We start from the raw sequence: 144,179 nt of genomic DNA, 5'->3' as shown, positions 1-144,179 counted from the left end.
GGACTCAATGCTTTATTCATCAGCTTTCTAGCACTCTTTGTCCCAATGTTCTTGGGGTCCACAACCACCTACAACTGTTGTTGCTTTCACTGTTTTCTCCTCTTTTTCTTGGTCAGTGTAGGTGCATCTAACGGCTCAAGGCCCTCGACCAGGTCAACCGTTGATGTGCTTGGGGCCTCAGCATTCTCTTTCTCTAGCCTATCCTTATGGGACATAGTCGTGGCCTGGGGAATAGCCTTGCTAGGTTGTGAGGATACAACTGCCTCCCTTTTTGGAGAGTCTAGCTCTTCAGCCAACTCCCTTGTGTTTAACTCCTCCAGCCTAGGCTTTAGGCACTCTGAAAGTGCTGGAGTTGTCGAGGGATTTGGTTGAAATACCTCCTTCACTGGTACGCTACTAAGGACACATTCCGCAAGGGGCATGTCACGGCCAAAGGCTGTGGCTATTGGGGTCCCTGATTGGAAGTAGTGGTGGCTAGCATAGTGGACGGGCTACCATTGGTAGACTACAATGTTAAGTCCTTCGGGCGATCGGAAGTGGTGGTGTCTTTTGTTGCCCTTTGCGCATTCACTTGTGTAGATTGAGCAGCAGCACGAGGCTGCTGCTGTCGTGCTTCCCTTGTCCATTTAGGTGAAGAGGATGTGGGAGATTTGGGACTCCCACGTGGGCTTGGCACTGACTGGAGAATTTTCTCGTGATTGTTAGGTGATTCTATCATTAGCTTTGTTGAGCAATCAGCCTTATCATGTGCAATGTTGTGCATGTGGTGCTTATTATCCTCTTGGAAAGTCAAAGGCTCCTTGGGCACTAGTGGACCTAGTGTACGCTTGACAGTTACCTCTGATATTTGCTTGCTAAGCACGCTAGGCTGAGGATCTACTTTTTGATAGGTCATGTTTGGCTTCTTGATTTCAATCGTGAGGGGCTCAATCACTCCAATATTTTTGGTTCGAGACCTGGACTTTTGTTTAGGTTTCCTCCTATGCCTCTTTGCTTTTGACATAATTTGGGCTTCTGTCAAAGGTGGCTTAGCAAGGGGTTTTGGTACCCAAATCCATCGGTTGCCTGCATAATGCCCTTGAGCCCGAAGCAATGCCTTGGATATCCATCGTGGCGTTGTGTTGGCTCTCCACTGATGCCTCCGTCTATAAGGATTGGACTTCTTTCGTGGTCTTCTACGATATCTGTAAGTCCCAACTCCATCCTTAGCCTTGTCTCCTGACCTTTTTGTTTCAAGCATGGCCTCATTCACTGGTTCTCGTTGTTCGACCTGTGCTTGTATCAACTCTTCCAACAAGTCCTTACCCTCATTTGTAGGCTTGACTGTTATGTCATCACCTTCCTTGCCTTTCCCTTGAGGTTCGATGAGGTCACCCTTGCTAAAGGTGGTGACTATCCTCACACCCGGTAGTGTCAGATGTATCCTTTGTGCTACATAGTCGGCTTCACACTTGGTCGCCCTTTTGAAGGGTCTTCCTAGGAGGGTTTCTTTTCCGTAGCTAGCACTATTTGGAGGAACATGAAATAGGATAGGCAAGCTTTCTGTTTCAATTGTCGCAAGGATTTTGCACTTCCCTATGAGTGCTTGTGGGTGTCCCCCATAAGGGCTAAGAATTGCACTAGTCGGTGTGAGCTCTAATTGGCCTAGTAGGGTCCATGATTCATAGGTCAAGATATTAAAATTTTCTCCTTCATCAATCAGAGCATCGAAAGTATGCTCTCTTTTCGCAGTGAGTTTGACCCTAAGATAAGCAGGTGGTACTATGTCTTCATCTTCCAGGCTTCAGCTTGTAAATTTAAGCCTTTTGATAGATGCCCTCGAGTCCCCACATGCATGACTAGACTTGGATTCTCCACCAATGTCTTGGGTCGTCTGTGTAGTGTTGCTCAAGTACATCTCTCGTTAAGAGGGTCATGTCTAGACATCTTGGCATTTGCAGCTTGCTGATGTTGCATTTCGCTCTGACTAGACATGGTCTGAACACAATGTCTTTGTGTTCTCGTGGTGTGGCCTTTTTGCCCTTGATGTCTAGATTGGCCCATTGATGTTCTAGGGTCTCTGTTTCTATCTGATCGGGTATGGGCTTTTGGTTGCTCTTTTACAAGTGAGGATCCATGCTCGTGTAGAGCCATTACTACACTAGGGTCCAATTTGGAGGACCTATCACGGCACGCGTTTTTCCTCCAACCCTCTTTCTCCTACTCTCTTTCTCTATTTTGACAACAAAAACCCTAATGCCGATTTTCTTTGTTTTTCTTTGTTTTCTCCTACTCTAATGCATCCAAATCACAAAGTAAATACCTACACTACTCCATCTCACAACATAAACCTCAAACAAAACAAGAAACCTACTTGCCAAGGAGATCAAATACCATCTTCAACCCCCTCACTTCCTACCTATCTACCTCAAGCACCGGTTCGGGGAAAACCCTACTCCAATGCTCGATTCAAAGCGTGCAAGTGCTCAAGGCTTGAATCCATTGGTCCCAACGGAACCAAAATGAAGGGTGCCTTCACTCAACCGCCAAGACCCACAGACCGCTTATTGTTTCAAGCGTTCCAAGCCGAGCACTAATGGCTACCTCTCACATAGCCGACACGCCATCCATATCTACGGGTATAGTGAGCTTACCTCCATGCCGTTTGAGTTACCTCCTCTCTCGCGCACCCCGGTAGCTCCACGATCCAAGTGCAAGCTTCAAGCAAGCTCCATCTTCAAGCTCCACCCTCCAAGATCCATTGCCGCGAGAAAGACAAGAGAAGAGAAGAGAAGAGAAGAAGAGAGGAGAAGATGGAGAGCTTCTCCTCCTCGGTCCCTCACCCTCACACACTCACTCCCTCACACTCTCACACTCCCTCTCTCAAGCACAAGCTCAAGCAAGCAAGAAGAAGAAGAAGAAGAAGAAGTGGAGAGCTACTTTTGGCTACACACAAGAATGAGCTTCTCATTCACTTTTCAACTTTATATACAAAACCCTAAATCCCTTTTGGGCGGTCATCCCCTTTTCCCCTTTTTTACATGGCCGGCCATAGCCTAGGCCCTTTTTCCCATTGTCCTTCTATCTTCCTAGCTTCCTTTCCACCACCCATCTACATTTACAAATTGCACGGGTGAGACCCCGGCGCTCCTTGAATTAAACCATGATGTGCTTGTGCTCTTTTACAAAAGTTTTGACTTGCGCTTTTCCTTGTGCACCTTTCTCCCTTATTTAGGACTCTTCTCCTTGTGCGTCTTTGTCTTCCTTTTCTCTTTGCCTTAGCCTTTGTCTTTGTCTTCTGCTTTAGCTTTTCTAGATTTTCCACCTTCGTTCGTTTAAGGGTTAACACTTTGGATCAAGCTTCTTCCGTAGCTCATCTGGCACATGAACATACGCAACACGTCCAAATACATTCAAGTGCGATACATCGGGCTTCTTGCCTATAAAGCATTCTTCAAGAGTCATTCCATGAACTATAGCTGTGTGAGACTTGCTCATAATGTAGACAGTAGTATGGATAGTCTCAGATCAAAAATATTTGGGCATATTGTTTTCATCCATTAATGCCCATGCAACTTCTGTCATATGCCTATTTTTTCTTTATGCAACCCCATTTTGCTGTGGGGTATACTTGCAAGTAAATTTCCTCTTTATCCCATGGGTCCTCAAGAAGCTACTAAACTCATTAGAGAGGTTCTCTCCCCCTCCATCTGATCTTGAGCACTTCATTTTCAAGCATGTTTTTGTTGCAACAACTGCCTTGAAAGATTTGAAGTGCTCAAATACATCACTCTTTTCCTTCATAAATATACCCATAGCTTCCTTGAACAATCATCAATAAATGTGACAAAGTATTTGCTACCACCAAGAGATACATTTTTTGTAGGCCCCCAAACATCTGTATGCACTACATCAAGTATATTTCCGCTCACTTCTCTATCATGCGAGAAGGGTTGTCTCACCTGCTTACCAAACTGGCATGCTTCACAGACTTTATGAAATTCTGGAACTCTAAAAGAATGCAAACATGTAACCAATCCTCTCGACTGCATTAATTTCAGCCTTTGCATATTTGCATGTCCAATACGTTTATGCCATATTTCAATGTCTACAATCACTCCTTTTCATTTAGCATATATAGTAGCATCCATTGCAGGAATTCCGGCATCTAAAGTGAATATGCAGCCAACTCTTCTTCCTTTTGCAACCAACCTACACTTATCATTAAAGTCTTCTACAAATTAACATATTGCATTGAATCGAACCTGCAACCCTTGCTCTACCATTTGGCCAACAGACAACACTAGATTCTTTGTGATTGATGGCACATGTAATATATCTGTCAGACTCTTTGTCTGGTCATCATACAAGGACAAGGAAACCCTTCCAATGTGTGAAATTGGGTGGCATGATTCATCACCCATCTACACATAACCTAGATTTTGTAAGTCTTGCATCTCTCCAAACCATTCAACATGATTGGTCATATGGTTAGATGCACCTGAATTGACATACCATAAAGGGCTTATATGCAGAATATACACTTCTCTGCTCACATACCAAATCTCACAGCAATCTGAGATTTTCACTCTACCCTGCTTCCGGTGCCTCCACAGGCACTATTCAAGAGAGAGAGTGGAAGAATGGGAGAGCTTCTTACCCGTTGAACCTTGCTTCTTCTCCTTCACTTCAGCCTTCAAAATCAGCCTCTCTTAGTGGCGCGGCTCTGATACCATGTCAAGAATCGTATGGTGGGGGGACTTGCTTGAGCTGCTGCGCTAAATACACATTGTATACACAAGAGGAAGCTCACTCAAGAACACAAGAAGAGAGATGGAGGCCAAAACGTTTTTTTGTTGATTTCTTCTTCTTATTCCACTCACTATACAATATACACAAAGTATAGATAAGATATAATGTAAAGGAAAGTGGCCTATTAATGTTGAGATATCGAGCTCCACTCGTGATACGCCAGGGTGACCGTTGTGTATTTATGTCACCGACGTGTCGGTTGCAGATGCGGTTGGTACACCGCCCATGAATAATAGCTACATGATAGCTATCCTTATCTATTCTAGTTCGTGGCTCAGTTAGTATGCCACCTTAGTTAGTTGAGTTTGGTTTGAGACCCATATAGAGGGTTCTTCTATTTTCTTTGTACTAGAGTTCTTTTGGCTTACACAACTAAGAAGAGGAAAACTGTTTTCAGCCTCCACCCTTGTGTGTCTTCCCCCATTGTGCAAGCAAGAAAGCTTCAAGCGAGACTCCTTCCTTCTCTCCCACAATCTTGACATGGTATCAGAGCCTTGTTCGTGGTAAGGAGCTCAAGAAAGCAAGCCAAGCTCGCGGTGGTCTGGTAAGAGGAGCAGTGTTGCTTTCATTTTCTGTTTTGGGAGCAGATCTCTGCAGGTAGCACAGCCGGAAATTGCAGGAGTGCATTGTCTCAGGTTGAGACGCCCTTCGCGGTGAAGCAAGAGGGCAGTATATGCTGCGGGGGAGGGCTTTAGCCCTTGGCGACCTTGTTTTTTTGATTTGAGGCCATTTCGGGGCCTGTTTTGGAGGCGGAAGTTTTCTGCACGCACTCAGGAAACGTCCCAGTTTTATGCTATGCAGCCACTGTTCTACAGGTCGGTGAAAAGTTACTGTAGAAATTGCATCGTATGCTTGTGCGCAGAGACATTGGGAGTTTCAGAATCATCCTTGGTTCCTGTTTATGCAAAATCGTCACTAGGAAGTGACTGTGTGGTCAAATACCACTTTCGCCAGTTTTGCAGATTTGCCCTTGTGAGGCTGAAGCTGTGGTTTTTGCAGTGACAGAATTTTTTGCAGTCTTCTGTAATGGCATCTGATTCTCTTTCACAGATTGTCACTGAAAAGCTTGACAAGAACAACTTCCAGGCATGGAAGTTTAGAATGACGAATTTCCTTATGGGAAAAGGATATTGGGAATTTGTTGCAGGAAATGAAGAAGAACCAGTTCTTCCTGATGTTCCCAATCAACAACAAATGCAGGCATTTAAAGCATGGCATGAGAGAGCCAGGAAAGTTATGTACTGGTTGTCTATCAGTATTTCAGACTCTATGATTGTGCATATTCAGGATGCAAGTACGCCAAAGGAGGCATGGGATACTCTGTCAAAGATGTATAGCACAAATACACAAGCCAGGAAAATGCAGCTCAAGCAAGAGTTGCACAATGTGCAAAGAGAAAATATGAGCATCAATGACTACCACATGAAGGTGAAGAAGATTGCAGATGCACTTGCTTCCATTGGGTCGCCAGTGGAAGATGATGATTTAGTTTCTGTGACCTTGAATGGTCTAGGAAAGGATTATGCACAGTTTCGGACATCCATTTCAGTTCGTGAAAGATTTCCTGATTTTGAGGAGTTGATTGCTCTTCTAATTTCTGAGGAGCAGAGAAATGGTGGTGCATCTTCTTCAGGAGGAACTTCAAAAGAAGCTGTCTTCTACTCAAATGCTGGAAGAGGTAGAGGCAGAGGTAGAGGAGGCCGATTTGGAGGCCGTGGCAGAAATCAGAATATGCAGCAAACTCAAGAAAACCAGTCCTATGGAGGAGGACGTGGTAACTCTAGAGGCAGGGGGAGCCAAAGAGGTCGTGGTGGATGGCAAAGAGGCCAAAATGCAAACAGTAATGTTGAATGCTACTACTGTGGTAAAATGGGTCATATGGCTAAAGACTGCTATAAAAAGCAGAATGACATCATGAATGGAAAACTGCAACAAGGGAATTATGCATCTTCTAGTAGACAGGGTGATGACAGAAATGAGCATTTGTTCATGGTGCAGCACATGAACAATTCTATGACAAGTGCAGAAGAAAGCAATGATGTATGGTATGTTGACTCAGGTGCATCAAACCACATGACAGGTCATGCAGAATGGATGGAGGATGCAAAGAAAATGGAAAAACCAGGATTTGTGGAGACTGGTGATGATACTGCACATCCTATTGTGCAGATTGGAAAAATTCCCTTGTCTATGCAGGGTGGGAAAAAGAAATACATGTCCGATGTATTTCATGTCCCGAATATCACCAAGAATCTGGTTTCAGTTGGTCAAATGGTTGAACAGGGCTTGCAGGTCAGATTTAATCCTCATGGATGCTTTGTTGAGGATATGAAAAATAAAGGTCGCTTGATAGCAAAAGGAAAGAAGAATGGCAGAATGTTTACATTGGATGCAGATATGCCTGAATTGAGTGCAGCAATGTTTGCACATGGGACCGGTGTAGTTGCAGATATTGATATCTGGCATAAACGCATTGGTCATGTTAATGTACAGCGACTTAAATCAATGCAGGCCCAAAACATTGTTGCAGGATTGCCTAAGTTCAAGGTTGCAGAAATGCATAAGGTATGTGAAGCCTGTCAGTTTGGAAAACAGGCAAGGAAACCATTTCCTAGACATGTTCAAGAGAGTAAGAAGCCATTGGAATTAATCCACTCTGATGTGTGGACTACTAAAGCTGCATCTCTTGGAGGCTGTCATTATTTTGTCAGTTTTATTGATGACTATAGCAGAAAAGTTTGGGTGTATTTTATGAAAAAGAAAAGTGAAGTTTTTGGGCATTTCAAAACTCTTAAAGCTATGGTTGAAAAAGAAACAGGTTTGCATATAAAATGCCTAAGGTCAGATGGAGGGGGAGAGTACCTCTCAAATGAGTTTGCAAGGTTCCTGCAGGAGCATGGCATAAAGCAGCAATATTCATGCAGTCATACCCCACAACAAAATGGAATTGCAGAAAGGAAAAACAGGCATATTGGAGAGGTATCTCGTGCCATGCTCAATGAAAAAGACTTGCCAGTTTTTTATTGGGCTGAAGCAGTTGCTACAGCAGTCTACATAATGAACAGGACTCCCACTGCAGCAATACATGGAATGACTCCAGAGGAGAGGTATACTGGTAGGAAACCAGATATTTCTCATTTGAAAATTTTTGGTTGCATTGCCTATGTACATGTGCCAGATGAGTTGAGATCCAAGTTGGATCCAAAAGCTGAGAAGTGCATCTTTATTGGTTACTCTCTGCAGCAAAAAGGGTATAGATGCTATAACCCTTCTACTCGTAAGTTTACAGTGAGCAGAGATGTTGTTTTTGATGAGATGAGTAGCTGGTATAAACCAGTAAATGTGATTGATGATGTAGATGCACAAAATGGTAATGCTGCACAGAATTCACAGCAGCAGTCACAAAATATTAGTGGACCTGGAGCGTCCTCTAGCAGTGGTTCACATTCTTCGCCATGGACAGGCAGATTGAGATCAGGAGAATCTTCTCAAAGTAATGCAGATAGTGGTATGCAGGTATCACGAAAAGGAAAAGAGAAGGTTGATCAGCCCATGTTTGATGTGAATGCAGGTCACTCTTATGTGGATGGTGAATCCAGTGGCTCAGAACAGAGCATTGATGATGAGTTGGGTATTCCTTCTATTGTTACACCTGGAGTAAGGAAGACCAGGGATGTTTTGAGAGCACCTGGGAGTGAACCCACTTTGCGCAGGTCTACCAGAGTTAGGTATCCTGTGGATAGGCTGAAATATGATGGATTTACAGCCATTCACTATGCATATATGGTCAAGGTGATACAGGAACCAGAACCCACTTCTTTTGAGCAAGCCATGGGAAAAGAAAAATGGGAGAAAGCCATGGATGAAGAAATGGATGCCTTGGAAGCAAATGCTACATGGGAATTGATACCTTTGCCTAAAGGTAAAAATGCAATTGGCTGTAAGTGGGTTTATAAGGTGAAGCACAATGCAGATGGTTCTGTGAACAGATACAAGGCAAGATTAGTAGTCAAGGGGTATGCACAAACATATGGTATTGACTATGAAGAAACATTCAGTCCGGTTGCAAGGATGGCAACCGTAAGAGCAGTCATTGCTATGGCTGCATCAAAGGGATGGTCTTTACATCAGATGGATGTAAAGAATGCCTTCTTGCATGGTGATTTGCAAGAAGAGGTCTATATGGAGCAGCCACCAGGTTATGTGAATGCTGTTCATCCTGAGTTTGTTTGCAGGTTGAAGAAAGCCTTGTATGGCTTGAAGCAAGCACCTAGAGCATGGTCTGACAAGATAGGACAGTATCTTGTCACTATTGGCTTTCAGATTTCCAAGGCAGATTTCTCACTTTATGTGAGAAAAACAGAGAAAGGTATTATGCTACTTGTCATTTATGTTGATGATTTGATTATGACAGGTGATAGTGATGAAGATATCCTTCATGTGAAAATGCTATTGAAGCAGAAGTTTGAGATGAAGGATTTGGGAGAGCTGCGTTATTTCTTGGGCATTGAGGTGATTAGATCACCAAGTGGGATACATCTCTTGCAGAGGCAGTATGGATTGGACATGCTGTCCAAATATGGGATGACAGGCTGTAAGCCTATTTCAGTTCCTTTGGAGCAGAATGTGAAGCTGAGCACAGATGCAGGTGAGCTTCTAGAAGACCCTACTATGTACAGACGCATAGTAGGAAGTTTGATTTATATGACTATTACCAGGCCAGATTTGAGCTATGCTGTTGGATTGGTAAGTCAGTTTATGCAGGCTCCAAGGAAACCACATTTGGATGCAGCTAGACGCATACTCAGGTATGTGAAGTCCACATTGCAGTATGGACTATTTTATGAGACTGGGGTTCAGATACAGTTGCATGGATACACTGATGCTGATTGGGCTGGTAGTATTTCTGATAGACGATCTACCAGTGGATATGTGTTCTCTTTTGGGAGTGCTGCAGTTACTTGGAGCAGTAAGAAACAGCCTACAGTTGCCTTGTCGAGCACAGAGGCTGAGTACAGGGGTGCAGCAATGGCTGCATGTGAGGTAGCTTGGTTGCATAAGCTACTTTATGATATGCATCAGCCTTCAGATGGGCCAGTTGTCATTTATTATGACAACATGAGTAGTATACACTTGGCAAATAACCCAGTCTATCATGCTAGAACAAAGCACGTTGAGGTGCATTATCACTATGTGCGAGAGAGGGTTTTACTAGGTCTTATTGATCTAGTTTATGTCAATACAGAGGATCAGGTAGCTGACATATTTACGAAGGCATTGGGCGCAGAGAAGCTGCGCAAGTTCAGAGACCTGCTTGGTGTGGAGGAATTGGGATTGAGCTCGAGGGGGAGTGTTGAGATATCGAGCTCCACTCGTGATACGCCAGGGTGACCGTTGTGTATTTATGTCACCGACGTGTCGGTTGCAGATGCGGTTGGTACACCGCCCATGAATAATAGCTACATGATAGCTATCCTTATCTATTCTAGTTCGTGGCTCAGTTAGTATGCCACCTTAGTTAGTTGAGTTTGGTTTGAGACCCATATAGAGGATTCTTCTATTTTCTTTGTACTAGAGTTCTTTTGGCTTACACAACTAAGAAGAGGAAAACTGTTTTCAGCCTCCACCCTTGTGTGTCTTCCCCCATTGTGCAAGCAAGAAAGCTTCAAGCGAGACTCCTTCCTTCTCTCCCACAATCTTGACAATTAAGTCAAACAGTGCATAACAGACTACACCAATCGATTGGCGCTATATCTTTGCCAGCTATAGGTAGGTGTAACAAACTAAAATAATATGTGATAAGTCAGTAGAGCCATGTGAGTATCATAATCGCTAAGTGTAGAAGTGTGGACTTGTCTAGCTAGGCAGTCCATCATCAATGTCCGCACGTGTTGAGCTTGCTATCTCAACTTGAAGAACTACAAGCCATGTTCCTCCTCTTCTCTTTGCCTCTATCCTGGAGAGATTTTATTACTACTCAAACCTCTACTGATAAACTCAAGCTTCAACCACTAATCAATAGAAGCAAGCAAGAGCAAGTCATGAAAGATACTATTTCTACTTCTTCTACTCCAAATCCCAAGAGCTATAACTACCTACAGCCCAAAATATCTTCACAAAAGAACTCAACCCCTTCATCAAAAGTCCAAGTTTTCTCCTCGGTCTAACTTCAAAGGAATTCTTGGTATTCCTCAATATAAGCCCAACTCTTACCATTCATTTCAATCCCTATCCTTAACTAGAAAACCTCACTATCATCTCATATGTAATGTCTGCAAATGATAAGATCATATCGAAAAGGATTGTCTGCAAAAAAAAATATTTAACAAACATCACTCAAAAGTTCAAGCTCATTTTGTTAGCATTGTCAATTATGGCACAGAAGAGCAACAAAAAACTATCATTAGCCTAGCCGCAAGTATTTGGCTACTTTCCTCAAAATCCAAAGAAGAAGATACATGGTTCTTAGACTCTGGAGCTACTGACCATATGAATTTTCATAAAGAATGGTTGGTCAACTTCAAAGAGATATCCACTCCACTCAATGTTGCCATTGGGGACAACAACATTCAACAAGCTCAGGGTTATGGCACCATTCAAGTGGCACTACAAGGGACTGGGGCAATAGCGACGCCGATTAGCGACGGCGTTTATCGGCGTCGCTATTGGCGTCGCTATTTGCGTCGCTATATGCGTCGCTATTTGCGTCGCAAATGCGACGCAAATAGCGACGCATATAGCGACGCAAATAGCGACGCCGCAGGGAAAAAAAGCGCGGCCGAAACCAGAGCGCCGTTTTCATTTTGTTTTCTTCGCCTTTTGAGAGCGAGAGCGAGGGAGAGAGCCAAGGCTTTGTGAAAGAAGAGGAGGAAGAGACTTGTTGCCGCCGCCGCCGCCGCCGCCACCGCCACCGCCACCGCCACCGTCGTTGTTCGCGAAGGAGAGGAGGAGCCCTCGTTGCAAAGAGAAGCCGCCCACGCTCGCCATATCTCATTGGTGAGTCTCCCTCTCTCTTTCTTTTACTTGTTGAAGGTTTAAATTGTTCTCTTTTGTTTATTTAGGAGAGGAAAAGAAAGAGAAGGAGAGGGAGAGGGAGAGAGAGGGAGAGAAAGAGAGGGAGAGAAAGAGAAAGAGAGTGAGAGTGCATTCTCTCTCTCTCTCTCTCCCTTTTGCTTGTTTAATGTTTAAATTACTTTCTTCTTTGCTTGTTTAGGAGAGGAAACGAGAGAGTAAGAGAGAAAGAGAGGGAGAGGGAGAGAGAAAGGGAAAGAAAGAGAAAGAGAAATAGAGGGAGAGGGAGAGGGAGGGGGAGGAAATAGGAGAGGGAGAGAAAGAAAAAGAGAGGGAGAAGGAGGGAGAGTGCATTCTCTCTCTCCCTCCCTCTCCCTTTTGCTTGTTTAATGTTTGAATCACTTTATTTTTTGCTTGTTTAGGAGAGGAAATGAGAGAGAAAGAGAGTGAGAGGGATAGGAAGGGGAAGGAAATGAGAGAGGGATATAAAGAGAAAGAGAGGGAGAGTGCATTGTATCTCTCCCTCTCCCTTTTGCTTGGAGGATGTTTAAATCACTTTATTTTTTGCTTGTTTAGGAAATGAGAGAGAAAGAGAGATAGAGAGGGAGAGGGAGAAAAAGAGAGGGAGAGGGAGAGGGAGAGGGAGAGGGAGGGGGAGGGGAAGGAAATGAGAGAGGGAGAGAAAGAGGGAGGGGGAGGGAGAGGGAGCGAGGGAGCGAGGGAGAGGGAGAGGGAGAAAGAGGGAGAAAGAGGGAGGGAGAGGGAGAGGGAGGAGGAGGGAGGAAATGAGAGAGGGAGAGAAAGAGAACGAGAGGGTGAGGGAGAGGGTGAGAGAAAGAGAGGGAGAGGGAGAGGGAGAGGGAAGGGAATGAAATTTAAGATAATATACGTATCGATAATGGTATGCAATGTGCTTTGCATATGGCCACGTACTTCATCAAAATTAACCCAAAATTATTGTTATAGAAGTGGAGATCCCTTAAATTGAGTATAGGATAATTTCTCTCAGGTCTTATGACTATGAGTAGAATTGATTGAAATAAATTTTATTTCTATAGTTGTAAAATTTCATAGATGGCGCGCATTAATTTTAAAATGGATTACTTATACTCAAAGTCGAGATATAACAAAAAATTATCTACCGGGACAAACAAATCGTTGAGCATGATACAAGGCCGAGATATAACATCGGAAAATCTCTCGACTACTATATACAATGCAAGGTTTATGGTCAACTTGCAAGTTGACGTACATCTCCAAAAAGCTATCCATTTAAGCCTCGTTTGCTGTAATGTAGATAAGATGGCAAACGAAGAAGGTCCTATTGTTCAAGACCGCGAGTCGTATCTTAGTCAGCGTGTCCCATGTCCTTGCTCTCAATGCAAGTTGGCAATTAGACGAAAACGCCGATTGTCTATAGAACACGTACGACGATTTGGCGAGTTTCAACCTGAGATTATTGATCAGGCGATTGCAGATTTTCAGCAAACGGTATTTTCAAGTTAGCATTTTTCATGCATTGTACTCTCAAGCTAATTGAAAACCATACACAATAAGATTGGGTCTTGTTGGCAAATTTTGTGTCCAGGGGGGTGATGTCTCGACCCAAGGGGGAGTGAACCCTTTGCGGCCAATTAGAAGAGTTCGTGGACGTGAGATGGATGGATGGCAGGAGCCAATAGACCACTCGCAAGGCCCATCTATATCGTCAATGCCAGAGGAGACAGACAACCTTCCCGACTTGCCTACAATCTTGGAGCCTGAGATGGAGGCAATGATCGATGCATTGATTCCCATGGATGTTGAGACATCTGACCCGCTTAGAGAGGAAGCATCCATACCATTATATGATGGGTGCCGAGTATCTCGGTTGAAGACATTGCTTGCACTCTTAAGTGTGCAAGCGAAATACGGTTGGAGCGATACGAGTGTGACTGAGTTATTCAGGTACCTTGCATATAGACTTCATTGTTTTTTTTTTAAACAGTATTATTGTAAATATGGATGGATTTTTCAAGGTGTTTTATGATGTTTTCAGGTTATTGAAATATCATATATTGCCACCTGCAAACACCATGCCTGAGTCTCGTGATGATGCACGACATGTTTTACGGAAGCTTGGCATGGACTACAATAACATCCATGCATGTATCAACGACTGCATATTGTTTCGAGATGAATACGAGACTATGGAGACATGTCCAAAGTGTGGTGCTCACAGGTATCGACAGGACTTGCAAGGGAAGACCATCCCTCAAAAAGTCCTCAGACACTTTTCGCTCATCCCCCGCATAAACCACATGTTTCGCACGTCTGCCATGGCAAGCTTGACAACGTGGCATGTGCAGAATAGGTCTACGGATGGAGTGCAACGAATATCAGCAGATTCGCGCGCATGGAGCCACATTGACTCTACCTTCCCAGGCTTTGCGCGAGAGCCAAGGAATCTTCGGCTCGGTCTCGCCATGGATGGTGTGAACCCATTCGGTCTGCGCTCGACTTCTTACAGTGTGTGGCCTATAGTGCTTGTCAACTACAACATTCCTCCATGGCTTTCTACGAAGAAAGGACATCTCATCCTTAGCTTGCTCGTCCCGGGCCGCTACAAAGTAAAAAATATGGACGTGTATCTTCGTCCATTAGTCGATGAGCTTAAGATTTTGTGGGAGGAGGGGGTCACGGTGCAAGATATGAGCAGGCGCGATGGTCGGCGGTCAGCCAACATTCGAGCCATTCTCATGTGGACGATGCATGACTTTCCGGGATTGGGAGAGTGCTCAGGTGAGCAGACCTTTGTTCACGCCGGTAATATCTATATTTTATTTCATTCAATCAAGTATTCACTAGGTCGTGGATCGCCTTGCAGGTCTCGTTACCTCAGGTTATCATGCATGTCCATTGTGTGGGCCAGAGTTAGACTCCCGAAGGTCACGAACCATGAAGAAGATGGTATATCAAGGACACGCCACTTTCTTGCCGGAGGATCATGAACTCAGGGAAGGTTTTCTTGGACGACCTCCAGCACGTATGAACGCTGCAAGCTGGTACGAGCTGAAAATGGTAAACCCGGAATCACATCCAAATGGAATGCGACGGTTCTCAGTTTTCTACGAGTTGCCATATTGGACCCACTTACAGGTCAACCACTTGTTGGATCCCATGCATATTTTCAAAAATGTGGGCAGCTTGCTATGGGACCACATCACAGGAAAGAGAGACACTATAGGGTCACGAATGGATTTAAAGGAGGTAGGTAAGATGGAGGCGCTTTGGCCGCAGTCGAGTGCTGAAGGGGGAGTGCAGCTTCCTCGCGCTCCCTGGGTTTTGTCTACCAAAGAAGAGCGCATTGTGAAGCAAGTAATCAAGTCTATCCGCACTCCGACGGGTATGATGCATTCTCTCAGGTCCGCATTTTCTAAAGATGACCAAATGTCTGGGCTAAAATCCCATGATTGGCATAAGATATGTCAGGTTTGTGAACAGAATGGATTTTAATTAGCGTGGACATTTTGAAATTTGAAAAGTGACCATTATTCTTAATGCTTTCTCATTTGTGGCAGTTTGTCCTACCGATCGCGATCGCGGGATGCCTAACTCCAGAAATTCGCGGGGCCATTTACAAGCTGTCGACTTTGGTGCAATGGATCTCACAGAAAGAGATTAAGACGTCCTCTATTGAATCCGCAAGGCGGGGAGCAGTTGAGACGGTCTGTCTCTTTGAGAAATACCTGCCCACTAGCATGCTCACGATACAAGTTCACCTTCTTGTGCATCTTGTGGACGAAGTGGAGATTGCCGGACCTGTCCATACGCGATGGATGTTCTTCCTGGAGCGCTTCATGAAAACCCTGAAAGGCTTTGTGCGACAACGAGCTCGTCCGGAAGGTAGCATGGCGGAGGGTTGGTTGGTGTCAGAGGCATTAGTGCATATCTCACAATGGCTACCAACGGTGGAACCAGACAATGAAATGCTATGGACGCTCAAGGGCGATGACAGGCTGTCTGGAGATGTGGTGGTTGGAAATGGGGTAGAAAAAAGAATGGATGCCTCAATGGAAGAGAAAGTGAATCGCTTTTGTATGTTGCACCATGCCTCCATGGAGACGTGGCTCGCCAAGTACCAGATTGCAAGGCAAGATCGAGAGGAAGCGCGAGCTGAATTCCGACGCAGTACGCGTCACCGACCGATTCGATATCCCGAAGGCATGGAGGAGATGCCGCGGTTTATGTCAACACGATGGTTGCATGGAGCCTTGATCGCAGCATCCAGCGAAGGGGCAGAGGTCTCAATGGAGGAGTGGGAGTTCTCGAGGGGATGTAGTCCAAAGGTAATGAGGGGTTTAGAATGTGTCGTATCTGAATTTGTTTGCTACATCTAATTTGAGTGTTTCAATGTGCAGTACAAAATATATAGTGCAGCGTGGTCGCGCGGACGGCATTTTCGGGTGGAGCGTATTGACAAAATGCGCTCCACAATGGACTGTGGTGTCATGGCAAGGTTTGAGCAAGAGAGCCGGCGACGAGCAACGGATCCGAACACGGTTGTGGATGAGATGGAGTATTTTGGGAATTTGCAAAGTATTATTACGGTGGATTACCGTAGCTTCTCCATGATAATATTCGATGTGCAGTGGTTCAAAGTGGTACTTGGAGGAGTTGGCGCAACGGTTCGACGAGGTCCATCTGGATTTCTCGAAATAGATTCCGAAAAAAAATGGACGGATTTGCGCGACACCTTTGTGTTGCCGGCACATTGTGAACAGGTAATCTTCTAGTCATTTGCTTGCTAATTGTAATACGACATGCTTTATGTCACAATGGTTTGAAGACGGTTTGTAAGTGTTTGTGAACAGGTAATCTTCTATCCAAATCCCCGACAACCTCGATGGTGGTATGTTATACCTTCAACTCCTAGAGGTGCGAGAGTATACGATCAAAGCGATGTTCCAGGCATAGATGAAGAATATATGCAAATAGAGGGATCGAAATTACAAGGGGTGGAGGCCACCGCAAGCTTGGAGACCGCATCGGCTAACAATGATGGAAATACAGAAGTCGTAGAATTTTTTGAGAACGAGGCAGACTCGTTCTTTTGTGGTGACATGTCTATCGACCTTCCAGTGTATGCAGAGTTATGTCAGGAGATTAACATGGGACCATAGAATACTTCATTCTTGGAGAATTGTATTACTCAATTCGTTGTTTAGATCTTCCATAAAGGTAGATAAGATATGCATTTTAAGATGGATTTTTCAAAAATGATTTATATTAATGCGCTTTGTATAGTTTCAATTGATTATTCTAACATTATTTTTTATCTCTGCAGGTATCTTTATTTTCAGGATGAGTCGAGGGATGAGCGATGAGGAGTTTCAGGAGATGATGGCACGTATGTCTCCAGATCAGCTCGCGAGATTCAGAGAGATAGCAGATCAGGAGCTGTCTCGTTCTTCGTCAGGGCGCTCTGCTAGATCAGCTTCAGTGCGATCAGATGCTTCAGCTTCGAGCAGACGATCTCGACGCTCGCGACTTGGGCCAGAGGGAGGGACTGCGACTGCAGGAGGATCAGGGGGGTGCTGCTGTGGAGACACGGACGCGGTGTCTCCGTCTCGTCGTTCAGCTAGAGCTCGGTCACCTCCAGGATTTGTCACACCTGTGGGGACGTCCACTCCAGTTACTCCGGCTTTTGCGCAGCCGTCGGCAGATGTCACGCCTTTTGGTGGCACTCCTTTTGGTGGCACCCCCTCTGGTGGCACTCCTTTTGGTGGCACCCCCTCTGGTGGCACTCCTTTTGGTGGCACCCCCTCTGGTGGCACCCCTTTCAGTGGCACTCCGGGAGAGGGTACCCCCGTCGGTACACCGGATGTTCAGGGGTCTCCTGGATATGCCCAGGAGCGTGGACGGAGATGGGAGAGGGCCCATACAAGGCACACTCCTAGGGATTATGGATACCTAGTGGATGGCAGGTCAGGAGCTATCATCATGAATGATGAGGGGAGGAGGGTGATAGCTCGCATGAGGGAGTTGTGCCAACAAGTTTTTCGGCACAACGTCCTGGATCATTGGAGGAACATACCGGAGGGGAGCAAGGAGTACATAGTAGCATCCTTGCATGAGGAGTTCCCGGTGCCAGCCGCAGTGGATAGATTCTCTACGGGCTGGATGATGGATTGCATGCGTGCATACATGTCACATAGACGATCCGACGCACGCAAGGCAATCAAGAGTGGGGCTCCAAAGCCCGAGTGGTTAGATGCAGAGGACTGGCGCCGACTGAGGGAGGAGGCTACAAATTCGCCAGGACGTTGGAGTCAGCAGCGGGAGGCGGCGAGGGCACGAATCGAGGCCGGATCGGTACATCATCTTGGGAGTGGCGGCCACAGGACATATTTGGAGGACTTTGTAAGTTTCTCTTTTGTTTTGCTTATTTGTTTTTTTGAGATATTATTTGTACTGACAATCATATTTCTAACAGTTAGCATTTTGTTTTCTTTGCAGCACTCCATTACAAATCGCGATCCGCAAGGCCTTGAGACTCAATATGCAGAGAGGCACAGTCTCAGATCATTGATCGACCGATTGTACAGACGCGGCGGCGCAGTAAGTCTCTCATCTTTCATGTCCGTAGTTACCATGAGATATTTGAATGCATTATTGTATGGTGGATTGATATGTTGTTTCTTTTTCTGCAGAATCCGTTTGATGCTCCTTTGCAGAGGGACGAGCTTTCAGGGGACGACGATTTGTAGCTCGCCCTCGGATCCTTAGCGCTCACATACCTTTAGTTTTTAGTCGCCCGATCTATGTAGACATTTTCTATGTATTAGTGATATTGTTTTATGATTGTACCAATCGCATTTTATGCGATATCATGTATTTATTTCATCTATCAGTTTTATGATTTCAGTATAGATTCTTTTTGTTTGCAAACGCTTTGTATGCAGCAGTGCAGAAACTATTTTGTATGGCTCTCATACAGCACACAGTGCTATATGTGGCAGGGCAGCTTGCTGCCCTGCCACAAATTTTTTTTTTCCTCTGTTACCGTCGCTATTTGCGTCGCAAATTTACTGCAGGCGTCGCTATTGTCGTCGCTATCAGCGTCGCAAATTCTATATAACCGTCGCTATATGCGTCGCTATTGCGACGCATATAGCGACGCTAATAGCAACGATTCCATGGCGTCGTCAATAACGACGCTTTTTGCGACGACGGGGGCAAATTTTGTTGTTTGTATTTTCGTCGCTTTAAACGTCGCTATAAGGTCTATATCTTGTAGTGTGGACCTTCCCTCCAATCACATAATCAAGGTACATAAAGTCTATTATGTTCCCAAGCTTAAGAAAAATCTGTTAAGTATTAGTGAGCTCACTTCTCAATCATCTCTCATTGCTTACTTCTACAAAGGCCACTGCATTATGCAATTACTCTCACCTTCTCTCAAACTCACATGCCCAAAACTAGGTTGGATTTACACACTTGGCTAATTCACTTCTAAAACCTTCTATAAATGCTTCTGCTAACTCCACCTCACTCACAAGTATGCCATAACACACTCTTCTATGGCACTCTTAACTTGGTCATGCCTCTCAAAATGTTATCCAACAACTTATTCATAAGAAACTTGTCCTTGGCATTCCACCTTCCCTCTCTCAACTTCCATTTTGTCAATCTTGTGCTCTCAATAAAGCCACAAATCTTCCTAACTCCTAATCATACTCCATTACAACTCAACCACTTCAATTAGTACATATCAATCCTATATCTCTCACTGGAGCAAAATACTTCATGGTGCTCATTGATGATTGCTATAGATATACTGTGGTATATTTTCTCACAAAAAATCGCGTCTACTCCAAGTTCCGAGAATACAAGGAAGCAGTTGAAAATAAGCATGAGTTATGATCAAAGCTCTTCGTACATACAATGGAGGAGAATACACATCAAATGAGTTCAAAGATTATTGCAAAGCTTTTGGCATTTCAACATGAGCTTATCATACCACGTCACCCATAGTAAAACGGAGTTGCTGAATGTAAAAGTTGTACTCTACTAAATGCCGCAAGAGCTATGCTATCAATAGCTTATCTTGGAAAAGAATATTGGGAGGAAGCAATTGCCACAACAACATATCTTCAAAATAGGTTGTACCCAAACTCTCTACACAACAATAACACTCCTTACAAATTATGGTTTGGTCACCCTCCTGAACTATCACATTTAAAGGCTTTTGGATGCACTGCTTTTCTTGTAAATATGGATCGCAAATCCAAAATCTCTCCCCGAGTCACATAATTAATCTTTACAAGATATGGTGAGCCCTATGATCACAAAGCTTATTAGTTTTATGATCCACAAAACAAGGTCTTCATTTATGGCAGGAGTGCCATATTTCATGAAGTTAATCTCCTTCCTGTAGGTTCCACCATCACACAACCTCAATCTTTAGCCCTTTATCCAGTTGCCCCCCCATTTGCCACCACCACATCTTCCCAATAAACATCCAACATTTCTCCTAACGGGCCCACTATATCTTCTAGGACACAATCCTTTCTTCATGTCCCCTTTCATACATGTGCTCAAGTATGCTCCTCTCCCTTATCCCATGTAATGTGTCCCCCTCTCCACTTGTAGGACACGTCTTAGCAGCTCATCGGGAAGAGAGTCTAGAAAGCGCCGCCGGGCACTCACAAGGAATATCACGGGATTTGCGATCAAGGTCTTCCCGAGTTTGCCACGAAGTGGAAGCATCTAGCCATTCCCACTTAGGACCGACCTGAATCAGGGTTTTCCTAATAGTCAAGTTCCTAGGAGGTAGCTAGCGTCGAGCCCCAGACACCACTTTGCGTAGAACATCATGGTCGAAGCGGATTTATACTGCACTTGGTTCAAGGAGAATGGGAAATGAGAGGGATGCAAAGCTCGATCTCTCTACCTGTAAGGCCTAGTCCCATTCCATTCCCCTAAAACAACATAAATCGGGACTCTAACTCTATTGATTATAGGTCATTGCTACCTCACTGTCAATTCCTTCGAGAAAAGTTCCCGGCCAACCGGTACCACCCTTCTGTAGGACGGACCCAGAGTCATGTCCACCACACTTTTCTCGAGTTGCTTTAGTTATCTAATTACCTACAACATTTAGTTTGACAAGCAAAAATAGCTTCCTTAATTAACCAATTAAACAGTGGTTCCTTCACATAACTTAAGCACTCACACAAAAAAATAATGTCAAGCAAGTTCCTTTTTCAACATTTGATCTTTATTTATCATAGTCTTTGGAATACATCAAATAACCTGCCCAAAGGCTATCCCAGCAATCCTCAGGGATCGCTATTCCAAGTTCTGCCCAGTGACTAGTATGTAGGCCTCGAGATCCCATCTCAAGTCACGTCGGCCTCTTGTGCAGGATCCGGAGGCAAGGAATTTATGGCCAAAGCCTCCCCTGGCACCCAAGCGTCCTCCTGCTCTAAGTAGCGCCCACGAAGAGACCTCTCGCAGTAGGTTCGATCCACGTACACGGCGCAGCTGACAACCCCCTTAGATAGGGTCAGGCAGACAGTCGGAGGTAACTGATACTGTCTCTCCCTCCAGGATTTTAACTTGAAGCATTAGTTGTTTTTTCTGAATTAGTTCCTTGAGCAAGAAGTACAAATAGTGCACCTAAGTGTACAATCATGAGCATTCCAGTGGTTGTTTGTATGGCCAACTGCTAAGGTGTAATTACTTCTCCCTGAATACTTCCAGCATTTGATCCTGGATCAACCACGACTTGGCAAGATCCCAAGGGTTTCATAAGCTGAGTTGCTTGTTTACCCTTTTTCCTTGGGTTAGAATTTATACCCTATTGACCCAAGTTGTCACTACCTTAGGTTTCCTTAAATTATAGTCAATAAATCCTGGGCAACCTCGTCGCCCTAACTTGGTTGGTCAATTTCTTTCTTGGCAATTCATTACTACCCTGGCTTGACAAATCAGTCTCTTCAAGGAAGAGTGTTGAAGTAGGACGACTACTCAATTCCTAGGAGATTTAACTTGCAATTAGAACTCACCAAACTTGGTCTAAGGTGTAGGGGTTCTATTTTGTGATTTAGACGCAAGAATATATGACGTTACAGCTTGTTGCACTAGATAGCTGTTGTTGAGATGACAAGCTCAACACATGCAGATATTAATGATGGATCGCCTAGTTAGATGGGTCCACACATCTACACTTAGCACGTTGGTGGTCATTATGACTCTCACATGGCCATTGACTCATTACTTATTATATTTAGATTGTTATATCTATTTATAGCTGGCATAGTGATAGCGCCAGTCGACTAGTGTAGTCGGTTATGCATTGTTTGACTTAATAGGCCACTTTTCTTTATGTTGTATCTTATCTATACTTTGTGTACATAGTAAAGTGTGTGGAAGAAAAAGAAGAAACCAGTAAGAAAACTTTTTGGCCTCTATCTCTCTTCTTGTCTCTTAAGTGAGCTTCTCCTTGTGCATTCTGTGTGTGTTTGACGCAACATCTTGAGCAAGTCCCCCACCACGTGATTCTTGACATGGTATCACAGTCGTGCCACTGAGAGTGGCTAATTTCAAAGGCTAAATTGAAGGAGAAGAAGCAAGCCACAAGTAAGAAGCTCTCCCATCCTTCCACTCTCTCTCTTGGATAGTGCCTGTGGAGACACCGGAAGCAGGGTCGAGCAAAAAAATCTCAAATTGCTGTGAGATTTGTTGTGTGAGCAAAGTACTGTATATTTTGCAGATAAGCCCTTTAGGGCTTGCCCGCAGTTATTTTGGGTATCTGAGGCCGTTTTCAGGCTCCGTTTTAGAGCCGTAAGGTTGCGTATACCAGTTTCAGGGTATACTGTGATTTCGGCTGTATTGATCGAAAGTGGATGCACAGGTTACAGATTGCGAATCTGTAATTTTTGAGGTGTTTGTAGGAAGCAAACATAAGGTTTATCTATAAACAGGTTGCAAATTACATGTATTGTTGAGCAATCAGTGAAAAAGGTTGGTTGGTGTATTACTGTGCACGTGTTGTGGAAGATTGCAGAAGACTAGCTTGCTGTGCTATATCCTTGTTTGTGATAATGGCAGAGAACAGTGAAAATCCCATTATTGAGAAGCTCGACAAGAACAACTACCCTTCATGGAAGTTTCGTGTGACAAACTTCCTCATTGGAAAGGGCCTTTATGAGTTTGTCTCAGGTGAAGAAAAGGAGCCAGAGTTGGGTATCCCTCCGACTGCAGATGAGTTAAAAGCATGGAAAGAGTGGAATGCGAAAGACAAAAAGGTGATGTACTGGCTATCTGCAGTAATTGATAATACTATGCTGGGACATATCAGGAATGCAGAAAATTCACATGCAGCTTGGACAATTTTTGAGAGTATTTTTTCTAGTAAACACAAAGGCACGAAAGATTCAACTCAAGCAAGAGTTGAATGCCTTGAAGAAAGGGAAAATGACTGTCAATGAGTATGTGTTGAAGGTGAGGAGCATTGCAGATGCTTTAGCAGTGCTTGATGCAATGCTGGATGATGATGATTTGGTTTCATCCACTCTGAGTGGCCTTAACAGTGAGAAAGCATGGAAATCATTTGTTACTTCAGTATATGTACGGAAGCCATTTCTAGATTTTGATGAGATGATCTCTCTCATGATTACTGAAGAGATCAATATGCAGGGTGATTTGTCTGAAAGAAATTGTGAACATGTCCAAGCATTTTACTCGAGTTCAGGAAGGGGACGTGGTAGATCCTCTTCAAGAGGCCGTGTTACAGGACGTGGTAGTGACAACTAGCAAAACAGATTGAATCAGCAATTTGGTGATATGTAGGTTTCATGAGGTCGTGGTAACTTTAGAGGTAGGGGGAGCTTTAGAGAAAGAGGTGGATGGCAGAACAAAGGTTCTAACAAATCTGGTAATGTGTGTCACTACTGTGGAAAAACAGGTCATATTGCAGCCCAATGTTATGCTAAGGAAGATGATATTCACAATGGTAAGTTGCAGCAAGGAAACTATGCATCTTCTTCATGACAGAATGAAGACAAAAATGAATGTCTGTTTGTTATGCAACATATGCTGAATGCTGTTACAGAAAAGGGAACACATGATGTTTGGTATGTTGATTCAGGTGCATCCAATCATATGACTAGCCATGCAAAATGGTTTGGAGAGATGCAAGATTTGCAAAATACAGGTTATGTGCAGATGGGTGATGATTCATGCCACCCAATTTCACACATTGGAAAAGTTCCCCTGTCCTTGCATGATGGTAAGACAAAGAGTCTTTCAGATGTATTACATGTGCCATCTATTACAAAGAACTTAGTGTCAGTCGGTCAAATGGTAGAGCAAGGGCTACAAGTCAAATTTAATGCAAAGAGCTGCTTTATAGAAGACTTCAATGACAAGTGCAGGTTGGTTGCAAAGGGAAGTAGAGTTGGACGTATGTTTACTCTGGATGCTGGAATTCCTACTATGAATGCTGCTATGTATGCTAAAGGAAAAGGTGTTATTACAGATATTGAAATTTAGCACAAACGCATTGTACATGCAAATGTACAAAGGCTGAAATTAATGCAGTCCAAAGGGTTGGTTACAGGTTTGCCTACATTTAGAATTGTAGAATTTCATAAGGTATGCGAAGCATGTCAGTTTGGTAAGTAGGCAAGACAACCCTTTTGACATGACAAAGATGTAATTAGAAATATCATTGATGTTGTGCATACAAATATTTGGGGGCCTACACAATGTATCTCTTGGAGGCAGTTCATCCTTTGTCACATTCATTGATGATTGTTCTAGAAAGTTGTGGGTATATTTTATGAAGGAAAAGAGTAAAGCATTTGAGCACTTTAGAACTTTCAAGGCTGTAGTTGAAAGAGAAACAAGCTTGAAAGTAAAGTGCTTGAGGTCAGATGGAGGGGGAGAGTACCTCTCAAATGAGTTCAGTGATTTTCTGAGGTCTCATGGGATAAAGAGACAGTTCACATGCAGGTATACCCACAGCAAAATGGGGTTGCAAAAAGGAAAAACACGCATATTGCAGAAGTTGCACACGCCTTGATGGCTGAAAAGAATATGCCTAAGCATTTTTGGTATGAGGCTGTTCATACTGTTGTTTATATTATGAATAGAGCTCCCACAGCTGTAGTTCATGGTATGACTCCTGAAGAATGCTTTACTGGCAAGAAGCTTGATGTATCGCACTTGAAGGTATTTGGCTGTGTTGCATACATTCATGTGCCAGATGAGCTATGAAAGAAGCTTGATCCAAAGGCAGAAAAATGTGTTTTTATTGGATACTCTTTAGAGCAGAAAGGGTACCGTTGTTATAACCCTATCACATGTAAGTTCAGAGTGAGCAGGGATGTCATCTTTGATCAAATGAGCAGTTGGTATGCATCTAGTGGTGATGCATTGGATGATGATGATCATCATGACACTCATGTGTAGGCTGAAAAGCAAGAATCACAGACTCTTAGTGGACCAGAGACATCATCTGGTAGTCCTTGGTCTAGGATACTAAGGAGTGGCTCTACATCTTCAGGTGCATCTAGTAGCACTACAGGTAAAGACAAAGGAAAGAATAAAGTGTTAGATGGCATTGATGTAGTTCTTGATGGAGACTCCAGTGGCTCAGAGAGCTTGGATGATGAGCTTGTTGAGATATCGAGCTCCACTCGTGATACGCCAGGGTGACCGTTGTGTATTTATGTCACCGACTTGTCAGTTGCAGATGCGGTTGGTACACCGCCCCTGAATAATAGCTACATGATAGCTATCCTTATCTACTCTAGTTCGTGGCTCAGTTAGTATGCCACCTTAGTTAGTTGAGTTTGGTTTGAGACCCATATCTAGGGTTCTTCTATTTCTTTGTACTTGAGTTCTTTTGGCTTACACAACTAAGAAGAGGAAAACTGTTTTCAGCCTCCACCCTTGTGTGTCTTCCCCCATTGTGCAAGCAAGAAAGCTTCAAGCGAGACTCCTTCCTTCTCTCCCACAATCTTGACATGGTATCAGAGCCTTGTTCGTGGTAAGGAGCTCAAGAAAGCAAGCCAAGCTCGCGGTGGTCTGGTAAGAGGAGCAGTGTTGCTTTCATTTCCTGTTTTGGGAGCAGATCTCTGCAGGTAGCACAGCCGGAAATTGCAGGAGTGCATTGTCTCAGGTTGAGACGCCCTTTGCGGTGAAGCAAGAGGGCAGTATATGCTGCGGGGGAGGGCTTTAGCCCTTGGCGACCTTGTTTTTTTTATTTGAGGCCATTTCGGGGCTTGTTTTGCAGACGGAAGTTTTCTGCACGCACTCAGGAAAAGGCTCGGTTTTATGCTGTGCAGCCACTGTTCTACAGGTCGGCGAATAGTTACAGTAAAAATTGCATTGTATGCTTGTGCGCAGAGACATTGGGAGTTACAGAATCATCCCTGTTGCCTGTTGATGCAAAATCGTCACTAGGAAGTGACTGTGTGGTCAAATACCACTTTCGCCAGTTTTGCAGATTCTCCCTTGTGAGGGTGAAGCTGTGGGTTTTGCAGTGACAGAATTTTTTGCAGTCTTTTGTAATGGCATCTGATTCTCTTTCACAGATTGTCACTGAAAAGCTTGACAAGAACAACTTCCAGGCATGGAAGTTTAGAATGACGAATTTCCTTATGGGAAAAGGATATTGGGAATTTGTTGCAGGAAATGAAGAAGAACCAGTTCTTCCTGATGTTCCCAATCAACAGCAAATGCAGGCATTCAAAGCATGGCATGAGAGAGCCAGGAAAGTTATGTATTGGTTGTCTATCAGCATTTCAGACTCCATGATTGTGCATATTCAGGATGCAAGTACGCCAAAGGAGGCATGGGATACTCTGTCAAAGATGTATAGCACAAATACGCAAGCCAGGAAAATGCAGCTCAAGCAAGAGTTGCACAATGTGCAAAGAGAAAATATGAGCATCAACGACTACCACATGAAGGTAAAGAAGATTGCAGATGCACTTGCTTCCATTGGGTCACCAGTGGAAGATGATGATTTAGTTTCTGTGACCTTGAATGGTCTAGGAAAGGATTATGCACAGTTTCGGACATCCATTTCAGTTCGTGAAAGATTTCCTGATTTTGAGGAGTTGATTGCTCTTCTAATTTCTGAGGAGCAGAGAAATGGTGGTGCATCTTCTTCAGGAGGAACTTCAAAAGAAGCTGTCTTCTACTCAAATGCTGGAAGAGGTAGAGGCAGAGGTAGAGGAGGCCGATTTGGAGGCCGTGGTAGAAATCAGAATATGCAGCAAACTCAAGAAAACCAGTCCTATGGAGGAGGACGTGGTAACTCTAGAGGCAGGGGGAGCCAAAGAGGTCGTGGTGGATGGCAAAGAGGCCAAAATGCAAACAGTAATGTTGAATGCTACTATTGTGGTAAAATGGGTCATATGGCTAAAGACTGCTATAAAAAGCAGAATGACATCATGAATGGAAAACTGCAACAAGGGAATTATGCATCTTCTAACAGACAGGGTGATGACAGAAATGAACATTTGTTCATGGTGCAGCACATGAACAATTCTGTGACAAGTGCAGAAGAAAGCAATGATGTATGGTATGTTGACTCAGGTGCATCAAACCACATGACAGGTCATGCAGAATGGATGGAGGATGCAAGGAAAATGGAAAAACCAGGATTTGTGGAGACTGGTGATGATACTGCACATCCTATTGTGCAGATTGGAAAAATTCCCTTGTCTATGCAGGATGGGAAAAAGAAATACCTGTCCGATGTATTTCATGTCCCGAATATCACTAAGAATCTAGTTTCTGTCGGTCAAATGGTTGAACAGGGCTTGCAGGTCAGATTTAATCCTCATGGATGCTTTGTTGAGGATATGAAAAATAAAGGTTGCTTGGTAGCAAAAGGAAAGAAGAAGGGCAGAATGTTTACATTGGATGCAGACATGTCTGAATTGAGTGCAGCAATGTTTGCACATGGGACCGGTGTAGTTGCAGATATTGATATCTGGCATAAACGCATTGGTCATGTTAATGTACAGCGACTTAAATCAATGCAGGCCCAAAATATTGTTGCAGGATTGCCCAAATTCAAGGTTGCAGAAATGCATAAGGTATGTGAAGCCTGTCAGTTTGGAAAACAGGCAAGGAAACCATTTCCTAGACATGTTCAAGAGAGTAAGAAGCCATTGGAATTAATCCACTCTGATGTGTGGACTACTAAAGCTACATCTCTTGGAGGCTGTCATTATTTTGTCAGTTTTATTGATGACTATAGCAGAAAAATTTGGGTGTATTTTATGAAAAAGAAAAGTGAAGTTTTTGGGCATTTCAAAACTTTTAAAGCTATGGTTGAAAAAGAAACAGGTCTGCAAGTAAAATGCCTAAGGTCAGATGGAGGGGGAGAGTACCTCTCAAATGAGTTTGCAAGGTTCCTGCAGGAGCATGGCATAAAGCAGCAATATTCATGCAGTCATACCCCACAACAAAATGGAATTGCAGAAAGGAAAAACAGGCATATTGGAGAGGTATCTCGTGCCATGCTCAATGAAAAAGACTTGCCAGATTTTTATTGGGCTGAAGCAGTTGCTACAGCAGTCTACATAATGAACAGGACTCCCACTGCAGCAATACATGGAATGACTCCAGAGGAGAGGTATACTGGTAGGAAACCAGATATTTCTCATTTGAAAATTTTTGGTTGCATTGCCTATGTACATGTGTCAGATGAGCTGAGATCCAAGTTGGATCCAAAAGCTGAGAAGTGCATCTTTATTGGTTACTCTCTGCAGCAAAAAGGGTATAGATGCTATAACCCTTCTACTCGTAAGTTTACAGTGAGCAGAGATGTTGTTTTTTATGAGATGAGTAGCTGGTATAAACCAGTAAATGTGATTGATGATATAGATGCACAAAATGGTAATGCTGCACAGAATTCACAGCAGCAGTCACAAAATATTAGTGGACCTGGAGCATCCTCTAGCAGTGGTTCACATTCTTCGCCATGGACAGGCAGATTGAGATCAGGAGAATCTTCTCAAAGCAATGCAGATAGTGGTATGCAGGTATCACGAAAAGGAAAAGAGAAGGTTGATCAGCCCATGTTTGATGTGAATGCAGGTCACTCTTATGTGGATGGTGAATCCAGTGGCTCAGAACAGAGCATTGATGATGAGTTGGGTATTCCTTCTATTGTTACACCTGGAGTAAGGAAGACCAAGGATGTTTTGAGAGCACCTGGGAGTGAACCTACTTTGCGCAGGTCTACCAGAGCTAGGTATCCTGTGGATAGGCTGAAATATGATGGATTTACAGCCATTCATTATGCATATATGGTTAAAGTGATACAGGAATCAGAACCCACTTCTTTTGAGGAAGCCATGGGAAAAGAAAAATGGGAGAAAGCCATGGATGAAGAAATGGATGCCTTGGAAGCAAATGCTACATGGGAGTTAGTACCTTTGCCTAAAGGTAAAAATGCAATTGGCTGTAAATGGGTTTATAAGGTGAAGCACAATGCAGATGGTTCTGTGAATAGATACAAGGCAAGATTAGTAGTCAAGGGTTATGCACAAACATATGGCATTGACTATGAAGAAACATTCAGTCCGGTTGCAAGGATGGCAACCGTAAGAGCAGTCATTGCTATGGCTGCATCAAAGGGATGGTCTTTACATCAGATGGATGTAAAGAATGCCTTCTTGCATGGTGATTTGCAAGAAGAGGTCTATATGGAGCAGCCACCAGGTTATGTGCATGCTGTTCATCCTGAGTTTGTTTGCAGGTTGAAGAAAGCCTTGTATGGCTTGAAGCAAGCACCTAGAGCATGGTCTGACAAGATAGGACAGTATCTTGTCACTATTGGCTTTCAGATTTCCAAGGCAGATTTCTCACTTTATGTGAGAAAAACAGAGAAAGGTATTATGCTACTTGTCATTTATGTTGATGATTTGATTATGACAGGTGACAGTGATGAAGATATCCTTCATGTGAAAATGCTATTGAAGCAGAAGTTTGAGATGAAGGATTTGGGAGAGCTGCGTTATTTCTTGGGCATTGAGGTGATTAGATCACCAAGTGGGATACAGCTCTTGCAGAGGCACTATGGATTGGACATGCTGTCCAAATATGGGATGACAGGCTGTAAGCCTATTTCAGTTCCTTTGGAGCAGAATGTGAAGCTGAGCACAGATGCAGGTGAGCTTCTGGAAGACCCTACTATGTACAGACGCATAGTAGGAAGTTTGATTTATATGACTATTACCAGGCCAGATTTGAGCTATGCTGTTGGATTGGTAAGTCAGTTTATGCAGGCTCCAAGGAAACCACATTTGGATGCGGCTAGACGCATACTCAGGTATGTGAAGTCCACATTGCAGTATGGACTATTTTATGAGACTGGGGTTCAGATACAGTTGCATGGATACACTGATGCTGATTGGGCTGGTAGTATTTCTGATAGACGATCTACCAGTGGATATGTGTTCTCTTTTGGGAGTGCTGCAGTCACTTGGAGCAGCAAGAAACAGCCTACAGTTGCCTTGTCGAGCACAGAGGCTGAGTACAGGGGTGCAGCAATGGCTGCATGTGAGGTAGCTTGGTTGCATAAGCTACTTTATGATATGCATCAGTCTACAGATGGGCCAGTTGTCATTTATTGTGACAACGTGAGTAGTATACACTTGGCAAATAACCCAGTCTATCATGCTAGAACAAAGCACATTGAGGTGCATTATCACTATGTGCGAGAGAGGGTTTTACTAGGTCTTATTGATCTAGTTTATGTCAGCACAGAGGATCAGGTAGCTGACATATTCACGAAGGCATTGGGCGCAGAGAAGCTGCGCAAGTTCAGAGACCTGCTTGGTGTGCAGGAATTGGGATTGAGCTCGAGGGGGAGTGTTGAGATATCGAGCTCCACTCGTGATACGCCAGGGTGACCGTTGTGTATTTATGTCACCGACTTGTCAGTTGCAGATGCGGTTGGTACACCGCCCCTGAATAATAGCTACATGATAGCTATCCTTATCTACTCTAGTTCGTGGCTCAGTTAGTATGCCACCTTAGTTAGTTGAGTTTGGTTTGAGACCCATATCTAGGGTTCTTCTATTTCTTTGTACTTGAGTTCTTTTGGCTTACACAACTAAGAAGAGGAAAACTGTTTTCAGCCTCCACCCTTGTGTGTCTTCCCCCATTGTGCAAGCAAGAAAGCTTCAAGCGAGACTCCTTCCTTCTCTCCCACAATCTTGACAGAGCTTGGCATTCCTTCAGTGAGGACTCCAGGTGTGCAGAGAGCATGCATCAATGGAAAGACTTCATTGAGTCATCCAGTGGTACGCAGGTCTAGCAGGGTGAAATACCCTGTTAACAGATTTGGTTTTGAAGGTTATGCAGGTCACCATTATGCTTATATGGTGAATGTGATTGAGGATGTTGAGCCCACATGTTTTGAGGAGGCTATTGGTCATACTCATTGGGATGCAGCAATGGATGAGAAGATGGCTGCATTAGAGGCCAATAAGACTTGGGATCTAGTACCATTGCCGAAGGGCAAGAAAGCTATTGGATGTAAGTGGGTTTATAAGATTAAGCACAATGCAAATGGTCCTATTAGTAGGTACAAAGCTAGGCTGGTTGCAAAAGGCTATGCTTAGACATATGGCATAGATTATGAAGAAACCTTCAGTCCAGTTGCTAGGATGGCAACTGTCAAATGTGTGATTGCTTTGGAAGTAGCCAAAGGTTGGAGGTTGCATGAAATGGATGTGAAGAATTCCTTCTTGCATGGTGATTTGCAGGAAGAAGTGTATATGGATCAGCCAGTAGGTTATGAAGATTTAGAGCATCCCACGTATATATGCAGGTTGAAGAAGGCACTCTATGGGCTCAAGCAAGCACCTAGAGCATGGTCTGACAAGATCAAAGAGTATCTTGTCAATATTGGCTTTTATGTTTCTGATGCTGATCACCCACTTTATGTGAGAAAGGGAGATGCAAGTTTGTTCATCATAGTCATCTATGTGGATGACTTGATTATTACAGGTGATAGTGATAGTGGGATTATTGAAGTCAAGGACTTTTTAGGTGATCAGATGCGATGATGGTATATGGTTGTCCCAAAGATAGTATGGCTTGGATATGTTGTCCAAGTATGGTATGACAGCATACAAACCACTTTTAGTCCCATTGGAGCAGAATGTAAAGTTGAGTGCTGACGTTGGGGATGAGATAGAAGACCCTACTATGTTCAAGAGGATAGTGGGGAGTTTGATCTACATGACCATTACAAGGCCAGACTTGAGCTATGCTGTTGGACTTGTGAGTCAGTTTATGCAAGTACCTAGAAAGCCACATTTGGATGCACTCAGATGCATATTGAAATATGTGAAGTCCACATTACATTATGGACTTTTGTATTAGGCAGGTATAGATGTACGGGTGTTTGGATATACAGATGCAGATTGGGCTGGTAGTGTGTCCGATAGAAGATCTACCAACGATACATGTTCTCTCTTGGTAGTACAGCAGTTACTTGGAGCAGCAAAAAGCAATCTACAATTGCTTTATCGAGTACAGAGGCTAAGTATAGAGGTACTGTTGTTGCAACATGTGAGGTAGTATGGCTGCAAAAGTTATTGGCTGATTTAGATGTGTAGGTGGAAGGTCCAGTTGTCATTTATTATGAGAACATGAGCAGAATACAGTTGGCTAGGAACCCTGTGTTCCATGCCAAGTCAAAACATATTGAGGTACACTACCACTTTGTGGGAGAGAAGGTACTAGCAAGTGAGATTGACTTGGTGTATGTCAGCACATAGGATCAGATAGCTGACATCTTCATGAAGGCATTAGGTATAGAGAAGCTTCAAAAGTTTCGAAGCTTACTTGGAGTTGCAGAGATGCAACTGAGCTTGAGGGGGAGTGTTGAGATGACAAGCTCAACACATGCAGACATTAATGATGGATCGCCTGGTTAGATGGGTCCACACATCTACACTTAGCACGTTAGTGGTCATTATGACTCTCACATGGCCACTGACTCATTACTTATTATATTCAGGTTGTTACACCTATTTATAGCTAGCATAATGATAGTGCTAGTCAACTAGTGTAGTCGGTTATGCATTGTCTGACTTAGTAGGCTACTTTCCTTTATGTTGTAACTTATCTATACTTTATGTACATAGTAAAGTGTGTGGAAGAAGAAGAAGAAACCAGCAAGAAAACGTTTTGGCCTCCATCTCTCTTCTTGTCTCTTGAGTGAGCTTCTCCTTGTGTATTCTGTGTGTGTTCAACGCAACATCTTGAGTAAGTCCCCCCACCACGTGATTCTTGACAGGTGTCAGCACCTAACTTGTGGGATTATTTTTCTCATCACACAGTATTCCTTGATCAAGAATACCTTGGATCAAGATATAGGGCTTGGGAGTCCTATTGAACCAATCCAAAACCCTAACCCTACTAGGCCAATAAACGTTTTGGCCCTAGGGTCCCTAAATTCCTTGCAGAAGTTTGGCATTTGGTCAACTGATCCTTAGGGTGACAACCCTAGATCATTCTTGCATGTATGATTAATCCTAACATTTTGAGAATGTGGGTAGGACCTTTTAGGTTTGGAAATATTAAATCGGCATCCTAAGTGTGATACTAGGCAGAATTTTAACATAACTTAATCTAACCCAGCACATTGAGGTGTTCGTCGTACACTAACTATTCACGCCTTTATGAATCTCATGTGAGTTACACCATTGAGACGCGGTGCGACCTTGGAGATGATCCACTCGTGCAAAATATCATTTCCTTAATTAATCTAGTTAAGGATCAAGCACAAACAAGGCATTCAACCTAATATCATTTTCCAAGAAAACATTCATTTACCCTCATGACAATTTGTCATCACAGACCCTTGCCATGAATTTCCAACAATCACAAGCACTTAGAATAATCATCCAAATCACATCCCAACAATCATTTTAATGCAAAAAGAATTTAGGACATTGTTTGATAAATCAACAAAACAATGATATCCTTTTCCAAACATTGCAGGAATAGTTGCAATAACCTTTCCATCGCGTATTTGCTCTCCCCCTTGGGATCTAAGTGATTCCATGCAAAATTTACTTAACACTCCCTTCCTTCGGCTAAGGCATATGTTAAAGGTTCAAACAGTGTACACGACCTAAGTTCTATAGGTCACTTACATTGTGTAACATTTCCCCCCCTTTAGGTTTTTCAAATTTTTTTGAAATTTTATTAAAACTCTCCCTCTCTCTCCCCCTGCCATGTGCATGGTGGGGAGAGAGAGAGAGTAGGAGTGATGAAGGAAGGGGGGCATGTAGCCCCCCAGGTGGCGGGAGACACCATCCTCCCCCCACCTTATAAAGACCACCCCCTCCCTCCGTTGGCACAGGCGGCCCCTCCTCCCTGGCGGACAGACGGAGACTGCACCCCCCTTCCCTACATTGCCACCTTCTCCCTGTGGCAGCTGCTGCGCGGGCCCCTCCGTTAGCAGTAACATCTCCCCCTCCGTTAGCAGTAACAGTGCTCCCTCCCTTGGGGACTCTCGACCGTAGCTGTTTACTGTGTTTACCGCATCACAGAGGAGCGGGAAAATGGAACAGAGGAGCGGGAAAATGGAACAAAGGAGTGGGAAAATGGAAAAAAAGGAAATAGCAAAAAAGGCGTAGGATAAAAGAAGGGAAAGGCGCCTTGACCGGTAACCAGACCCTGAAAAATTTAAATGTTCGAGGACGACCCCCAGAAAGTCTCAATGTCGCCCCGAGAAAGCAAAAGAGTAAAAAGTGCACCATTAAATGTGGAAGCGCTCCTGAATTCTTGTAAAAGAGTGCCAGACTCGCTCTTGCGCAAATTGTATGCATTAGTTGGGAATCGGATAAATTAGAATGGTGGGAAATGAGAAATGGGCTTAGGCCAATGGCCGGCCATGTAAAAAAAAGGGGATGACCTCCCAAAGAAAAGAGGACATGTATAAAAAGTTCAAAAGTGAATGAGAAGCTCATTCTTGTGTGTGGCAAAAAGTGTCTCTCTTCTTCTTCTCTTCTTCTCTTCTTTTTGCTTGTGTGTTCTCTTGAGAGAGGGAGTGTGAGAGTGTGAGCGTGTGGGAGTGAGGGATCAAGAGGGTGAAGCTCTTCACCGTCTCCTCCCATCTTCTTCTCTTCTCTTCTCTTCTCTTTTCTCGTGCATGCGGCTATGGAGGATGGAGCTCATGGAAGAGGGATTGAGGTTGCTTGAGCTTGCCACAAGGATCATGGAGCTACCAGTGTGCAAGAGAGAGGAGGGTACTCGATCGAGCATCAAGGTAAGCTCACTACACTCGTATGGTAGGCATGGCGTGTCGGCTATGCGAGAGGTAGCGATGGCCTGATGGGACCTAAAATGGGCAGGCACTGGCTATAGCACTAGCCGGACCTCATGCTCATGACACACAAACACCCTTACGGCCTCGCGGACCAGAAGCGTCAATCTAATGCTAAAGGACAAACTGTCCTAAAGCTTAATTCATGCTTTTATAGTTTATAGTCCAACATTTTCCTAAAACTCCTGAAGGGAGAACCCAAAGTACATAGGCATAACGCCTCGTCACACACACATAGGAGGCACTCCACCGACTAATGGTCGGTGGCCCACTGCAGCTCTCCTACATCGCAGGGATTGGCCCTTTGATGTGCTGCTAAATATATAACACAAACGAGCACAAACTCCTCTCAAGGTACCAATATTTTACGTTCCAGGATGTACCATTCCTCACTACACTTACCCCTTAGGACCCAACGACTAACCTACAGCTTAGGACATCCTCTCACGCTCATCGTTGGTCACAGCCTAAGGAAGATAGGTGCCATGCATCCAGGAGGTTTTTCTGATACCTTTTAATTATTATACTTAATGCAAATCGTGCATGGCTATGTGCTCATACAAAAGAAAAATCAGCATCGTGCATAGTGCATAAAGCATTCTTTCCATGAATTTTACTAACGTGTGCTACATTGAAAGGAGACACTGAGCCATATACCCATGCTACCATCCTCTTTATTCAAACCGTTTCCTATATGCCAAGTGCAATGCATAAATCAAATCTTTTCTTTATCTTTCAGTGTTTCAGCCCTTCCTCATCTAACTCTTAGCATTTTGTATCATTGATCGGTTAGATAGGGTTTCTATGCATTTCTCCCTTTTAAAAACCCGATAAATACGCACAAAACATAGAAACGGGGACAAACCGAGGCCAACCTCATGCTTTGCCATCATTATACATTGCACAAACATAGATATAATTTTTCCTAAATTTCCTCAGTCCGTTTTCTATTTTTTCCTAATTTTAAACCCATTTTTTCTATTTTTGGGTATTTTTCCCTATTTTTCTTTAATAAATAATGATTGAAAATGAAAGTTGATTGTGGGCTGTGGCCCTTAGGTTCATTGACAACAAAAACTCAGATTTAGTTGGTGTGACATATCATATTCCTCATTTATATAGCAAAACCCCTAATTTTACCCTTAAAAAGCGTGTTTTACGGGTTTTATAACACTAATTTCAGCCATATCACTTATGATTTTCCGGTTTTCAGAGCATAGACTGATCAAACTCATAGCAAACAACAACATAATGCATAATCAGCCCATGGGAACAATATTTCATCAACCAAATAGCATAAAAACTCATTTTTTCTTCATAAAAAATTGAATTACCGCTTAGGCTTCGTGTCTCGGGATCTCGGTTTTAGTGTGGGACTATGGGTCAGCCCTCATTCAATGTCCAGCATCTTCAAAATCAGCAATCTTTATGTCTTCATTGATCCGGAAGCAATCCGGTTCCAACCGGACAAGCTTTCCTTCACCATTCTTCATTTTCCTCTTACACATAAGAACATCCTCTTAAGGGAGAGCGAGGGAGGAGAGAGAAAGACTAAAATCAGAAATCTTCATCCATGCCATCATTGCGTGAGCGAGAGGCAGCGAAATGGACAACATGCAAAGGGTAGTCAAGCCCCATAGTCACTTGGGGGGGTTGCTCACAGGCAGGAGGATGCATTGCCCAAGATCATGGCGCATTTTTCGGCACCTTCCTGCCACGCTTCCCTCAAGTTTTTTCTCCTCGTTTTCTTACCCACGATTTCATGTTTGATGTCATGTGGCATAAAATGCATTGGGCTCCCAAAGGTCACCACTCATTTGGCCAAAAAGAAGTCACCCTTTCGCATCTTGCCCATTTCCTTGGCCATTTTCTCGTCCGGTGTCCAAATCGAGTGCTGTAAATTTTTGCGCATCCAGCTTGACATCCCGCATTGGTCGGCCACTCCTGACAACCCACACGGCAGTCTGAAAAATTATCAAACATCAACAAATGTCGCTCGGGCGCCTTTTAAGAGTCGAATTTCATTTGGTGCTTAAAATCGTCCCAGCTGGAGCCGTCGCCTTCGATGTCGAATATTTTTCCTTTTTAAAAAAAATATTTGGCTATTTTTAAGCACTCCTCGGCATCAAAACTCTGCTCTCATTGGTGACCACGGGATAGGGTGACTCAGCCCGTCGAATCCCACAATAGATCTGCACAAAACAACCAAAGGAAGCATCAAGCTGATACAAACTGCTCCAACACGGCCAAACTAAAAAGAACTATCAAAGAGGTTGCCCTAAGTGGTGGTTTGAACTACCTATCTAACTAAGGACAACATAATTAGGAGCTCCTACTAGGCGAGGACTCCTATAGCCTGATCAAAAAGTACTTTCTTTTAGCACATCTCTTCTTTTAGGGTTTTATTTTCATACTCGGGTATGTAAAAAGGAGGGAGCTGAGCGTAGTGACCCAAGGAGAACAGGGCATCAGCCTCAGGTCCTGTCTCGCTACCCAAGAACCAACCAAGTCCTCGCAAGGCGACACTTAATCCTTTTCTGACGCTCACTTTTATTTTCGCTCCAACCTTCATTATTTTCTTCTTTTCCAGCAAGACGCCACCCCTAGGAAGACAAGGCATTGGCCCCGCGTCTGACTCGTCCCCAAAAACTTACCAAGCCTTCGCTAGGTGATGATCAACTGCTCATAAAATTTCCTTTGTTTGCTTTTCTATTTCGATAGGGGGTTAGAACCCCTTTTTACACACCTTTGTATATATTAATCGCCTTTAAGATATTCAAGGTTTTTATCATCATCATTATTTTTTTCTTCTGGCAGGCTTCTCTAACTGCCTCACAACTAATAAGAACTCCTAGAACGGCTACCTAGCAAGCTAGCAGAATAGGGTCACTAGGACTCCCTTCTAAAACAGGTATTTCAATGCTTGACAATGTCTTTACAGGAGGCAACGACTACTCAGACCTCCTTCAAATATACTGAACCTAAACCTGGGACTTCATACCTTGGTCTCCGGTCCCCAACAAGTTAGAGAATCCCCTACAAGTAAACAGATACATATAACATAAAACATGGTACTCATAAAGGAGAGATATCACCTGGATAGGGCCACGAGAAGCTTCCGCGCAACAAAAGGCTCCTTCCAAGCTCTTCTTCCGAACCTATCTAGCATAGAACTAAAACAAGCAACCATTAACCGCACTTGCACTAAACAGACAACTGGCCCTCTTGGCCTAATGAAATAAAACACTTCACTACAAAACTTAATCGACCCTCTTGGCCTAATGAAATAAAGCAGAAACACCCTGCAAAACGGGCCCTCTTAGCCTAACGAGATAAAACAGAATAGCACCTACACATCCCTCCCTGAAATAGCATAGATATACAATAATATGCTCCTTTCCAAGGAGGAAAACCACAGGGCTCCCAGCCCTAAGCTAAATGCATAAGGTTATGATTCATCCCTCCTACATATATAGCAAGAGGCGTACACATAACATGTTGTCTAATCAGCCTATGAGTCTAGGATAATAATAGTAGATTGGTCTCGGCTACTCTTTGCATCACCCATATCAACCATCGTTTGCCATATATTGCATGATCTGATAACATACCCCACAAGTGACCGGGTCCTATTTCACCATTGATCAAAATATCCAAACTAGGACCACAATTAAAGAAAAGGTCTTCTTCATAAGCAAGATTTGCCAGTGAATCCGCAAATTGATTCTAGTAATGTGGAATTAGCTGAAAAGACACTCTCTCAAACTCCTCAAGTAGGGTCATAGCAGTTTGATGATACATACAGAGAATGGGATTCCTCACTGTGTATGTCCCATCTAGTTGATTCAGGATCAACTGGGAATCCCCTTTTACTAACAACCGACGAATAGCACCTTGTTTGACAATATGCAGTCCCATAATCAAGGCTTTATACTCCGCCATATTGTTAGTGAATCCTACCTTGAGATAAGCAGCTAACTTCATCGTAACTCTGCGTCGAGGATCTCAGATTACTACTCCAATGCTCCCTTTTTTATTAGGGCCTCTGGATGCTCTGTCAAAATATAATGTGTACGTCCACAATGGGTTTACACAGGTTGCCATCACGAACTCCTCTATTCGTAATTATGGTAGTCAAAATTCAACATGTTTAGAGGGTGAACTGACGGCTCCATCCCACATTCTTCATTGAACTCAACAGGGATACTTGTCAATAGTCATAAGCAGTGATGGCAGAAGACTTTGATCTCCCACACAAAGGTTTCGTCTTCTTGCTCAATTACTTTGTATCCTTTGCTCCACCAGATAAGTTTCCCCTGATAATATCTCTGTTCCAGATATGGGTGCTCCAAGTAAGGAATTAACCGCCCCATCAATCGGCTTTAAGCTCTTTTGCATGTCTCAAATCATCCCCAACATGGACCTGCAATACATTGTCCATATTAGCATACTTAGAAATAATAAGGTTTAATCTTATTAAGATTAACCTTATTTTTAAACTCCAGTCCCTGTAGATTAGCTAATAGAGCCATAGACCTATTTTTCCCTAACCTGACAATCTTGTAGGGACCATCCCATTTAGGTTCCAGCTTCCCTGGAAACAGCTCCCTACGCCATCGTAATAGAGGAATAATTGTCCCTTTTTAAATGTATACTTCTTCGCTCTAAGGTCATGCAACTGCTTCATCCGACATTTAGCCATCTCCTGGTGTAATAAGCTCTGCAACTTCAGCTCATCCAGGTGGGCTATGGTCGTGAAACATTCAAAAAGGGAATCCTCATCTCCCAAAGAGTGGTTAATTGCAAACCGTATGGCTGGCAACTCAATCTTGAGGGGTAATACACACTCTTCCCCATAAACTAATTTAAATGGTGTATGGCTGGTAGCTCGCTTGAACATGGTATTGTACGCCCATACTGCCATATACAACTTCCTGTCCCAGTCTCGTTTCTTCTTAGAGACTATTTTAGACAAGATACCCACAAGCTGCTTATTAGTACTTTTGACTTGTCCGTTTTGCGAATCATAAGGAGTCATTTTATTGTGCTTGATTTGCCAAGCTTCAGTCAAGCTTTTAATCACTTTGTTCAAAAAATTGGGTTCCACGGTTCGACACCAATTCCTTCGCTGGAGCGAAACGGTAGATAATCTGCTCTAAAAGGAAACTTGCAGTGTCTTTTGCATTGTCCTGCCTCGTCGCCCGCACTTTTGACCATTTTGTAAAATAATCAGTGGCTACTATAATGTATCTCTTCTGAGTAGTAGACAACGGGGTGATAGGACCCACAAAATCAATGCCCCACTTCTCAAATGGAAGGATAGCCATGCTTTCCTATTCTCTCTGCTGTCATGGTCTTTGACAGGTATCACATCTCTTCACATACTCAAAGGAATCTTGGAAGATGAACGGCCACCAATATCCAGCTCGTAAGGCTTTCTGCACCATCAACTATCCTGCAAAGTGCCCTCCACATGCAGAGTCATGACACTCCTCCAAGATGAAAGGAACCTCGTTAGGCATCACACATCGGCTGTAGATATCATCAACACCCTGCCGATATAGTGTCCCTGCGAGATCAAGGAAAACTTCAAAGCTTGCTGTTTAATTTTCCTCTTTTCAGACTTTGACAAACCAGCTCTAGTCTCTCCTGTTGATAAATAATGCGTAATAACAGATACCAAGATGGGATAGAAGCTGTATCAATTTTAAACATTTCTTCAATGTCACTTTCTTCCGCAAAAGTCTCTTTCGGCTCCTCGAAATCTACAAGGCATTCCACAATCCCCTGCAACCTCGGTGTCTTACTCTTAATCTCATAATCGAACTCCTGCAAAGTGATTAACCACTTTGCCAAACGATCAAGCGGTTGTAGCTTGTTCATAAGCAGTCTAAGCCCTTCCGCCTTCGTATAGAACACTATATTTTCATAGAGGATGTAGTGCTTGAATTTCTTAGTCCCAAAAACCATCGCAAGACACAACTTCTCCATGTAGGTATAGTTAATCTCCGAAATGCCCAATTTTCGACTAGCAAAAGCTATCGGATGATACCACTTTTCCTCCCAGATTTGGGCTAAAAAACAGCTTATACTATGCATGGTGGTTACTGAAAATATATAGAACACCTCGCCTCTTTTAGCTGCTTTTAAAATGGGTGCTTTTACTAACTCCTGTTTCACATCCTCAAAAGCTACCTTACAAGGGTCACTCCATTCAAATAGACAGCTAAAGGATAATAAGTTCGTTAATGGCAACATCCTTTTTGCCAAGGCATTTATAAACCTCTGATAGTACCCTATCAACGGCAAAAAGCTATGAACCTCTTTTGGAGTGCGTGGTGGACTCATAGCAACTATGACCTTGATCTTTTCAGGGTCAGTGGGCTATCCCTTGTGAACTAACCACATGGCCCAGCAATAGCCCATAAGGCACTCCAAAGACACACTTCCATGGGTTAAGAGCAATACAAAATTGTCTGCAATGCTCAAAACACTTTCTTAAAATAATCAACATCCTTTCCCTTACAGTGGCTGCCCCCAGGTCATCAATAAATACTTTCAGCTCGTCTGGGGAGATGTCACCAAAGGTCTTGTCTGTTGTCGTTGCCACGATCCAAGTGCATTGCACAAACCAAAGGCCATCACATGGTATGCAAAAGTACCAAAGACAGTAATAAAAGTTGTTTTTAACTTGTCCTCTTCTGCAATTGCCATCTGGTTATATCCTGCAAAGCAATCCATGAACGTATATTTCCCTATCCGCTAATTGATCCAAAATCTGGTCAATAAATGGCAACGGGTAGTAATCCTTAACCGTCTGCTTATTCAGCTTCCTAAAATCCACACATAGTCGAATCTGGTTGTTTTTCTTCTTCCTGATAACAATGGGTGAATACCATTCTGTGTGTTGAACAGGGAAGATCAAACCATCTTTCCTTAGCTTTTGTAACTCCTCAAACAACCCGTCCCTCAATTCAAAAGGCATACGCCTTACCTTCTGACGCACAGGACGACTACCTTCTTTTACAAGAATAGTATGAACAGCCAAGCTGGGAGGAATGCCTCTCAGCTCATCATAACTCCAAGCAAAGATATTGCAAAATTCTTGAATCAAGGACACATAGTCCTCCCTTTCTCCTGAACTGAGCATGGAACCTAATTTAATTGGCCGCGAATCATTCGCGTGCCAAGGTCTACCTCAATCACATCTGCATCTCTTATCCTATCATGTGGCTATATTGGCTCATTTAGAGTTATCTGATAGATATCCTCTATAGTGGACCCCTCTTTAGATTCATCACTGGATGATGTCTCACTACCAGATGGATCATTTGTTGTCTCTAATTCAGTAGAAGCTACAGGAGCTCTCTCACTTTGAGGAGACTCAGGGTAAGCATCAACTAATACTCGATTAGCACCTCTACCTAGAACCACTCGACCGGTGGGTATATCAACTTGACAGTCTATTCGTAAGATCTAAGGCCTCCCTAGCAAGGCTCGATAGCTAGGATGTCCTGCAAATCTTATCACCCTAAAGTCCAAGAAGCATTCTACACTTGCCACTGTAACATGGACCTTAGTAACGCAACCTTCTGGTTGTCTTAGACTATCATCAGCCATTCTAAGGAGCGCGGTTTTGTCCTTTTGGATGCCTAGACCCAACCTCTCCATCAACTCTGAACTCATGATATTGATGGAGGATCCAGTGTCTACAATGACAAGTTCCACTAATATTCCATCCACATAAGCTGGAACCCTAGGGCAGTTTTTTTCAGCATGGTCAAACCAATCTTCCCCTACTCGTGCTATGGTCAAACCAATCTTCCCCTAGGGCAGTTCTTTTCAGCATGGTCAAACCAATCTTCCCCTACTCGTGCTATGCCCAAAGGTTCTACAATATACCAAATACGCAGGATCTTCTTAAATTCCTTGCGTACTCCTAGAGATAATTTGATCAATTGCAAGCGGTTCACAATTTGACTTCACAAAGAGAACTTGCTAAATCAAAGTCATGATAGGTAGCTAAAGCTCGCCTTTCTCACCAAACCATCCTCTCTTTTGGTCTTTGGACTGGTTTGGGTGCTTCTTTCTTAGCTCTTGCCTTCTTTCTTGGCACTTCCTCATCCTTCTTAGGGTTGCCTTTTCTGTCCAATCGGCCTTAGCGGTCCCCCTTCTATGCTAGGATTTTGAACTTGCATCCCCTTATTCCCTTGTTTAAGGTTTCCCTCAACCGGTTTTGCATTATCTTTTTCAACCTCTTTAACCTTTTGGCCTTTTGTCACGGCTCTTAATTTAGAGGTTTCAGCATCATTGACTCGTACATCCTTAATAAGGCTGACTCCATTGCCTTGTGGCAACTCTTCTACAATTGTTTTTTTCCTCTACAATATTTGTCTTGGTGCATCATTCTGTAGCGGCTAAATGGCCCGACTTCCCACAAATATCACATTTAACATTTGGACAGTTTCTAGGGAAATGTTGTCCACCACACCACTTACAGTTGAATCTTGAGGGTCCACCCTCTTCAGGGCGTCGACTCCCTATCAGATTCTGCTGCTTCTTCAAGAAATTAATGTCGATAGCTATTTGTCGATATTGTTTGGAAATCATGTCAGTATAATGCCTCATCATATCCTTAACTTTGCCAAGGACATTAGATGCACTCGACTCATAGCCTCGATCGTCGACCTATCGTTCCATTGGCCTAACAATCTGATTTGGCATTGGCTGTTGACCCACAGGAACAACGTTAGAATTCGAAACTTGGCCTTCAACATTTGGTGGAGCCAACTGACTTGCCATAGGCATAGTCACACTGGGAGGAGCTGGCATCAAATGTACATTCTGAACCACACTCTCTCTCCTATTAGGGTTAGTCATAGGTATCCCTTGACTTCCATTCGTCAATGATGGATTGCCACCAAGTACTAAACCCCCATTAACATTCATTCGAGAGGAGTAGGCCGTTTGTAATCGTGCTTCTACTCCCTGTGCCTGCATAATAGCAGTGTCTATATCTGCCAAGGCCACACTGCTCAATTATAATTAGATATTAAAATCCAACCCATGCAAAAAGTATTGCAATTGGGCAGTCGACGGAATAGGAATGTAAGTTTGTAACTTACGGAATACTTCCTTCAGCTTCTTGGCATATGCTTTCACATTCTCATGAGGGTCCTGGCACGTTACATTCAAGACCCACAACCAATATTGACCACCTCTTTCAGGGGCATACTCTCCTCGGAAAGTTGCATAGAATTGATCAATTGTGGTTATGGTCCCAGACTCTATGCTGTGGTACCATACCGCAGCCCTTCCTTTTAACGTCATATTAAAGAACATCATGAGATGTCCCTCATCTTGGATGCGATAATTGAACACCAATCTTTGGAACTCACAAATGTAAAATTCCGCGTCCTCTTCTGCTAACCCATTAAAAATGGGCAAGGGAACTCCTAAAGTTGGTAAATCTAGCGTCCCTGTAGAAATTGCAATAGGTTGTGCCATGGTGACAGTCAGATTAACAATAGGAGCTTGAACGGGTGAATTCACCCCCCACTTGAAGTGGGTAGACTTGATGGAGGAGAGGAAGAACTTATGCTTCCTCCTGCACCTAACGGACTATGTGGAGAAGTTGGGCTACTAAGACCACTGCTTCGTATATGTATTGGGCTACTCCTTTGAGGAGAATAACGACTTAAGATCTCTAACCACCGTCTAGCCCTCTCAGCACATTCTACTTTTTGGATTTTGGCTTGATGGTCCTTGTCAGAGGACATAAACCAACTTCCTTTTGGTCCCTAGAAACCCTAGATCCAAAAACCACCACTTATAAGCAGCTCCCGGCAGATGCACCACTAATGGGACCTAAAATGGGCCGGCATTGGCTATAGCACTAGCCGGACCTCATGCTCATGACACACAAACACCCTCACGGCCTCGCGGACCAGGAGCGTCAATCTAATGCTAAAGGACAAACTATCCTAAAGCTTAATTCATGCGTTTATAGTTTATAATCCAACATTTCCCTAAAAATCCTCAAAGGGAGAACCCAAAGTACATAGGCATAACGCCTCGTCACACACACATAGGAGGCACTCCACCGACTAATGGTCGGTGCCCCACAATAGCTCTCCTACATCGCAAGGGTTGGCCCTTTGATGCGCTGCTAAACATATAACACAAACGAGCACAAACTCCTCTCAAGGTACCAATATTTTACATTCCAAGATGTACCATTCCTCACTACACTTTCCCCTTAGGACCCAACAACTAACCTACAGCTTAGGACATCCTCTCACTCTCATCGTTGGTCATAGCCTAAGGAAGACAAGTGCCATGCATCCAGGAGGTTTTTTCGATACCTTTTGATTATTATACTTAATGCAAATCGTGTATGGCTATGTGCTCAGACAAAAGAAAAATCATCATCGTGCATAGAGCATAAAGCATTCTTTCCATGAATTTTACTAACGCGTGCTGCGTTGAAAGGAGGCACCGAGCCATATACCCATGCTACCATCCTCTTTATTCAAACCGTTTCCTATATGCCAAGTGCAATGCATAAATCAAATATTTTCTTTATCTTTATGTGTTTAGCCCCTCCTCATCTAACTCTTAGCATTTTGTATCATTGATCAATTAGATAGGGTTTTTATGCATTTCTCCCTTTTAAAAACCCGATAAATACGCACAAAACATAGAAACATGGACAAACCGAGGCCAACCTCATGCTTTGCCATCGTTATACATTGCACAAACATAGATATAATTTTTTCTAAATTTCCTCAATCTGTTTTCTATTTTTCCCTAATTTTAAACCCAATTTTTTCATTTTTGGATATTTTTTCCTATTTTTCTTTAATAAATAATGATTGAAAATGAAAGTTGATTGTGGGCTATGGCCCTTAGATTCATTGATAGCAAAAACTCAGATTTAGTTGGTGTGACATATCATATTCCTCATTTATATAGCAAAATCCCCAAATTTACCCTTAAAATGCGTGTTTTACGAGACTTGCCAGTCCACCTAAGGCACAAGAGACTAAAGGAGGAGGCCAGGACGCGAGCGAAGGACTCAGAAGCAGAGAGGCAAAAGAAATCGCAGGATCTACCCAAACGGTTTACAAAATTTAAAAAGGATGACAGAGTAGTGATTCTGCTAGGTGCGAAGAGGCAAGGCCAAACTAGTGAACCGATCGAAGGACCCGCCAAAGTCAAGGAAGTCAACTTGGCTAGGGAGGGCGAAAAGCCAAGACCTATATTCATTGCAGACGATTTGACGGAGGATGAGGAGGCCAAATCTGGTGCAGTCTTGCAAGAGTATATTGATGTATTTGCCTGGACATTGGAGGAACTTAAAGGGGTCGACCCTAGGGTTGTGACTCATAATATCCCAATGGTCCCTGATGCAGAGGAGATTGATAACTCATGAAGGCGGGATTCATATATGAGATTCAGCACATGGACTGGGTATCACCGATTGTGATCGTGATGAAGAAGAACGAAAAAATCCGAGTGTGCATTAATTACAAGAAAGTTAATGCCACTACGAAGAGGGATAACTACCCTTTACCATACACCGAGCACATGCTTGAGAGGGTAGCAGGTAAAGAGGCCTACAGTTTTTTTGGACGGCTTCTTGGGCTACAATCAAGTGCAAGTGCACCCCAATGACAGGCACAAGACTGTCTTTGCCACGGAATGGGGTGTATTCGCCTATATTGTGATGCCCTTTGGGCTGATGAATGCGCCTGCGACTTTCCAACGCTTAATGTGCACTATCTTCAAAGATATGCTTAGGCGCGAACTAGAGGTGTTTGTAGACGACTTATGCGTGTGAACCCCTTGAAGTGCCAGTTCTGGGTGAAACACGGATGTATCCTAGGGCACGTGGTGTCAAAGAATGGCATCGCCACGGACTTTTCAAAAGTCAGAGTCATTGTTGACCTTCCGCCACCCAATAACTACAAGGGAGTTCAGTGTTTCTTAGGACATACTGGATACTATCGCCACTTTGTACTAAATTACGCACTGATTGCTAGACCATTGTACAAGCTGTTGATTGTGTTCGAGTGGACTGAGGAATGCCAGCGCACATATGAAGAGTTGAAGAAGGCTCTTACCATTGCACCAATCTTACAAGCCCTAGACTGGAACATAACGTTTCATGTGCACATAGACGCCTCTAAGTTTGCTATTGGGGTCGTGTTATGCCAGGCTGGTGAACATAACTTAGACTATCCGGTGAGTTTTTCCAGCAGGTAGCTCACAGAGACCGAGATTAATTATTCCACCACAGAAAGGGAGGGGTTGGCCATGGTATTTGCTGTAAAGAAATTTAGACATTATCTATTGGCCACTCCCTTTGTCTTCTTTGTTGACCATCAAGCCTTGCTCTATCTTGTGAACAAGCCTTGCACTACAGGATGCATAGCTAGATGGTTACTTCTCCTATTGGAATTTGACTTCTCTATGGTTGTACGCAAAGGAAAGCAGCATTACATGGCTGACCATATGTCCTGCATACCCACATGAGAAACCGCTTGATAAGGCATACCTTACGATTTATCGGATGTTCATCTCTTTAACTTGTCTAGTGAGAGAGAATTGTTTAAAGCTGATCTGAAGCCATATTGGGCCGATGATGTAGTTCAGGTGCTGGAGAACGGATTACCTGAGAGACCAATTGAGAAGGCTAGGCTGAGGAGACTTATTTTGAAAATCCGACCATACCAATTGATAGCCAGCCAACTCTATAGGTTAGGACAAGACGGTTTGTTGCGCAGATATGTGTGTGAGCACGAGATGCACGATGCATTGAAAGAAGCACATGGCGGAATCGCTGGAGGACACTTTAGCGGGGATACAACAGCTCGAAAGGTGCTACAATCCCAACTATGGTGGCCCACCCTATTCCGTGATGCTGCTAAATTTGTGAAGCACTATGACGAATGCCAAAGAACCAACATGCCCGTGTGCAAAGATAAAATGGAGTTGACCCCTGTCATAGCTCGACAACCCTTTGAAAAATGGGGCATCGACTTCATTGGACCTATCAGTCCTGCGGCACAGTACTCTCAGGCTCGCTACGTCACAGTGGCAACTGATTACCTAACGAAGTGGGCAGAGGCAAGAGCTACAAGGAAGAACAACGCTAGAACCACTGCAAAGTTCTTGTGGGAGCAGGTCATTTCATGGTTTGGGTGTCCAATAGAATTAGTCAGTGATCAGGGCACAATTTCATTAATCAGGTGATATCGCATCTGCTCTCTACTTTCCGAATCATTCACAGAAAATCCTCGCCCTATTACCCTCAGGCTAAAGGACAAGCAGAATCCACCAATAAAATCCTAGTCAATGTACTCACAAAACTGGTATCTACATCTCAGAGTGACTGGGACAATAAATTAATGGCGGACTTGTGGGCCTATCATACGGCTTATAAAATGGCTATAGGCTAGATGCCCTTTAGGACTTATGGAATGGAGGCCATTCTGCCCTTAGAGTTTTTTGTCCCTAGCTTAAGGATAGTAATGCAGGAGCGCTAGGAGGGAAGAGACGCTTGGACAAATCGCTTGGTAGAGCTAGAACGTCTCACGGAAACCAGGCTCTTGGCCACCCATGCGCTGATTTGTGAGAAAGCACAGAGGAAAATGTGGTTTAACAAGCATGTCAAACAACGCGACTTTGATCAGGGAGATCTCATTCTACTATACTCTGTGAAGGGTCACAAACAGAAAATGAAATTCCGTGGACTGGGACCTTTCCGAGTACATGCAATTAGTCAAACAGGCAACATTGAATTAGAGACGCTTGAAGGAAAATGAATCATCTTTTTCAATGGCAGCCGCATAAAAAAATACTATCCTCCTTCCCATCCGTTGCATGAGACACCTATGTTGGGAGCCCCTATCAATGTCTATGTGGCTATTATTATGGAAATAACAAATCAAGATGAAGAAATAGTGGCACCCGCCTACTTACGAATCACTGTCACTGCAGAAAAGACCTATTCTTTTAATGCTTTGATTGACAAAGGTGCCGATTACAATATCTTGACGCATGACCATTGGACACGCATTGGTCAACCTAAACTGCAGCCCACCAATGCCAGACTCACCCCATTTGGGGGCAATTCTTACACGCTCTTAGGGAAGTGCAAAGTGGTCATTTCTATCGAGTCTGAGGGTATACCAGCTTTCTTTCACGTGTTGCCTAACACAAAAGGGGCTGGTAATATGTCACTATTAGGTCGTACTTTTAAGAAGCAGACGAATTGTAATGTGGATTATAATCTACATCGCATCCATCTTGCTATAGGCAATGTGCGCATAGTGACGACTTTCAGCAAGGGCTGTTCTGACCCTTTCAACATTATGAAGCCACCGGTAGAAATCGCTACGACTACACTTATGCTCAAGTCTACACAGAAGGACACTAAGGTCTCACGCCAAGCTCTAGACCCTAGACCCAAACCCACCAAGAGTGCTCACAAGGCCAAGGAGTCTAAGCTTATATGGGTGCCAAAGCGACAAAGACCACCTCCGGGTAGACCACCCAAACGTGCTTCTAAACGCCAAAACAATCAGTCATCATGGCCTAAGAGGCAATTTGGACGCTATCAACATAGACACACAACCACGCTGTGATGGATCCCCAAGGATCTCTTGCGAGCGTAAGGCTACTATGAAGGCAACCCCTGGATTTGGGTGCCTAATAATGGCAAGTCTAAAGGCTCATCTCCAAGCAACCTCACTCCAGTCAGAGAGGCTTTCAAACATAGCTCCCAGGCCGTAGTTAGCAAACCACTGCCGACTGTGACTAATAAGTCCCAGCTAATTTATTGACCAAAGCAATCGCTAAAAGCCTCAAGCTTACCTCACTCAAAAGAGTTGAATACTTCCGTGACTATGCACTCAGTACCCAGCACAACTTCCATGCCACTAGAGCCTCCTACAGCACTTCAAAGTGCTTCAGAGTGCAAAGCCACACCCGTAACACTAGCAATGGAGTCACTGCTGTCCAACTCAATTGCATCATCACCAGCAGCAGGTCTTAGGCCTTCCGATGCGGTACAATCTTTCCTTTCCTTAGCTAAAGACCTTGCTGAACCTTTGGGAGATGACCTTGTGACCTGCATTAAGGTGTTAGACCACACTTTCACCACATCTGCTAGGAGTTATGAGCGGTTGGACCTAGGTCTTCTTGATGAACCACTTGCTTTCAATGTTCGTGCATTACCATGCACTTGGGAGGAATACGAGTTTATGACCATCAAATTCCCCAAGATCGCTCTGCTGAACTAATAGCAAATGAAGAAATCTCAAAGGAGCAAGTGTTGAGATATCGAGCTCCACTCGTGATACGCCAGGGTGACCGTTGTGCATTTATGTCACCGACGTGTCAGTTGCAGATGCGGTAGGTACACCGCCCATGAATAATAGCTACATGATAGCTATCCTTATCTATTCTAGTTCGTGGCTCAGTTAGTATGCCACCTTAGTTAGTTGAGTTTGGTTTGAGACCCATATATAGGGTTCTTCTATTTCTTTGTACTTGAGTTCTTTTGGCTTACACAACTAAGAAGAGGAAAACTATTTTCAGCCTCCACCCTTGTGTGTCTTCCCCCATTGTGCAAGCAAGAAAGCTTCAAGCGAGACTCCTTCCTTCTCTCCCACAATCTTGACATGGTATCAGAGCCTTGTTTGTGGTAAGGAGCTCAAGAAAGCAAGCCAAGCTCGCGGTGGTCTGGTAAGAGGAGCAGTGTTGCTTTCATTTTCTGTTTTGGGAGCAGATCTCTGCAGGTAGCACAGCCGAAAATTGCAGGAGTGCATTGTCTCAGGTTGAGACGCCCTTCGCGGTGAAGCAAGAGGGCACTATATGCTGCGGGTAAGAGCTTTAGCTCTTGGCGACCCTATTTTTTTGATTTGAGGTCATTTCGGGGCCTGTTTTGGAGGCGAAAGTTTTCTGCACGCACTCAGGAAAAGGCTCAGTTTTATGCTGTTCAGCCACTGTTCTACAGGTCGGTGAAAAGTTACTGTAGAAATTGCATCGTATGCTTGTGCGCAGAGACATTGGGAGTTTCAGAATCATCCTTGGTTCCTGTTTATGCAAAATCGTCACTAGGAAGTGGCTATGTGGTCAAATACCACTTTCACTAGTTTTGTAGGTTTGCCCTTGTGAGGGTGAAGCTGAGTTTTTGTAGTGACAGAATTTTTCGCAGTGTTCTGTAATGGCGTCTGATTCTCTTTCACAGATTGTAACTGAAAAGCTTGACAAGAACAACTTCCAGGCATGGAAGTTTAGAATGACGAATTTCCTTATGGGAAAAGGATATTGGGAATTTGTTGCAGGAAATGAAGAAGAACCAATTCTTCCTGATGTTCCCAATCAACAGCAAATGCAGGCATTCAAAGCATGGCATGAGAGAGCCAGGAAAGTTATGTATTGGCTATCTATCAGTATTTCAGACTCTATGATTGTGCATATTCAGGATGCAAGTACGCCAAAGGAGGCATGGGATACTTTGTCAAAAATGTATAGCACAAATACGCAAGCCAGGAAAATGCAGCTCAAGCAAGAGTTGCATAATGTGCAAAGAGAAAGTATGAGCATCAACGACTACCACATGAAGGTGAAGAAGATTGTAGATGCACTTGCTTCCATTGGGTCGCCAGTGGAAGATGATGATTTAGTTTCCGTGACCTTGAATGGTCTAGGAAAGGATTATGCACAGTTCCGAACATCCATTTCCGTCCGTGAAAGATTTTCGATTTTGAGGAGTTGATTGCTCTTCTAATTTCTGAGGAGCAGAGAAATGGTGGTGCATCTTCTTTAGGAGGAACTTCAAAAGAAGCTGTCTTCTACTCAAATGCTGGAAGAGGTAGAGGCAGAGGTAAAGGAGGCCGATTTGGAGGCCATGGTAGAAATCAGAATATGCAGCAAACTCAAGAAAACCAGTCCTATGGAGGAGGACGTGGTAACTCTAGAGGCAGGGGGAGCCAAAGAGGTCGTGGTGGATGGCAAAGAGGTCAAAATGCAAACAGTAATGTTGAATGCTACTACTGTGGTAAAATGGGTCATATGGCTAAAGACTGCTATAAAAAGCAGAATGACATCATGAATGGAAAACTACAACAAGGGAATTATGCATCTTCTAGCAGACATGGTGATGACAGAAATGAGCATTTGTTCATGGTGCAGCACATGAACAATTCTGTGACAAGTGCAGAAGAAAGCAATGATGTATGGTATGTTGACTCAGGTGCATCAAACCACATGACAGGTCATGCAGAATGGATGGAGGATGCAAGGAAAATGGAAAAACCAGGATTTGTGGAGACTGGTGATGATACTGCACATCCTATTGTGCAGATTGGAAAAATTCCCTTGTCTATGCAGGATGGGAAAAAGAAATACCTGTCCGATGTATTTCATGTCCCGAATATCACCAAGAATCTGGTTTCTGTCGGTCAAATGGTTGAGCAGGGCTTGCAGGTCAGATTTAATCCTCATGGATGCTTTGTTGAGGATATGAAAAATAAAGGTCGCTTGATAGCAAAAGGAAAGAAGAAGGGCAGAATGTTTACGTTGGATGCAGACATGTCTGAATTGAGTGCAGCAATGTTTGCACATGGGACCGGTGTAGTTGCAGATATTGATATCTGGCATAAACGCATTGGTGATGTTAATTTACAGCGACTTAAATCAATGCAGGCCCAAAATATTGTTGCAAGATTGCCCAAATTCAAGGTTGCAGAAATGCATAAGGTATGTGAAGCCTGTCAGTTTGGAAAACAGGCAAGGAAACCATTTCCCAGACATGTTCAAGAGAGTGAGAAGCCATTGGAATTAATCCACTCTGATGTGTGGACAACTAAAGCTGCATCTCTTGGAGGCTGTCATTATTTTGTCAGTTTTATTGATGACTATAGCAGAAAAGTTTGGGTGTATTTTATGAAAAACAAAAGTGAAGTTTTTGGGCATTTCAAAACTCTTAAAGCTATGGTTGAAAAAGAAACAGGCTTGTAGATAAAATGCCTAAGGTCAGATGGAGGGGGAGAGTACCTCTCAAATGAGTTTGCAAGGTTCCTGCAGGAGCATGGCATAAAGCAGCAATATTCATGCAGTCATACCCCACAACAAAATGGAATTGCAGAAAGAAAAAATAGGCATATTGGAGAGGTATCTCATGCCATGCTCAATGAAAAAGACTTGTCAGATTTTTATTGGGCTGAAGCAGTTGCTACAGCAGTCTACATAATGAACAGGACTCCCACTACAGCAATACATGGAATGACTCCAGAGGAGAGGTATACTGGTAGGAAACCAGATATTTCTCATTTGAAAATTTTTTGTTGCATTGCCTATGTACATGTGCCAGATGAGTTGAGATCCAAGTTGGATCCAAAAGCTGAGAAGTGCATCTTTATTGGTTACTCTCTGCAGCAAAAAGGGTATAGATGCTATAACCCTTCTACTCGTAAGTTTACAGTGAGCAGAGATGTTATTTTTGATGAGATGAGTAGTTGGTATAAACCAGTAAATGTGATTGATGATGTAGATGCACAAAATGGTAATGTTGCACAGAATTCACAACAGCAGTCACAAAATATTAGTGGACTTGGAGCGTCCTCTAGCAGTGGTTCACATTCTTCACCATGGAGAGGCAGATTGAGATCAGGAGAATCTTCTCAAAGCAATGCAGTTAGTGGTATGCAGGTATCACAAAAAGGAAAAGAGAAGGTTGATCAGCCCATGTTTGATGTGAATGCAGGTCACTCTTATGTGGATGGTGAATCCAGTGGCTCAGAACAGAGCATTGATGATGAGTTGGGTATTCCTTCTATTGTTACACCTGGAGTAAGGAAGACCAGGGATGTTTTGAGAGCACTTGGGAGTGAACCTACTTTGCGCAGGTCTACGAGAGCTAGGTATCCTGTGGATAGGCTGAAATATGATGGATTTATAGCCATTCACTATGCATATATGGTTAAAGTGATACAGGAACCAGAACCCACTTCTTTTGAGGAAGCCATGGGAAAAGAAAAATGGGAGAAAGCCATGGATGAAGAAATGGATGCCTTGGAAGCAAATGCTACATGGGAATTGGTACCTTTGCCTAAAGGTAAAAATGCAATTGGCTGTAAGTGGGTTTATAAGGTGAAGCACAATGCAGATGGTTCTGTGAATAGATACAAGGCAAGATTAGTAGTCAAGGGGTATGCACAAACATATGGCATTGACTATGAAGAAACATTCAGTCCGGTTGCAAGGATGGCAACCGTAAGAGCAGTCATTGCTATGGCTGCATCAAAGGGATGGTCTTTACATCAGATGGATGTAAAGAATGCCTTCTTGCATGGTGATTTGCAAGAAGAGGTCTATATGGAGCAGCCACCAGGTTATGTGCATGCTGTTCATCCTGAGTTTGTTTGCAGGTTGAAGAAAGCCTTGTATGGCTTGAAGCAAGCACCTAGAGCATGGTCTGACAAGATAGGACAGTATCTTGTCACTATTGGCTTTCAGATTTCCAAGGCAGATTTCTCACTTTATGTGAGAAAAACAGAGAAAGGTATTATGCTACTTGTCATTTATGTTGATGATTTGATTATGACAGGTGACAGTGATGAAGATATCCTTCATGTGAAAATGCTATTGAAGCAGAAGTTTGAGATAAAGGATTTGGGAGAGCTGCGTTATTTCTTGGGCATTGAGGTGATTAGATCACCAAGTGGGATACAGCTCTTGCAGAGGCACTATGGATTGGACATGCTGTCCAAATGTGGAATGACAAGCTGTAAGCCTATTTCAGTTCCTTTGGAGCAGAATGTGAAGCTGAGCGCAGATGCACGTGAGCTTCTGGAAGACCCTACTATGTACAGACGCATAGTAGGAAGCTTGATTTATATGACTATTACCAGGCCAGATTTGAGCTATGCTGTTGGATTGGTAAGTCAGTTTATGCAGGCTCCAAGGAAACCACATTTGGATGTGGCTAGACGCATACTCAGGTATGTGAAGTCCACATTGCAGTATGGACTATTTTATGAGACTGGGTTTCAGATACAGTTGCATGGATACACTGATGCTGATTGGGCTGGTAGCATTTCTGATAGACGATCTAGCAGTGGATATGTGTTCTCTTTTGGGAGTGCTGTAGTCACTTGGAGCAGCAAGAAACAGCCTACAGTTGCCTTGTCGAGCACAGAGGCTGAGTACAGGGGTGCAGCAATGGCTGCATGTGAGGTAGCTTGGTTGCATAAGCTACTTTATGATATGCATCAGTCTACAGATGGGCCAGTTGTCATTTATTGTGACAACATGAGTAGTATACACTTGGCAAATAACCCAGTCTATCATGCTAGAACAAAGCACATTGAGGTGCATTATCACTATGTGCGAGAGAGGGTTTTACTAGGTCTTATTGATCTAGTTTATGTCAGCACAGAGGATCAGGTAGCTGACATATTCACGAAGGCATTGGGCGCAGAGAAGCTGCGCAAGTTCAGAGACCTGCTTGGTGTGCAGGAATTGGGATTAAGCTCGAGGGGGAGTGTTGAGATATCGAGCTCCACTCGTGATACGCCAGGGTGACCGTTGTGCATTTATGTCACCGACGTGTCAGTTGCAGATGCGGTTGGTACACCGCCCATGAATAATAGCTACATGATAGCTATCCTTATCTATTCTAGTTCGTGGCTCAGTTAGTATGCCACCCTAGTTAGTTGAGTTTGGTTTGAGACCCATATATAGGGTTCTTCTATTTCTTTGTACTTGAGTTCTTTTGGCTTACACAACTAAGAAGAGGAAAACTGTTTTCAGCCTCCACCCTTGTGTGTCTTCCCCCATTGTGCAAGCAAGAAAGCTTCAAGCGAGACTCCTTCCTTCTCTCCCACAATCTTGACAGCAAGCTGTTCTCAGGTGACTAATCACCTCATACCGTAAGCCTCCTCGTTCTGCTCCTCTCGAACAAGAATTACACGAGCTCACACAACTTGCAAGCTCAACTTCCTCATTCTTATAGCAGTGGTTCACTTTGCGGACCAATGGGAAAAGAAAGGCTATCGTGTCATGACAAATGCTGAACAAAGGAGGGCAATCAAGACCATTGAGTACGATCCTACTTATGTGGCACCTCTTTCATTTAGAGTTTTGGCCATTACCCGGAACCAACACTTAGATAACCAGGTCCTAGCCCATCCTTACATTGACCAATTCCTTACGGAAGAAGAAGTGCATGTTGCAAGCCGCCTTAATACCGGAGATATTTTTCATGATGTCTTGACCTATATCTCCCAAGTTTCTGTACAACCGTGTGAACTCGATCGTCACACGCAACTTGAGTACAACCCTGCATTTTATGAGTGGCTGTTGGCCGGAACACCCCATCACAATCACCTTTGATATCCTCACCACTTTGTTCAATCCTAGGAAGGATTTTCATCTTTTCGAGGGGGAGGAATAAGGCTAAGATGGCATAAATAATTGTTGAAAGGTTGAACTCAGTGATTAAAAAAATAAAAATAAAAATAGCAAAAATTTTCAAGTCCTTTGCATTCCTGTTTTGCATATTTTTCATGCTTAGCTTCATTTAGCCATGTTTTTCTTTTCCACTTGTGATTAATGAAAAGTATTTTTGCTGGGCAGGAACCCAAGATGGCTCATCACGATCACGCTCATAAGCTTCCCTTCACGGAAGAAGAAAAGCAAAAATATATGCTGAATTTGGAAATTCAAGCTTACGGACGAGTGAATTTCCGAACTGTCCACAACCTATCCACGGTCGTGGAAACGGAGGAAGCAGCTAAGCAGGTCATAGAAAAGTGCAACATGACCAAGTATGTGGAGAAGGCGGAGCAAAATGTGGATCATGCAAGGTCTGTTGAGTTCTTACAAACTTTTGACTCTGCCTCCAAGAGTGCCACGGTGATTGTGGGAAGGGGGGATGCTGCCAGGCAAGTCAGAGTATCCTTAAGCAAGGAACTAGTAGAAAAGGCACTGGGCCTGGAATCAAGGGCCGTAAAGAGACCAAAAAGGGATGCCTTTACCATGCTAAAAATGGATAGGAACCAGGTGTGGTCCAATGAAGGAATCAATATCTAGGACATCCCTGATGACAAAATCCACATGCGTGCTAAAGTCATGCACACCCTCTTCTCCAACTATCGATACACTGCCTATATGGGCAGAATAAATGTGCCTGTGCTTGAAAGCCTTGCGGCCAATGCACCAGAAGGGATCGACTGGAATGATTATGTAAGACACATAATCGAGAAGGATGCCATGGCTCTTGATCTAGGAAGCCAACCTGCTCGAGGTGAATCCCCAGCAGCAAAAGACAGAAAGAAGGCCACAGCAAAGGAGGCAGGAGCAGCATAGGAGGAGCAGGAGAGACTGCCACCCTCACCACACCACGAAGAATCCTCTAGTTCTGACGAGGAAACAGAAACTGATGAGAGTAGTGATGAAGAAGAAAAGCAAGAAGAACAGCGCCAGTAGCAGCAAAGAGAGCAGCGCACTAAGCGTTTCCAACAGCAAAGGGAAGAAGCAAGGAGGAAGAAAGAGAAAGAAGAGCTGCAAAAAGCGCAAAGAGGGTCAAGAGCCCAGGAAACAGAGAGGAAAAGGAAAGAAAAAGAGGATGCACAGAGAGTGGAAGAGGAGTCTAGAAAGGCAGAAGAGGAGAGGAAAAGAAGGGTTTAGGAGGAGGAAGAAGGAACCAGAAGGTGTAGAACTTGCAATTCGCCTATCTGTGGAACAACATCAACGATAAAGAAAGCAAACCCCACCCTAGGAGGATGAGAACCCAAACACAAGCTTGAACGTGCCAGATCCCATCCCGTTGCTGGTCCCACATAGGGCAAGGGCAAGGAGGCCATCACGCCTATTCCTACCAATTTTGTGCCAACTAGCCCTGCTGCTTCCGTAATAACCATCCCCGCCCCAGGAACTTTGCCAAAGGTTGATGAGAGCAATATGGTCACATGGCTGCAATTCCTGGTGGAAAGGGAGTTGGTAAGAGAAGCTAAGTAGATAGCAGAGTACCAAAAGGAGATTGCTATGCTAAAGGAGGAAGCCAGCAATAGAGATGCAGAAGAAGCAAAAGCCCTAAAGGAACGTGATGCTACCTGGGAGGGAAGAAGAAAAATCCTAATGGATCGCCTCAATGGAGAGAGGGAGACCACTGCTCACTTGCGGCGCAAGAATGACTAGCTCACTGTAGTCAACCTGGAGGCACAAAACTAGCTTGAGAAGATCAAACAAGAGACTGTAGAGCTAGACCAGCTAAGAGAAGAGCAGGTGCAAAGAATGCAGGTGAAGATGGATCAGCTCAGTGCACAAATCACCAATGAACACCAGGAGCAGTCCCGCCTACACCGCGAGCTCGAAGACCAAGAGCAACGACTCATGGCTATGACCCTCCATTAGGGGGAGAGCCTAGAAGATATGGAGAAGAGAGCGAAGGAGTGGGCTAACCACAATGAAAGGGGGGTACGAGACCTGGCACGCTGATTGGCCAAAACAGAAGGAGATAGAGTGTTGGCAGAAAATCAGGCAGAGGCTGCCTAGCTCTCTATGATGGCCCAACAGCACACTTTCCTCAACACGCTGCTTCACTCCACCAAAACAGAAGAAAATGAGGCCAATGATCAGCTTGCAAAAGAAGCTAGCCATTGCACGCAGAGCCCTAACAACTAGGAGGCCCGCCACAGAGCCTTGAGGAGAAAAGAAAATACCTTACACAGATAGGCCTGACGGTGCAAGAAATCGACGAACTTGGCTTCACAGAAGAGAAGGTGCAAGAAGAAGTGCAAGCAGAAGGGGGTGGACCAGAGTTTGATCTGCGACCTCAGGAGGAGGACTACGTCCCACCACCCTCTCCTCCACGACAAGATGAAGTGCAACCCACTGACACATCCGGCTGAGAGGAAAGTAGCCCTAGCTAAAGGTAGAAGAGAAATGGTGGAGAAGGCAAGGAAGAAGCTGAACGTTAGACCTGTCCCAAGGCAACCTGCTCCTCTCCCACCATGCCCTGAGGACCTCCTCACTGGATTCCATGCAGAGCTAATCATGTGGGAACAACAAGAATGTGCCCGCAACCCCTTCGACTTGAGCTTCGAGCTTCCCATTAAATTAAATAGAGTAATGCCCATTGAAGTTGTAAATGATGTAATCACTATGGATGCAAGGCTCAAGGACAAGTGGCTAGCGGAGCGAGAGGCCAACCCAACTGCTTGGGGAACCGAGGACCACAAATTTTCACATGATAAAGTCTTCTAGGTGCCTAGATCGGTGGAGGGCTACAATTACCAGCCCACCTGGAGAAGACACATTTTTTATGTCAACCTTGACGCTTGGATGGCGTTTTGTAACACCCTTCCTTCTGAGAGAAATTACCCCATCTTCATGCCGTATCCTCGAAGGGTAGGCGTGGATTTTAATCCGTCCATCCATGGCACGTTCGACTTCCCTATCATCTATAACACCAATAGCACCTCCTATAAAGATGCCATTGTATTTACCCTCCCTAATTTGTATAGTTCCATAGATAGATTCCTTAGTGAGTTCATATCCTGTCCTGACCCCGCCTTCATAACAACCTGCAATTATCTTAGACTAATTAGGGTCCTAATCCACCAAGAGCCTACACTTCAAGAATGCCACCTTCCACCCCTTTACTTAGACCCCAATGCTATAGATAGCAGCACCATGACTCGCCTCATGATGCGCACTACTCTTTTGCCATCCTTCTGTATTGCACTGCTTGAGGATATGAGCGACAGTAAATTCACACAGTGCAATCACCCTTTCCTTTCCACCACTACTCTCAAGACCCGACTCAATCTCAAGGGCTACTTGCTGAGCCGCAGATTCCTTAATAAAGCCCCTCGCCCTCCACCATCCCCTACCCGCCATTCGGATGATGAGGATTAAACTCCCATCATGCCCTTGTATCACATGCATCTATGTATAACCTCTTCAAAAAAAAAAAGAAGAAGAAAGAAGCCAGAAGGCGACAAAAGAAAAGGTGAACTGGAAAGAAGAGACAACAATAAAGAATAGCAAAGCCAAGGGATGAATCTACTACTAAGCAAAGATAAGAGAGAAAAGTCTTCACATGATGAGCTTGCAACTTCCCTTCACCTTATTGTGCACCACAGTCACTGCATCTAGGGTTCTCCCTAGCCCCTTCCCCACTTCACACTTAGGGCACATCAAGGGCAGGACTTTCAGACCTGTCACCCTAAGATTTGCACCGCACCTCCAACGACACACGAACTGGGTCCTCAAGTGTGGGACATTACCAAGGGCTTGCCCAAGGTTAGAACCCATCTCCCAATTCCACTGCCACACGGGCACCATGCACTACACAGTGAGGCAGGCACACCCCTTAGGGAGTGCACAACTTTTCTTGCAGGTTATGTTCATGTTTCAAGAACTGGTTATTCAGCTAAAAAATCATCCACGGCATCCTTCAATGACCAAAACTTTTTCCATGTGTCAGACATGACACCATTGTTGCTGTTTCAGGAGCTTTTCTGCATTGGATTGGACGGACCAACATGCTTCATGTCGCCAACCATCTGCCTGCTGATGGCTACCATGACTGAACCAAATCAAGCAAAAGGAGTACTCAGTAATAGATCTGCCATTGGTATAGATCTTGGAACCTCATCTTCCAAAGATGCATGCCTAACGCCTCAAGATCTAAGGATAGCTTATTGATTCCACAAGCCTGAAGATTTTCAATGCAAGTTTGAAGACCTTCAACGCAGCACTGAAGATCTTGAAATCAAAGACAAAGATCTTCAAATCAAAGACATAGATCTTCAATGCGAGGACAAAGCATATCCTTGTCAAGGCAGAGTTTGGGAGGGCTTCTCCAGGATAAATCCCTCCAACACCATCCTCCTAAGGGATTGCTTATTGATCAAGCATTTCTGATGCTCAAGGGATGACTGGCTACATATTTTTCACCAGCCAACTAGAACCCCTATCAGCCGTCGCAGAATGGAAGCCATAACTGTGTGAGAAATACCGAGCCTCTTCATGAAGCCTAAAGCACGCCGGAATCTTTCCTGGTCATCATCATTAAACTCCATCACCTCTCATTCACACCCTCACCTTTGAATTAGTGTCATCTACCCACTAGTTCTGCTTAGTAGCAGACCCAACTATCCCACTACTTCCCACCGCAGTGCCATGGGACTGGCACTTGGCTAGGAGGGGGGTAATGTTTACTGTGTTTACCGCAGCACAGAGGAGCGGGAAAATGGAACAGAGGAGCGAGAAAATGGAAAAAAAGGAAATAGCAAAAAAGGTGCAGGATAAAAGAAGGGAAAGGTGCCTTGATCGGTAACCAGACCCTGAAAAATTTAAATGTTTGGGCACGACTCCCAGAAAGTCTCACTGTCACCCCAAGAAAGCAAAATAGTAAAAAGCACACCATTAAATGTGGAAGCACTCCCGAATCCTTGTAAAAGAGTGCTATGCTCGCTCTTGTGCAAATTGTATGCATTAGTTGGGAATAGGATAAATTAGAATGGTGGGAAACGAGAAATGGGCTTAGACCAATGGCCGGCAATGTAAAAAAAAGGGGATGACCGCCCAAAGAAAAGAGGGCATGTATATAAAGTTCAAAAGTGAATGAGAAGCTCATTCTTGTGTGTGGCAAAAAGTGGCTCTCTTCTTCTTCTCTTCTTCTTGCTTGTGTGTGCTCTTGAGAGAGGGAGTGTGAGAGTGTGAGGGAGTGAGCGTGTGGGAGTGAGGGATCAAGAGGGTGAAGCTCTTTACCATCTCCTCCTCTCTTCTTCTCTTCTCTTCTCTTCTCTTTTCTTGCACGCGCGGCTATGGAGGATGGAGCTCATGGAAGAGGGATTGAGGTTTCTTGAGCTTGCCACAAGGATCGTGGAGCTACCGATGTGCAAGAGAGAGGAGGGTACCCGATCGAGCATCAAGGTAAGCTCACTACACTCCTAAGGTAGGCATGGCGCATCGGCTATGTGAGAGGTAGCCATGGCCACTCGGCTTGAAATGCTTGATCAATAAGAGGTCCGTAGGTATCGGGGTAGAGCTTGTAGCTCCCCTTGAGTAGCCACCCCCCTGATTGCCAATCACTGCGGGTCCCCCCTAAGGGCTCTTGACCATAGCCATCCCCCCTGATCATTAGTCGCCACCCCCATGAGAAGAGAAGGAGAAGGGGAGAAAAGAAGCAGAAGAGAGGGAGAGAGAAAGAAGAAGAGGGAGAGAAGGATAAGGAGAGAAGAAGAAGGAGAGGGAGAGGAAGAGACAAAGAGAGGAAGAGGGAGAGAAGGAGAAGAGGAAGAGGAGAGGGAGAGAAGAAGAGAAGAGGGAGAGAAGAAGAGGAGAGAGAGAAGGGAGAAGAAGAAGAAGAAGAGAAGAAGGAGGAAGAGGAGAGGAAGCGGGAGAGAAGAGGGAGAGAATAAGAGAAGGAGAGAGAGAAGGGAGAAGAAGAAGAAGAAGAGAAGAAGGAGAAGAGGAGAGAGAGAAGAGAAGAAGGAGAAGAGGAGAGAGAGAAGAGGAGAAGGAGAGAGAGAAGAGAAGTGGAGGGAGAGAAGGAGAAGGAGAGAAGTAGAGGGAGAGAGGGAGAAGGAGAGAAGGGAAAGGAGGGAGAGAGAAGAGAAGAAGAGAAGTGGAGGGAGAGAAGGAGAAGGAGAGAAGGGGAAGGAGAGAGAGAAGAGAGAGAGAGAAGAAGAGAAGAAGAAGAGGAAGAAGAGGAAGAAGGAGGGAGAGAGAGAGAAGAGGAAGGGAGAAAATGAGAGGGAAGAAGAGAAGGAGAGAGAGAAGGGAGAGAAGGAGAAGGAGAGAAGAGGAAGAGAAGAAGAAGAAGAATAGGAAGAGAGAAGGTAGGAGAAGGAAAGAAGAAAAGAAGAAAAAGAGGGAGAGAGAGAGAAGGAGAAGAGAAGAAGAAGAAGAAGAGAGAGAGAGAGAGAGAGAGTTGGTGAGAGGTGAAGGTTCGAAGAGCCACACTCAAACCACCCCCTCGGCAAAAGACCCCCATCTAACGACCTTTCCTATCTGAGCCTATCATCCTGAAAGCCGTTAAGGTCTGGACTATCTAATCTCTGTGTGGCAAATGGCTCTCAAGAAGAAAGTCGCGGGAAGCATAGGTGCCAAAGCTAACATTGGTACTAGTAATGCGCGAGAGGCAAGCAGAGTGACCAACGCAACGAATGCCCCTATGATCATGAATCAAACTTAGGTTCTTTAAGCTTTATAATTAATTATGTATTATTTCTCATGGAAGAAATTAAGGGGTTAGCTACATGCATGAAACAAGGACGAGTCTTAGGGTTTTTGTTTACTCTAAGCACTCGGTTGCATGCGTGAAATGGTAGAGCAGGTGTTTGCACAAGTGTATATGCATGAAATGATAGATTTTACACTCATAAAATGATAAGGTTTTTGCATTATTTCACATAAAATAATAGCTTTTAAACCAGTTCAGTGCATGAATAGTCATTTAGAATTCATGCTTCGCGATCATGACTAAAAGAAACACATGAAATGATAGTTTCCGATGGATAGAAACCTAGACCTTCATGAGATCCGGTGCATTAGGAATAAGTATAATTTCCTATGAATTGTTTTATCGATCATGCTGTGGACTATCACAAATGGTTATGCTTCTAGCTTAATTGAAGCTGGTGACCTAACCCTAAATGGATTGTTGACCCAAGTTATGCTTGGTTGTTTGAAAAGGTTGTAAATCCCTTGAGCAAGTGTTTTGATACATCCAAGTTAAATTCTAATTGTGCATGCAATGGGATTGTGATGCCTTAAAGCAAGAGGTTGTGCATTCAACTGTTTGTTAATGTGGTTTTGGATGTTAACCCAAGTGGGGTGTGTTTGATGATTGCATGGCTGGGTCTGAGATGACTGATTGCCATGGAAATAAAAGGGATGTTTTCCCTAATGATTGTTTTTTAAGCTAGGTGCTTCAGCTATGGTTGATTTCCTAAAGGGATAATTAAGGAAGGATGGCGCTAGCTACCCCCCACGAACTGCCAAACCCTCACCAAGGGGGTTCGCACCGGGAATGTGGACCAAACCCATCGCGAGAGGTCTCTCTGTGGAAATTACTTGGCGTAGGAGGACGCTTGGGTGCTAGTGGGGATCTGACCGTAAATCCCAATGCCTCCGGGTCCTACACAAGCGTTCTACGTGACTCAAGATGGGATCTCGAGGCCTTGATACTAGTTATAAGGCAGAATCTTGGTAGGATAAACCTTCCAGTTTTATTGCTGGAGACGGAAGGATTTTTCTACGGAGGCGGAAAGGAACACTTAATTCTCTTGTATGGGCAGGAGACAAGCATTAATCTTAAGATAAGTTAAGGAAGTGTTTGATCTTGTTTTATCTTGTCTTTGTGTTAGTGCCCTAAATTACGTAAAGGAACCTGTGATTAACGGGTTAATTAAGGAAGCTAATTTTATGTGTCAAACATAATGTGGTAGGTAATTAGATAACTAAAACAACCCGTGAGGAAAGCATGGTGGATGTGACCAATGGATCTATCCTACGGAAGGGCGGTCTCGGTTAACCAAGAGCTTTCCTCAAAGGAAATGTTAACAAGGAATGTTAGGAAGACCCAGTTACAAGGAACTTGGACTTCAGGTCGATCCTAGTGGGAATGGTTGAATAAGTTTTGTTGTGGGGCAGAATCGAGAGACCCTAGTTGGCAAACCCCGTGCCATTCCTTGGGAGTGCTGGGCGGTGTCTTCTAGATATATCTCTCGATGGACTGCTAAGACATGTCCTGCAATTTGAGGAGCGGGCACGTTACACATTGATTGATAACCCATCCTTCTTCAACAAGTACAAAAGCATCAGTTTGTCCTTTGACTTAGGGTTTCCTAATTCCTTGAGCTCTTCATTTTCCATGGAGTTGTTGCATCTAGCCCAACCCTGAATAGGATTGATAAACATAGTCACTATTGGCGGATCTCAAGGCATCTTAATTTTTAATCCTTATGATCGTTGTTTGTGTTAATTACGCACTAGAGTTTCAAGATTGAATTTCCTATAGGATAGATTACTTATCATGTGATATGTCAAGCATGCAAGCTACAACATACTTTTAGTGTGGTGAAATACATATCTATTATGTTCTAGAAAAGGAGATTCGACAATACCTTGGAATCTTATATTCTATTTATGCTATGTACCAATTTGTCACATAGCAACTAGATGCAATTTACTTCTCTTGGTACAAGCACTTCGCAAACTCCACCTTTCAAATGTTTACGATGAATTCATCCTTTTCAATAAACCATTCTCCTATGGCATAGTACGGGTCTAATGCATCTTATGCATGAATCAAAGCAAGCATTCATCAATATGGAAATACGTTACTTACTACCGGTACTGTAGTTGGATGGGCAGCGATGTCCTTGCTCGAGGCTTTTGTTGCGGGATTGCCATCTGCGTGTGACATTTTCCACTTGGGGGCCATTCTTGGTCTTGGTCTCCCTTAGATGCGAAATGCACAATACTTCCGTGCCTTGTACTCGATTAAGGGGGGGGGGACAATTGGGTAGAGAAATTAGGCTATGGATAATCCAAGTGGAACAAGGATGGAAGAAGAACATGTGTGATCACCCTCTAAGGAGGGGAAGAGAAGGAGAACCTTCTTGGAAGGTTCTCTCTCTTGCTCTGTGTCACTCCCTCTCTCTCTTTCTCTTTCTCACCCTCTCTCTTCCTCTTTCTCTTTCTCTCTCTCCCGCCCTCTCTCTCTCTTCTTCTTCTTCTTCTTTGTCTTTCTCTCTTCTCACCTCTCTCTCTCTCTCTCTCTCTCTCTCTCTCTCTCTCTCTCTCTCTCTCTCTCTCTCTCTCTCTCAGGTTGACAGCAAGGGGGGGAAGAGGTGGTAATTCCCTCTCTTCCTTTACGATGGAGGGGGTTTATAGGTGTTGGGGGGGTGTATTAGTGGGGGGGGGGATGGGGTGGAGTGGTGGTGGTCTCCCCCACCCACCACTTGTCGGACTACATGGTGTTGTGGAGGGATAGTAGGCTTGTGGCCTCTCCTCATCGATGTCGTTGTTCTTTTCCTCTCCCACTTCATCATTGATGCCGCCTTCATCTCCTCCCTTGTAGTCATCTCGTCAGCGGCTTTCTCCCTTCTCACGTCATCTTCAAACTGTCCTTTCTTCCTCTTCCCCCCGCCACATGTCTGGTGACGACAGGGGGGAAGGATTTTTTTTTGCATTAATGTTATTTATTAAGGGGGGTGGTTCCCACGTGGGAGCGGGGCGTTACATCCTCTCCCCCTTAGAGAACTCGAGATGTCCTCATCTTAGAAGAAACTGGGGAAGACAAGCATTAATGGGGCTTAAGGCCTGTCGCTTAGGACACCCACCATGCATCCGTTGCTCTACTCTTAATGATTCAAGTAGTGCAACTCATATTATTGCAATTAACCATAGGTACAAGAGTAGGATTTATTCCCAATGTAAGTTGTATTACATATTGATAAAATTTCTAAGATTTTTGATCATCTTGAAGAGGTGTAGTGGGTTCTAAGTCTTCGTTTTCATCTGATTTCTCTATATATATAAAGATTGCACTTGTGTAGCTTCGTTTTCTTAGACACTCAATGTCTTCTAGACTTAGGTCAGGGTAATCTGCTTGGACATGTCCTAGCTCACTGCAGTGGAAACATCAGCAGTTGGGACATCTCCTACGGATGTGCCCTATCACACATGTGGCATCTCTTGTCATCATCTTGAGAATCATCTTTGCTACAATTTCCCGATTTAAGTTCTTGGATGATTGGATTTTCTCAAAGTAATGCATCTTGCAAGTCTGTTGGACACATTAATTCAAGATGGTGGTTTAGAGGTGTGGGAGCTTTCGCTCAACCACCAAGACCCACGGACCGCTTATTGTTTCAAGCGTTACAAGCGAGCTCTAATGGCTATCTCTCACCTAGCCGATGCACCGTCGATCCTACGAGTGTAGTGAGCTTACCTTGATGCTTGATCGAGTACCCTCCTCTCTCTTGCACTTCGGTAGCTCCACGATTCTTGATGCTAGCTCAAGCATCCTCAAGCCTCCTCCATCTCCAATCTCCATCCTCCATAGCCGCGCGTGCGGGAGAAGAGAAGAGAAGAGAAGAGAAGAAGAGAAGAGGAGATGGTGAAGAGCTTCACCCACTTGATCCCTCACTCCCACACACTCACTCCCTCACACTCTCACACTCCCTCTCTCAAGAGCATACACAAGCAAGAAGGAGAGAAGAAGAGAGGAAGAAGAAGACTCCTTTTTCCACACACACCCAAAGAATGGGCTTCTCATTCACTTTTCAACTTTGTATACAAAACCCTAAATCCCTTTTGGGCGGTCATCCCCTTTTTCCCTTTTTTACATGGCCGGCTGTAGCCTAGGCCCTTTTTCCCATTTTCCACCATTCTAATTTATCCTATCCCCAACTAATGCATATAATTTTCACAGGAGCGAGCCTGGCACTCTTTTACAAGGATTCGGGAGTGCTTCCATATTTAATGGTGCGCCTTTTACTCTTTTGTTGTCATGGGGCGACACTGAGACTTTCTGAGGGTCGTGCCCGAATATTTAAATTTTTCAGGATCTAGTTACTGGTCAAGGCGCCTTTTTCTACTTTTTCCTTTTTTCCATTTTCTGCTCCTCTGTGCTATGGCAAACATGGTAACATTACCCCCTCCTAGCCAAGTGCCAGTCCCATGGCACTAGGGTGGGAAGTAGTGGCTAGTTAGGTCTGCTGCTAGGCGGAATTGGTAGGTGGATGACACTGCTTCCAAGGTGGTTGTGTGAATGAGAGGTGATGACAGGAGAGATTCCGGCGTGCTTTAGGCTTCATGAAGATGCTCGGCATCTCTCACATAGTTGTGGCGTCCATTTTGCAACGGCTGATTGGGGTTCCAGTTGGCTGGTGGAAATTATGTAGCCGGTCGTCCCTTGAGCATCAGAAATGCTTGAAGCAATAAGCAATCCCTTAGGAGAATGGTATTGGAGGGATTTATCCTGGGGAAGCCCCCCCTGAACTCTGCCTTGACAAAGATATGCTTTGTCTTCGCATTGAAAATCTGTGTCTTTGATTTGAAGATCTTAGTCCTTGAGTTGAAGGTCTTCAATACTGCATTGAAGATCTTCACCCTTGCATTGAAAATCTTCTGGCTTGTGGAATCAATAAGCGATCCGTAGATCTTGAGGTGTTAGGCATGCATCTTTGGAAGATGAGGTTCCAAGATCTATGCCAATGGCGGCAGATCTATGGTAGCCATCAGTAGGCAGATGGTTGGCAACATGAAGCACGTTGGTCCGTCCACTCCAATGCGGAAAAGCTCGTGAAACAACAGTAATGGTGTCATGTCCAGTATATGGGAAAAATTTTGGTCGTTAAAGGGTGCCGTGGGTGATCTTCCGCTGAGTAGCCAGTTCTTGAAACTCAAACATAACCTGCAAGAAAAATTGTTCACTCCTTAAGGGGTGTGTCTGCCTCTCCGTGTAGTGCGTGGTGCCCGTGGTAGTGGAACTGGGAGATGGGTCCTTGGGCAAGCCCTTGGTAATGTCTCACACTTGTGGACCCAGTTCGTGTGTGTCGTTGGAGGTGAGGTGCAAGTCTTAGGGTGACAGGTTTGAAAGTCCTACCCTTGATGTGCCCTAAGTGTGAAGTAGGGGAGCAAAAAGGGCTAGGGGGTTAGGAGCGGAGCCGACTGACCAAAGCCACCGAGCACGCCTAACTTGAGGACCCCTAGGTGTAGTGGTAGTGCTCTATGTGGTGTTCAAGTGCTGCTGTGAGCGAGTGCTTGTGTGCCCCTTTCTTTTTTTAAAAAATGATAGCCAGGCCTAATTGTCTTCATCGGAATGAGGAGGGGAAGGGGGTCGGATAGATTTTCTCAAAAATTGGCGACTTTGCATGTAATCTTTTAGATTCATGCGGACATGAAGAGAAGTGGTGGAGAGGAAAGGGTGATTGCACCTAGTGAATTGGCTGTCATTCATATCTTCTAGGAGGGCTAGGCAAAAAGAAGGAAGGAGACTAGCCCTCATCATAAGACGAGCCATGGCGCAGTTGTCAATAGCGTTAGGGTCAAAGAATAGGGGAGGTAGGCCGCGCTCTTATGGAGTCGGGTCCTGCTTAAGGAGTAGCCTAAGTAACCTAAGATAATTACAAGTTATTACAAAAGCGGGGTCAGGACATGAGGAGAAATCCACAAGAAAGTGTGTCATAGAATCATGTAGTCTTTCGGCGGTAAAGAGAAGGGCACGCTCGAAGGATACTACATTAGAGTTATAAATAATAGGGAAGTCGTACCGCCCGTGGAGGGTGGCATCAAAATCCACCCCTACCCTTCGAGGGTATGCCATGTAGGTAGGGTTGTTCCGCTCGAATGGCAAGGTGTTACAAAACGCCATCCAGGCAAGCATATTGATGTCGCATACTTGCCTCCTCCACATGGACTAGATTTTGTAGCCCTGTACAGTGTATGGGACTTCAAAAACTTTGTTTTGCCAGTAATCAGCCGCTTCTGTGCCCCAAGAGGTCGGGGTTTTTTCTCGCTCTTCTAGCCACAACCGGCCACCGACAGCAATCACCTCATCCATCACCTTGAGCGGCAAGACCCTCCGCAGACTGTTGGGTAGGAGGAAACTAAAGGTGAATGGATCCTTTCCTTGTTCATGTATCTCCCACAACACTAGTTCGGCGTGGAATCCTACGGGGAGATCATTAGGGCACGGTGGGAGAGGTGCGAATGGTAGCATGGCTGGTTTGGCTCTCAGCTGTTTCCTAGCTTCCTCTACTAGCTTTCTACGTCTTTCCCTAGAGGCGGCTTTTCTTTCCGCAAATGGGTCCTCTTGTGGTGGATCTTGAGACTGCGGCGAGGGGGGTTGTGGAACTACATCCTCCCTGAATCGGTTCATGTCGATTTCAAGTTCTACTTCCTCCCCTTGTCGTTCTCCCTATGGTGCTTCTTCTTCGAATTCGAGGGCGTTGATTTCCTGGGGGGTTAGGCCGGCCATCAATAGGTATTTTCGTTGCTCATCCAAGCTCAGCCTAACCTCCACAGGTAGGGGTGTCATCTGCAATCCAGTGTGTAAGGCTCTCCGTGCCATGCCAAGCTTTCTCTACGTCACCTCCAACGACTCTCCTTGCTCTGCATGGGTGGTGTCCTGGATGGTGTTGAGGAAGGCCTTCTGTTGAGTGCTGAAGGCCACTTGGGCAACTTCTGCCTTGCTCTCTACGATGATTTTCTCCTTCTCTGCCAGAGCAAGGCACTGTGCCAGTGTCTTCACCCTCTTTTCATTGTGCGCAACCCACTCCTCTGCTCTTTTGTTCATCTCTTCCAAGCTCTCTCCTTGCTTTAGGGTTAGCATCATGAGTTTCTGCTCATGGTCTTCCAACTCCCTGACCAGCCTCTCTTGCTCTTCTTTTTCAAAGTTTAGTTGATTTGTCAGGCGCTCAATCTCCTCTTGCTGCTCCTTTATGCCTTGTTTTCTCTCCTCGTCCCTGGCATTCAGCTCAGCCACAAGCGCATCAACTTGAGCAGATTTTGTAGCGAGCTCTTGGTATTGCACTATTAGGAGCTTGTGCTCTCTTTGCATTTTCACTAGCTCCTGTGTCTCGTTTTCAAGCTGTTGTCGCCAGTGCTCCTCCCTATCATCCTTAGCCTTCATTTCTTGTTTGAGATCTACGATCTCCCTCTGCTGCATGGCTATCATCCTCATTTTATCCAGTTGGAAAGCGGCCCACTGATTCCTTCTCGGCTGCCAACTCAGCCACGGCTATCTTGCTTTCCTCCTTAGCTTTCTCCAATTGAGAGAGCAGCTCGGTGACGTACTCGTTGTAATTAGCCAATGGCATCATCGTTGTGTGGATGGGTGAGATTGAGGCTTCTACCTTCTGTCTTTTGGGCTCTTGCCTAGATTCCGCATCCGTAGCTGGCCCCTTTTGTCCTGTGGCCATGGTTTTTGTGCTCTGTCCCTGGCCCATCTCTTTGTTGATGAAGTATTTCATCCACGCCACGAAGTTTGACACGTCAACACTGGTCGGGATGCCAGGGATGATGGTAGTGGGTTCAGTGGAAGGGACCAGGAGGGTAGGAATTGGATGAATTGGGGCCTTGCCCTTGCCCTCAGGGACTGGAGGTGGCACAAACTTTGGCACATGTGTGCTAGTCCCTGGCCCTTCTTCTCTATGGGCTCAGGTTCCCCAATTCATCTGCTCGGCTTTGTTGCTCGATGGACCGGCATGTGGCTTCCACTAGGTCCTCTTCCTCCTTCCTTCGTAGCTCTTCCTCTTCCTCATCCGCCTTTCTTTTCCTTTCCTCCTCCGCTTTTCTGTGCTCTTCCTTCTTTTTCCCTTTTTCTTCTTTTTCCTTCCTTTTTTTCTCATTTGCTTCTTGTTTTGATGCCTTCTTTGCTTTCTGTATTTCTTATTTTTCCTTCTCCTCCTCCTGTCTCTTCGTCCTCTCTCTCTCCTTGGCCTTTTTTAGGGACTCTTTCTTTGCCCTTTCCAAGTCTTCTCTCTCCTTCTTTCTGCCTTCGTCATCCTTCTTCTTTTTCTGTGTTGTCTTCTTCTTGGGTTTCCTGGTTGGCTTTTGGCTTGTCTATCCCTCCCCTTCTTCTTTTGTCTCTGTTCTATCGGTGGACCTATCCTTGTCCTGGTGAGGAGGCGACCTTTCTGGCATTTCTTCTTCTCCTTCTTCCTCATCTTGTGCTTCCTTCACTGCCTCCTGGATGAGCGCAGTCAAGACACCTCCATACCCGATGAAAGAGGCTTTGGAGGAGGCTTTCTTTCTTTCTGTAGCTTTAGAGGCCGAAGATTCTCCTCCTACGGATACACTTCCTAGGGCCAATGCTTTGGCTGCCTGATCAATCATTTGTCGCACGTACCCGTTCCAATCTACTTCGTCTAGGGTATGGGCTGCTACATTCTCCAGCACCGGTACGCTAATTTGATGCATCAATGAATTGTAACGCTAGCTGGAGAAGAGCACATGTATCAGCTTGGCTTGCATCCTGGCTTCTACATCAGGGATATCCTGGATGCTTATGTCGTCATTGGTGAGCACATCTTCCTTCTTCATTTTACGCATGGCATAAACATCCCTTTTTTGGTTTCCTCTCCATCTTTGGTACCAATCCCAAAGCCTTCTCCACCAAGGCTGGGTCTAAACGGACCTGTATGTGCTTTGTATCTTCTCCTCTGCCCACTGTTACAATACCATATTCTTGATCTGGGTTGTATGTTCTAAGGAACTCCATGCACTTCAGGTGGTCCAGCTCCTGCGAGAACTTTTCAAGGTACTTCGTGAGGTTGCATTGTTCAACCACCCTCCTGGCTACTTGCTCCTTGGCCACCATGACTTCTATGTTGTGGATGGTTTGAAATTTGAGTTGGCTGAAGGTGCGGTTCTCTAGATGGATGCGGTATTGCTCCCTTTCCTCGTCTGTGAACGGGAGTCGATGGGCATGGTCTTGATGTGACATTTTATGCTCCTGCCATAAATCGTAACTTTCATTAGTATTTCCACATATCAATTCGCTGATTGTGCTGGAAAAGAAAAACTCTATGCTTTTTGAATGAATTCATTAGGAAGCCATGTAGATTTTCCTTTTTAGACTTGGACTTTTTGCCCTTTACTTCGAAGTTTTCCTGCCCATTTTCCTACCCCGTCCGTTTTTTCATACTACATGTTTATGCTTTTCACTAATTTTACTTTGATTTATCCCTCTTGATGCATTTCTCATTTGATTCCTTTCACCTTACCCCCTCCCCTTCCATCTTGAGAAGAATCCTTCCTAGGATTGAGGGTCAACAGGTTAAGGGCCTTCGGCATGTTGGGGTAGGAGTTACTTGTGAAGGAGCCAAGTATAGAAATTTGGATTGTATTCCAGTTGAGTCGTGCAGTCCAAATCAAAGGGTCGAATTCCCACGTGCGTGATATATGTGAGAACATCTATGAGGAGGTCACCAGAGTTGACATGGCTAGCAATGTGTAGCTCTTCCTCGGTCAACAAGCGATCGAGGTAGGGGTGTCCTTTGAGGTGTTCTTTCATGGGTCGGCCCCGAAGAGTGGTTAACACTCTATACGAGGTGGACGCGACGTAAGTGGAATCATACTCTGTTGTTTTGATGGTGTGGCGTTGCTCGGCATTGGTCATTATGTGACATCCTTCAACTTCCCATTGCAACCTAAGAGCGTACCACTGCCTCAAGAAAGGGGATCCAGTATCAACAAGGTGTGATAACTCTGCGATTTCTTGTTCAGTGATAGCAGAAGTGATTTGTGGATCGTATGACGTGATAAGGCACTGTTTGATGGCTTGCTCCTTGGAGATTTTGCTGTTAATCAACTCAGCAGCGGAGGGAGAAGCTTTTATGAACGCGAATTCAAAGGTTTCCCAAGAGCAATGCATATTTTGTACTTTCGTTGCAAAGGGTTCTTCTAATAGACCTAGGTCCAAGCAGTCATAGCTTAGCGTGAGTGACACAAAAGTGTCATCTAGTCATTTAATACAATCATCCACGTCATCCTCGGTGTCCTCAACGAGGTCAGTGGCCAACGCTAGAAAGGATTTTCGTTCATAGGAGGGCATAAGGCCAACAGGTGATCGAGGATTGACAAAACGAGAGCTTTTGTCAACAAAGATGGGCGGTGGGAGGGGTTTGGGAGTTTGTGGTTGGGCCGCTTGGATGTTAAGTGGATTAGGAGCAGCCGCGACGAATGGGCTGCTGCATCCAAGTTGAAGTTGGGGAGGCAGATGGACTTCAACGGGTGGTGACTCTTGTGACGGAGCCTGTGGTTTAGGCTGGTAGGCTTGTGGTACTCTCTTGGGTCTAGGTGTGGATGAGGCGGATGGTTGAGGTTCAGGAGAGCACTGTAGCTTGTGGTTTTGAGGGTTGATGGAAAGCGGTTTGATCAAGCTTGAGGGTGGTGTATGAGTGGTGCCTCTAGCCATGGGGGCCTTAGGGATCCACAGCCAGGTATTTCCCTCATAGTAGCCTTGCCCATGTAAGAGGGCTTTAGGGACCCATCTTTGCTTGATCACGTGGCGCTTCCTGTGATTGCAACTTGGCCTCCTAGGATTAGAGTTCTAGTTCTTGTGAGAATAGGAACGTCGACTCCTAGACAGCGGTTGCGGCTATTTAGGCACCCATTGAAGGTGAGGCTATTGGGACTTAGCTTTGGCCGTTGTGGATTGCGGTTTATGGAAGTCGGGGAGTGGCGGCCGCGCATTAACCCCCTCCTTAGTCTTGCCTACGGATGTTTTTATCGGTGGCTTTGCGGACGGTGATGGTGTCGTGCAGCCCTTGTTGAAAACTGTGACAATGTGCACGTTGTCTATTGCTAGGTGGATGCGCTATGACTCATAATCAACATTGTAGTGAGTTTGCTTTTTGAAGGTTCACCCCAGCAGTGACTCCATGCCTGCGTCTATAGCACGTGGTGATACGTAAAAAAGCATTGGAATAGTCTCAAACTTCATAGAAACGGTGACTCTGCACTTGTCGAGAAGTGCGTATGAGTGGGCCCCGTATGGGTTTAATTTAGCAGTTGTGGGTTGAAGTAGTGGTTTTCCAAGTTTGATCCAATGACTATGGGTTAAAACGTTGAAGTCTGCTCCCTCGTCGATCAAGGCATTGAAAGCGCATGTTTTCTTGGCAGTGATCGTGATACGGAGGTAAGCGGGTTCTACGGCTTCCTCATCCTCTTTGTTGATTTCAATGATTGTGGCTACTCGTACTTTGACCAGTGGTTCTAACAATGGTGGCTCATGCAAAGGATGCATGGGAGGGAAGTACTTCTTGACATGACTACCATTGAAGAAGCCTATTCCCTCACCGTCCACTGTCTCAAGGTCAACATTGCCAATTCGGCTGATTGCATGAACCTTGAAGGGCCCGAGACCTCTGAATTTCATTTTTTGTTTATGCCCCTTAACTGAGTAAAGGAGCACTAAATCACCCTGTTCGAATTTGTGCTACTTGACATGCTTGTCAAACCAACTTTTGCGTTGGGCTTTCTCACAGATAAGCGCATGGGTGGCCAGAAGACGAGTCTCTGATAGGTGTTCAAGCTCAACTAGGCATTGCGTCCATGCCTCCTTTCCTTCCCATCATTCTTGAAGTGCTATTCTCAGGCTAGGAACAAAGAATTCTAATGGTAGAATTGCCTCAGTTCCATAGGTCAGTCTAAAGGGGGTTTGGCCGACAGCCGTTTTATAAGCTGTGCAGTAAGCCCACAGAGCTGCCATCAGCTTGTTGTCACAGTTGCTGCATGAGGCTGAGACTACCTTAGTCAGGACATTGACAAGGATCTTATTAGTTGATTCTGCCTGGCCATTCGCGTGAGGGTAGTATGGGGAGGATTTGCGATGGATAATGAGAAAGGTGGATAGGAGATGCACTATCACTTTGTTGATGAAGTGCATCCCTTGGTCACTAACCAGTTCGATTGGGCAGCCAAAGCATGAGATCACTTGCTCCCATAAGAACTTGGCAGTCATCCTATCGTCATTTTTATGTGTGGCTCTTGCCTCTGCCCATTTTGTGAGGTAATTTGTGGCTACAATGATGTACTTGGCTTGTGAGTATTGAGCCGCAGGACTGATGGGTCCTATGAAGTCGATTCCCCATTTTTCGAATGGTTATCGAGCAATAATTGGGGTCAACTCCATTTGATCTTTGCGAATCGGGACTTTTGTTCGTTGGCACTCGTCACAATGCTTGATGAAGAGTACTGCATCGCGCAAAAGCGTGGGCCACCATAGTTGAGACTGTAGCACCTTCCATGCTGTCGTGTCTCCGTTAAAGTGTCCTCCCGCAATGCCACTGTGTGCCTCCGAGAGCACATCATGCATCTCATGCTCACATACACATCTATGCAGCAGTCCATCTTGCCCCAGCCTATAGAGTTGGCCTGCAATCAGTTGATAGGGCTGGACCTTAAGGATTAAGCACCTAAGTCGGGATTTTTCTATTGGTCGCTGAGGCAGTCCATGCTCAAGCACTTGGACTACGTCATCTACCCAATATGGCATTAGATCAGCCTTGAATAACTCTCTCTCACTAGACAAGTTAAACAGATGGGCATTGGGTAATTCATCAACGATAACTTGTCCAGCTACTTCTCCTATGGGGATGCATGACATGTGATCAGCCATGTAATGTTGTTTTCCCTTTCATACTACCATAGAGAAATCGAACTCTAGAAGCGGAAGGAGCCATCGAATTATGCGTCTTGTAGCGCAAGGTTTGTTTACGAGATGGAGCAGGGCTTGATGGTCCACAAAGAAGGTAAAGGGTGTGGCCAAAAGATAATGCCAGAATTTCTTCACAGCGAACACCATGGCTAATCCCTCTGTTTCTGTTGTCGAATAGTTCATTTCCATCTCAGTGAGTTGTCTGCTAGCAAAGCTCACTGGATAATCTAGGTTGTGTTCGCCAGGTTGGCACAACACTGCCCCCATGGCAAACTTAGAAGCGTCGATGTGCACGTGAAAGGTAATGGTCCAATCTGGGGCTCGTAGAATTGGTGCTATTGTTAGAGCCTTTTTCAATTCTTCATATGCTTGTTGGCACACCTCGGTCCATTCGAAGATGATCATTAGCTTGTATAATGGTTTGGCGATCAACACATAGTTCAGTATAAATCGCCAATAGTACTCGGTATGGCCTAAGAAGCATTGAACTCCCTTGTAGTTAATTGGGGGTGGAAGGTCAACAATAACCCTGACCTTTGAGAAGTCAGTGGCAATGCCGTTCTTCGACACCACGTGCCCTAGGATGCATCCGTGCTTAACCCAAAACTGGCACTTTAAGGGGTTCAAGGAGAGATGATACAAGTGACACCACTCAAAGACTGTGTGGAGTTTGTCCAAATGTTCGATCCAGGTTGAGTGGACAGAGAGATCGTCAACAAAGACTTCTAACTCCTTGTGAAGCATGTCCTTAAAGATAGTGCACATGAGACATTGAAAAGTGGCGAGGGCATTGGTCAACCCGAAGGGCATGACAATGTATGCAAAGATGCCCCACTCATCAGTGGAAAAGGCGGTCTTGTGCCTATCCACAGGATGCACTTGCACCTGGTTGTACCCTGAGAAGCCGTCCAAAAAATTGTAGGCTTCCTTGCCTGCCACCCTCTCAAGCATGTGCTCGGTGTACGGCAATGGATAGTTGTCCCTCTTCGTAGCAGCGTTCACCTTCTTGTAATTGACGCACACCCAGATTTTTCTGTTCTTCTTCATCACGATGACTATGGCAATACCCAGTCTGTGTGCTCAATTTCGTAAATGAATCCAGCTCTCATCAACTTGTCAATTTCTTCTTTGATAGCATGAGTGTGTTTTGGATTCATAGGGTATGGTGCTGCTTAACCGGCATTGCATCCGGTGTCATGGGTATGTTGTGAGTCACAACACTTGGATATACCCCCTTAAGCTCCTCTAAGGACTAGGCAAACATGTCTATATACTCTCGCAAGAGAGCAACAAGACTCGTTTCTTCTTCACCAGTCAAGTCATCGGCAATGAATACTGGTCGGGGTGTTTCCCCTTCCTGGGCTAAGTCTACCTCCTTGACTTTGGTTGGTCCCTCGATTGGTTCACTCGTCCGCCCTTAATGTTTGGCACCTAACAGAACTACTAGCTTATCCCCTTTTTTGAATTTCGTGAAGCGTTTAGGGAGGTCCTACAGCTTTCACTGTTCCTCTATTCATGTATCTCTGGGTAGCTTTGCCTTTTCCTGTCTTAACCGTCTGCACCTCAGGTGGACGGGTAGGTCCCCCTTGGTACGTCTGGTCGTGGGCCGCCTAGGAATCTCTAGTTCACTATCCAAACTAACTTCTGATTCAGAGTCAAACCCTCCATCTTCGCTAGAAGAGGTGGTCTCCCCTGGTGGCCGTAGTTCAGATGGTGATTCAATCCTAAGTATTGATGTCGTTCCTGGTTGGGCTAGGCCTGCTTGCTCAAGATCTATGGCTCCTATGCGTTCCAACCAAGCGCTATCACATTCCTTGTGCATGACTCCTTGCTCTACCCTAAAGGTCTACCTTTTCTGCGGCTTGGCATCTACTCATATCTGCTCGATTTCCTATCCTTCAGTGTCGTATTCTACGATATCTACTTCACCCTCGCTCTCATCATTGAAGGATTGACAGTCTTCGTATTCGTCGCTAGAATCTTTGTCGTCTGACTGCTCGTCGTCTCCTAGGGTTTGGTATGTCTCGTGCCGTTGGTCAAGGACTAGGGCCCAGTTATACATGAGATTTAAATCATGCACCCTGGTCCATTGCCACTTGGATTCCTCTAAGAGATCTTGGAGTGGTTTGAGGTTTGCAGTTGGATTGCCAGCTAGCTTGTCCGTTAGGTATTCCAGTATCCCCTGGAGTTCCCTTTTGTTGGATGGTACCTAGAAGGTGACAGGCTCAGGCTTTCCACGGAGCCTTCCTGCCATCATGCAGATTGGTGTAGAGAGTGCTTCATTGGACTTGCCGATTGTTTTGATGGCTTGCTCGTACGCCTCATGATCTGAGAATGGTAGATCGATTGTAGCGAGAACCTGCATCCAATCCCGCTCATCCTCTAGGCATGGGATATACTTGGTTAAGGGCCCATAGGACTTCTTGACCTGAGTGTTCCCCTTGAGCATAGCAGAGATGGCGTCTAGGTCGACTGGTGAAGTCGTCCAAGTGTCCATCTCTAGTCTTACGGCATCCGTTCTATTGCCAAGGAAGATCAAGCTGTTCCCCCAATCTTCGATGACTCTAGCATTGCGCATCTAGGGTCGGCCTAATAGGATATTGTAGTCCACTCCCTTCATGACTATAAAGTCAACCGAGAACTGGACACCTGCAATCTTCACTGGCCAGTTCTTAAGTACCCCAAATGGCTTCACCCTCATACCGTTTGCTAACGTGACATTAAACCTAGCAGTTTCGATAGGCGGATTTCCCCAAGTCTAAAGCACTGCGTGGCTAAGCACAGTAACCTCAGCTCCCGTGTCTACGATTCCCTTTCTTGTTGTATCACCTAGGGCTAAAATCGGCAAGACTGCATGCATCTCAGAACCTTTCCAGAAGGCATTGACGTGCAAGGATTTAGGCAGGGAGTGCAGCATCAGACTCGGTATTTGTGCTTCTGCATCATGGTCTTGAAGGTCTATCGTGCCCTGCTTGCATGACCCTTCGACCCACTGGTTAAGATCTTGCCATAGGGTAGGATGCTTCCTAAGCAGATATCCCAGGCTAAGGGTTACAGGTGTAATCACTAGCGTGGTCAGGAGATCGTTGGATACTCGTCCTTCCCCTAGCTTAGATCGTCCGGGCCAATGGCCGCGACTGATCTGCGGCTTTGTCGCATCAAGGCTTGGTCTTAGCAACACTGCTTGTGGCACGGTTGCTTCTGCCGACTTAGCTTGAAGCGGTGATATTGGCGCGCTTACGCTCGAGAGATCATCGATCTCGTCCTCTATGATGGGCTCAGCGTCCTTGAGATGCTCTTGAGCCTCCTTCATCCATTCCTTCACCTTTTCTATGGCCTCTAACTGTCGCTTCGGATGCGAGTAATCCCCTACCTTCCCTTTTCGGCTATCTTCTTTCTAGTAGGCAGAGTCATAGCACTCTCAGTTTTTAGTGCAACCTTATCTTCCGATCTCTTCTTTTTCCGCCTGCGGCTTTTCTTCCCTATCGAGGTTGTGTCAAGATTGCTAGGACTTGGCAGAGAGATGCCGGCCTGTTTCGTTTGGGCCCGGGTCATGACTCACAATGGGATAGGCGTGGCCTCCCCATCGAGGTTTTTAACACCAAACAACCCCAATGGGATAGATGGTATGTTGGCTGAGCTAGAAGACTCGCTTTGGGCAGTCTATGAAGAGATGGATGATCCCGCACTCTGCGCACCTTTGGTCAGCCTTATCTCTGTTTTGCTGCTCTCTTTCAGGGCAGCGTGATGAGACATGACCAGGGTGACCACAAGTCCAACAAAAGTGACTGGATCCTTTGGCTACCCTCCTAGGCCTCTATCTCGTCCTCGTCTTAACGCCATCACCAGCATGGGTCGATAATCCATGAGGACCGCATTGCCATCGTCACCGTGCGAGACGTAAGGGTATATGTAGGTCTCTTCATCATTCGACTCCTCCATGTAGTGGACTGGAGCGTCATTCGGTGGGTGGGTCACGTAAGGACCAGGCGGTCTAGGAATGCCGGTAGGGCTTATGTCCATTCTAGGGACGACTGGTTTCATATCATTAGGCGCAGGAAGAGCCAATGTGGCTCCCCTTCCGAAGAATGGCTGCGGACTATTTGCTAGGTAAGGCTGGTCGTAGGGTTGCGAATATGGAAGTCTTCTGGGTAATCTACATTGCGTGATGTCATGGCTAAACCTACCACAATTAGCACAAGGTCTTGACACTCGGTCGATAAGTGGTTTTCGCCACAGTACACGCATTGGACGTGCGGGCGCGTTGGTCATCTCAACATGTCTTGCAACTTGGCTAACTCCATCTTGACATTAGCCAAGCCTTGGTTTGTTTCGATGGCCTTCCCCTTATCTTGGGATGATGGGATTGATCACTCACTAGAGGCTGATGCTCTCTCAGAACCTCGTGGGTTGGTCTCTTCTACATTCGAGCCCTTGGAGCTCCGCATCAACTCTGATGGCTTCCTCAAACACTCTAGCCATTGCATCTCGCTGCAAGCTTGAATTGCCTGCCAAATCCTTATATAACTCCTCGTTTCGAATTCTGCTGATGAATACAGTCCAAACTGTCCTTTCAGTCGGTCGCTCGCCCAGAGGGATTCTCTTGAAGAGACTCCTCACATGGATCACATAGTCGCGGATGTCCTCCTCTTTTTGCTTGACGTTCATCAATCGTCTAGCAGGTTATTGGAGTATCCGAGCTCGGTGAACCTCTTGATGAAGAGATCCTTGAGGTCATTGAAGTTGGCTCTCTCTACAGCATCTAGGCTTGTGTACCACGTCCTACCCTTGCCACCTAGGCAAAGCCCGAACGCTTGCGAGCATTGAGTTAGGTCATTGAGTCCATTGGCTTTGCAGACTTACTCAAAGTGCTCAACAAAGCTGTATGGGTCGTCATGGGGTTGGTACTTGTCGAGTTGCTTGGCAACGATCAGTATTTTGGACTGGCTCTTTGAGCCTTGGTTCACCTCTAGTCCTGCGAGCAGCGACGTCACTAGTGCGGCGGCACTCCGCTCTGTTGCTGTATTATCGAGCAATCGTTTCATGAGAAGCTCACTCAACGTCAAGTCTCTCTTTAGTGCTCTCTCATGGTTCATTCGGTTTCGGCCAGCTAAGTTCAGCACTCGCTGCACTTCATGCAGCTCCATGCTTTGCCTTTGGCTCCTAGCCTACTGCTCCCTCTTGTACTTGGCTATGCTCTGCAATGCTCTATGGACTAGCCTTCTCCCCTCTTCTAGATCGGCAATGATTGCATCTACTGTCTTGCCACGGTGCTCGTACCAGGTGTGCGTGTCGTAACTGCTCACCAACTGCTAAATAGTATCTGGGAAGACGTTCAAATCGAGTTCCTCATTAGACTCGCGGTCTGAGCTTTCCTCTGCCATTGTCGAGTTGTCTTGCTCCACTAAGCTGTCAATCAGGTTCCGTAGACTTGTTAAATCCACATCGTTGGCGCCCCTTGCTTGGTCCTACTCTGCACTTTGATGCTTTGTCTATGTCTTGGGTCCTCTCCTATTGGTGGGTTCCTTGAGTGGTTTATCTGAGTGAGTTCCTTTGGTTATTGAATACAAACCTCAATTTATGGTCACTCAGTGCATGTGTCGTTTCTCGTGCACTTGTACCCAATCAGGCTTTCAGCTTTCTTAAGTGTACTTCAAGTGCAAAAATTCAATGTGAGTGCAGCAAGCAATTCCTCAGCGTCTTACACACTCTTGCTTGTTTCGAGCCTAATAGGCTTGTAGATCCATTTTCTGGCCGTTTTGTCAAGGTTTAGGGTTTTCTCATGTGTCGCCTTGTTCGTTTTTTGTCAATCCGGTTTTATAGCTCAGCGATTTGCATCTAAGTCCTTGGGTCGCACAACTGCCCACTTCTAGCTGCCAAGTGGTTGTGCCCTACGACTTCTCCTATTACGTGTGCCAAAATCAAGTTCTAAGTGCCCGAAGGGTTTCAACAGTTTGCACTGCTGCGTATTTGTTGGGTTAGGTCAAATTTTTGAAAATTTTGATAAAAGGTTGCACTCGAACCAATTGATCCGAATTGCAGGGTTCGAGTAGGTCACTCGGACAAGCCGAATGGCATAAGGCCGAGGGCCGAGTTTCAAGGTTAGACTCAGATAGTTTTGATTCGGACGGGCCAAATGGCGAATTCGAACAAGGTGATTCGGATGGGCCAAATGGCGCTTGGGCTGAGGGCCGAATTTGAGACGTGGTCAAGGGCCGAATTTGAGGCTTGGACGAGTCAGTCGGACTTAGATGTGCCACGTGGCAAAAAGTTTTGACTCGGACGGCCGAATGGGTTGACTCGGATAGTTTGCCTCGGACGGGTCCAAGGGCCGACTTGGCCGAGTGGGCTGAGTGACAAGGACCGAGGGTCGATTTTGGGACTCAGCCCAGGAAAGGCCACTCAGACAGGCCGAATGCTGCGCGCGTAACCCGTGCGAACACGATTTCAATTAATTCACCAGATGTAGGCTAGCACCATGGCCATGCACTTCCAGATCCTATCTAGGGGAGTAGAGGGAGAGATTTGTATACCTGAACGGGCTGGTAAATGCATCGGTGATGCGATTGAATCGATATGGGCTGGAGCTCTCTATTTCTCTCTCTTTCTCTCTCTCACTAAAATGGCAAAAATGAGCTCTCCCTTGGCCACATGGCTCTTATACCCCTTTCCAAGTGTGGCGTGGATGCCCTCAATCACTCACTTGCCGATCTTAGGCATCACTAGCGAGCATTTCACCCATTTTTGGACGATTTTTGCCTTGTTTTGCCCTGTTTTGAAACATTAAACCCTGCCCTTCTCCGGTTTGATTTCCTAATTCTAACCTATGCTAAATGTAACAAAAGTCAAAGGCAAAAAACTGAAATAGATTCTCCATGCTTTCCAATCATCAAACAACCAAAATGTCTCGAAATACTTACTTGTTTTGAAGATAAAAAACACCCAAACTTCCTATCTAGCTCAAGCTCCGTTTCGGCGATGAATCCCCTACTTCGATGCTCGATATGAGGTGCGCAAGTGCTCAAGCTTGAATCCGTTGGTCCCAGCAATGGAACCAAAATGTGGGAGCTTTCACTCAACCGTCAAGACCCATGGACCGCTTATTGTTTCAAGCGTTCCAAGCGAGCTCTAATGGCTATCTCTCACCTAGCCGACGTGCCGTGATCCTACGAGTGTAGTGAGCCTACCTTGATGCTTGATCAAGTACCCTCCTCTCTCTTGCACTTCGGTAGCTCCACGATTCTTGATGCTAGCTCAAGCATCCTCCAACCTCTTCCAACTCCAAGCTCCATCCTCCATAGCCACGTGCACGGGAGAAGAGAAGAGAAGAGAAGAGAAGAGAAGAGAAGATAAGATAAGAGAAGAGAAGAGAAGAGAAGAGAAGAAGAGAAGAGGAGATGGTGAAGAGCTTCACCCACTTGATCCCTCACTCTCACACACTCACTCCCTCACACTCTCACACTCCCTCTCTCAAGAGCACACACAAGCAAGAAGGAGAGAAGAAGAGAGGAAGAAGAAGACTCCTTTTGCCACACACACCCAAAGAATGGGCTTCTCATTCACTTTTCAACTTTATATACAAAACCCTAAATCCCTTTTGGGCGGTCATCCCCTTTTCCCCTTTTTACATGGCCGGCTGTAGTCTAGGCCATTTTTTTCATTTCCCACCATTCTAATTTATCATATCCCCAACTAATGCACACAATTTGCATAGGAGCAAGCCTGGCGCTCTTTTACAAGGATTCGGGAGCGCTTCCATATTTAATGGTGCGTATTTTACTCTTTTGTTGTCGCAGGGTGACACTGAGACTTTCTGAGGGTCGTGCCCCAACATTTAAAATTTTCAGGGTCTGGTTACCGGTCAAGGCGCCTTTTTCTGCTTTTTTCTTTTTTCCATTTTTCGCTCCTCTATGCTGTGATAAACACAGTAACAAGAGGGGTGTTCAATGTTGAGATATCGAGCTCCACTCGTGATATGCCAGGGTGACCGTTGTGTATTTATGTCACCGACTTGTCAGTTGCAGATGCGGTTGGTACACCGCCTATGAATAATAGCTAGATGATAGCTATCCTTATCTACTCTAGTTCGTGGCTCAATTAGTATGCCACCTTAGTTAGTTGAGTTTGGTTTGAGACCCATATATAGGGTTCTTCTATTTCTATGTACTAGAGTTCTTTTGGCTTACACAACTAAGAAGAGGAAAACTATTTTTAGCCTCCACCCTTGTGTATATTCCCCCATTGTGCAAGCAAGAAAGCTACAAGTGAGACTCCTTCCTTCTCTCCCACAATCTTGACATGGTATCAGAGCCTTGTTCGTGGTAAGGAGCTCAAGAAAGCAAGCCAAGTTCGCGGTGTTCTGGTAAGAGGACCAGTGTTGCTTTCATTCTTCTGTTTTGGGAGCAAGTCTTTGCAGCAGGTAGCACAGTCGGAAAGTGCAAGAGTGCATTGTCTCAGGTTGAGACGCCCTTCATGGTGAAGCAAGAGGGCAATATATGCTGCGGGCAAGGGCTTTAGCCCTTGGTGACCCTGTTTTTTTGATTTGAGGCCATTTCGGGGCCTGTTTTGGAGGCGGAAGTTTTCTGCACGCACTCGGGAAAAGGCCCAGTTTTATGCTGTGCGACCAATGTTCTACAGGTCAGTGAAAAGTTACTGTAGAAGTTGCATCGTATGCTTGTGCGCAAAGACATTGGGAGTTACAGAATCATCCTTATTGCCTGTTGATGCAAAATCATCACTAGGAAGTGACTGTGTGGTCAAGTACCACTTTTGTCAGTTTTGCAAATTTGCCCTTATGAGGCTGAAGCTGTGTTTTTTGCAGTGACAGAATTTTTTGCAGTGTTCTACAATGGCATCTGATTCTCTTTCACAGATTGTGACTGAAAAGCTTGACAAGAACAACATCCAAGCATGGAAGTTCAGAATGACGAATTTCCTTATGGGAAAAGGATCTTGGGAATTCGTTGTAGGAAATGAAGAAGAATCAGTTCTTCATGATGTTCCCAATCAACAGCAAATGCAGGCATTTAAAGCATGGCATGAGAGAGCCAGGAAAGTTACGTACTGGGTGTCTATTAGCATTTCAGACTCTATGATTGTGCATATTCAGGATGCAAGTACGCCAAAGGAGGCATGGGATACTCTGTCAAAAATGTATGGCACAAATACACAATCCAGGAAAATGCAGCTCAAGCAAGAGTTACACAATGTGCAAAGAGAAAATATGAGCATCAATGACTACCACATGCAGGTGAAGAAGATTGCAGATACACTTGCTTCCATTGGGTCGCCAGTGGATGATGATGATTTAGTTTCTGTGACCTTGAATGGTCTAGGAAAGGATTATGCACAGTTCCGAACATCCATTTCCATCCGTGAAAGATTTCCTGATTTTGAGGAGTTGATTGATCTTCTAATTTCTGAGGAGCAGAGAAATGATGGTGCATCTTCTTCAGGAGGAACTTCAAAAGAAGTTGTCTTCTACTCAAATGCTGGAAGAGGTAGAGGCAGAGGTAGAGGAGGCCGATCTGGAGGCCGTGGTAGAAATCAGAATATGCAGCAAACTCAAGAAAACGAGTCCTATGGAGGAGAACGTGGTAACTCTAGAGGCAGGGGGAGCCAAAGAGGTCGTGGTGGATAGCAAAGAGGCCAAAATGCAAACAGTAATGTTGAATGCTACTACTGTGGTAAAATGGATCATATGGCTAAAGACTGCTATAAAAAGCAAAATGACATAATGAATGGAAAACTGCAACAAGGGAATTATGCATCTTCTAGTAGACAGGGTGATGCCAGAAATGAGCATTTGTTTATGGTGCAGCACATGAACAATTTTGTGACAAGTGCAAAAGAAAGCAATGATGTATGGTATGTTGACTCAGGTGCATCAAACCACATGACAGGTCATGCAGAATGGATGGAGGATGCAAGGAAAATGGAAAAACCAGGATTTGTGGAGACTGGTGTGATACTACACATCCTATTTTGTAGATTGGAAAAATTCCTTTGTCTATGCAAGATGGGAAAAAGAAATACCTGTCCAATGTATTTCATGTCCCGAATATCACCAAGAATTTGGTTTCTGTTGGTCAAATGGTTGAGCAGGGCTTGCAAGTCAGATTTAATCCTCATGGATGCTTTGTTGAGGATATGAAAAATAAAGGTCGCTTGATAGAAAAAGGAAAGAAGAAGGGCAGGATGTTTACATTGGATGTAGACATGTTTGAATTGAGTGTAGCAATGTTTGCACATGGGACCGGTGTAGTTGCCGATATTGATATATGGCATAAGCGCATTGGTCATGTTAATGTACAGTGACTTAAATCAATGCAGGCCCAAAATATTGTTGCAGGATTGCCTAAATTCAAGGTTGCAGAAATGCATAAGGTATGTGAAGCCTGTCAGTTTGGAAAACAGGCAAGGAAACCATTTCCTAGACATGTTCAAGAGAATAAGAAGCCATTGGAATTAATCCACTCTGATGTGTGGACTACAAAAGCTGCATCTCTTGGAGGCTGTCATTATTTTGTTACTTTTATTGATGACTATAGCAAAAAAATTTGGGTGTATTTTATGAAAAAGAAAAGTGAAGTTTTTGAGCATTTCAAAACTCTTAAAGCTGTGGTTGAAAAAGAAACATGCCTGCAAATAAAATGCCTAAGGTCAGATGGAGGGGGAGAGTACCTCTCAAATGAGTTTGGAAGGTTCTTGCAAGAGCATGGTATAAAGCAGCAATATTCATGTAGTCATACCCCACAACAAAATGGAATTGTAGAAAGGAAAAACAGGCATATTGGAGAGGTATCTCGTGCCATGCTCAATGAAAAAGACCTGCCACAGACTTTTACTGGGCTGAGGCAGTTGCTACAGCAGTCTACATAATGAACAAGACTCCCACTGCAGCAATACATGGCATGAATCCAGAGGAGAGGTATACTGGTAGGAAACTAGATATTTCTCATTTGAAAATTTTTGGTTGCATTGCCTATGTTCATGTGCCAGATGAGTTGAGATCCAAGTTGGATCCAAAAGCTGAAAAGTGCATCTTTATTGGTTATTCTCTGCAGCAAAAAGGGTATAGATGCTATAACCCTTGTACTCGTAAGTTTATAGTGAGTAGAGATGTTGTTTTTTATGAGATGAGTAGCTGGTATAAACCAGTAAATATGATTGATAATGTAGATGCACAAAATGGTAATGCTGCATAGAATTCACAGCAGTAGTCACAAGATATTAGTGGACCTGGAGCGTCCTCTAGCAGTGGTTCACATTCTTTGCCATGGATAGGCAGATTGAGATCATGAGAATCTTCTCAAAGCAATGCAGATAGTGGTATGCAGGTATCACGAAAAGGAAAAGAGAAGGTAGATCAGCCCATGTTTGATGTGAATGCATGTCACTCTTATGTGGATGGTGAATCCAGTGGCTCAGAACAGAGCATTGATGATGAGTTGGGTATTCCTTCTATTGTTACACCTGGAGTAAGGAAGACCAGGGATGTTTTGAGAGCACCTGGGAGTTGTTGAGAATCAGTAATCACACTCACTAAATAGCCTCTTTATATGGAGCTTCAGGGTCAATGATATGTAGGCTAACTTATCGCATATGCACAATGGTGCTACTGCAGTTTCCTACTTTCCTATAAAGCATTGTACTTGCTTCCTTTCTTAATGCAATGATAGTGTTGAGATATCGAGCTCCACTCGTGATACGCCAGGGTGACTGTTGTGTATTTATGTCACCGAGTTGCAGACGTGGTTGGTACACCGCCCATGAATAATAGCTACATGACAGCTATCCTTATCTACTCTAGTTCGTGGCTTAGTTAGTATGCTACCTTAGTTAGTTGAGTTTGGTTTAAGACCCATATATAGGGTTCTTCTATTTCTTTGTGTGAGATGTTCTTTTGGCTTACACAACTAAGAAGAGGAAAACTGCTTTCAGCCTCCACCTCTGTGCGTATTCCCCCATTATGCAAGCAAGAAAGCTACAAGTGAGACTCCTTCCTTCTCTCCCACAATCTTGACATGGTATCAGAGCCTTCTTCATGGTAAGGAGCTCAAGAAAGCAAGCCAAGCTCGCGGTGTTCTGGTAAGAGGAACAATGTTGCTTTCATTTTCTGTTTTGGGAGCAGATCTCTGCAGGTAGCACAGCCGGAAAGTGCAGGAGTGCATTGTCTCAGGTTGAGACGCCCTTCGCGATGAAGCAAGAGGGCAGTATATGCTGCGGGAGGGGGCTTTAGACTTTGGCGACCTTGGTTTTTTTATTTGAGGCCATTTCGGGGCCTGTTTTGGAGGCGGAAGTTTTCCGCACGCACTCAAGAAAATGCCTAGTTTTATGTTGTGCAGCCACTGTTCTACAGGTCGGTGAAAAGTTACTGTAGAAATTGTATCGTATGTTTGTGTGCAGAGACATTGGGAGTTACAGAATCATCCCTGTTGCCTGTTGATGCAAAATCGTCACTAGGAAGTGACTGTGTGGTCAAATACCACTTTCACCAGTTTTGCAGATTTTCCCTTGTGAGGGTGAAGCTGTGTTTTTTGCAGTTGACAGAATTTTTTGCAGTGTTCTGTAATGGCATCTGATTCTCTTTCACAGATTGTCATCATTGAAAAGCTTGACAAGAACAACTTCCAAGCATGGAAGTTTAGAATGACGAATTTCCTTATGGGAAAAGGATATTGGAAATTTGTTGCAGGAAATGAAGAAGAATCAGTTCTTCCTGATGTTCCCAATCAACAGCAAATGCAGGCATTTAAATCATGGCATGAGAGAGCCAGGAAAGTTATGTACTGGCTGTCTATCAACATTTCAGACTCTATGATTGTGCATATTCAAGATGCAAGTACGCCAAAGGAGGCATGGGATACTCTGTCAAAAATGTATAGCACAAATATGCAAGCCAGGAAAATGCAGCTCAAGCAAGAGTTGCACAATGTGCAAAGAGAAAGTATGAGCATCAATGACTACCACATGAAGGTGAAGAAGATTGCAGATGCACTTGCTTCCTTTGGGTCGCCAGTGGAAGATGATGATTTACTCTCAGTGACCTTGAATGGTCTAGGAAAGAATTATGCACAGTTCCGAACATCCATTTCCATCCGTGAAAGATTTCCTCATTTTGAGGAGTTGATTGCTCTTCTAATTTCTGAGGAGTAGAGAAATGGTGGTGCATCTTCTTCAGGAGGAACTTCAAAAGAAGCTGTCTTCTACTCAAATGCTGGAAGAGGTAGAGGCAGAGGTAGAGGAGGCCGATTTGGAGGCCGTGGAAAAAATCAGAATATGCAGCAAACTCAAGAAAACCAGTCCTATGGAGGAGGACGTGGTAACTCTAGAGGCAGGAGGAGCCAAAGAGGTCATGGTGGATGGCAAAGAGGGCAAAATGCAAACAGTAATGTTGAATGCTACTACTGTGGTAAAATGGGTCATATGGCTAAAGACTGCTATAAAAACCAGAATGACATCATGAATGGAAAAATGCAACAAGGGAATTATGCATCTTCTAGTAGACATGGTAATGACAGAAATGAGCATTTGTTTATGGTGCAGCACATGAACAATTCTGTGACAAGTGCAGAAGAAAGCAATGATGTATGGTATGTTGACTCAGGTGCATCAAACCACATGACAAGTCATGCAGAATGGATGGAGGATGTAAGGAAAATGGAAAAACTAGGATTTGTGGAGACTGGTGATGATACTGCACATCCTATTGTGCAGATTGGAAAAATTCCTTTGTCTATGCAGGATGGGAAAAAGAAATACCTGTCCGATGTATTTCATGTCCCAAATATCACCAAGAATCTGGTTCTGTTGGTCAAATGGTTGAGCAGGGCTTGCAGGTCAGATTTAATCCTCATGGATGCTTTGTTGAGGATATGAAAAATAAAGGTCGCTTGATAGCAAAAGGAAAGAAGAAGGGCAGAATGTTTACATTGGATGCAGACATGTCTGAATTGAGTGCAGCAATGTTTGCACATGGGACCGGTGTAGTTGTAGATATTGATATCTGGCATAATTGCATTGGTCATGTTAATGTACAACGACTTAAATCAATGCAGGCCCAAAATATTGTTGCAGGATTGCCCAAATTCAAGGTTGCAGAAATGCATAAGGTATGTGAAGCCTGTCACTTTGGAAAACAGGCAAGGAAACCATTTCCTAGACATGTTCAAGAGAGTGAGAAGCCATTGGAATGAATCCAGTCTGATGTGTGGACTACTAAAGTTGCATCTCTTAGAGGCTGTCATTATTTTGTCACTTTTATTGATGATTATAGCAGAAAAGTTTGGGTGTATTTTATGAAAAAGAAAAGTGAAGTTTTTGGGCATTTCAAAACTCTTAAAGCTATGGTTGAAAAAGAAACAGGCCTGCAGATAAAATGCCTAAGGTCAGATGGAGGGGGAGAGTACCTCTCAAATGAGTTTGCAAAGTTCTTGCAGGAGCATGGCATAAAGCAACAATATTCATGCAGTCATACCTTACAATAAAATGGAATTGCAGAAAGGAAAAACAGGCATATTGGAGAGGTATCTCGTGCCATGCTCAATGAAAAAGACTTGCCAGATTTTTATTGGGCTGAAGCAGTTGCAACAACAGTCTACATAATGAACAGGACTCCCACTGCAGCAATACATGGAATGACTCCAGAGGAGAGGTATACTGGTAGGAAACTAGATATTTCTCATTTGAAAATTTTTGGTTGCATCGCCTATGTACATGTGCCAGATGAGTTGAGATCCAAGTTGGATCCAAAAGCTGAGAAGTGAATCTTTATTGGTTACTCTCTGCAGCAAAAAGGGTATAGATGCTATAACCCTTCTACTCATAAGTTTACAGTGAGCAGAGATGTTGTTTTTGATGAGATGAGTAGCTGGTATAAACCAGTAAATGTGATTGATGATGTAGATGCACAAAATGGTAATGTTGCACAGAATTCACAGCAGCAGTCACAAAATATTAGTGGACCTGGAGCGTCCTCTAGTAGTGGTTCACATTCTTCGCCATGGACAGGCAGATTGAGATCAGGAGAATCTTCTCAAAGCAATGCAGATAGTGGTATGCAAGTATCACGAAAAGGAAAAGAGAAGGATGATCAGCCCATGTTTGATGTGAATGTAGGTCACTCTTATGTGGATGGTGAATCCAGTGGCTCAGAACAGAGCATTGATGATGAGTTGGGTATTCCTTCTATTGTTACACCTGGAGTAAGGAAAACCAGGGATGTTTTGAGAGCACCTGGGAGTGAACCTACTTTGTGCAGGTCTACGAGAGCTAGGTATCCTGTGGATAGGCTGAAATATGATGGATTTACAGCCATTCACTATGCATATATGGTCAAAGTGATACAGGAAACGGAACCCACTTCTTTTGAGCAAGCCATGGGAAAAGAAAAATGGGAGAAAGCCATGGATGAAGAAATGGATGCCTTGGAAGCAAATGCTACATGGGAATTGGTACCTTTGCCTAAAGGTAAAAATGCAATTGGCTGTAAGTGGGTTTATAAGGTGAAGCACAATGCAAAAGGTTCTGTGAACAGATACAAGGCAAGATTAGTAGTCAAGGGGTATGTACAAACATATGGCATTGACTATGAAGAAACATTCAGTCCGGTTGCAAGGATGGCAACTGTAAGAGCAGTCATTGCTATGGCCGCATCAAAGGGATGGTCTTTACATCAGATGGATGTAAAGAATGCCTTCTTGCATGGTGATTTGCAAGAAGAGGTCTATATGGAGTAGCCACCAGGTTATGTGCATGCTGTTCATCCTGAGTTTGTTTGCAGGTTGAAGAAAGCCTTGTATGGCTTGAAGCAAGCACCTAGAGCATGGTCTGACAAGATAGGACAGTATCTTGTCACTATTGTCTTTCAGATTTCCAAGGCAGATTTCTCACTTTATGTGAGAAAAACAGAGAAAGGTATTATGCTACTTGTCATTTATATTGATGATTTGATTATGACAGGTGACAGTGATGAAGATATCCTTCATGTGAAAATGCTATTGAAGCAGAAGTTTGAGATGAAGGATTTGGGAGAGCTGCGTTATTTCTTGGGCATTGAGGTGATTAGATCACCAAGTGGGATACAGCTCTTGCAGAGGTAGTATGGGTTGGACATGCTGTCCAAATATGGGGTGACAGGCTGTATGCCTATTTCAATTCCTTTGGAGCAGAATGTGAAGTTGAGCACAGATGCAGGTGGGCTTCTAGAAGACCCTACTATGTACAGACGCATAGTAGGAAGTTTGATTTATATGACTATTACCAGGCCAGATTTGAGCTATGTTGTTGGATTGGTAAGTCAGTTTATGCAGGCTCCAAGGAAACCACATTTGGATGCGGCTAGACGCATACTTAGGTATGTGAAGTCCACATTGCAGTATGGACTATTTTATGAGACTGGGGTTCAGATACAGCTGCATGGATACAATGATGCTGATTGGGCTGGTAGTATTTCTGATAGAAGATCTACCAGTGGATATGTGTTCTCTTTTGGGAGTGCTGCAGTCACTTGGAGCAGCAAGAAACAGCCTACAGTTGCCTTGTCGAGCACAAAGGCTGAGTACAGGGGTGCAGCAATGGCTGCATGTGAGGTAGCTTGGTTGCATAAGCTACTTTATGATATGCATCAGTCTACAGATGGGCCAGTTGTCATTTATTGTGACAACATGAGTAGTATACACTTGGCCAATAACTCAGTCTATCATGCTAGAACAAAGCACATTGAGGTGCATTATTAATATGTGCGAGAGAGGGTTTTACTAGGTCTTATTGATCTAGTTTATGTCAGCACAGAGGATCAGGTAGCTGACATATTCACGAAGGCATTGGGCGCAGAGAAGCTGCTCAAGTTCAGAGACCTGCTTGGTGTGCAGGAATTGGGATTGAGCTCGAGGGGGAGTGTTGAGATATCGAGCTCCACTCGTGATACGCCAGGGTGACCGTTGTGTATTTATGTCACCGACTTGTCAGTTGCAGACGCGGTTGGTACACCGCCCATGAATAATAGCTACATGACAGCTATCCTTATCTACTCTAGTTCGTGACTCAGTTAGTATGCCACCTTATTTAGTTGAGTTTGGTTTAAGACCCATATGTAGGGTTCTTCTATTTCTTTGTATGAGTGTTCTTTTGGCTTACACAACTAAGAAGAGGAAAACTATTTTCAGCCTCCACCTCTGTGTGTATTCCCCCATTGTGCAAGCAAGAAAGCTACAAGTGAGACTCCTTCCTTCTCTCCCACAATCTTGACAGATAGTACTCTTTTCTTTTCAGTGAAGTGTCAATGTCATTGTCCACATACAAAAGATTGTGTTTATGAGTCCAAGTCTCAATCTTGGAACCTAATTCACTTGTGTAACAAACAATGTCTTTGTCTTCTCCATCATGAGTCCACACTTCTCATTCATCCTCCATAGCTTCCGGTTTTGCCATGCTCTAGATCCCGCATTTGTCACATGGTATCAGAGCCCAGTTGGGCATGGCATTGCTTCTCTAGCCTCTCTTGATTCCTCTCAACCTCAGCTCATGACTTCATCTCCCAACTCTACTCTTACTGAAGCTTCCATGGCAGCCATAGCTAGCAGCACCCTATCAGATTGAGCTGCTTATATCTCACTCCACAGGCCAAATCTCTTGGAGCTTCCTTCTGGAAAAGTATTCTCCAACTCACAAAGCTTCCCTGTATCACATCAATCCAGGACATTTGACCATCTGTAGCTCAGCATTGCTTAAACTGTCAATCTCTGCTCTGTGTCTGCCATAGCCAGACAGGACATACAACACTTGGAGCTTCTATATCTTACTCTACAGGCCATCTTAGCCCACAATTTCTTCTAGGGAGTTGTTCCTCTACTCAAGCACTTCATCCTGGCACGAAAATTGACTACATTACTGCGCCCTGACCCCAGCATTGAGGAAATCGTGGAAATCTGTCAGAATTGCGCCTACTAGCATTCGAGCTGCTGTCGCCATCGCTAGAGGTCGCGATGTTGACGACCATGATAGGACATTGATAGCCCATCATTCAAGCTTCATTTTGATTTAAAAATTTTTAAAAATGATCCACTGTAGCTCCTGCAATCAGCAAAAAACCAGGCTGCCCCCAGAAACCCTAATGTAAAAGCCATAGCCAAAGCTTCAAAATTCTGACATTTTTCACTGTTTCTCTCACTAAAGTTATCAACAATGATTTTAATCACTGAGCAATACTCTCTGAAGTTCATTAAAGTACTGTCACTCAGATTTGAAGGTATCAACATCAAATCAAGAAGGGGAAGATTACACTTGGATTTAAAAAGAGTAAAGGACTTTGCAGATTTGGTATTCATTGACACTCAATTAGTGTTTTTTAGCACTTGTGTCTCTCAACCAACTCTTCTGCTGCTCAAATCTAATAAGTCTGAAGTTGATTTGCTACTGTTCCCGTAAGTCTAACATGGAAAAATACTCTCCAAATGCTCGATTCAAAGGAGTCGGTTTTCACACCTGGCAAACCCGCATCAAGCTCATCTTGATGAAAAAGGGTCTCTGGGCCATCACAAATGGCAAAGAGAAGAAACCTCGGGACATGGACCTTGCAACTACTTGGCAAAATAATGATGACAGAGCCCAGGCCATTATCAAACTGGAGCTAGACGACAGTTATATCCACCATGTGGATAACTGTGAGACCTCACAGGATACGTGGAAAAAACTTGACACCCTGTTCGGTGCACAATCTAAATCATCAAAGTATGGTCTCCTGATTGAGTTCTTCAGGCTTGAAATGAAGTCCAACACATCACTTGCCACACATCTCAATTACATGGAAGGACTCCTAACCCAACTTGCAGGAATCAACATTAAAATTGATGAAGATGTTTGTGTCGGTGTTCTACTTAAGAGTTTGCCTCCTGAATATAATAATGTATCAACAACTTTAATCAACATGCCAAATCCTGAACTTGTTGATATCCAGGCATCACTGTTAGAAGAAGAAAAGAATCTAAAAACTAAGGAAGAACCAAGTACCTCTAGAGATGAGCATGCATTATATGTTGGCAACAGGTACAAAGGCAAGAAGGATTAGCTCTTCTGTGACTTCTGCAAAAGGACCGGACACACCGAGAAGTTATGCCATGCAAGAAAGAGATCCCAAAAGGCCTATCTAGTCGCAGTCAAAGAAGAAGAAGAAAATGGAGCAAAGGAAGAAGAAGATGAAGATGAAGACCACCAGGATCGGAAGGACAAGACTCATCAGTCCTTGTACTCTCATAATTTTGATAAACTGTTTTAAAAGCCTTGTACTTCCTTGCCCTAATGCTTCCTGCCATAAGCATTGTAAACTCCTTATGTAACTTGGCATTACAGTCCCTGTACACTTTGTGAGGCCCCTGTTACAGCCTCTGGATGTCCACCATGTCTATAATACCCACACTTAGCCTTTTTTGTGACAGCCTCTGGTGTTTTGCCATGTTTGTGGTATGCCCACACTTTGCAGGTGGTTCTCATTACAGCCTCTACACACTTTGTGCCTTTCTAGTTGTGATTGAGGAGGAGTGTTGAGAATCAGAAATCACACTCACTAAACAGCCTCTTTGTATGGAGCTTCAGGGTCAAGGATATGTAGGCTAACTTATCCCATATGCACAATGGTGCCTACTGCAGTTTCCTACTTTCCTATAAAGCATTATACTTGCTTCCTTTCTTAATGCAATGATAGTACTCTTTTCTTTTCAGTGAAGTGTCAATGTCATTGTCCACATACACAAGATTGTGTTTATGAGTCCAAGTCTCAATCTTGGAACCTAATTCACTTGTGTAACAAACAGTGTCTTTGTCTTCTCCATCATGAGTCCACACTTCTCATTTCATCCTCCATAGCTTCCGGTTTTGCCATGCTCTAGATCCCGCATTTGTCACAGTAGTGAACCTACTTTGCGTAGGTCTACCAGAGTTAGGTGTCTTGTGGATAGGTTGAAATATGATGGATTTATAGCCATTCACTATGCATATATGGTCAAAGTGATACAAGAACCAGAACCCACTTCTTTTGAGCAAACCATGGGAAAAGAAAAATGGGAGAAAGCCATGGATGAAGAAATGGATGCCTTGGAAGAAAATGCTACATGGGAATTGGAACCTTTACCTAAAGGTAAGAATGCAATTGGCTGTAAGTGGATTTATAAGGTGAAGCACAATGCAGATGGTTCTGTGAACAGATACAAGGCAAGATTAGTAGTCAAGGGGTATTCACAAACATATGGCATTGATTATGAGGAAACATTCAGTCTAGTTGCAAGGATGGCAACCGTAAGAGCACTCATTGCTATGGCTGCATCAAAGGAATGGTCTTTACATCAGATGGATGTAAAGAATGCCTTCTTGCATGGTGATTTGCAAGAAGAGTTCTATATGGAGCAGCCACCAGGTTATGTGCATGCTATTCATCCTGAGTTTGTTTGCAGGTTGAAGAAAGCCTTGTATGGCTTAAAGCAAGCACCTAGCGCATGCTATGACAAGATAGGATAGTATCTTGTCACTATTGGCTTTCAGATTTCCAAGGCAGATTTCTCACTTTATGTGAGAAAAACAGAGAAAGATATTATGCTGCTTGTCATTTATGTTGATGATTTGATTATGACAGGTGACAGTGATGAAGATATCCTTCATGTGAAAATGCTATTGAAGCAGAAGTTTGAGATGAAGGATTTGGGAGAGCTGTGTTATTTCTTGGGCATTGAGGTGATTAGATCACCAAATGGAATATGGCTCTTGCAGAGGCAGTATGGATTGGACATGCTGTCCAAATATGGGATGACAGGCTGTAAGCCTATTTCAGCTCCTTTGGAGCAGAATGTAAAACTAAGCACAGATGCAGGTGAGCTTCTGGAAGACCCTACTATGTACAGACGCATAGTAGGAAGTTTGATTTATAGACTATTACCAGGCCAGATTTGAGCTATGCTATTGGATTGGTAAGTCAGTTTATGCAGGCTCCAAGAAAATCACATTTGGATGTGGCTAGATGCCTACTCAGGTATGTGAAGTCCACATTGCAGTATGGACTATTTTATGAGACTGGGGTTCAGATACAGTTGCATGGATATACTGATGCTGATTGGGCTGGTAGTATTTCTAATAGACGATCTACTAGTGGATATGTGTTCTCTTTTGGGAGTGTTGCAGCCACTTGGAGTAGCAAGAAACAACCTATAGTTGCCTTGTCGAGCACAGAGGCTTAGTACAGGGGTGTAGCAATGGCTTCATGTGAGGTAGCTTGGTTGCATAAGCTACTTTATGATATGCACCAGCTTATAGATGGGCCAGTTGTCATTTATTGTGATAACATGAGCAGTATACACTTGCCAAATAACCCAGTCTATCATGCTAGAACAAAGCACATTGAGGTGCATTATCACTATGTGCAGGAAAGGGTTTTACTAGGTCTTATTGATCTAGTTTATGTCAGCACAGAGGATCAGGCAGCTGACATATTCACGAAGGCATTGGGCGCAGAGAAGCTGCGCAAGTTCAGAGACCTGCTTGGTGTGCAAGAATTGGGATTGAGCTCGAGGGGGAGTGTTGAGATATCGAGCTCCACTCGTGATATGCCAGGGTGACCGTTGTGTATTTATGTCACCGACTTGTCAGTTGCATATGCGATTGGTACACCACCCATGAATAATAGCTACATGACAGCTATCCTTATCTACTCTAGTTCGTGGCTCAGTTAGTATGCCACCTTAGTTAGTTGAGTTTGGTTTGAGACCCATATATAGGGTTCTTCTATTTCTATGTACTAGAGTTCTTTTGGCTTACACAACTAAGAAGAGGAAAACTGTTTTCAGCCTCCACCCTTGTGTGTATTCCCCCATTGTGCAAGCAAGAAAGCTACAAGTGAGACTCCTTCCTTCTCTCCCACAATCTTGACATTCAAGCCATGGCAAAACTTGGATACTTGCTGTGCAATATCCATAGGTGGTGCGTATTTTAGTAGGGTTACAAACTTTGAGTAGTAAGCTTCCAAGGTCAATTCCATCTGCTTTAGCTTGAAGAATTCATTCATCCTCAAAGTTTGGTAGGTTGGCAGAAGGTATCGTTCATGTACAACATCTTTCAGCTGAGCCCAAGTGACACTGGCTTTAAAAACACCTCGATCTTTGCACCATTTCTTCTACCATATTCGAGCTTGGCCAACTAACTTAAGTTTGGCTATCATTGCTTAATTGGCAAAAGCAGTTGCCATGGCAAAGAAATAATCATCCATTGACTCAATCCATATTTCCGCCTCTGCTGCAATGTCTATCCCTTTTCCACCAAACTCGGGTGCTTTAATTTTCTTGAGAAGGAATTCATTATCTTGCATGTTAGCATTTGTGGGTGCAGAAGGTGCTTGGAAATCAAGCCATACCACTTAGGTTACTCTATTTAGGATATGTCTACGAACCATACATTAATCAATCATGCACCATTATGAAGTTTCGCTTTGATACCAACTATAACGTGCCCGCCTTGTCCAGGCATGCTTTTAACGGTCCATCTATTGAGAAATAACAAATGATGTATGCTCCAGGAAGAGATCTCTTGAATCCCATATGCAAAGTGAGGAGAGTGGAGAAATTGAAAAGCTATAAAAGCATGCACTTGGTTCATATTTCAATTCAATATATTATGATGCTTTGTACTTTCACTTATTATCTTGTCTGTGTTAATTCATTACACAAGATTGTCTTTATGAGTCCAGGCTAATCTATCTTAGAACCTAATTCACTTGTGTAATAGCCAGTCTCTCTTGGTCTATGACAATATGAATATAGTATTCATTTTCCAACCTCCATAGCTCCCATGCTCTAGATCTGTGTTCTTCAAAATGGTATTAGAGCCCAGTTGGGCATGGCTTAGCTCATCTCCATCTCCTCTTAGCTCAGGTTGAGTGCTGGGTCTCATCTCCAACTTCATTTACATTTCTACCTTCATTAAAGTTTCCATGGCAGCCATAGCCAATAGTACCCTATCAACTTGAAGCTTCTATATCTATCTCCATGGACCAAATTTCTCTAGACTTCCTTCTGGAAAAGTGTTTTCTTGCTTCTAGAGCTCCTCTATTGCACCTCAATCAGTGAGATTGGGAAACTATAGCCTCAACATTGCTTGTTTTCAAAGTTGCTCCCATATCTATATCTGTGGACAACAACATCTACCTTACTTGGAGGAGTTGGATCTCCATATATAGGCTATATCTTTCCAAAATCCCTTCTGAAGAAACATCCTTCAATTCCTTGCAGTCTTTCCTGGTACATCAAAGTGTGACATTGCTACCTGTGGATCTCGACATTACAAAAAATTGACCTCGCTACCCAGAATTATGCCATTTTCAGATCGTATAGAGATCTGTCTCCTACGCTATGCGATCTACTCTGCAAGCATAGGGCAATTGAAGCTTACTATATGGGCCATCTACCCATCACAAATATTTTACCGAATGATCCACGCTACTAGCTGCATCAATCGAAAGAACAGTCGGTATGTGAAACCCTAGAGGAAGCCATAGCTAGAAACTTGAAAAAGCTTGGCAACCTTGATTTTTTCTCACTATTCCTCCTCACTGAAGCCTCTGCCGCTCAAACCTACTTAGATTCTAACAAGATTTCCTCTTCAATCCAATAAGAAAAAGTTTCAAGAAGAAGATTAAGCATCAATTCCCAACATCGAGCTCCAAGATAGTATCTCCTTGATACTCATGCAGTGTTGTTAAACACTAATCATCTTGTGTCTCTTGACACATTGAGATACAACTTCTTTGCTGGTTATTTGAAGTTGATTGCCACTGGTCCAAATGGCAGATCTTGAGAAAATAGCAAAGTTTAATAGGGAAGGCTTTCATGCCTGGAAGGAGAAGACCATGTACCACCTTATGCAGAAATATTTGTGGGACTTGTTTGAAGATGGGGAAGAAGATGTAGATGACAAGAAAGAAGATGATGTAGAAGACCAACCTAAAACAAAGGCATGGAAGAAGATGAACAACAAAGCTCTAGGTATTATTTCATGGGGTCTATTAGATGATGTATTACACCACATCTTTGGCATCAAGGATGCAAAGAAGGCATGGGAAGAACTCGACAATATCTTTGGTACACAAGCAAAGAACTCAAAGGTAAAATTACTTATGCAGTTTTATAAGTTGGATGTAAAAGACAAATCATCTATGACTATACACATCAATAAGTTCAAGAGCCTTAAAACTCAACTAGCAACTCTTAGAAAGAACATTGATGAGGATGAGGCAATATCAGTGCTACTTGCCAGTGTTAATCATGAACCATATGAGAACCTTGTTTCAACACTAAGTAATGTTCCTAGTATCTCACTCAAAGACATTGAGCACTCATTGCTTGATGGAGAAAGAAAATTTAAAAGCAAAGATGTAAAAGAAACCAGCTCAAGGGAGAATTTCTTATACACCAAAGGAGTTGCTGGACCCAAAGGAAGAGGTCGAGGATTCAAGAACACCGACAAAAAAAGTCAGATGACATATCATTATTGTGGAAAGACTAGCCATATTGCCAATGAATGTTTTCACAAGAAAAGAGCACAATAGATGCAGAATGACCACCACCAAAGTCAATTCATGAATGAAGAAGAAGAAGAAGAAGCTACCGTCAACAACTCTGACAGATTGTTCCAAGGAATTTGTTCCCATTGTGGATTTACTTTGTAAAAACCCTTGCCAAAGATGTAAAGTCTCAAGCTTTAACTTGACTAGGTTGCTTATGAGCTAGTATCTCGGGCCATGTTATCTTGCAGGGGGGGCAAAAGCCAGAAAGTGTAGGGACTCATAATTTGAGGGGGGTGTTGAGAAATAACAAATGATATATGCTCCAGGAAGAGATTTCCTGAGTCCCATATGCATAGTGAGGAGAGTGGAGAAACTGAAAAGCTATAAAAGCATGTACTTGGTTCATCTTTCAATACAATATATTATGATGTTTACTTTCACTTAGTATCTTCTCTATGTCAATTCATTACACAAGATTGTCTTTATGGGTCCACGCTAATCTATCGTGGAACCTAATTCACTTGTGTAATAGCCGGTCTCTCTTGTTGAGATATTTGCAATCACGCCCACTTTAGTCCCTTTGTGAGAAGCAGTGAGGGCTCAAGACCAGAATCCCATATGCACAGTAGGAGAAAGTACCACCACTCAATTCCTATAAAGCATTGTACTTGCACTCTTTTTCTAATGCAATGGTAGCACTCTTTTCTTTCCAGTAAAGTGCCATGTCACTATCAATACACAAGATTGTGTTTATGAGTCCAAGTCTCAATCTTGGAACCTAATTCACTTGTGTAACAATTTGTCCTAGTCAGGGTCAATGTCTTCATGAGTTTCTTTTTTCTCTTTCAACCTCCATAGCTTCCGCATCTGCCATGCTCTAGATCCCGTGTATTTCACATCTTGGTCTATGACAATATGAACATAGTCTTCATTTTCCAACCTCCATAGCTGCCATGCTCTAGATCCACGATCTTCAACACCATCAAGAGATGAGTCTAAGTGATGCCACCCAGTACTCCCATGGAATGTCATGGGGTTTGTCGCGCCTAGGGTTTCTTGAGTCTACCTCACAACAAAACATTCGCAGCAGAACCTAGTAGGATCGACTTGAAACTTGAGTTCCTAGTGGTCAAGGTCTGTAACATGACCACCTATTCGCTTGTAAAACATGTCCTAGCAGCCCATCGGGAAGAGAGTCCAAAACGCACTGCCTGGCACTCCCATGGAATGTCACGGGGTTTGTGATCTAGGTCTTCCCGAGTCTGCCACAAAGCGGAAGCATTCCGACCATTCCCACTTAGGATCGACTTGAATCAGGGTTTCCCTAGTGGTCAAATACCTAGAACGGTAGCTAGCGTCGAACCCCCATGCGAACTACTTTACGCAGAAATGTCAAGGTCGAAGCGGATCCATGCTGCACTTGGTTCAAGGAGAATGGGAAACGAGAGGGATGCAAAGCTTGACCTCTCTGCCCATAAGGCATAGTCCCATTCCGTTCCCCTAAAATAGCATAAATCGAGACTCTAGTATCCTAGATTCTAGGTCATCGTTTAGCTTGCTATCAATTTCTTTGAGAAAAGTTCCCAGCCAACCGGGACCACCCATCTGTAGGACGGACCCATGGCCACATCCACCGCACTTTCCTCAAGGTTGCTTTAGTTGTCTAATTACCTACCACATTTAGTTGGATATGCATAAAATAGCTTCCTTAATTAGCTAATTAGTCACCGATTCCTTCACGTAATCTTAGCACTTGACATAGAAAAATAGTGTCAAACAAGTTCCTTTTCAACAAGTTATCTTATTAATCAGTCTTTGGAATACATCATAATTATCCAGCCCAAAGGCTAATCCATAATCCACCTGATGGCAATCCATAATCCACCCGAAGGCAATCCATAATCCGCCCGAAGGCAATCCATAATCTGCCCAAAGGCAATCCAGCAATCCTCAGGGATTACTAATCCAAGTTTTCGCCTATAGACTAGGATGCGGGCCTCAAGATCCAATCCCAAGTCACGTCGGCCTCTTGTGCAGGACCCGGAAGGCAAGGGATTTATGGCCAGAGCCCCCTCTAGCACCCAAGCATCCTCTTGCTCCAAGTAGCGCCCAACGGAGAGACCTCTCGCGGTGGGTTTGGTCCACGTTCCCGACGTGGCTAACAACCCCCTTGGTTAGGGTCAGGGATATAGTCGAGGGTAACTAATGCTGCCTCTCCCTCCAGGCCTTCAACCTGAAGCATTAATTATTTTTCCATCTTTAGTTCTTTGAGCAAAGCAATACAAACAGTGCTCCTAAATTGTACAAACACAGTCAATCCAGTGGTCATTTTATTTGGCCAACTGCTAAGGTGTGAATCCTTTTCTCCGAATGCATCCAACATTCAATCCGGGATCAATTGTGACTTGGAAAGATCCCCAAGGGTTTGTTTGTTTACCCTTTTATCCTTGGGTTAGGGTTTATACCCTGTTAATCCAATTAAAAAACACCTTAGGTTCCTTAAATCAAGACACTAGATCCTAGGCAATCCTCGTCGCCCTAACTTGATTAGTCCATTTCTTGCTAGGAAATACATAACTTCCTTATCTTGGCAAATCAGCCCAAGGAAGGGTAATGTAGCAGGATGACTACTCATCCTCTTGCAAGTTAGACTTGCGCTAGAGCCTGCCAACCTTATTCCAAGGAGTGGCAAATCTATCTTGTGATTTCAACACGAAGCCATGCGATGTTGCAACTTATGCACAAGTGTCGCACTTAACTTGTGGGATCGTTTCTCCCATCAGCGGTGTTCCTTGGTCAAGAAATATGTTTGTCCAAGATGTAGGGTTTGGGAGTCCTCTTGACCCAAGCCAACCCTAGCTATGCTAGGCCGACAACGTTCGGACATAGGGTTTCTGAACTTAATCGGAGTTTTAGTATTAGGTCGATTGATCCTTAGGGTAAATCCCTAGATCGTTGTTGCATGGGTGTTTAGCTAACCCTAACATTCTGTGAATGTGGGTAGGACCTTTGGGATCAAAAGTCTTGACTTGGCGTCCCAAGTGCGATACTAGGTAGAATTTTTAATGTACTAAACCCTACCTAGCACTTTGAAGTGTTCAAAATACCAACTAGTTATGCTTTCACGAATTCCTTGAGGGATAAACCATTACAAGTGATCTACCTAAAACAATCTAATTGTCTTGCGACAAGGGTGATCTTTGCTTAAAAGAGATGCAAATAAATAAATTCAAGATGCAATATTCCATGCAAGTATGCGAATCATAGACTTTACTTCTATGCAACTGTAAGGTTTGCAAGGACCATTTCCTTTCCTTTCTAAAGTCATGATGATTAAAAATTTCATGGCTAGCTATATAAAAACCTATGTTGAGTTTCAACAAGAATTATATCTATAACCCTTTTGTCCGATGCATTGAATTCATGATTTAATATGAAATGCATCTTTTTCCAAAACAAATTCGATAAAGAAGTTCATGCATGATGAATGTCATGTCAAGATTGTGGGAGAGAAGGAAGGAGTCTCACTCGTAGCTTTCTTGCTTGCACAATGGGGGAATACACACAGAGGTGGAGGCTGAAAACAGTTTTCCTCTTCTTAGTTGTGTAAGCCAAAAGAACTCAAGTACATAGAAGTAGAAGAACCCTATATATGGGTCTCAAACCAAACTCAACTAACTAAGGTGGCATACTAACTGAGCCACGAACTAGAGTAGATAAGGATAGCTGTCATCTAGCTATTATTCATGGGCAGTGTACCAACCACATCTGCAACTGACAAGTCGATGACATAAATGCACAACGGTCACCCTGGCATATCATGAGTGGAGCTCAATATCTCAACACTCCCCCTCGAGCTCAATCCCAATTCTTGCACACCAAGTAGGTCTCTGAACTTGCGCAGCTTCTCTGTGCCCAGTGCCTTCGTAAATATGTCAGCTACCTGATCCTCTGTGCTGACATAAACTAGATCAATAAGACCTAGTAAAACCCTCTCCCGCACATAGTGATAATGCACCTCAATGTGCTTTGTTCTAGCATGATAGACTGGGTTATTTGCCAAGTGTATACTACTCATGTTGTCAAAATAAATGACAACTGGCCCATCTGTAGGCTGATGCATATCATAAAGTAGCTTATGCAACCAAGCTACCTCACATGCAGCCATTGATGTGCCCTTGTACTCAGCCTCTGTGCTCGACAAGGCAACTGTAGGTTGTTTCTTGCTGCTCCAAGTGACTGCAGCACTCCCAAAAGAGAACACATATCCACTGGTAGATCATCTATCAGAAATACTACCAACCCAATCAACATCAGTGTATCCATGCAACTGTATCTGAACCCCAGTCTCATAAAGTAGTCCATACTGCAATGTGGACTTCACATACCTGAGTATACGTCTAGCCACATCCAAATGCAGTTTCCTTGGAGCCTGCATAAACTGACTTACCAATCCAACACCATAGCTCAAATCTGGCCTGGTAATAGTCATATAAATCAAACTTCCTACTATGCGTCTGTACATAGTAGGGTCTTCCAGAAGCTCACCTGCATCTGTGCTCAGCTTCACATTCTACTCCAAAGGAACTGAAATAGGCTTACAGCCTGTCATCCCATATTTGGACAACATGTCCAATCCATACTACCTCTGCAAGAGCCGTATCCCACTTGGTGATCTAATCACCTCAATGCCCAAGAAATAATGCAGCTCTCCCAAATCCTTCATCTCAAACTTATGCTTCAATAGCATTTTCACATGAAGGATATCTTCATCACTGTCACCTGTCATAATCAAATCATCAACATAAATGACAAGTAGCATAATACATTTCTCTGTTTTTCTTACATAAAGTGAGAAATCTGCCTTGGAAATATGAAAGCCAATAGTGACAAGATACTGTCCTATCTTGTCAGACCATGCTCTAGGTGCTTGCTTCAAGCCATACAAGGCTTTCTTCAACCTGCAAACAAACTCAGGATGAACAGCATGCACCTAACCTGGTGGCTGCTCCATATAGACTTCTTCTTGCAAATCACCATGCAAGAAGGCATTCTTTACATCCATCTGATGTAAAGACCATCCCTTTGATGTAGCCATAGCAATGACTGCTCTTACGGTTGCCATCCTTGCAACTGGACTGAATGTTTCTTCATAATCAATTCCATATGTTTGTGCATACCCCTTGACTACTAATCTTGCCTTGTATCTATTCACAGAACCATCTGCATTGTGCTTCACCTTATATACCCACTTACAGCCAATTGCATTCTTACCTTTAGGCAAAGGTACCAATTCCCATGTAGCATTTGCTTCCAAGGCATCCATTTTTTCATCCATGGCTTTCTCCCATTTTTCTTTTCCCATGGCTTGCTCAAAAGAAATGGGTTCTGGTTCCTGTATCACTTTGACCATATAGGCATAGTGAATGGCTGTAAATCCATCATATTTCAGCCTATCCATAGGATACCTAGCTCTGGTAGACCTGCGCAAAGTAGATTCACTCCTAGGTGCTCTAAAAAAATCCATGGTCTTCCTTACTCCAAGTGTAACAATAGAAGGAATACCCAACTCATTATCAATGCTCTGTTCTAAGCCACTGGATTCACCATCCACATAAGAGTGACCTGCATTCACATCAAACATGGGTTGATCTACCTTCTCTTTTCCTTTTCGTGATACCTGCATACCACTATCTGCATTGCTTTGAGAAGATTCTCATGATCTCAATCTGCCTATCCATGGCAAAGAATGTGAACCACTGCTAGAGGACACTCCAGGTCCACTAATATCTTGTGACTGCTGCTGTGAATTCTATGCAGCATTACCATTTTTTGCATCTACATTATCAATCACATTTACTGGTTTATACCAGCTACTCATCTCATTAAAAAAAACATCTCTACTCACTATAAACTTACGAGTACAAGGGTTATAGCATCTATACCCTTTCTGCCTGCAGAGAACAACCAATAAAGATGCACTTTTCAGCTTTTGGATCCAACTTGGATCTCAACTCATCTGGCACATGAACATAGGCAATGCAACCAAAAATTTTCAAATGAGAAATATCTAGTTTCCTACTAGTATACCTCTCCTCTGGAGTCATGCCATGTATTGCTGCAGTGGGAGTCCTATTCATTATGTAGACTGCTGTAGCAACTGCCTCAGCCCAGTAAAAGTCTGTGGCAGGTCTTTTTCATTGAGCAAGGCACGAGATACCTCTCCAATATGCCTGTTTTTCCTTTCTGCAATTCCATTTTGTTGTGGGGTATGACTGCATGAATATTGCTGCTTTATACCATGCTCCTGCAAAAACCTTGCAAACTCATTTGAGAGGTACTCTCCCCTGGCATTTTATTTGCAGGCATGTTTCTTTTTCAACCACAGCTTTAAGAGTTTTGAAATGCCCAAAAACTTCACTTTTCTTTTTCATAAAATACACCCAAACTTTTTTGCTATAGTCATCAATAAAAGTAACAAAATAATGACAGCCTCCAAGAGATGCAGCTTTAGTAGTCCACACATCAGAGTGGATTAATTCCAATGGCTCACTCTCTTGAACATGTCTAGGAAATGGTTTCCTTGCCTGTTTTCCAAATTGATAGGCTTCACATACCTTATGCATTTCTGCAACCTTGAATTTAGGCAATCCTGCAACAATATTTTGGGCCTACATTGATTTAAGTCGCTGTACATTAACATGACCAATGCGTTTATGCCAGATATCAATATCTGCCACTACACCAGTCCCATGTGCAAACATTGCTGCACTCAATTCAGACATGTCTGCATCCAACGTAAACATTCTGCCCTTCTTCTTTCCTTTTGCTATCAAGCAACCTTTAATTTTCATATCCTCAACAAAGCATCCATGAGGATTAAATCTGACCTGCAAGCCCTACTCAACCATTTGACCAACAGAAACCAGATTCTTGGTGATATTCGGGATATGAAATACATCGGACATGTATTTCTTTTTCCCATCCTGCATAGACAAAGGAATTTTTCCAATCTGCACAATAGGATGTGCAGTATCATCACCAGTCTCCACAAATCCTGGTTTTTCCATTTTCCTTGCATCCTCCATCCATTCTGCATGACCTATAATGTGGTTTGATGCATCTGAATCAACATACCATACATCATTGCTTTCTTCTGCACTTGTCACAGAATTGTTCATGTGCTATACCATAAATAAATGCTCATTTCTGTCATCACCCTGTCTACTAGAAGATGCATAATTCCCTTGTTGCAATTTTCCATTCATGATGTCATTCTGCTTTTTATAGCAGTCTTTAGCCATATGACCCATTTTACCACAGTAATAGCATTCAACATTACTGTTTGCATTTTGATCTCTTTGCCATCCACCACGACCTCTTTGGCTCCCCCTGCCTCTAGAGTTACCACGTCCTCCTCCATAGGACTGGTTTTCTTGAGTTTGCTGCATATTCTGATTTCTACCACCACGGCCTCTAGATCGGCCTCCTCTACCTATGCCTCTACCTCTTCCAGCATTTGAGTAGAAGACAGCTTCTTTTGAAGTTCCTCCTGAAGAAGATGCACCACCATTTCTCTGCTCCTCAGAAATTAGAAGAGCAATCAACTCCTTAAAATCAGGAAATCTTTCACGGATGCAAATGGATGTTCGGAACTGTGCATAATCCTTTTCTAGACCATTCAAGGTCACAAAAACTAAACCATCATCTTCCACTGGCGACCCAATGGAAGCAAGTGCATCTGCAATCTTCTTCACCTTCATGTGGTAGTCATTGATGCTCATACTTTCTCTTTGCACATTGTGCAACTCTTGCTTGAGCTGCATTTTCCTGGCTTGCGTATTTGTGCTATACATTTTTGACAAAGTATCCCATACCTCCTTTGGCGTACTTGTATCTTGAATATGCACAATCATAGAGTCTGAAATGCTGATAGACAGCTAGTACATAACTTTCCTAGCTCTCTCATGCCATGCTTTAAATGCCTGCATTTGCTGTTGATTAGGAACATCAGGAAGAACTTGTTCTTCTTCATTTCCTGCAACGAATTCCCAATATCCTTTTCCCATAAGGAAATTTGTCATTCTGAACTTCCATGCTTGGAAGTTGTTCTTGTCAAGCTTTTCAGTGACAATCTGTGAAAGAGAATCAGACGCCATTACAGAACACTGCAAAAAATTCTGTCACTACAAAGAACATAGCTTCAGTCTCACAAGGGCAAATCTGCAAAACTGACGAAAGTGGTATTTGACCACACAGTCACTTCCTAGTGACGATTTTGCATCAACAGGCAATAAGGATGATTTTGGAACTCCCAATGTCTCTGTGCCCAAGCATACGATGCAATTTCTACAGTAACTTTTCACCGACCTGTAGAACAGTGGTTGCACAGCATAAAATAGGGCCTTTTCCTGAGTGCGTGCAGAAAACTTCCGCCTCCAAAATAGGCCCTGAAATGGCCTCAAATCAAAAAAATAGGGCAACCAAGGGCTAAAGGCCTCTCCCATAGCATATACTGCCCCTCTTGCTACACCGCAAAGGACGTCTCAATCTGAGACAATGCACTCTTGCACTTTCCAGCTGTGCTACCTGCTGTAGAGACTTGCTCCCAAAAACAGAAAAATGAAAGCAACACTGGTCCTCTTACCAGAACATCGTGAACTTGGTTTGCTTTCTTGAGCTCCTTACCACGAACAAGGCTCTGATACCATGTCAAGATTGTGGGAGAGAAGGAAGGAGTCTCACTTGTAGCTTTCTTGCTTGCACAATGGGGGAATACACACAGAGGTGGAGGCTAAAAACAGTTTTCCTCTTCTTAGTTGTGTAAGCCAAAAGAACTCAAGTACATAGAAGTAAAAGAACCCTATATATGGGTCTCAAACCAAACTCAACTAACTAAGGTGGCATACTAACTGAGCCACAAACTAGAGTAGATAAGGATAGCTGTCATCTAGCTATTATTCATGGGCGGTGTACCAACCGCATCTGACAAGTCGGTGACATAAATGCACAATGGTAACCTTGGCATATCACGAGTGGAACTCCATATCTCAACATGTCATAAGACTATTATTGACTTAATCCATTCTACGGCACTTAATCCGTCTTAAATTGCAAGCATCTTTGCATGTAACAGGAAAGTTCATGGTTTCCTTTTCATGCAATGCAAATCTTTGGACAATATTCTAACAGATGTTAACAATTATTTCTTACAAACCATATCTAGGAAATCATTGCCTAGATGCATTTTGCGCTTGTTCTTTCATGTGAGGTAGACAAGGATGCATTTAAACAAATTTTCATCCTTTTTAATCCATGCAATATGCATTTAGGATTGTGACTTTGGAAATGCATGCAAAGAGCAACATGCAACTAAAACTCGTAAGACAAATGAGTAATTTGCATTCATAACTTCCCCATGAAATTTAAACATTCCCAATGCATTCCTTTTATGCGGAATTTATCCTTTAAGAACCTGGGCATGAGGACTCATAAGGATGTCCACGTGTATGCTCGGGGTAGAAACTCCCGTGTGAGCATCTCCCGCCATTTTCTTGGGAGCCATTAATGAGTTGAATTCTAGTTCAGCAATTCCTTTTTAGATCTTTCGCATATCGAATCCCTTTCTGCCCGGGATCTTCTATTCTGCACGGGACACGGCCCTTATAGAATGTGGTTTTAGGCTAACCCGCAATGCACGGGGAAACAGGCTTTATGGAAGCCCAAAATTAGAAGCTTCTCAAGAAGCTTCTAAGCTTCTGGCAGAGCTTACGTGGAGAGAGAATATTGAAGAGGGAGGTGATGAGGATGATGATTAGGATGATGGTGTTGATGATGAGGTGGGAGTGAATCGGCGTGGGGGCACCAGGCATCGGAATGATGGCAGCTCCCTAGTGTGGCGACGATGATGGCGGGAGCTCTTCTAACAGGCGGCAGCAAGATGCTTCCTCCCCCCAAACTCAAGGGGAGGGGGGTTCATATAGGATTGGGGGGAGAGGTAGCCACACCCATGGCATACTTTGCATCCCTTCTCTCCCCCCCATGCTCTCCACCTCGCAAGGAGTTCTCACACTCCCTCTCACACTCCTCTCCCCCGCCATGCATCGGCTGAGGGGAGGGGTAATTAATAAAAAAATTTACACTACTTTAATCATTATCCATTTGCCCCTTTTTCCAAGAAGGGTATTCTCGTGTGGCTTGCGGGTTTTAGCCTTGGCCTTATATGCACAACACGGTTGGGATTTATTAACGCATGTGCGGGGTAAGCGTTTAACTGCCAACATTTTAGGATGTGGGAGATCACTTTGGGGTACCTTATTGCATGGGGTTTAAGTTTGATTTAATATTTTGAGTGGAAATATTACATTCTCTCCCTCTTAGAGGAATCGAGATGTCCTCATCTCAAGAAGAACTAGGGGTATTGTTGGTTGAGAGTACTTTCATCCATCCAAGTGGCATTCTCTTTGGGATAATCTTTCCACTAGACAAGATATTCTCTCAAGGTTCAGGATCTCAATTGTCTCTCCCTAACATCTAAGATCCTGTGAGGTCGTAGCTCAAGGACTCCTTGGCTAGGCATTACAACTTGTTGATCATCAAGTATGTGTCTAGGGTTAGGTACATACTTCTTCAGTAGGCTGATATGGAATACATTATGAACCTTTATGTTCTCGGGGAGTTGAAGTCTGTAAGCATTAGGTCCTAGGCACTTGAGGATCTTGTAGAGTCCACAATACCTTGGACTTAGCTTTTTGCATTCACCCAAGGATAGGGAACTCTTCTTTGGACGTATGCGAATGAAGACCAGATCCCCTTCAGCGAAGGATCTATCTTGACGTTTCAAATCCACGTATGCCTTTTGTCTATCCTTGGCGGCTTGAATGTCTTGTCTTATTGACTTCATTTGGTCATCCATATCTTTCAGCATTTGCTTTGAAGCTTCAACTCTCAAGGTTGGATCTGAGAAGTATAAAGGGCTATGACAATTGTGTCCATACAATGCTTGATAAGGGGTCATCTAAATGCTTTGTTGATAAGAAGCATTGTAGGCAAACTCAACTAGTAGAAAATATTGAATCCACCTTTTTGGTTCACGGTAGCCGTGTGCCCTTAGCATGCCCTCAATGACTTGGTTGACTCGCTCTGTTTGACCATCGGTTTGGGGATGCTTGTTGAGATATCGAGCTCCACTCGTGATATGCCAGGGTGACCGTTGTGTATTTATGTCACCGACTTGTCAGTTGTAGATGCGGTTGGTACACCACCCATGAATAATAGCTACATGATAGCTATCCTTATCTACTCTAGTTTGTGGCTCAGTTAGTATGCCACCTTAGTTAGTTGAGTTTGGTTTGAGACCCATATATAGGGATCTTCTATTTCCTTGTACTAGAGTTCTTTTGGCTTACACAACTAAGAAGAGAAAAACTGTTTTCAGCCTCCACCCTTGTGTGTATTCCCCCATTGTGCAAGCAAGAAAGCTTCAAGTGAGACTCCTTCCTTCTCTCCCACAATCTTGACATGGTATCAGAGCCTTGTTCGTGGTAAGGAGCTCAAGAAAGCAAGCCAAGCTCGCGGTGTTCTGGTAAGAGGAGCAGTGTTGCTTTCATTTTCTGTTTTGGGAGCAGATCTCTGCAGGTAGCACAGTCGGAAAGTGCAGGAGTGCATTGTCTCAGGTTGAGACGCCCTTCGCGGTGAAGCAAGAGGGCAGTATATGCTGCGGGAACGGGCTTTAGCCCTTGGCGATATTGTTTTTTTTATTTGAGGCCATTTCGGGGCCTGTTTTGGAGGCGGAAGTTTTCTGCACGCACTCAGGAAAAGGCCCAATTTTATGCTGTGCAGCCACTGTTCTACAGGTCGGTGAATAGTTACTGTAAAAATTACATTGTATGCTTGTGCGCAGAGACATTGGGAGTTACAGAATCATCCCTGTTGCCTGTTGATGCAAAATCGTCACTAGGAAGTGACTGTGTGGTCAAATACCACTTTCGCCAGTTTTGCAGATTTTCCCTTGTGAGGGTGAAGCTGTGGTTTTTGCAGTGACAGAATTTTTTGCAGTCTTCTGTAATGGCATCTAATTCTCTTTCACAGATTGTCACTGAAAAGCTTGACAAGAACAACTTCCAAGCATGGAAGTTTAGAATGACAAATTTCCTTATGGGAAAAGGATATTGGGAATTTGTTGCAGGAAATGAAGAAGAACTAGTTCTTCCTGATGTTCCCAATCAACAGCAAATGCAGGCATTCAAAGCATGGCATGAGAGAGCCAGGAAAGTTATGTACTGGCTATCTATCAGTATTTCAGACTCTATGATTGTGCATATTCAGGATGCAAGTACGCCAAAGGAGCCATTGGATACTTTGTCAAAAATGTATAGCACAAATACGCAAGCTTGGAAAATGCAGCTCAAGCAAGAGTTGCATAATGTGCAAAGAGAAAATATGAGCATCAATGACTACCACATGAAGGTGAAGAAGATTGCAGATGCACTTGCTTCCATTGGATCGCCAGTGGAAGATGATGATTTAGTTTCTGTGACCTTGAATGGTCTAGGAAAGGATTATGCACAGTTTCGGACATCCATTTCAGTTCGTGAAAGATTTCCTGATTTTGAGGAGTTGATTGCTCTTCTAATTTCTGAGGAACAGAGAAATGGTGGTGCATCTTCTTCAGGAGGAACTTCAAAAGAAGCTGTCTTCTACTCAAATGCTGGAAGAGGTAGAGGCAGAGGTAGAGGAGGCCGATTTGGAGGCTGTGGTAGAAATCAGAATATGTAGCAAACTCAAGAAAATCAGTCCTATGGAGGAGGATGTGGTAACTCTAGAGGCAGGGGGAGCCAAAGAGGTCGTGGTGGATGGCAAAGAGGGCAAAATGCAAACAGTAATGTTGAATGCTAGTACTGTGGTAAAATGGGTCATATGGCTAAAGACTGCTATAAAAAGCAGAATGACATCATGAATGGAAAACTGCAACAAGGGAATTATGCATCTTCTAGTAGACAGGGTGATGACAGAAATGAGCATTTGTTTATGGTGCAGCACATGAACAATTCTGTGACAAGTGCAGAAGAAAGCAATGATGTATGGTATGTTGACTCAGGTGCATCAAACCACATGACAGGTCATGCAGAATGGATGGAGGATGCAAGGAAAATGGAAAAACCAGGATTTGTGGAGACTGGTGATGATACTGCACATCCGATTGTGCAGATAGGAAAAATTCCTTTGTCTATGCAGGATGGGAAAAAGAAATACCTATCCAATGTATTTCATGTCCCGAATATCACCAAGAATCTGGTTTCTGTTGGTCAAATGGTTGAACAGGGCTTGCAGGTTAGATTTAATCCTCATGGATGCTTTGTTGAGGATATGAAAAATAAAGGTCGCTTGATAGCAAAAGGAAAGAAGAAGGGCAGAATGTTTATGTTGGATGCAGACATGTTTGAATTGAGTGCAGCAATGTTTGCACATGGGACCGGTGTAGTTGCAGATATTGATATCTGGCATAAACGCATTGGTCATGTTAATGTACAGCGACTTAAATCAATGCAGGCCCAAAATATTGTTGCACGATTGCCTAGATTCAAGGTTGCAGAAATGCATAAGGTATGTGAAGCCTGTCAGTTTGGAAAACAGGCAAGGAAACCATTTCCTAGACATGTTCAAGAGAGTAAGAAGCCATTGGAATTAATCCACTCTGATGTGTGGACTACTAAAGCTACATCTCTTGGAGGCTGTCATTATTTTGTTACTTTTATTGATGACTATAGCAGAAAAGTTTGGGTGTATTTTATGAAAAAGAAAAGTGAAGTTTTTGGGCATTTCAAAACTCTTAAAGCTATTGTTGAAAAAGAAATAGGCCTGGAAATAAAATGCCTAAGGTTAGATGGAGGGGGAGAGTACCTCTCAAATGAGTTTGCAAGGTTCTTGCAGGAGCATGGCATAAAGCAGCAATATTCATGCAGTCATACCCCACAACAAAATGGAATTGCAGAAAGAAAAAACAGGCATATTGGAGAGGTATCTCGTGCCATGCTCAATGAAAAAGACTTGCCAGATTTTTATTGCGCTGAAGCAGTTGCTACAGCAGTCTACATAATGAACAGGACTCCCACTGCAGCAATACATGGAATGACTCCAGAGGAGAGGTATACTGGTAGGAAACCAGATATTTCTCATTTGAAAATTTTTGGTTGCATTGCCTATGTACATGTGCCAGATGAGTTGAGATCCAAGTTGGATCCAAAAGCTGAGAAGTGCATCTTTATTGGTTACTCTCTGCAGCAAAAAGGGTATAGATGCTATAACCCTTCTACTCGTAAGTTTACAGTGAGCAGAGATATTGTTTTTGATGAGATGAGTAGCTGGTATAAACCAGTAAATGTGATTGATGATGTAGATGCACAAAATGGTAATGCTGCACAAAATTCACAACAGCAGTCACAAAATATTAGTGGACCTAGAGCGTCCTCTAGTAGTGGTTCACATTCTTCACCATGGACAGGCAGATTGAGATCAGGAGAATCTTCTCAAAGTAATGCAGATAGTGGTATGCAGGTATCACGAAAAGGAAAAGAGAAGGTTGATCAGCCCATGTTTGATGTGAATGTAGGTCACTCTTATGTGGATGGTGAATCCAGTGGCTCAGGACAGAACATTGATGATGAGTTGGGTATTCCTTCTATTGTTACACCTGGAGTAAGGAAGTCCAGGGATATTTTGAGAGCACCTGGGAGTGAACCTACTTTGCACAGGTCTACGAGAGCTAGGTATCCTGTGGATAGGCTGAAATATGATGGATTTACAGCCATTCACTATGCATATATGGTTAAAGTGATACAAGAACCAGAAGCCACTTCTTTTGAGGAATCCATGGGAAAAGAAAAATGGGAGAAAGCCATGGATGAAGAAATGGATGCCTTGGAAGCAAATGCTACATGGGAATTGGTACCTTTGCCTAAAGGTAAAAATGCAATTGGCTGTAAGTGGGTTTATAAGGTGAAGCACAATGCAGATGGTTCTATGAATAGATACAAGGCAAGATTAGTAGTCAAGGGGTATGCACAAACATATGGCATTGACTATGAAGAAACATTCAGTCCGGTTGCAAGAATGGCAACCGTAAGAGCAGTCATTGCTATGGCTGCATCAAAGGGATGGTCTTTACATCAGATGGATGTAAAGAATGCCTTCTTGCATGGTGATTTGCAAGAAGAGGTCTATATGGAGCAGCCACCAGGTTATGTGCATGCTGTTCATCCTGAGTTTGTTTGCAGGTTGAAGAAAGCTTTGTATGGCTTGAAGCAAGCACCTAGAGCATGGTCTGACAAGATAGGACAGTATCTTGTCACTATTGGCTTTCAGATTTCCAAGGCAGATTTCTCACTTTATGTGAGAGAAACAGAGAAAGGTATTATGCTGCTTGCCATTTATGTTGATGATTTGATTATGACAGGTGACAGTGATGAAGATATCCTTCATGTGAAAATGCTATTGAAGCAAAAGTTTGAGATGAAGGATTTGGGAGAGCTGCGTTATTTCTTGGGCATTGAGGTGATTAGATCACCAAGTGGGATACAGCTCTTGCAGAGGCAGTATGGATTGGACATGCTATCCAAATATGGGATGACAGGCTGTAAGCCTATTTCAGTTCCTTTGGAGCAGAATGTGAAGCTGAGCGCAGATGCAGGTGAGCTTCTGGAAGACCCTACTATGTACAGACGCATAGTAGGAAGCTTGATTTATATGACTATTACCAGGCCAGATTTGAGCTATGCTGTTGGATTGGTAAGTCAGTTTATGCAGGCTCCAAGGAAACCACATTTGGATGCGGCTAGACGCATACTCAGGTATGTGAAGTCCACATTGCAGTATGGACTATTTTATGAGACTGGGGTTCAGATACAGCTGCATGGATACACTGATGCTGATTGGGCTGGTAGTATTTCTGATAGAAGATCTACCAGTGGATATGTGTTCTCTTTTGGGAGTGCTGCAGTCACTTGGAGCAGCAAGAAACAGCCTACAGTTGCCTTGTCTAGCACAGAGGCTGAGTACAGGGGTGCAGCAATGGCTGTATGTGAGGTAGCTTGGTTGCATAAGCTACTTTATGATATGCATCAGCCTACAGATGGGCCAGTTGTCATTTATTGTGACAACATGAGTAGTATACACTTGGCAAATAACCCAATCTATCATGCTAGAACAAAGCACATTGAGGTGCATTATCACTATGTGTGGGAGAGGGTTTTACTAGGTCTTATTGATCTAGTTTATGTCAGCACAGAGGATCAGGTAGCTGACATATTTACGAAGGCATTGGGCGCGGAGAAGCTGCGCAAGTTCAAAGACCTGCTTGGTGTGCAGGAATTGGGATTGAGCTCGAGGGGGAGTGTTGAGATATCGAGCTCCACTCGTGATATGCCAGGGTGACCGTTGTGCATTTATGTCACCGACTTGTCAGTTGTAGATGCGGTTGGTACACTGCCCATGAATAATAGCTACATGATAGCTATCCTTATCTACTCTAGTTCGTGGCTCAGTTAGTATGCCACCTTAGTTAGTTGAGTTTGGTTTGAGACCCATATATAGGGATCTTCTATTTCCTTGTACTAGAGTTCTTTTGGATTACACAACTAAGAAGAGGAAAACTGTTTTCAGCCTCCACCCTTGTGTGTATTCCCCCATTGTGCAAGCAAGAAAGCTTCAAGTGAGACTCCTTCCTTCTCTCCCACAATCTTGACAATGCTAAGCTGTACTAAAACAGAGTTGAGTCCCAATGGCTTCAAAGATAGCTCTCTAGAAGTGTGATGTGAAGAGTGAGTCATGATCACTAATGATTCTTCTGGGTAACCCATGCAGTTTGAATATCTCCTTGATGAACAACCTTGTAATGTCTGAGGCTTTATAGTTTGTCTGAACAGGGATAAGGTGTGCAACCTTGGTGAGCATATCCTCCATGACCATAATGGAGTTGTATCCTCCCTGAAATTGGGGCACACCAACAACAAAATCCATACTAATGAATTCCCATTTCATTTTGGGAATGTTAAGTGGTTGCAACTTCCCTGGCATTTTGACATGTTCGGCCTTAATGCGTTGACAAGACAAACATTCAGTGACATATTTGAGAATGTCACCTTTAAGCCTCTCCTAGTAATACCTCTTTCTAATTGCATTGAGGGTATTGGCATAGCCAGGATGTCCTGAGAAAGGGGAATCATGAGCTTCCAAAAGTATCTTCTGTTTGAGTGACTGGCTTGCTGGTATACATAATCTCGTTCTATAGTAGACAAGTCCATTATTGATAGAGAATTCTAAATACTTTGTCTGTAGCTTTGGATCTTGATCCTTGATAGGGATTTCCCTTAGCAATTTTTGATAGGTTGGATCATAGCATGCCTCTTCTTTAGCCAGCTCAAATATTGGGTTGTTTGGCATAGATACCTTTGTGGCTAGAGATCTAGGTATTGATGGATCTTGCAAGATTAGAGAATTTAGAAATGCCTTGCGACTAAGTGCATCGACAACTACATTCTCCTTTCCAAGCTGGTATTTGATTTCAAAGTCATATTCCTCCAACACTTCAATCCATCGACGTTGCCTCATGTTGAACTCATTCTGGGTAAAGATCCACTTAAGACTTTTATGATCCATCACTAGGGTAAACTTGTTACCTAGCAAGTAGTTTATCCATAGCTTGAGAGCATGGATGACAGCTAACAGCTCCAGATTGTGAGTAGCATAATTCCTCTCATGGCTCTTTAGTTTCCTTAAAGAGTATGCTACAGGATGACCTTCCTACATAAGCACATATCCTAAGGCAAGTGTGCTAGCATCAGTTATTACTTCGAACTCCTTACTAAGGTCTGGAAGTTTTAGGATAGGTGTTGATACCAAACTTTGCTTTAGTTTATCAAAGCTAGATTGTTTAGCAGTTGACCATACAATTGATGTTTGCTTCTTTAGTAGATCGGTCAGTGGCGCTGCAATCAAAGCATAGTCTTTGATAAAGACCCTGTACCATCCTATCAATCCAAGAAAACTGTGTATTTCTTTGTTTGACAGTTGTTGGTATTGGCCATTCCCGGGTCTATTGAAATTCCTTCAGCTGAAACAATGAATCCCAGATATTCAATCTGTAGTTTGAAGAACGCACACTTCTTCTTTTTGGCATAAAGCTTGTGTGCCCTCATTGTCTCAAGGACAATGCAAAGTTGGGATTCATGATCTTCTTCTTGTTTGGAGTAGACTAAGGTATCGTCGAAGAAGACGAGTACAAAGTCATCAAGATATGGTCTAAAGATATCTTGCATTACCCTATTGAAGGTGACAAGTGCATTCGTCAGCCCGAATGACATGACCAGGAACTCAAAATGTCCATATCTTGTACTGAATGCCGTCTTTGGGATTTCCTCTTCCTTGATCCTTATCTGATAATACCCAGACCTGAGATCAATCTTGGAGAAGATCTTCGCACCTTGAAGACGCGGTCAAGAAGTTCATCTATTCTTGGAATGGGGTATTTGTTCTTAATGGTTGATTGATTCAACCCTCTGTAATCAATACATAGCCGAAGCGTTCCATCTTTCATCTTCTGGAACAGCACTGGAGCTCCCCATGGCCAACTGCTAGGACGAATGTAGACTTGGTCTAATAGTTGCTTGAGTTGCTCCTTCAGCTCAATCGCTTCCGGGATGGACATTCTATATGGTCTCTTTGCAATTGGCGCAACTCTTGGCGCTAGCTTGATTTCATGATCGACTTCCCTTTAAGGAGGAAGTTTTGTCAGCTCTTCGGGAAATACGTCTGCGTACTCCTTTAGCCATGAATGTTCTTCCCTAGACTCCTGATTCTGGTCTAGCTTATTTAGCTTAATCAAGTAGACAGATAGTCCCTTTCTAACTCCCTTTATTATCCAAATGCTTTGGCCAATTGAATTTTCAGCTTTCCAACCTCTCCTTGAGTTGTGACCAATTCCCCTTCAGAATTTCGAAAGGAAACTTGGCCCTTTCCACAATGAATGTGGGCATAATTAGGTTTACGCCAATCCATTCCGAGCAAACACTCATGGATACCTAGGTTCATAACCCTGAATCTGACCGAAGTCGACTTTCCTCCCAGTAGGAATTCCACCTCAGCAGTTTGCCCGATACAAGTGACCTCATGACCATTTGCTAATTCCACAAGCAAGATAGGTGCATCTTTTGTGGCTATTCCTAATCTTTTTGCACAAACTAGTGAAATAAAGGAATGCGAGCCCATAGAACTCGTTCATCTTCTACGTGCGGTATGCAGGTGGTAAGTATCTTCTTTACACACCTCTTTTCAGCTTCTCCCAAGTAACGGGCCCTTCCGAGATCCCTTGGTCTCTGCACCATTGCTTCCACCAAATTCTTGCTTTGCCAGTAAGCTTCAACTTGGCGAGCATAGCCTGGTTGGTGGGTGTAGTACCTGCTGATTCGAAGTAATCCTCCATGGATTCGATCGAGATCTCGGCATCAGTTTGGATGGTCCTTCCCTTGCCATCAAATTTGGGTGGTTTGATTTGCTTGAGAAGAAACTTCGTTTCCTGAATCATGGCCGTACTTGGGGTAGGGGTCAGACTAGGAATCTGCACTTGTGGTTGTGCTTGGGCATTGAGATTCTTAACGTTAACAACTCGCTAAACGTTTCTCACATTACATTTCATGCCCAATTCAGCTTTCAGCCAAGAGACCTAATCACTTAACTTTTTTTTAAATCAATACTCACAGTCAAGACAATCATTGATAAAAAGAGTCTTATTTCATTCATATGGGCATAGCCCTTTCGAATACAATTATTCTTGGGAAGATGGACAAGCTAATACATTAATTTGTGGAGAATAAGATTGTGTTACATTCAGCTAACGAGAATTGAGTAATAGTATGGATTGGGGTCACGGATTTTCAGGAATCGATAGGTCATTGGAAGATTAGGGTATCCTTTCCTTTGGTACCCGTTCTTCTCGTAACGTCCCAATACCTTGATTCTATCGGTAGGGATTATTCGGGTCACTTCCTTGTGCACATAAGTGTTCTGCTTGACCTTCCGACCTCCGACATGTAGGGTTGCGTTTGTGTGAGCCTCAACAAAGATGAACAGCTTCACGATCTTTAGGCCCTCCAACCACTTGATTCTCTTTAGGTTGGTTTAAAGGTACGCAAATCGGTGGGCAGCTATGTAATAAATTCCTGAATCACTATCCATCTCCGTTCCATGTATAGGGGTGAAGGATAGTAGATGAGGTCTAGGATATTCACCATATCGATCCTCTGTCGATAATCCGAGGTACACATTGCTGTCATAAACATAACCTGGAACACCAAGAAACTGTTCCATGCTTCGCAACTCTGCAAGACAGCATCAATAAGTAAGGAAATGTTCTTAACAGCAACATTTGCTCTACTTTTCCTCATTAAGTCTTCTTGTAAATATTAGTTCCTCGTTGATTCGCTCTGATACCAACTGTAACGTAACCACCTATTCGCTTGTAGGACACGTCTTAGTAGCCCATCAGGAAGAGAGTCTAGAAAGTGCTGCCCAGCACTCCCATTTGCTTGTAGGACACGTCTTAGTAGCCCATCGGTAAGAGAGTCCAGAAGGCGCCGCCCGACACTCCCATGGAATGTCATGGGGTTTGCGATCTAGGTCTTCCTGAGTCTGCCATGAAGCGAAAGCATTCCGGCCGTTCCCACTTAGGATCGACTTGAATCACGGTTTCCCTAGTGGTCAAATTCCTAGAACGGTAGCTAGCGTCGAACCCCCAGGTGAACTACTTTACGCAGAAACATCAGGGTCGAGAAGCGGATCCATGCTGCACTTGGTTCAAGGAGAATGGGAAACAAGAGGGATGCAAAGCTCAACCTCTCTGCCCATAAGGCATAGTCCCATTTTGTTCCCCTAAAACAACATAAATTACGACTCTAGTATCCTAGATTCTAGGTCATCATTCACCTTGCTATCAATTTCATTGAGAAAAGTTCCCGGCCAACCGGGACCACCCATCTGTAGGACGGACCCATGGCCACATCCACCACACTTTCCTCAGGGTTTCTTTAGTTGCCTAATTACCTACCACATTTATTTGGACATGCATAAAACAGCTTTCTTAATTAGCTAATTAGTCACCGATTCCTTCACGTAATCTTAGCACTTGACATAGAAAAATAGTGTCAAACAAGTTCCTTTTCAACAAGTTATCTTATTAATCAGTCTTTGGAATACATCATAATTATCCAGCCCAAAGGCTAATCCATAATCCACCTGATGGCAATCCATAATCCGCCCGAAGGCAATCCATAATCCGCCCGAAGGCAATCCATAATCCGCCCGAAGGCAATCCATAATCTGCCCAAAGGCAATCCAGCAATCCTTAGGGATTACTAATCCAAGTTTTTGCCTGTAGACTAGTATGCGGGCCTCAAGATCCAATCCCAAGTCACGTCGGCCTCTTGTGCAGGACCCGGAAGGCAAGGGATTTACGGCCAGAGCCCCCTCTAGCACCCAAGCATCCTCTTGCTCCAAGTAGCGCCCAACAGAGAGACCTCTCGCGATGGGTTTGGTCCACGTTCTCGACGTGGCTAACAACCCCCTTGGTTAGGGTCAGGGATATAGTCGAGGGTAACTGATGCTGCCTCTCCCTCCAGGCCTTCAACCTGAAGCATTAATTATTTTTCCATCTTTAGTTCTTTGAGCAAAGAAATACAAACAGTGCTCCTAAACTGTACAAACACAATCAATCCAGTGGTCGTTTTATTTGGCCAACTGCTAAGGTGTGAATCCTTTTCTCCGAATGCATCCAACATTCAATCCGAGATCAATTGCAACTTGGCAAGATCCCCAAGGGTTTGTTTGTTTACCCTTTTATCCTTGGGTTAGGGTTTATACCCTGTTAACCCAATTAACAAACACCTTAGGTTCCTTAAATTAAGACACTAAATCCTAGGCAATCCTCGTTGCCCTAACTTGATTAGTCAATTTCTTACTAGGCAATACATAACTTCCTTATCTTGGCAAATCAACCCAAGGAAGGGTAATGTAATAGGATGACTACTCATCCTCTTGCAAGTTAGACTTGTGCTAGAGCCTGCCAACCTTATTCCAAGGAGTGGCAAATCTATCTTGTGATTTCAACATGAGGCCATGCAATGTTGCAACTTGTGCACAAGTGTCGCACTTAACTTATGGGATCGTTTCTCCCATCAGCGGTGTTCCTTGGTCAAGAAATATGTTTGTCCAAGATGTAGGGTTTGGGAGTCCTCTTGACCCAAGCCAACCCTAGCTATGCTAGGCCGACGGACCTAGGGTTTCTAAACTCAATCGAAGTTTTAGTATTAGGTCGATCGATCCTTAGGGTAAATCCCTAGATCATTGTTGCATGGGTGTTTAGCTAATCCTAACATTTCGTGAATGTGGGTAGGACCTTTGGGATCAAAAGTCTTGACTTGGCGTCCCAAGTACGATACTAGGTAGAATTTTTAATGTACTAAACCCTACCTAGCACTTTGAAGTGTTCATCATACCAACTAGTTATGCTTTCACGAATTCCTTGAGGGATAAACCATTACAAGTGATCTACCTAAAACGATCTAATTGTCTTGCGACAAGAGTGATCTTTGCTCAAAAGAGATGCAAATAAATAAATTCAAGATGCAATATTCCATGCAAGTATGCGAATCATAGACTTTACTTCTATGCAACTGTAAGGTTTGCAAGGACTATTTCCTTTCCTTGCTAAAGTCATGATGATTGACAATTTCACGGCTAGCTCATATAAAAACCTATGTTGAGTTTCAACAAGAATTATATCTATAACCCTTTTGCCCAATGCATTGAATTCATGATTTAATATGAGATGCATCTTTTTCCAAAACAACTTTGATAAAGAAGTTCATGCATGACGAATGTCATAAGACTATTATTGACTTAATCCATTCTACGATACTTAATCCATCTTAAATTGCAAGCATCTTCGCATGCAACAGGCAAGTTCATGGTTTCCTTTTCATGCAATGCAAATCTTTGGACAATTATCTAACAGATGTTAATGATTATTTCTTACGAATCATATCTAGGAAATCATTCCCTAGATGCATTATGCGCTTGTTCTTTCATGTGAGGTAGACAAGGATGCATTTAAACAAATTTTCATCCTTTTTAATCCATGCAATATGCATTTAGGATTGTCACTTTGGAAATGCACGCAAAGAGCAACATGCAAGTAAACTCGTAAGACAAATGAGTAATTTGCATTCATAACTTCCCCGTGAAATTTAAACATGCCCAATGCATTCCTTTTATGTGGAATTAATCCTTTAAGAACCTGGGCATGAAGACTCGTAAGGATGTCCATGTGTATGCTCGGGGTAGAAACTCCTGTGTGAGTGCCTCTCGCCATTTTCTTGGGAGCATATCGAATGTGGTTGTGTCCTGCCATTTTCTGTAAGGGTTGTGTCCTGCTTGGGGTAGAAACTCCCGCGTGAGTGCCTCTCGCCATCTTCTATTCTATGCAGGACACAACCCTTACAGAATGTGGTTTTAGGCTAACCCGCAATGTATGGGGAAACAGGCTTTATGGAAGCCCAAAATTAGAAGCTTCTAAGCTTCTGGAAGAGCTTACGTGGAGAGAGAATATTGAAGAGGGAGGTGATGAGAATGAAAATTAGGATGATGGTGGTGATGATGAAGTGGCAGTGAATCATCGTGGGGGCAGCAGGCGTCAAAATGGCGGCAGCTCCATGGCGTGGTGACGACGATGGCAGCAGCTCTTCTGACAGGCGGCAGTACGGCGCTTCCTCCCCCCAAGCTTAAGGGGAGGGGGGTTCATATAGGATAGGGGGCGAGGTAGCCACACCTGTGGCATACTTTGCATGCCTTCTCTCTCCCCCATGCTCTCCACCTCACAAGGAGTTCTCACACTCCCTCTCACACTCCTCTCCCCCGCCATGCATCGTGTTAGATATGATCAATGCCCCACCCTCATTAGGTGCTACCAATGATCCATGGTGCTCAAAGTTGTAAGGCCCCCATTATGAGGAGAAGCCAAATGTGAGCCCGGACATTGGTTGAGTCCTGACTTGTATATCAGATGAGGTCTATGTGACCGGATGGCAAAAAGGTGACTGTTGTGGGTCTAATCTTTGGGTTAGACAGAGTGGTTAAGCTGGTAGCAACTCGAGGATGGTAAAGGGAATATTCCCTGGAATATTCCCTGGCCGACTAGTGGAGGCTCATATGGTAGGTCGGTCAGCACGCCGACCTAACGACCTTCGCGGGCTATAAAAGCTAAACCTCTTCGCAGCCATCTCTCACTAATCTTTCACCCAGTCAGAGTTGTTGTTCCAGCTAGCCTTAAGCTCTTCACCTATCTTCTGTCTAGATCGCCATCTAAGCTTCACATAGTGGAAGCGCACGGGTGGACAGAGCCATCTTTGTATCAGTTGTTTAGAGTTAAAGAATTTACTGATTCTCCTCTTATCTGTTGTGTACTCTCTATCTTTTTCTCAGATTCTGTTCGCTGCGCCGGGTAATATTTTACATGGTATCAGAGCCCAGGGGGCTCTAGAGATCGGAGAGCGTGCAAGAGGCAAAGGCTTCAACAGAAAAGAGAAACTATGTCGACTTTCGGAAGCGGTGCAGGAGGTGGTGTTGCTGTACCGACTATTCAAACACTGAGGATTCGTCCACCAACCTTCAGCGAAGGCAAGTTAGATGGTACAAACTACACCTTGTGGAAGTTCAAAATTACAACTATCCTTGATTCTTATGAGCTTCTGGAGACTGTGCTGGGGACTGACGCAGAACCACAGCCTACCCCCGACCCATCAAATCCTAGTGTGATGATTCCTCCGAATGCAGATCTTCTACGAGCTTGGAAATGAAGGAATGCAGATGCATTGTGTGCCTTAGTTACAAGCTGTTCTGACAGTGTTTTGACTTTGATTCAGCATACAACCAAAGCGTCAGAGGCTTGGAATGTGCTAAGGAGTCAGTATGAAACACGAAACCAAACAAGGATTCAAAACTTGGAGAATCAACTAGCAGCGGAGAAGTTTGCTGAAGGAGAGACGGTTGAAGCATTCATCACTCAGATTAAGAATCTGCGCGACCAGATGGCTGGCACTGGGATACAAAAGACTAGCGAAGAGCTAGCTCGGAGGTGTCTTTGGATTTGTCCACAAAAGTTTGATGGACTAGTAACTGCCCTTAATACTCAGGTGAGACCTCAAGCGTTGACTTTTGAGGAGTTTTGTGCATTATTAATGGAGGAGGAATTGAGGTTGAAAGCTCGAGAAGGAAGCAACAATGGAGATGCTGCATTCTCTGCCAATGCAAAAGGCAAAGGTGTCTCCTCCACCAAAAATGATGGTGACAAAAAGAAGGGCGGCAAGAAGAAGTTTCAAGGAGAGTGCTTCTACTGCAAGAAGAAAGGACATGCAATTGCAGATTGTCGTGTCAAGAAGGCAGATGAAAAGAATGGTACCCTTAAAAGTAAAGGGAAAGAGATAGCCAATACGGCTGAAGCAGAGTTGGAATTATTCATGGCGGCCATTGAGGAAGTGTGCTCCTCGGCGCAAGAAGAATCTACCACTGACTCATGGGTGTTGGATAGTGGGGCCTCCCGTCACATGACCAACAAGAAAGGTCTATACAGTTCTATGCAGCCTCTACAAGAATCCATCACTGTGACGGTTGGAAATGATGCTAAATGCCCTGCTGCGGGCACAGGTACTATTTCTTTTGTTGTTGCAAATGGTGAAGTCAAAAAGCTTTCAAATGTGTTGTATGTTCCCGAAATCAGGAGAAATCTCTTATCAATTGCTGCCATAACTGATCTTGGTCATGAAGTGAGGTTCAAGAAGACAGGTGCAGAAATTATTGATAGTGCTGGCACAATTGTTGGCAAAGGAGAAAGAAGGAACAACCTATATGAGCTAAGTGCTCTTACAGCCACCGCTGGAGTGGGCACAAGTAAGCTTTGGCATGAAAGGTTTGGACACATCGGATTTGCAGTATTAAAGGAGATGCAAAAGCAAGGTATGGTTGCTCACCTACCTACAATAACTGAATTGAAGGAACCATGTGAAGCTTGTATGATGGGCAAGCAACAGAGAAAGGCATTTCCACAAGAAAGCAAGAATAGAGCACAGGCTCCTCTAGAGTTGGTGCATGCTGACTTGTGTGGTAAGATGCCTACACATGCCTTGGGGGGATCTTCTTATTTTATGTTGATTGTCGATGACTACAGTAGGAAGATGTGGGTGTACTTCCTTCGTGATAAGGCTCAAGCTTTTGGTAAGTTTAAAGAATGGCTAATACTTGTTGAGAATGAAACAGGGAAAAGTGTGAAGAAATTTAGAACAAATGGTGGTGGTGAGTTCAACTCAAAGGAGTTTGAAGGCTTTTGCAAGAGCAAAGGGATCAAGCGTCAATTGACGACGCCTCACATACCTCAGCAGAATGGTATTGTGGAACGCAAGAATCGTACCATTGTGGAGATGGCAAGATGCATGCTAAAGGGCAAGGGATTGCCTAACCATTTTTGGGCTAAAGCTGTTAATACTGCAGTCTACATTCTAAATCGGAGCTACACAAAGGCTCTCAAGGGAAAAACACCTCATGAGGCTTACACTGGTAAGAAACCATCTGTTTCACATTTCAGAATTTTTGGATGTGAATGTTATGCACATGTTCCAGATGAGAAGAGAAACAAGTTACAACCAAAAAGCAGAAAATGTATCTTCTTGGGTTATAGTGATGAGCAGAAGGCTTACAAGTTATATGACCAAGAGGCAAAGAAGATCATCGCGAGTCGTGATGTGGTGTTCAAGGAGGAGCCGTATACAGTGGAGGAGGAGAAGGCAAGTTCTTCCATTTTATCATCAAGCGAAGAAGTAGTCCATTATGAACCTGTCCCGAGAGCTATCCCTATCCTTAAGGAGGAGGAAGCATCATCTTCAGATGATGAGGAAAAAGTTCACCAACCTGACATCACCCCACCGAAAAAGCCATTGCCGCGTTGGGTGAAGCAGCTCGATGACCACAATAATCCTATGCCTACATCTGTTGAGGAGAAGGCAGATGGACCAAGGAGGTCTCAGAGAATAGAGGAGCAAAGGAGGGCTTCTACTCACATAGTCAATATGGCCTTGATGGTTGAGATTATGAGAGAAGTAAAGGAGCCAACTGACTTAGAAGAAGCACTTGCAGATCCATCATGGAAGGATGCTATGCAGGCAGAGTATGACAGCATAATAAAGAATGACACTTGGGAGCTAGTGGATCGACCAGCAAAGCGGAAGGTTATTGGCACCAAGTGGATTTGGAAGATAAAGTACAAGGCTGATGGTACCTTAGAAAAGTACAAAGCTAGACTGGTTGCCCAAGGATTTTCACAAGTTGAAGGGTTTGATTTTCAAGAGTCATTTGCCCCAATTGCCAGAATGACCACTATTCGCAGAGTACTTGCAGTGGCTGCCCACAAGAAGTGGCCAGTGTACCAAATGGATGTTAAGTCAGCGTTCTTAAATGGTGACCTCAAGGAGGAGGTGTACGTGGCTCAGCCACCAGGGTTTGAGGCCCCCCATTCTGAGAACAAAGTGTGTAAACTGAAGAAGGCATTGTATGGGCTTAAACAAGCCCCCAGAGCATGGTACCAGCGGATAGATAGGTTCTTTTTAAACCTAAACTTCAAAAGATGTGCCTCAGATGCTAACTTGTATGTTTACAGGGATGGTAAAAAGTTTGTAGTGATTGTCCTATATGTGGACGACCTTCTTATTACAGGTGACTATGAAGATATGATCAACCAAACTCGAAAGGCTTTGAGCTCTGAGTTTGAAATGACAGACTTAGGCTTGCTGCACTATTGTTTGGGGATTGAAGCCTGGCAAGAGCCAGGAAAGATCTTCATCTCTCAGAAGAAGTATGCATGGGAGATCTTGAAGGCATTTGGCATGACCGAGTGCAAGGAGATAGCTACACCTATGGAGGTGAATGCAAAGTTATCCGTCGAGGATACATCAGCATTAGCAGGCATTGGGAGGTATAGGAGGTTGGTCGGCAATTTGATCTACTTGTGTAACACCAGACCAGATATCAGTTTTGCTGTTGGTGTTTTGAGCAGGTTCTCAAACAAACCTCATGGGAGTCATTGGAAGGCTGGGATGCGGGTGCTCAGATACTTGAAGAAAACTCTTGACTATGGTATCACATACAGTTTCGGCACTTCTCTTGTGGAAAACTGTGACTCAGATTGGGCAGGAGACATTGATTCCAGGAAGTCAGTTTCTGGTTATTGTTTCTCTTTGGGTTCATGAATTTTCTCTTGGATTAGTAAGAAGCAACCAACAGTGGCATTGTCTTCTACCGAAGCAGAGTACAAGGCAGTTTGTTTTGCTGCATGTGAGGCCGTATGGTTGAGAAGGATTCTATGGCATATGGGAGTGTAGGATGAAGAACCAACTGTGCTGAGATGTGACAATCAAAGTTGCATCGCCATTGCCAAAAATCCAGTGTTTCATGCACGCACCAAACATATAGAGATCCAGTATCACTATGTGCGTGATTTGATGGAGAATGGGATAGTGGAACTGGTCTACTGTCCAACAGAGGAGAATGGAGCAGACATCTTCACCAAAGCACTTACGAAGGATCTGCTTCAAGTTCATCTTCAGAGACTCGGCATTGGGCCGAGGAGATAGTTCACCTATGGGTGGACATTGAGGGGGGGTGTTAGATATGATCAATGCCCCACCCTCATTAGGTGCTACCAATGATCCATGGTGCTCAAAGTTGTAAGGCCCCCATTATGAGGAGAAGCCAAATGTGAGCTCGGACATTGGTTGAGTCCTAACTTGTATATCAGATGAGGTCTATGTGACCGGATGGCAAAAAGGTGGCTGTTGTGGGTCTAATCTTTGGGTTAGACAAAGTGGTTAAGCTGGTAGCAACTCGAGGCGCATTGCATCGAGTTGCGGTGTAAGGGAGTTAAAAGGGGCCCCTATTGTGGGGTCCGAGGGCCACGGAAGCGGCCCCTGGCTGGGGGGTCCCAGGGGGGCCAGCGGCCCCCCTGGCGGGGGTCCGGGGGCAGCACCCTCGGCCCGATGGTAAAGGGAATATTCCATGGAATATTCCCTGGCCGACTAGTGGAGGCTCATATGGTAGGTCGGTCAGCACGCCGACCTAATGACCTTCGCAGGCTATAAAAGCTAAACCTCTTCACAGCCATCTCTCACTAATCTTTCACCCAGTCAGAGTTGTTGTTCCAGCTAGCCTTAAGCTCTTCACCTATCTTCTATCTAGATTGCCATCTAAGCTTCACACAGTGGAAGCGCACGGGTGGACAGAGCCATCTTTGTATCAGTTGTTTGGAGTTAAAGAATTTATTGATTCTCCTCTTATCTGTTGTGTACTCTCTATCTCTTTCTCAGATTGTGTTCGCTGCGCCGTGTAATATTTTACACATCGGCTGAGGGGAGGGGTAATTAATAAAAAAATTTACACTAATTTAATGATTATCCATTTGCCCTTTTTTCCAAGAAGGGTGTTCTTGTGCGGCTTGCGGATTTTAGCCTTGGCCTTATTTGCACAACACGGTTGGGATTTATTAACACGCGCGGGGGGTAAGCATTTAACTACCAACATTTTACGATGTGGGAGATGACTTTGGGGTACCTTATTGCACAGGGTTTAAGGTCAATTTAATATTTCGAGTGGAAATATTACAAGGTCTCCTAACAACATTCTAGCAATGAGTCCTGGACATCCTACTTTACGTAGAGATATCCAAGCCAAAGCAAACCCATGCTACACTTGGTTCAAAGAGAATGGGAAACTAGAGGGATGCGCCGCTCAACCTCCCTACCCTAGGGCATAGTCCCATTCCGATCTCCTAAAATGGAATGAATCCAAGTTCTAACTTAACTATTTCTAAGGGTCCCCTAAAACGGCATGAATCTAAGCTCTAACCTTGTGAGAAGCCTCCCAGTCCTTTGGGGCCACCCTGTCATAGGACGGACCCATCGGGGGTTCTGTCCACTCGCTTCCCTCAATAGGAGTGCTTTAGTGATCTAATTAGGTCCTACCACAATTATATGTGATATTTAAATTCAACTTCGTTAATTAAGCCTTTTAGGAAACAAGGTTTGTTCACGTAATTTATGGCACAAACACAAATATAGAGCAAGCAATCCTTTTGACAAACAAGTTCCTTAACTTATTTTCTAGTTAATGTTTGTCTCCTACCCATACATGAGAAACTATATTTCCCTTTTGCCTTGCACAAGTACTCAAACCAAATCACATGGCACCAAAATTTCCATCCATTATCTAAAATAGGATCTTCCAACACTACAGACGTTGGGCTCATGGCGGTCTTCAACTCCGTTCTGGACTAGGCAAGGGGTGTCCAGAGCTCCACCTGACCCCAAGCAACCTAGGAGTGAGACACAACTTCCGTGGTTGGCCTTTTCACCGCTCGACCTTTGGCCCGTGAATCGGGCAATGCCCTCTCGGGTTGAGATGTGGTGCGACCTTGGAGATGATCCACCCGTGCAAAATATCATTTCCTTAATTAATCTAGTTAAGGATCAAGCACAAACAAGGCATTTAGCCTAGTATCATTTTCCAAGAAAATATTCCTTTACCCTCATGACAATTTGTCATCACAGAACCCTGCCATGAATTTTTCAACAATCACGAGCACTTGAAATAATCATCCAAATCACATCCCAACAATCAATTTAATGCAAAAAGCATTTAGGACATTGTTTGATCAATCAACAAAACAATGATATCCAAACATTGCAAGAATAGTCGCAATAACCTTTTCATCGCGTATATGCTCTCCCCCTTGGGATCCAAGCAATTCCATGTAAAATTTACTTAGCACTCCCTTCCTTCGACTAAGGCATATGCTAAGGGTTCAAACACTGTACACAATGTAAGTTCTATAGGTCACTTACATTGATCGATAACCCAGCCTTCTTCAACAGGTACAAAAGCATTGATTTTTCCTTTGACTTAGGTTTTCCTAATTCCTTGAGCTCTTCATTTTCCCTGGAGTTGTTGTTGCATCTAGCCCAACCCCGAATAGAATTGATAAACATAGTCACTATTGGTGGATCTCAAGGCATCTTAGTTTTTCATCCTTATGATCGTTGTTTGTGTTAAATATGCACTAAAGTTTCAACATTGAATTTCCTCTAGGATAGATTACTTACCATGTGATCTGTCAAGCATGCAAGCTTCAACATACTTTCAGTGTGGTGAAATACATATCTATTAGTTTCCAGAAAAGGAGAGTAAAAAATACCTTGGAATCTTATATGCTATTTATGCTATGTATGAATTTGTCGTATAGCAACTAGATGCAATTTACTTCTTTTGGTACAAGCACTTTGCAAACTCCACCTTTTAAATGCTTGTGATGAATTTATCATTTTCAATAAACCATTCTCGTGCGGCATAGTACGGGTGGTCTAATACATCTTATCTGTCAATCAAAGCAAGCATTCATCAATCTGGAAATACGTTACTTACGACCGGTACTGCAGTTGGATGGGTAGTGATGTCCTTGCTCGAGGCTTTCGTTGCGGGATTGCCATCCCCCTGTGAAATTTTCCGCTTGGGGGCCATTCTCAATCTTTGTCTCCCTTAGACACGAAACATACAAGACTTTCATGCCTTGTACTTGATTAGCAGGGGGGCCAATTGGGGAGAGAAATTACGTGACGGATAATCCAAGCGCGGAACAAGGGGGAGAAGAATAGCACGTGTGATCACCCTCTAAGGAGGGGAAGAGAAGGAGAACTTTTTTGGAAGGTTCTCTCTCTTGCTCTCATTCACTCCCTCTCTCCCTCTCTTTCTCTCTCACCCTCTCTCTTCCTCTTCCTCCCCCCCCTCTCTCTCTCTTCTTCTTCTTCTTCTTCTTTGTCTCTCTCTTCTCACCTCTCCCATTCTCTCCCTCTCTCTTCCTCTCTCTCTCTCTCTCTCACTTAGAGGCCGACAGCAAGGGGGGGAAAGAGGTGGTAATTCCCTCTCTTCCTTTATGAGGGGGGGTTATAGGTGTTGGGGGGGACGTGGGGAAGGGGTGGAGTGGTGGTGGTCTCCCCCACCCACCACTTGTCGGACTACATGGTGTCGCAGAGGGATAGTAGGCCTGTAGCTTCTCCCTCATCGATGCCATCGTTCTCTTCCTCTTTCACTTCATCATTGACGACACCATCATCTCCTCCCTTGTAGTCATCATCAATGGTTTCCTCCCTTCTCACATCATCTTCATGTCGTCCTTTCTTCCTCTTCCCCCCTACCACATGTCTGGCGATGAAAGGGGGGAAGGATTTAAAAAAAATTGTACTATTGTTAATTATTAAGGGGGGTGGTTCCCATGTGGGAGCGCGGCATTATAGAAAATTAGAAGCTTTAATGCCATTGACACAAACTGCTTCTATAAGACTAACTCCACTACCACTAGGTAGCTCCTCTACAGTAGATTTCTCCCTTTGTAGTATTTGTTTCGGTCCCTCATCTTGCTAAAGATTATTTCATTTTGCTTGATGGTTAACCAGACCTAACTATTTACTTCCTTACTGGAGAGAACTAATCTTGCTCCAATAGGTACTAGCTAGGTGGTAGGACTTCCCGCATATGTCACATTTAACATTTGAACAATTCCTTGTTGGATGCCACACCACTTACAACTAAATCTTGAGGGGCCATCTTCTTTAAGGAATTGACTCCCTATTAAATTCTACTATTTCTTAAGGAAATTGACATCAAAGACTATTTGCCTATATTGTTCACTAATCATGTCAGTATAGTGCTTCATCATATCCTTAAATTCACTAAAGAAATTTGAGGCACTTGACTCATAGCCGTGATCGTCTACCTCTCATTCCATTAGTCTCACTACTTGATTGGGAATTGGATGTTCATTTCCTAGAACAACGATAGGATTTATTGTTTGGCTTCCAACATTTGGTGGAGCCATCTGACTAGCCATAGGCATGGTCACACTGGGAGGAGCTGGTAACATGGGCACATTTTGAACCATGTCTCCTCTCCCATTAGGAGGACATATGGGTATTCCTTGACCACCATTCATCAATGCCAAAGTACTTCCAACACCTAGACTTGAATTCAAGTTTGCACTAGAGGTATAAGCCACTTGCAATTGTGATTCTACCTCCTCTACTCTTGTAATGACTGTATCAATGTGGACAAGAGCAACACTACTCAACTTCACTTGAATGTTAAAGTATAGCCCATTCAAAAAGTATTGCAACTGAGCACTAGCTAGAATAGAATATATAGGTTTGCAACTTACATTTTACTTCCTTTAGTTTCTTAGCATACATGTGAATATTTTCGTGAGGTTCTTGACATGTTACATTGAGGACACATCGCCAATATTGACCTCCCCTTTCAAGGGAAAAATCTCTTCGAAAGGCTGCAAAGAAGAAGTTAATCATAGTTATGGCTCTAGCTTCTAGGCCGTGATACCCTATTGTAGCTCGTCCTTTCAAAGTCATATTGAAGAACATTATCAAGCGTCCTTCATCTTGAATTCGACAGTTAAACATTAACTTTTGGAATTCATTGATATGAAGTTTTGCATCTTCCTCTGCTAACCCATTAAAATGGGTAGAGAAAACCCTAAGGCTAGCAAGTTCGGCATCCCTAGCGGGATTGCAATGGGTTGCATCGTGGTGACAACTAGATGCTAAAGGAGTTTGAATGATTGGAACTATTACTCCACTTGAAGTGGACTAACTAACTGGAAGGGGAAAGTACTAGAGCTTCCTTCTCCTAATAGATTATGCGTAGGATTAGGGTTTCTTAGACCCAGCCCTTGTAGGGATATTGGACCACTTCTTTGGAAAGAATATTTTCTAATAATTTCGGCCCACCATCTAGCCCGTTAAGCTCTTTCTTGATTTTGAAGCTTGGCTTGACGGTCTTTTGAATCTATCTCGTTGCCTTTTGTCATACACTATTAATAAACTAGTCCCTATTGATCAAGATTCAGAAATTGCCACTTATTAGCGGCTCCTAGCAAACACACCACTTGTTGGGACCTAAAATTGGCCCGACAATGGCTCTAAGGCACTACCTGTGGGCCTCTACTAATCACTAAAACCACCCCAGACCCTCATGGCTAGGAGTGTTCAAGAACTTTGCATTTGTCCGATTTTGCAGTCCAACGAATAGTTTTTTTCCCACTCCTCAAAGGGAGTCCCTAAACATGTTGGTTCACCACGCGGCACACACAAAAGGGAGTACCCCCTAGTTGATCATTGTGGCTCCACTACGGCTCTCCTACACCTTGAGGATTGGCCCCTAGATGTGACATGAACATAAAACACATTCAAAACAAAGTCCAGTTTTCCAATTAAACGATTCAAGAGATGACAAATAAACCTCACCAAATAACCCCCAAGGAACCGAATATCTAGCTCTACGGCTTGGGATACCTCACACTCTCAGCGTCGGTCATCACTCATACAAACATGTGCTATGCATCTAGGATATGATACCATATGGTGCATCAATGCATGTGTGTATATGACCATCATTGTTAAACAAACTTATTCATTAGAAATTAGCAATGTGAAAGTAAAAATACAATTCTTTTCATGATTTTTTTCTACTATGGTAGTGCTTCATTGTTTAGGGCTAGTACCGAGCTTTCTCATGCTACTAGAACCTTTTTAATTTTAAATAACATCAAGCCCTATATGATATGCATCATGAAACATTAGAATTTAGCATGCTTTATCACTTCATGATGAGAAAGTTCTCCATATAGAATTTCCAAATAGCATAGTTATTATTATTCAACTTCTCACTCACTATTTGAGTGATATTGTTTGACCTTTCAGCATTTTCCATGATGATAGCTCTATGTATTCATTGTAGTCTTAACAGTCAATGCTTAACTCCCTACAAAACAAGTCAATTTTTCACTAATCAAGATATCCAAGTAGCACAAGTAAATTTATTTGTGCTCTGCAAAATCAGATTAGTTTAGCTCATTTGAGCATATTGCAGACATGTGAGTTCCAAAACTTTCAATTTGGATGTATAGATAGCTCACTGTTAAAGTAAAATAGTTTTAGTCCACTAATATTTATCACAATAAAACTCTAAAATAACCTGTAAATTCCAGGTCAATACTTGTCAAAAAACCTCTCCAAACATGTGGCAAAACATCTAGAAGTAATAGCATGTTTGTGTAGACTTCATCTCCTACATACCCCTTATGTAAACAAGCTATCTCTAAATGTAGATAGCCAAGCAACCTAAAACCAATAGTCTATGGATGACCAAAAATATATTATCTACTAAAACAAGAGTATCCTCCACTCAAATCAACCTCATAACATTTTTATTAACCTATACCATAAACCTTGGGGTTCAATGTAGGGGCATATGAGCATCAACAGTTGTTCATACAACTAGTAGCAGTGCCAGACAAGTTTCATACAAGCTATAACTAGTTAGCACTCAGTTAACTAGCCATGACAAATTCAAACTGAGCATTCAATGCATTCATAAAACATCCCCAACTCATGTGGCACAAGTCAAAGCGTTTACAAGTACCAATCAAGCTTCAACATTCTCCACAGTTCCAAGTATAACTAGTCCAAGTTTCAAGATAGATTTTAGCTTACTATCACCTCTTAGAGTGAATATATACTTCTACTTAATCATGCCCAAATGCTTGAGGTTGAAGTCATGTACATAGCCAAGCCTTTCACGATGGTTCAGTATGATCACTGAGCACTTCATAGTTTTGCAAAACCTATAACCAAGTAGAAAGTATCCCAAAATGGGTCCCAATTCCTTGATTGATTGAAATACTTTGTGCACGACTTGTAATAAACCTAGAATAACTTGTAGCACCTACAAATGGTTAAAGATCAGTCTCAATCAATGCCCAAGTGCTGTGTTACTTATGCATGTAGTTGTAGCCTACTAATAAAGGTTGAACTAGGCTAAAATAACTTGTGATCAACTTATAATCCTTGTATAATCCCTGAAACTGATTAGTGAGGCCATGATGAATGATTTTTAACTAAAATATTTGGGTATTCAATGTCTCCACTCATAGTACCTATATGAGGGATAAAATGGTGTTACAGGTTTCCTACATGGTCTTCGAATCACCAGGAGGTGGATAAAGTTTTCCTCTAGTGGATTGGTTGCACCCTTCCGGGATCTTTAATAGTGGGGGATAGTCCCTTCTCTATTGTCCCATTATCTTCTCCACCATCAACCTTTTTCCTGAGTGGGAATTTTCCATAGTAAGAGTATTCTATTCTAAAATACTATATTAGGGAAATTGGAAATTTTCATGCACTTTGGAAACCCCTAATACCTTTATTATTTGACCACATGGTCAAATCTTGTTGTCTTACTTAAAGGTGGAGTCTACCCTAAATCTTATATAAGCTACCTTCCCAAATCCCACTTTCAAATATGGATCAAGATTTAGCTACATCGTTAAATATTTATCACTTATTTGAAATTGAGACTTGGGAGATTTCCAAATTCTCTAATATGATGTTCTAAATAGACACAAATGTTATACAATACTGAAATAATTCTTTCATCTTCAATTATATGCAAGGATTTGATCAATGAATATGGAATCAAGAAATTGAAATTAAGTACTACTAAAAATTAGTGACTCACTGATTGCAATACTTACCCTTTACAATATTTTTCTTAGATACAAGAGAATCACAAAATCAATCAAGTTTATCCATATAAAGACATTAAAAATGGTAATCATGATGAGATTGGACTAAAATGAATATTGAAATTCAATTGACAAGCTCTTATTTACATAAATAAACACTAATGTCTGATGTATGGCTCATTTAGAAGCTCAATTGACCATTAATCTCCCATCAACAACAAGTGGAAAAGGCTTGAACAAGTGGATAAAGAGAGATTTTTTGAGATTAAGAAAATGAAATACCTCTTATTGACTTAAATAAGATGATTGATTGAATTAGAATCAAGCCTTGGTCCATTGGTTGAAGAAATTACCTAGAATTAACCCATAAGTTTCATGCTCCCATGAATCCAATGAAAATTTTCCATCCTTGCTTGAAGATGATAAAATCCTTGAAGAATAGTTGCCTTGAGTTGTCTTGAATACTTGAATACCAAAAATCCAAGCTGCTCGCTAACCATAAGTCCCTAAATGTAACTCCATTACGAAATCCAAGAAGCTTGATACTCTAAAATCCTTCTAATTTCTTCAATCTTGAAGCCAATCTTTTTTAATAATGGTAGTAGAGAAGCCTTAGAAGTTTAAAAAAACTTAATAATGATTATGAATCCATTACTATTTTTAGGAAGAAGGGTGAAGATCAAAGACTCAAAAAGGTCAATCCTTATTCATAATGTTTCCAAATACTTGTCCAAATAGTGTGCAAGTTGTAGCTAAGTAATAAATGGATGCCATGGACTATGAAAGGGGAGCAAAAAATTAGTGTAAAAAATGTGGCATATTTTTTGGGCCTGCTTTTTGTGTTTATTGAGTGTCATGCTTCCACATTGGTAGTTGGAATGATCAATGAGAGATCAAGAGTCATTTGCCTATGCTTTCAAAGAGAAATGGAGTAAATACTAATCAAGAAGAGGCGATTATTAATATCCACCTTGAAAGCTTCTCCAAAATCTTGAAAGAAAGAGGAAAGAGAAAGCATGTCTTGAAAAGTAACTAAACTTCTAAACTTGACTAACTCTATTTCTCCATTATTTAACCGTTTTACCTCTAGAATGGCCTATTTCTTGTCCTTAAATTGCCATTTTATCCATGATACCTACAACTTGGTCTCCATGTACTCCATTTAGCTTTGACTAGATTGAGCTTGGTCTCCTTGATTTCTGCACCTGTCCACTTCCAAGTTGATACCCTGTCCTTGAGTAACTAGAATATAACTAGTCTAAGGAGGAATTTTATGGAAAGCTTGTAACCAAATGGATCAAAGATGAATGCTTTGATACCACTTGCCAAGAAGAGGGCTAAGAGGTCAGAGAAAGGAGAGTAGAAGAGATCCGTGTCTGTAATTGGAGGAGGCACCTCACAGGTACCAAGGGAAAACCAATTTAATGAGAATGGGATAAGTTTGAATGGAAAACATTCAAGAAGTTGCTTCATGGGAAGTGAGAGTTTAAGAGAAAACATTATAATTACCAAAAAAGAGGGTGCCATGTTGCAATGGAGTTTGAGATTACCCGTCTTCACTCTCTAATCTATCACATCAATAAACTACATCGTTTTCTTTTCCTTCTTCTCCTCTCCAAGGTGATACCTTTGTTGTTGGTAACATTCATGAAGAAATGAGGATACTAGAATTAAGTAAAGATTATTGGGAATTAGTGAAATGGAAGAGAAATTAGAGAAAGTGAAATGATCAACAATAAGAGGGAAGGAAGGACTACAACTTTGCAGTATCAAACTCAATAATTGATTATTCTCTAATTAAGTACCTGGGTATGTCTTTTATGATTTATTTTGAATGAAAGAATGAGTTTTAATGATAATAGGGATTGGTATGAATACTTCCATTAGTCTTAAAGTGTACTTGAGTGAATGTGACTAATTGCTTTCATACAATGCATGAAAAAGAGAGAAAAATGGTCAAAAATATTCTAAAAACTACATTTTTAGGCAATAATTAGTGAAAATTAAGAAACCTACAAAAAAAGTCATAAATATAGAAATAAAACTTTTCCAAAAAAAATCTCATGCATCGGTCATGCATATATCAAAAGATGTGGTATTTTAGTGCTAGAAATGGCAATTTTATGTAATAACTAATGGAAATTAAGAAAACTAGTAAAAGAGGTCAAGTATGAAATATCAAAATAGAGTTAACAAATATCATGGATGCATAAATGATGTTTGAGCTAGACTAGGGTTATGGGTAGAGATGTCTACTTTTAATATGAAAAATGGGGGTTTTTAGCATTTTAAAGAGGAAATTAGCGAATATTAAGATAATGGGAATGAATTTAGAGCTAAAATTTGGTATATGAGTTCTTGATAAATTTGTATCATGAAGGGTTTTGATCAATGACTCTTTGAATCATTATTATGAATGCTTGTAAGTTTTTGTAAGGAAACTTGAAAATTTAATAACTCAAAATGGGAACTGAATTTCAAGAAAGTTTAGAAAGAGACTATAGTTTAGTTGTTAGTTAAAGTATATGTATGGTAGTTCATGAGGCTTCAAGTTTATTTGAAAGTAGTTTGTTTATTTGAAAGTAGTTTGGTTGTTAGTTAAAGTATATGGGAAGCTTGTAGGGGGGGTGTTAGGGTCAATCATTTCTAGTTTTGATTATAGAGGGTTGTTAGGGTCAATCCTTTTTGGTTTTGATTTTCCAAGTCCTTTTGCATGGTGGGTTCATTACTAGTTTTCTACTCAAGTCATTGTCCCTAAGTGTGATCGAGTGTGCATTATGTCTTACTCTAGTACTTGTCAAGCCCTTTTAGATTAAGCAAACATAAGTTCAAGTATTGATTTAAGTGCTTTACTTTTATATCAAGAGGCGTCTGCTCACAAAGTTGAGGATTAGTTAAGCAAGTGTAAGTTCAAGTCTACCCACAAGTTTGAGGATTTCTCGATGGCTTAGTGAGTCAGGTTGGCAAGTTAAGCCTCAAGGCTCACTAGAGGATGGCTAGGGTGCAACTCTCAAGTTTGACTCTAACCAATCCAAGTGTGAGTCAATGTGATAAGGTCTCGAGTTGTTTAGTTGATTTTAGGGCTTAGAAAGTCTAGGACTTGAGAGTCTCCTCTCAAATATCTAGTTTGAAGAGTCCTAGTAGAATTGAGTCCCCCTAACTCAAGGAATTTTATTGCTTGATTGAAGGGGCAAAACTCAAAAGGGCCTCATTTGAGTAATAGTGCTTGGGTTGAAGGGCCCTCCTTGTCAATGAATGAAGTGTTGCATATGTAGGTCTCTTGAGATGGTCCAATACTTGAGTTGAAATCTAGATTCTCTTAGTCAACCAAGTAATTGAGTGCTCTCTTCAATGAATTGAGTGTTGCATAGACCGGTCTCTTGAGAGGGTCCTATACTAGAGTCAAATTCTAGCTTCTCTCTCAATGAACCCACTAATTGAGGAGCTAAGTTTTGCAAGCTTGGGGTGTCAATCAAGTTGAGTGATAAGACTTCAAGTAAGTCACATATTTGGCCTCACTTGAATTGAGAAGACATCAAGTGAGGCACAAGTTATGTGCTTGAGTGTGGCTTCACAAGTGGAGTTGAGGGTATGCACTTCAAGTCCTTTATGAGCCCGAGGAGGTCAATCATAAGTATATGTATGTATCATGTGGGTTCAAGCAAAGGGAGTTTTAAATTACCATTTTTAAATATTTTTTACATACAAAAGGGTCCCATATAAAGGGGTTACTTATAGATTGAATAGAAAAGGGTTATGTTTTCTTAAAAGAAAATTCACAGATATAGATATTTATGAATAGGCATTGATTTCATGTGATATAGATGCATACAGTGAATTACCTAGGTCTGTGGAGGAACTTGAACTATGGAGGATTCTAGAATGGAATGACAAAGATCATGGCGCTCTTCTCAAGAAAAACACCTAAGGATGCTCTAAAGCCTCTAATTTATCTCTACCCCCCTCTAATCAAGTACTATTATAGCTCTTGAGTGCATTGATTTATTGATTGATTTGACAGCTTGAGGGATCACTAATTTGTAATTAGTATTTAGCTCCTCTCTTGATGACATGTGTGTATTTTTTTAATGATTGCAACTAATGTCTTTCACTATTGACCTTTGCACTCACTCAAGTGCATGCAATGCTCTCATCTTTTCTATGTCTTTCTCTCGCGGGAACTTGTATCTCAAGTCAATGTTATTGATCACTTAAGCTCGAGCACTCAAGTGATTGAGTTACATGGATCTCTACTCTTGAGCCACATGAAAGTGGGATCAATGGTAGTTCATGTCTGAAATGGCATGCAAGGCAGCAATTATGCAAATTCGAAGACTCTCACATTCATCTTTTTGGATTATTCCATGTCCTCTCTTACAAATTAAATTCTCAAATCACTTCAAAGTGCTTATGGCTACTTAAATTAACATTTCAATTTAGTTCTTTCTTTTCTCTCTTCCTCTCGAGTAGTCTCATGGTTGTTATTGAATTCCATTTTATTAAAAAATAACAAAAAAAATTTGTAACACAAAGTTCATTGAGATATTGTCTAAGGTGCTTAGCTTGAGGCATAGCAAGTAACCAAGGCAAACTATACCTAAAACACGAGAAGATAGAGCAAAAAATCTACATTTCGTAAAACCATCCTACAATTGCACTACAACTCAAATCAAGTGCTCAAGTGTAGTCAAGAGCTAGATGCTCAAGGCTTGAGCTTAGGAACAAAACAAGGGACAAGAGAGAGTAATAATGTCCACATTCTTCCTTTTTCTAACCTAACCATGCTCATTTCAAAGGTTCCCCTCATAAGCTTCCATTCTTAAGCATGCTGGAGAAGCAAGCACCTTGGTTGGTTGATTCATGTACAAGAAGTGTATTCAAAAACATTTAGCTACCCATATGCCTTGAAAATGGAACACAAGTGGAGCTGCTATTCTTTTAGGAGCTCAAACTACTTCATCAAACTAGGTCTCACCTAGTCGCTCTCCTCTCCTCCCCAACCATCTAGTTCATAAGCAAGCTAGAAAATTAAATGATTTTGAGATTATACTAGACACATCTTAAGCCCTATGCCATTCTAGATTATTAGAAGAGGGAACTTTAAGAACCAAATCCAAGCCATTTTAATGAATGTAGGAGCGGATGTTGAAGATTTAGGGCCCAAAAAGGAAGAAAGAAGACTCCGTTCATGTCCATCTTGTAAGGCATCCAAGGTACAATTCATAATTTTTCTAAAGGGAAAAAGTGCAATAGAGTTCAAAAACACTTTTCCAAGGGGGAACATAGCACTAGCTGCACTTAAATTATGTGCTTCAATTGGAAAATTTTGTCAAATCACTTTAGTTTATAAGGGAAATGTTAAAAGGTAAAATATTTGGCCAAAAAGGGGCCCAAAGTAAAGTGAGTACATCTAATTTTTAAGGGGCTTTGGTCTAAGGTCTGAAAGGGTCCATTCTTTAAAAGAAATCGATTGTGCAAAGAGAAAGCATGAAGAAGAAACACCCTGGTAGGATGGAAGGTGCATTAGCTAGGTGAGATATTGCCATAGGTGTTCACTTGAAATGCTTAAACAATAAGCAATCTATGGGGTCTTGGCAGTTGAGCATGAGCTCACCTCTACATTTTGGTTCCATTTATGGGATCAACGAATTCAAGCTTGAGCACTTGCACACCTCAAATCAAGCCATGAAGTAAGGGTTTCATCCTCGAATCGGAGCTTGAGATAACTAGGAGTTTTTGGGGCTTTAATCTTTGTAAAAAGTAAGTATTTTGGTTTTTTGATGATTAGGCAAGTAGGAAAATCATTTCAGTATTTCACTTTTGATTTTTGTTGCATCTAGAGTAATGATAGGACCAAGAAATCAAAGGAAATAGCTATAGGGTTTTTGCTGTGAAATAGGCCCAAAAAGGGCATAAACAATGAAAAAATGGGAAAAAAAGTTTCTTAAAGGTGTTAGAGACACATGGGGAGTTGAGTCCATCAAGGGTTTAAGACCTTAGGAAGCAAAGGGAGACCTCATTTTCAGTTCTACACAACACACACACACACACACACACACACACACACACACACACACACACACACACACACACACACACACACACACACACACACACACACACACACACACAGAGCTTGTGAGAGACTTGGAGCTTCCGGCAAATCAATCGGCGGCCACAATAGTTTTTTGCTTGGATTAGGTGTGTAGAAACCTTCATATGTATCTACCCTTGGATTCTAGAGAACTTTGCTTGTGGGCGTGGCCAAAAACATTGCCATGAAGGGTTTTTTGTTGCTGCTATTTGTGTGCCAACAGAATAAGACACGATCCGCAAGGGTTCGATTCCTAGAATTGCACACTCAGACCAACCTGACGTGTCTCATCAGACTCAGTAAAATTGGACTCGGACACTCAAACATGCAAGACTTGGACACCCCAAGAATCAACCCTTGGCCATTTGGCCCACTCAAACCTGTGACCTCATCCAACTTTGGAAATCAGACTCTTGAACCACCCTGTTCGATTTTGGCAAT

The 144,179-nt window shown here is 43.4% G+C and overlaps 1 protein-coding gene across 1 annotated transcript; it reads left to right on the top strand.

Moving 5' to 3' along the window:
• The first annotated feature begins 16,412 nt into the window (after positions 1 to 16,412).
• On the top strand, positions 16,413 to 16,964 carry LOC148021453 (uncharacterized). The gene is made up of 2 exons (XM_087698260.1): positions 16,413 to 16,565; positions 16,656 to 16,964. The coding sequence occupies exons 1-2, from the start codon at positions 16,413 to 16,415 to the stop codon at positions 16,962 to 16,964; spliced, it is 462 nt and encodes a 153-aa protein (XP_087554386.1).
• Positions 16,965 to 144,179: the final 127,215 nt, after the last annotated feature.

Source organism: Lygodium microphyllum, chromosome 18 (assembly GCF_053477565.2).
Source record: "Lygodium microphyllum isolate KBCC chromosome 18, Lygodium_microphyllum_v1.1.10, whole genome shotgun sequence".
In the NCBI taxonomy this organism is placed as follows: Eukaryota; Viridiplantae; Streptophyta; class Polypodiopsida; order Schizaeales; family Lygodiaceae; genus Lygodium; species Lygodium microphyllum.
This window is presented reverse-complemented; position numbering and strand designations above follow the sequence as displayed.

Coding starts and splice junctions, on each gene's coding strand:
- LOC148021453 (XM_087698260.1), top strand. CDS start 16,413: ATGATAATATTCGATGTGCAGTGGTTCAAAGTGGTACTTGGAGGAGTT. Junction 16,566..16,655: donor TGCCGGCACATTGTGAACAG/GTAATCTTCTAG, acceptor GTTTGTGAACAG/GTAATCTTCTATCCAAATCC.